Source organism: Lichenostomus cassidix, chromosome 4, assembly GCF_008360975.1.
Source record: "Lichenostomus cassidix isolate B80296 chromosome 4, HeHo_3.0, whole genome shotgun sequence".
NCBI lineage: Eukaryota > Metazoa > Chordata > Aves > Passeriformes > Meliphagidae > Lichenostomus > Lichenostomus cassidix.
Window position 1 is genome coordinate 55,887,856 of NC_139484.1, and position 144,179 is coordinate 56,032,034.

At 37.9% G+C, this 144,179-nt stretch overlaps 6 protein-coding genes and 2 long non-coding RNA genes across 15 annotated transcripts; 4 read left to right on the forward strand and 4 right to left on the reverse strand.

The window, feature by feature from the left end:
* Positions 1-1,082: 1,082 nt before the first annotated feature.
* Positions 1,083-30,006, reverse strand: NCAPG (non-SMC condensin I complex subunit G). Of its 2 annotated transcripts, none has more exons than XM_085059264.1 (21): positions 29,788-30,006; positions 28,998-29,207; positions 27,916-28,144; positions 26,446-26,591; positions 25,461-25,545; positions 22,012-22,204; positions 20,356-20,505; positions 18,096-18,236; positions 16,982-17,105; positions 16,124-16,213; positions 15,790-15,969; positions 15,220-15,330; positions 13,001-13,120; positions 11,284-11,520; positions 10,767-10,948; positions 7,926-8,100; positions 7,334-7,495; positions 6,348-6,519; positions 5,254-5,310; positions 4,728-4,806; positions 1,083-3,912 (listed from the first exon to the last, which is right to left on the reverse strand). In XM_085059264.1, exons 1-21 carry the CDS (start codon positions 29,896-29,898, stop codon positions 3,786-3,788), a joined length of 3,081 nt encoding a protein of 1,026 aa, XP_084915390.1. In that variant the 5' UTR covers positions 29,899-30,006; the 3' UTR covers positions 1,083-3,785. The 2 variants fall into 2 exon arrangements, with proteins under 2 accessions (XP_084915390.1, XP_084915389.1); XM_085059263.1 differs by having other exon boundaries at positions 5,254-5,340; positions 29,788-30,005.
* A 64-nt stretch (positions 30,007-30,070) lies between these two features.
* On the forward strand, positions 30,071-35,485 carry LOC146438523 (uncharacterized). The gene is made up of 3 exons (XR_014851809.1): positions 30,071-30,445; positions 32,232-32,449; positions 35,200-35,485. It is a non-coding gene; the product is annotated as an uncharacterized LOC146438523 (long non-coding RNA).
* A 547-nt stretch (positions 35,486-36,032) lies between these two features.
* FAM184B (family with sequence similarity 184 member B) lies at positions 36,033-75,105 on the forward strand. Of its 7 annotated transcripts, XM_085059274.1 has the most exons (13): positions 37,379-37,509; positions 37,688-37,884; positions 51,082-51,840; positions 58,977-59,087; positions 63,208-63,420; positions 64,628-64,781; positions 65,904-66,016; positions 66,737-66,921; positions 70,075-70,122; positions 71,527-71,644; positions 71,825-71,929; positions 72,601-72,806; positions 74,345-75,105. In XM_085059274.1, exons 3-13 carry the CDS (start codon positions 51,310-51,312, stop codon positions 74,433-74,435), a joined length of 1,875 nt encoding a protein of 624 aa, XP_084915400.1. In that variant the 5' UTR covers positions 37,379-37,509; positions 37,688-37,884; positions 51,082-51,309; the 3' UTR covers positions 74,436-75,105. The 7 variants fall into 7 exon arrangements, with proteins under 7 accessions (XP_084915399.1, XP_084915401.1, XP_084915394.1 ...); XM_085059275.1 differs by lacking the exon at positions 37,688-37,884 and having other exon boundaries at positions 36,035-37,509; positions 69,976-70,122; positions 72,604-72,806; XM_085059268.1 differs by lacking the exon at positions 37,688-37,884 and having other exon boundaries at positions 36,036-37,509.
* A 1,441-nt stretch (positions 75,106-76,546) lies between these two features.
* MED28 (mediator complex subunit 28) lies at positions 76,547-78,619 on the reverse strand. Its single transcript, XM_085059276.1, has 4 exons — positions 78,439-78,619; positions 78,293-78,359; positions 77,323-77,435; positions 76,547-76,874 (listed from the first exon to the last, which is right to left on the reverse strand). Exons 1-4 carry the CDS (start codon positions 78,586-78,588, stop codon positions 76,677-76,679), a joined length of 528 nt encoding a protein of 175 aa, XP_084915402.1. The 5' UTR covers positions 78,589-78,619; the 3' UTR covers positions 76,547-76,676.
* A 460-nt stretch (positions 78,620-79,079) lies between these two features.
* LOC146438526 (uncharacterized) lies at positions 79,080-96,408 on the forward strand. Its single transcript, XR_014851810.1, has 4 exons — positions 79,080-79,572; positions 90,422-90,659; positions 92,594-92,754; positions 95,124-96,408. It is a non-coding gene; the product is annotated as an uncharacterized LOC146438526 (long non-coding RNA).
* On the reverse strand, positions 80,265-94,698 carry LAP3 (leucine aminopeptidase 3). Its single transcript, XM_085059277.1, has 13 exons — positions 94,477-94,698; positions 93,876-93,991; positions 93,494-93,548; positions 91,644-91,749; positions 90,375-90,534; positions 87,608-87,769; positions 86,450-86,608; positions 85,731-85,855; positions 84,292-84,380; positions 83,054-83,156; positions 81,360-81,439; positions 80,779-80,891; positions 80,265-80,670 (listed from the first exon to the last, which is right to left on the reverse strand). The coding sequence occupies exons 1-13, from the start codon at positions 94,597-94,599 to the stop codon at positions 80,472-80,474; spliced, it is 1,590 nt and encodes a 529-aa protein (XP_084915403.1). The 5' UTR covers positions 94,600-94,698; the 3' UTR covers positions 80,265-80,471.
* A 1,063-nt stretch (positions 96,409-97,471) lies between the features above and the next one.
* Positions 97,472-103,123, reverse strand: CLRN2 (clarin 2). The gene is made up of 3 exons (XM_085059280.1): positions 102,027-103,123; positions 98,100-98,279; positions 97,472-97,757 (listed from the first exon to the last, which is right to left on the reverse strand). The coding sequence occupies exons 1-3, from the start codon at positions 102,277-102,279 to the stop codon at positions 97,492-97,494; spliced, it is 699 nt and encodes a 232-aa protein (XP_084915406.1). The 5' UTR covers positions 102,280-103,123; the 3' UTR covers positions 97,472-97,491.
* Positions 103,124-103,207: 84 nt separating this feature from the next.
* QDPR (quinoid dihydropteridine reductase) lies at positions 103,208-112,757 on the forward strand. Its single transcript, XM_085059278.1, has 7 exons — positions 103,208-103,366; positions 103,486-103,578; positions 105,003-105,099; positions 105,872-106,012; positions 108,406-108,514; positions 109,930-110,013; positions 111,892-112,757. Exons 1-7 carry the CDS (start codon positions 103,283-103,285, stop codon positions 111,998-112,000), a joined length of 717 nt encoding a protein of 238 aa, XP_084915404.1. The 5' UTR covers positions 103,208-103,282; the 3' UTR covers positions 112,001-112,757.
* Positions 112,758-144,179: the final 31,422 nt, after the last annotated feature.

The following is a 144,179-nucleotide window of genomic DNA, read 5'->3' on the forward strand; positions in this document are numbered from 1 at the left end:
AAAGTGTTAGAATAAAACCATATAATATACTTCTCTTTTCTGGAGTCATACGTTCAGTAGCTAGAGTAGAGGTTTCTTAGTTCATGATGAGTTGTCTGTCCTTTACTTGACAAGAACTAATTTTCCAGAAGGAAATTTCCTTGGAAGACATTGTATTTTATAAAACAAAGGTTTTAAAGATTTACCTTAAAGTGAAGATGCAATTCCTCTTTACAGAGCTTTGTTGGTTTGCAGGTGCAATCCAGTAACTGAAATAAAGAGATTGTTATGAATTCTGGTGTCACAAGATCCAAAGAGGATATTGAGTCACTGATGCATCGGACATGATTAAAAGTGCAGAATGTGATTAAAAGAATAAACATTCATTATGTTTAGCGCGGCTTAGAAGGTCTTTATGTATCTCAACTATTTAATACTCATAGATTCTGTGGGACAAGAAAACCAAAAGAATTAAACTTCCCAGGGCAGAGGCACTGAACTTGGCTTCAGTGGAGCCCCAGCAAAGCACAAAGATCAGTAAGGAGTCAGGTGGGACATAAGAGTCTTACAATGGAGCCAATGCAGCCCAAATCGTGTTTGTGTGCCCATGGGAGGAGATGCCACATGGATTTTCTGATTTCAAAGACCCAGTAAGTACCAGAACCCTTCTGGTTTGGACATGTCTCCCTCTGCTCCAAGCAGGAGCCTGTTTTTGTAAACTATTATTACTATTCCTTTGAACCACATCGAGGTTTAGCTGGCTGCTAACTCAAGAGTTTTCAGGCATAACCCAAGCTCACCAGCCCCTGCTGTCCTCAGAGATCCCATGTTTATTCCCACACTAGTTTTGTGATTCTTGTTTGGTTGCATTTTCAGTCTCTTCAGCCTACACACTAAAACCCCTACTCTTGAGAACAGGCCTTTGGCTGTTGCTCTCCAAGCTAAGTTTGACAAGTGACCATTGCTATTTTACCATTATTTAATAGGCAATCAAGTCTAAGTCTAGTGGGGTTCATGTTTGACACTATTGTGTTTAGCCAGCAAAAAGAGGAAGGATGCACAGTAATCGGTCCAGAGCAACAAAGAGGCCATTTTAAAATTAATTAGAATATTTTAGGGATTAAAATTTTATTCCTTAATTAAACAGCCAGAAGTTAGATACTTTCAATACATAGAATTAAAGTAAAAAACAGCATTATTTTAGCTAGAAGGAGTAATGCATACCAAGGTTTTTTTCACTGCAAGCCACGATACCTCCAGGCTTGGGTCCTTGTCACCTCTGGATGTATTCTTGCTACCAAGTGACTTTCCCAGAAAGACAGCTGCAGATCTTTAAACCTTGATTAACACTAATAGTGAACTTTGAAAGAGAGAGCACACATCTGATCGTCCCACCCTGCAATTATGTAGCCACCCCTACTGAAAAGGTATTTTATAAGATCACATCAAATTTTGTATTACATGGAAAACCCTTCCCTTTACAGGGAGTTGAGCAGGCAGTATGTCCAGAGGGGCTGGAAATTCAGTGCCAGTTGCTGATCAGGTTTCTGGCCTGAAAGGATCACAGGATAAGTGAGGCATAAAAGGACATCAGGAAGGTCCATAGTTGTACACAGTGCTCAAAAGCAGCCTGCTGTGAGTACTTCACACCTAGTTCTGCCTTAAAAACTCCCAGGAGAGAACGTGCACAGCCTCTGTTCAGGCACTCTGTTCCAGCAGTTCTCAACTTGTTCCACTGCCTTTTGCACCTTCTGTTCTGGTCTGAGTTTCAGTTTATACCCATTGTTTTTTCATCCTCCCGTCATATGCAACAAAGAGCCCAGTTCTACCTCTTTACCAGACTCCTTGCAGGTAACTGGGGATCCTCCCAACACTCAGAGGCTGAACAAGCCCAGCTCCCTCAGCCTCTCAGGGCAGGGACTCCAGCCCCACACCAGCCCTGGGGCCTCCAGTTAGGCAAAGTCTGTTTTCTATTAACACACACCAGTGAAGCCACATCCACAGCAGAGGCACCCACAGACTGGGAGGTGACTTGAGGGAAACCTCATCTTTTCAGTCCAGCATTCCTAAGAGATGCCAGAGACAGAACCTGCCTATGTGGCAAGGCACAACAGCAAGAAGGCAAAACTAAAGTCTTAAATTTATTCAGGAAGGTATTCCCAGAGCCCTTTTTAGATTTTTATTGCTCCTGCTTTGCCTTGAAACTCATTTTAAGAAAAAATAAGAATGGACTACCACCAGTTGTTGAAAATGTAGAAGGGCTTAAGAAGCAAACCACTGAAAAGGGAGGATGAGAGAATTTGTAACTTAAATTTAGAAAACCCCACTAAAGCCCCAGGGAAGCTCTGACTTAGAACTGAGAAAAACAACTATATCCTTTTCGCATTTCATCTATGTTCAGGGAGCATTCAAGGGGACAGAGAGCATCTCTGATCTAAAATGGCTGCATGGTACAAATACTCACTACAACACAATTTGGGGATTTGAAAAGTTACCAAAAAAGGAAGGTCAAGACCTCGAAATTGTGTTTAAAATTACAAAAATAATTCATCACAGTTACAGAAGCTTCTGAGTAGAGCAAATAATAGCAGAAAACTGTGTTGTGGCATTTTGCAGTTTGACAAGTTTCCAACAAAAACTGCTAAGGATGAAAAGCAACACAATGCTGTCTGCTTCCTAAATGCAAGCTTGGAAATAGCATACCAGTTTGGGCATTACACTTCAGGAATACTACATTTCACTTGTGTCCCTAAGTCACTTCCTAGAATTACAAAGATCATTTACAGCATGTTTACTGTTTGAAATACAAGTTCCTTAGAAAGCTGCATTTGGCATCAAGAGTTGAGATGTGCATGTTGAGGAATTGAGTGAGTTTGCTCCGACTGCTCCAAAATGACCCCATTGCAACATGGACATGACTGACCAGGTGTTTCCTCTCGAGTGAATCTGCTCAGCCAGCAGCCACTGTGTTCAGCTTAATCTACTGCCTGTACAACTCCTGACCATTCCTAGAAGTTTTGAACTTCAGAGCTACAAAAAAATAACAGCTGGATACTACTTTAAAAAGACACAACACTGACCTTAGAGGATTTAATTTTTAGCCCCTTCTGTATTTAAATATTTAAATACCTTACCTGATTTAATTGTGTACCACAAATTATTTTATGCTTTTCTAAAAGCACATCACTGATTCTATATACCAAGGTCAGCATTGGTAAGACTTTCAGTTTGGTTTGTAAAATCAGTTACTCAGTTTTACCACTCTGACATTGTTTAATAAAGTGGACACCCACCTGCAAGAAGCAGAATTTGTAATTAAGATCAACTCTATTTTACATTAACATGAACAGTAAATATATGCATCTGCTGACCAGATTTTATTGTTTTAAAACCTTTAAAAAATGAAGAAACTGGGTGTCATAAAAGCAGGTATATTCAAAATTGCTGGCATCACAAGCAACCACTCTCTGCTAATGTTAAATATCAAAACAGCTTTCACTATGGAATACATAGCACCAACAGCAATTTTTACTTGCAGGTAAGACACATCCTTCTTTATAAGGTAAAAGAAAAATATCTAAATTTTGTTCAGGTAATGTTTTAATTGTTTTTATTACATGAATGAGTGACTTCATATCAGGAAATTAATTGAAGCATCTATTTAAAAAAAAACTAGTCTACAAGTGTAGAATTATAAATGATAATTCATATAAAAGGAGTTAAATATGACTAGCAAGAAAAAAAAAAATCTTATTTTCAAGTCTGATGTTAACTACCAGTGTTGACAAAGGCACCTTCTTTTGTCTTCACTTATCCATTTCCTCATCCAACAGTCTTGAAAGATTCATTCGAGTCTTCTCCAGTGCCAAAGTTTTTGCTCGTCTTTGAGGCCTTGTACTTGACACTGGGACCGATTCTGGAATTTGATCACAACTGAAACACAGAATATTTAAGAGTAAGGTAAGAAAGACTAAGCAAACTGAAAAGCTTTTACATTAACAAACTTGAAACATGGTCTTAAATCGCAAAAATACTTCTTACCAATTATAAACTTACTATTTTTTGAGAATATATTGGTGTTTTCAAAGTGATATAGCAGGATCAGTAAAGATAACCAAGTGATAAGCAGTTGCAAAACACCCCCAAATTAGGTGGAATCAAAGCAAACACAGCAAACAGGCAAATGGGAGAGACTGACCCTGGACACAATAAAGTCCACAATAAATTAATTACTTGCTTAAGAAAGAGTGAGCCCAGCTGAAAATTGCAAAGATAAAGTTGCTTTAATGCTTATATACAACAAGATCATAAGGGAAGAGATCCATTGCTATTCACTTCTCAGTCATTTCCAGAAGCAAATCAACTACATATTGGACAACAAACAACAAAATTTTGGAGGGGGAAAAAGGAATTTAAATTTAAAAAACTGACACTTCCACAGAACAGATTAAGCAGCAAAGCTAATTGGAAGAAGAGCACTAACGTAAACCAAAAACCTGACTTTTTTCAACTAGAATATCTGTTGACTAAACACAAAACACGTACGTTAAAAAAAGGTTACAAGCTCCGTGACAAAACCTGCCACTGTTTCAAAAGTACCAGTTCAAAGAAACTTTTTTCTTAAATATTTATCTATTTTTTAGGAACAGAGGATCTCAAACACACAAGTTTTGGAAAGAAAAACATTTGAATTTCCTTGCTAGAACAAACATAATGGTTTTCATGATGGGAGACAAGGATTTATTTACCTTTCATTACCACGTTTTACACTTGTACCAGTTTTTCTTCTGCTCACAGACCTCACTTCTGCTGCCGCTTTTTGCTGTCCTAAGTAAAAAAAAAAGGCTCTTTTCATATCTTGGTTCAATTTTTTTTCTTAAAGTATTTTTACATCTATCTTTCTTCAGTGTTTGACATTACATTAAAACACAGAAATACACAATCAGCACAGATAGAATGTGATCACAAAACAAAACCAACAAAAAATCTCCCACAATTTTCCACTTCTCCCAGAAGCACCTGTACATTACTGTCAATGGGTGTGGCTGGGTTATCTACAATCCTGGAGTCAAGTCTTTTTAATTTTTTTTAAATCCATGTTACTGGGAGAGGCTAACAGCACAAAAATTTCCACAGAGCAAACTGGTTTAATATTGTAACAAATAAAATTGTAGAAAGTACAATAGAATATCAATAGCTTTCCCATCCGTACATTCACAAAAAGTTAGTATGAAATTATTTTATTAAAAACAACTAATGTTGTAGCCACTGTACCTTTGCCAGCTTTACTTCTTGTAGATCTTAATTTTGCATTTTTTTTAACTTCATTAACTGGAGTACGAAGAGCATCTTTATTATTTTCTAGTAAACAGAATAGCACATGCAGAAGTCATAAATTAAAAGTTAATTATCTTAACTACCAGTGTTTTAAATCTTGGCTGTTATATTAAAAAGCCACACAACTGAACCCCACTTTTTCTTTAAACCAGAAACTAGATAATAAGGCCAACAGGAAGCTTAAAATGTCACTCAACTATAACTCCACCCCAACAAAGGGCAATCCTATATAAACTATTCCTGACAACTGTTTAGCCCCTTCCACTATGCTAGAAGCCAAGCAGGAGGGACAGAAGATCAGCTTGTCTGAACAGGGATCTCCTTGTGGAGCTTGAGAGGGAAAAGGAACTGTAAGATCTCTGACAGCAAGGTCAGGCTTTGCAGAAAAGTGGCAGAGCTGTGGTTCATACTTGCATCGAGAAGGCTCAAAAGGCCAAAGTTAAGTTAAAATTGAACCTGGTTAGTATTTTGTAAGATAGTAAAGAAGGACTTTAGAAAGTATGGTAAAAGCAGGAGGAGGTCCAAAAAAAAAAAACCACTGGACAAACACTTGCTGAAGATGGTCAGTCACCTAACAGGAACAGAGAAAAAGCAGAGCCATTCAGTGCTTTATTTGCCTGATTCTTTAATATTACTGATGGACCTCAGGCTGCCCAGTCCCCTGAATCAGAGGACCATGAGTGCAGGAGTAGTGATTTTTTCATTTGAGGACACTGAAATTGGAAGGGACCTCTAACAGCTCAATGTCCATAAGCTGAACATGAGCCAGCAGTGGCATCCTGGCTTGTACCAGAGACTTTGTGGCCATCAGGACCAGGGCAATGACCATTCCCCTGTACTCAGACTGAGGTGCTGGAATGAGTCCAGAGAAGGGCAATGGAGCTGCAGAAGGGCCAGAAGTACAAGTGTTACGAGAAGCAGCTGAGGGAGCTGGGGGTGTCTCCCAAGTCCTATTGCTTCTTATTTTCATAACATCTAAACAATTGACTGAACTGCACACCTGCTACTGCACTACACCTCTCCTGAATTACCTTCTTCATTGTGAACAGTATTTTCAGACAATGTGATGTCACTTTCCTGCGGCCTTTCAGAGACACCTGTTTCCTCAGTTCTTTCGGAGCAGTTTCTGCCCACATTAGGACGTTTGGTCAATTTCATCTGGAGCTTCTCAATAGCTTTTTGACACGGTTTATCTTCTACTTTCTGAAGAACAGACATTTAATGTTAAATGCTACTTAAATTTACAACTATTTATTTTATCTGTTAAATTTGACTACTAATAGGATTAGTCGAAATTACTGTACAAAGGACACAATGTGTGACATGAAAGTGACCAGTCAAGCTGAAAGGAGAAACATTTTCTCTATCAATACTAGGAACTAAAATCCTAATTTCTTTCATCTTTTTTTTAAAGGAAAACTGAAAAATATTAAAGCAACTGGACTTGGAGTACAGCTACCTCTGGATGATATGCCCATGGTGGATTCAGCATTCTTTTCCACATTTCTATATACCATTCTGTTCGTGTGACACACTTCCAAATTGTTTTTCCACATTAATAAAAGTACCAAGGTAAAACTCCTGTAATCCCTTCCCACCTCATCTTAAATCAAGCACTCTTTCATGTTGCCTAATGATCTTCCCATTATATCATAAGTTTAAGTGTAAAATTTCAGCTGTTAATAATTAACTAAAGATAAGCCCCTGAACTGCAAGACTTAATATTGGATTTTAACTTCAAAAAAAGTAACTACACTGCAGTTATCAAAAGAACTCACTGTACTGCAATGTATCAAGTTGGGCACACTGTTTCATGCTGGTTATACTGTCTATAGTTTATGCAGTGATATCAGCTCAGATTTTTGTAAATGACTCAAAAATTAATTTTCAAAGACTGGTTAAAAGAGAAATTCCAGTCATATCGTCATAGTAAACAAAAAGCACTTCATTTTTTAGCGTATCGAATACTAGATTGCTAATGATCAAAAAAGTAAGAACCATGCTATTCATGTACTACCTCTTGAATCTCATTGAGCAACACCAGAAGGTTCTCTGTAGAAGAACTACTGAGTTCTAGTGAATTTAAAGCTTTTGCATAAATACGGACGTCTGGTACAGTTGGGTCTGCCAGGATTTCATTGCAAATTTTCATGGCTAAAGTATCATGCACTGTTAACTCCTGCAAAGGAAAGAAATTAGATATCATTTTGCTGGGAACTATTTACGAGAGACAGCAGTGAGAACAATCTGATTTAAACAGTTGGCTAATTTTACAGAGCAAACGTTTTCCTAAAATGCACTTTTTTCAGTACATACACCCATTTTTATAAATACCTTTCATAATATAAACAATTAGCCATGTGCAAGTTCCCACTAGCATTTTTTAATTGTAAGAAGAAGGGGAAATTGAAGGGGGGATAGAAAAGGGAAGGAAAAGGGGGAGGAAAGTGTCAAGCTAAAAGACTTCGCTACCTGAACAGTTGCTCAATTAATCCAACTGCTGACACTGGGAATGTCAGAGAGGCCCAGACAGGTAGCAGTAAGCAAAGAGGGGGGACAGTTCTTCATCTGTCAGAAGTACTATTTTCCTACAGTTTAACACATTGTACCTGGTAGTCCTGAGACTTCTTGGACTGACATTTCAGTCCACTTGGTCTGGTCAAGTCCACTAACAGTTCAGAAACATTACTGATATCTACTTCAGCCAAAGGTGATGTTGCAGGAGCATTTAACAGTGTTTGCAGAGTTGGAAGATAAGCTTCTTCAAAGCACTCCTGGTTAGATCTGTTTCAGTGAAGTCAAATATTAGTAGCATATGAGACAAAATCAAGTTTTCTCTTCCATGGTGGAAGTTTAATGACCCATTACATCAATCAAAGCAAAGTGGGACCAGCCAAACTTGGTAGCAGCAAAATCAAGATATATCAAAACTGTTTCATAGAACCAGTTAGAATTTTAGCATATGGTAATTCAAGCAAGTTTGAAGTAACACATCCTTCCTCTGAAGCATCTGAACACTCATCCTTACTACTGAAAACCCAACTGATATATAGTCATACTCTATCTTGAGGGACAAGAGAATAGATTTACATAAATACATTTCTCTAAATTGTTTTCATAGATTAATCTTGTTTTCTGCTTATTCCTCCTTTCTGCTAGCATTTTTTTTTACTTTTCATTGTAGAAGAAAGCAAGGAAACCTGGCAAAAAAGTATGCAGTGGTTAACAGGATTTTTGGAAGGAATACTCGTGCTTTTTTCTCAGAAGAGTTTGTAACTACTGCCAAGCAAGCCTAAAAATCATGTTTCACTTGGTTCTGCAGCAAGTTGTCTGTAAGTGTGGTTCCACCAGATTTGTCAAAACAATTTAACAAGTAAGATGTCAAAAAGTACAAGGTACTAGTTGAAGTGAAGCTTTGCTCTTTCTGATATTTGTATTAACTTCCTATTTGAACCCACATAGCTACAAGAGAAAACTAAGAAAGCAAATAATTTTTTTAAAAGCAGATTATTTACTGCTGGATTACAGAGCCAAACCAGCTGACAAAAACACCTTTTGAGCAGCACAACTGGCTACAAAAGAACCAAAGCAAGAATTCTCTCTTTCAGCAGCTTTAAGGCTTTAGATTGGCTCAAGAATAACTGAAGTATCATTCAGATTATTTCCTGTAAATTAAAAAAAACACCTCTAATAACATATAGGCACAAGGCAGAAGTTTCTCCTCTTAGGCTGCGTGAGAGTTTAATACCCTATAGAAGACATTCCATGAATAAAAATTGTTCACTGGTTACAGGACCTTATCCCTGTTATAGCATGTCATACCACACTTCCAACATGAAAGATTAATTTAAAAAGTCAGGATCAACATTTTTTCCTCAGAGTTCAAACATTTCATTTCATACAGTAAGCCACTTGATTCTATCTGTGACCAGATGGAGAGATTAACAGAGCAGTACCCAGAAAACAAATGGAATTTTAAAATTCAATGAGAAATCAGTATCAAAATTTAGGTATGAACCTCAGCCAAATTCCATTTATTACCCAAATTCTCCTTTACTGAATGGCAACTTCGCGGACAAGTTCTGAATTACACATGGTATTTAATAATTCACTTCTAATAATACAGTATCAGTAACGTAAATTACTCAACTTAAAATGGACCATTTGTGATCCAGGATGCAGATAATGTTTTGAGACAAAAAATAAATGAGATTTCCTAAATAAACAGAGATTCTCAATCAATGACCCAGACTATGATTTAGGATTTTTTTCTCCACAAATGCCCCTGATTTTTGCTTAACGCATACACCATGTTATTTTTTCAAGAAAAAGATCATCTATGAGGTGCCACAAGAAGTTGCCTCATTTGCAAATTACCTGGAAGTACACAGGATTACTCAGGTGGGCAATTACTAGAACTCATAAAAAAAAATAAAATTCACAGCATCAGAAGATTACATTCACAGTGTTCATCACATTCATCAGTGTTAAATGCTTAAATTCATTATGCATTATCAGATATGCTGGAAACACATGAAATCAGTTTTTCTGTTACTTTCATATGAATTTAAGTAGGGAAATCCCCATTCTATAAGAAACTGGGTATTTTTCTTTGGTTTTTTTCTGACAGCAGCAAAAATACACTGCTTGGGGGTTTTTTTGCCTCTTCAGGACAGCTCCCCTTTGTACTACTCTTAATGTGGCAATGTATAGGCCACAAAAATTTAATCCAATTTGGTTTGAAAAACAGATAAGATAACATGAAATATACCTATATTCAAACTTCACCATAAAAAGGTAGATAAATACTCAGTTCATCGTAACTCGATAAAACTACTAATAGCTACTGAAAAGTAAGTTAAATATTTTTCTGACAGCAGGTAAAAGGACATGAGAATTGCTATTAAAGCTCTTGTTTCCTTACCTAAGCTCTCTACCTCCTTTGTCCACCACCAAAATAAACAGATTTGAATTTGCTATGAATTTAAATTGGAGTTCAAAAACAAAACAAAAACAAACCCCAAACCACAACCCACCAGCCTGCTGCTTTGATAACTGCTGGGCACTGATTATTTTCCTTTGAAGCATTTCTGCAAGCTACTCTTTAGTGACACTTCAAAGCCTACCTGTAGTGCTCAACAGCATAAATAAGTAAAGCACATCTTTTTAAATTAACTTTATTCAATATCTTTGAGAACAGTTTCAATTATAGGCAAAAGAAAAAAAAAATCTGGAAAGCCACAGGGGTAAAAGGGAATTAATGGAAAGTCTTCAGAATGGTCACAGGTTGAGATTATGTACCTTCAAAAGCAATAGGCATAGGAGGCTGAATTAGATGTCTCAGTCTAATATGCATTTGTGCCATTTCTACTTGTGCAAGACCAAAAACAGGTTCCTAAAGCTGCTAGATCAATGTATATTTTCATATAACAAATTACAAAGACCATTACCTATTTGCATAAGCAAATAAAGGGAAGAAAACTCCCAGACAGTGTCGAAGCCGAGTATCCTCTTCAGTCATGGGATTATACCATAGCAAAACAAGACGAGAAAGGAGCTTGGCACTGATCAGCCTCCCAGAGAACATCAGTTTGGCAATGCCTTCTGCAGCTTCTGTCCTAAGTTCTGAATACTGAAGAAGGAACTCATTATATACAAGACACCAACCACAAAGTTTTTCACTAATACTTTATTGTAATAGCCTATATCCTAGCTTACCAATCAATTCTCTACATTCGCTTATTTACACCTGCACAGAATGCAAAGCAGCTCAAGAGTAACGTTAAGTCTGTACCAGTGACAAACTTGTAGTCAATTTCTAGGATAGATATTTTAATATTAGACCATTAATTTCAATTCTTATCACATAATATTCACATGCAACCTAATGGGATGATAAGCCATCTGCAAAAATAATTTTAAAAATATTACAAACAAAACTGAGGCAAATTTTACACTATTCCTTACCTCACTGTCTAAGAAACCAGAAAGAAGCTTCAGAAGGTTGTGAACTGTGGCAGTCTCCTCTTGGTCTTCTATTGCTTCACTTTGATCCTCACCATCTTCAGTTCTAGTGTGTACACTTTCACTTTGAGATTCATTGCCTCTTCTGGTTTTAAAAGGCTCAGTTCCAAACAGCATTAGTTGATCAAAGATTGCCTTTAAAGCACTAAGCTTTATCTGTATGTTATCTATTTGTAAAACCTAGATTTAAAAAAGAAAATAAATAAACCATCTTCTGGTAGGCCACCAATCTTGAAATTCAGTATAGTAAGATTTTTCCTTTAATAAGACTAATTATTTTGGGAAACTTTTTATAATACTTGAACCAATTTTCAGACTTCAGGAAGGTGTGATACAAATTTAAACCTGAATTTATAATACCATCTGGAAAATAATTTATCATGTCATCTATGCCATTTGCACTACATAAAATCAAATTAATTTCACCCACAGAGTAAGCATCCATGTGTGAGATGTAATTTTATTGTGCAGCCTGTAAACAGACACTGGACAAAGTCTGTTTGCCTGTGGTAGCTCCAGAGTGTTAGGCATTACAGAAATATAGCTCAATGAAAGTATAGCTTAATTAAAACCAATATGTAAAAAGACAACAGGGACCAAGAAAGTAATAAAAATCAAAGTTACATAGGTTACTATATGTATTATAGTTCAAATTAGCATGCAAGTAAAATCATACATCATGGGTTAGCCCAGAGATTCTACATCTGTTTAACCCAACACTCTGCTTCTGATAGCGGCCTATGCAGAGATTGTAGGGTTTAGTACCTGCAGAAATAAATACTTAACTCAAAAATTTAAGTTACTAAAGTAACTGAAATCCTCCCTAAACAAACTTTTTTTTTTTTAATGTGACATACTCAAAGGCAAATTATAAACAATAGTAAATGCTAACTTTTAGGAACCCAAAGTTCTCCTGTGACTGACAGCTCTACCATTTTGTCTGAGCCAAGAGTATCAGCTCAACACCTGCTGTCATTTCTCAAGTGAACACACCTGAACACAATCTTTAAAAAGCACAATGGCCACCCACACTTCCCTCAAAGCCAGGGTCAAAAATGTTAACAAGTGTCACATTTGATACAATTAGCTTGGTATCAGAATATTCCCCACAAGGATGGGAACTGTGGGTATTACAGCATCCAACATGCTTCATATCCACGGATGTTTGACTGTGCTATTGTTTGTCAGTTTGAACATTGCTTTATCTGCTACTTAACAACTCTTCCTTAATCCATAAACAAATCCATAATTCCAAATTTAACTCAGACACCCAAGACCACAGGTAAGTACGTAACAGAAATATGAAAACCATCAGACACATTTTTAGTTTGGTTTCCCAAGGAAGGCTCAGAAAATCCTACAGCTCTTTTCTGTATTGAGTAACATAAATAACTGACAGATTTCACCTAGGTTTGGAAGAGATAGTCTGTAAAATTTCAAGACAACAAGTGACCTTACAAAGGAAAAACATGCTACTACCAAGATAAATTGAATCTTATGACACATCAGAAAAATCTACTTGAAACCACACTCTCCAGATCTTCAGAAAATCAGGAATGACTGGCTCTCAAATAATATTACTATGTATGATAGTTTGTTATAGATACAAAAATAGATTTAAGTCAAAGACCATAATTTCATTTCTGATCAGGAATTTTACCTGTAACAGCAATGGAAGTTGTTGTTGGGCAAGTTCTTTGTTCTGAAGAGTACAGCAACCCAAACACAGGACTGCCATATTTCTCACAGCTGGCTGGACATTAGTTATGCCTGGAAGTATCTGAAAACAATAATATTGGACTTTATAGATAAAATACATAAATTCAAAATTAAAAACTGACTACTAAAAAATGCTTACCCTGAAATTAAAAATAATTTAGTTTGATACAGGATTGGAAAACGGCAACTACCAATACTCTGTTTATCTAGATATAAAGAGAAGCAGATTGAGTATGTTGTTTGAAATCAGCAACGAAATAATGGCAAAAGTCACATGAGTGTTTTGCTTTGTATTTGTTTTAAACAATTTTTTTTTCAAACAAAATGGATCACTCTGGAAAATAAAAAAAACCCAACACACAACAACAAGCCTACACAATTCTTCATAAAAGACATTAACATTCTTGCAGAGAAAGAATAACCAGTTCCAAGTTACAAAATACGGATACCACTTTGATGTACTTGAAACAGCTTTGAGAGGACAATTGTAAAAATCCACACAAAAGAAAAGCCAGACTAGGTACAGTATGAACAATACAATGGCATCATTTTATATTTTTGCATTTACTAAAGAGTTCAAGTTCAAAAAAAAAAACCAAGTAAGCCCCAAATCGCTTAATATGTGAAAATCCAGCAGGAACATCAATACAAAAGCAGGATCTTCGAGAAGGAAAAGTGGAATAAACAACAAATATGAAAATTACAGAAACACCAAATGAAAAGCTGTCTGAAATACACAACGCTAATTAGGATTTCTAAGAATACTTCTATACATCTGAAAGAAATTAGGTGTGGTCTCACTATATTTAAGCAATTTTCTTTGCCGGCTGAATTCTAAGAATGCCCTTTCTGAGGTCATCCAGTCCATCATCTCCTTATCTAAAGATCAAATCCAAATTACATTAACAGACTAAATAGATACTTCCTTAGAATTCTTGTCAGGGTCTCAAGAATTTGCAGCTGAGAGACACCAGAACTAAGAAGCTGTTCCTATGTACCTAATAATTCCATATATTTTTCTTGAACTTGCTCAGTTTTCCTTGAAATTTGTCCAAGTGTTCACCATGCACATACACATCCTGCAACAAGGAATTCCACAGATTACAGCTTAGGTGAACAAGTGACTCATTTCATTTGTTCTGAGCTTGCTAGGTGGATATGTTTGCTTGGTGATCAACAAATGCTCACTTTCTCTCATGTCTTACATCTTCCCCCTCTCAGGCCCCTACCCTTCAGTCCTCTCCACGTTATGAAGAGAGAACCTATTCAGACACTCTTCAATAGCATCCATTTCATTCTTTTCCTTGCTGCCCTTCTCTCGACTACTTCCAATATAAACTTCAAGTATAAGCTTTCTAAATAGACGGGATAAGAATGGTACAGAATATTCTGACATGAATGCACCATTCATACGATGGCATATTAATTTTTTCCTTTTTTTTTTCCATACACTCAGTAACAGTTAAAAGTTTGTGACATTTAGGAAAAAAATCCTTTGTTTCCTCAATGGAAAATAGGAGGTATATCTTATAGACTACAAGAGCCCAATAATGCCACTGTCTTATTTCTCACTGAAATATTTCAAAAAAATATTTTGCTCTTCAAAGGTCCTAAAAAAACAGAGGCAGGATGAAGGGAAAAAATTCCATGTACAACAATTTCGTTGTACATGGAAAAAAAGAAAAGTCTATGTGAGTTCCAGTCTTTCCAAGATAAAAAGCTTTTGACGACAAACAACAAACAAATAACAAAGCCAAAACAAAGCAAACAAACAACACCCTTAAAAGTTCTCTATTAGAGCTCTCAGAACTTTAGCTGATAGAAAGTCCAAGTAATTAAGGACAGTAAGCAGATATCTAAGCACCCCACTTGGCACAGTGTAATTCAGCCCTGTCCAACACTGCCACACATTTGTCAAATATTCATCATATTCCTCTTGTATTTTAGGATCTCTCTGCCACAACCAGTTCTGACACAGGAGCTCAGAACAGCATTATGTGTATGCACCTTGCAAACACTAGGGTCTGGGAAGGCTTAAAAGCACCAAACACAGCAAAGTCATTGTCAAATAATCACAAACACTCCTGGAAGCACCCAAGGGTCAGCTTTGATGTATCCATTTTCATTATAATGTAAATATTCTTTTATATTCCTACATACCAGAGATTGAATTATTTCATTAATGGTCGGACTGATTCCTTTAGACAGTGGCATGATCTTCAGAAGCTCATTACACATGATCAGACACTTCAACAGTGTTTCAGGATCATTCTTCAAGTTGGTTAAGGAAAAGAGAAAAACATTGTGAGTACAAATGGTGGCTATAAGAATGGGGCCATGAATCACAATTTTTCTCTACCCAAATAAATGTCTTCTGTCCACTACACATTTGTTGTGCACAAATATTAATCATCAGCTGTCTATAAACTATTATTAAAATATATTTTTTCATGTTTTCAGTTAGTTAAGCGTAAAAGGAGTAAGAACAAAACCCTCTTAGAATTCTTTAATTATTCAAAGACAAAAGAACAGTTTAACTGCAACTCATTTTTTGCTAGAGCATATACCATTAGCTTCTATACTTGCAGAAGGAGAATACTAATACCATAAATGTTTGGTTTCAATTTTAAAAATGTATTTGAGACAAGGCCAAGCTCCACTTTATTTTAAAACTAAGAATAAATGTTAAAACATAACCAGCGCTTAGGAAAACAGGAAGGGAAGAGACACCTTCTCCACAGGCATTTCTTTAATTTCAGCTTGCTCTGCCGCTTTTATCAGATCGGTTTTTGTGTGTTCCAATTCAGCTATTTGGTTTTTTAATACTGATGCTCTATTAAAATCCTGAAGAGTAATGCATTCTTCCAAAGCTTGTTTTGCTTCAAAAAGTTTCACTTTTATTTCAGCCAACTGAAATACAAAGTAAAAAGAATATTAATATAATAACCTCTGTGGTATTAGCCAACAATATACTATTGACACTAGCCACTAATAACCTGCTATATGAAACTCTAGATGTATAAGCTTAAAAAAGTTTTTTTTTTATTAACCAAAATCTGCTCACCTTAAGCTCCCGCCTTCTTATTTCAGCAGCATCAACAGGCTGGACAACTGCAACAATTGGCTCACGAACTTCTGATATAATTTCTGCAATCTATTGTTACAAATGGTATATTAGAGCCATTAATTGCAGTTCAGATATATACTAAGTATTTGATCTTTCCAAATTTAAAATGCTATCCTTCTGAAAAAGTACTGCACATCTGTGCAGTTTCTCATAACAGCTTGCTTCCTGCAAATAAACCCTCAATTTGACAACAGATAATGTGACCATGAGCCTGGTGTTTTCTCCCATTCAGCTGGGTAAGCAAGGAACAAGAAGACCTTTAGTACCTATCTGAGCTTACAGAAGGGAAGAGAAATATGAAACCTGGAAATCTACATCATCCTCACTTTGAATGTTTTAGTCAAAATACTTTGCCTCTAATGATAAAGTATTCTGGAACAGGCTACTGAAGTGTAACACTTTCCTAGTTTTAGGATTGCATTTACAGCACCAGTCAAATCTCTAAACATAAAGGTCTCTAGAAAACCACAAAATGCAGCTATGATTAAAAAAAAACCAAACCAACAAACCAACCAAAAAAGACCCCAAAAGACCAAAAACACAAAAAACTCACAAACAAATGAAAACAAAACAAAAAAAAACCAAAACAAAAAAAAAAACCTCCAAGCAAAAATAACAAAAAAAAAAAAAAGAAAACAAACAAACAAACCACCACCACAAAAATACCCCAAAAAACCTCATGGGGAGGGAGACAATATTTAAATACTGATATTTCTTTTATATTGCTTCATAAAGGCTGTTTGATTTATGAGGAAAGCAGAGACTAGAAAACAATAAGCTTTTACAATTACTTACAATTTGAATCCTTCTGTCCTCATCCTTAACAATACTGAGCAATCTTTCAACAAGCAGAGGTATAAGTGCTGCTGAAGTTGAAGGTAAAATAAGAACCTTTTGTAAAATAACTAACAGATGCTTTCTGCATTAGAGAAAAAGAGAAACCAAACAAACAATGTTTGCTTATTCAAGAAAATGGAAGACATAAGAGTTACTATCCTACCAACCTGGAGATAGTGTGATGAAGACTTTATAATACAGTAAGAAAGAAACTTTTCTCCATAGCTACATTAACTGCCATATTTATCTTCTCACTTAGCAATGTTTGTCTTTTCCTGATTTTGCCTGGTTTTTGATTAGAAAATACAGATTTTTTCAATCAGCTGTCACTACAGTCCAAAGAAAAGTCATACCAGCAGAAAACAGTGAGTATCAATACTGGAAAATAGAAATTATACTGCTTTCATAGAAATTATCTGATTGAAAACTGAAAAAAAAAAATACAAATTAAACTGTCCTGCCAGTCTGGCAAACACTGACACATTCCACTGAGAGTTCAAAATTACTGCTGTGTTTATATTATCATTACTGCAATTTTTCACAAAATGCCTAAGATGGTATGAATTTCCAAATTCATTTGCTCTTCCTACTTCACACCAAAAGGCTGTTCAAATTATAAGAATGACTCTGTTAACACAGTTCAATTTCACCTGACATCTAAAATATTTAGAGCCTTTTAGGCCTTAGCAGACTATAGCTTAAAAACATATGAAAAAAGAGGCTACTTGCCTCTGTTGTGAAGCAATTTTTCTCCTTTTATTTTTTATATACTATGTTCCAAATAAACAGTCTTGTAATTTCATAATCTCAATAATACTTTATGAAAACAACTGAACTTGTTCTCACCAAACAATGTTGCATCTGCATTAAAACTTATTTTTCCATAAAAGTAAGCAATGTTTGGCACAGTTTTGGGACCAATTCCTTTAAAGAATTAAGCTTTGTATTCCAGCTAGCATTAGAACTGTATTTCGTTTGTTTGATCAGATTATTTTCCCAACAGAGGTTCTATACCTGTCCTCAGGCATGAGTGTCATAAGCTTAGCAACACAAATCTGATATTTAAGTTTACCTTCCTCCCTCTTCCATGGTATCCATGCAGCCTATGATTAGAATCAGTTGCTGGCCTATAAATTCTTTTGTCATCAGGTTTTCAAAACAATTAAAGTCTTCTTTTTGTTCTTCACTAAGAACTGGCATATTTTGAAGATAACTGAATCCAAACAGAACAGATATAATTACATTCAGATTCACTGTCGGACAGTAATAAGTAAATAAACACACCCAAAACAAATCCAAATATCTACTCTTCCCCCAGCTCCAGTAAAAAATACCACCACTTTCTTGTCCTGTATAAACAAGTACTTATGTTAGTTACAAACCTTAAAAATTAATGCTTGTGTTCTTTTCATGGATTAATGTTTCCAGAAAGTTATTTATACCAAATAATGTGCAGTTTCAAAATAACGCACTTCAATTAAAAAAAAAATCTCTTTTGTGAATGTAATACAATATAAAACATAAAATGACAAATAATCCTTTTACGTGTGATTGCAGTTCTGTAAAAATGTGTAAAGGTAACATCTTAGAAAAAAATGTATAGATGTACCATTTTTCTTATTATTTTCTGCATATTTAGGTACTACGTATTTTTTACAAGTTCAGAATTTTCTACTGCCTACAAAACAAAGTATAAGGAAAGCACGAAGTGTACAGTGAATGCTTAATCTGATCAAATATGTCATCACAGAATAACAAGCTGTTGTCAGATACACTCAGCCTTTTAGCATGAAAAGAGTTTGCTCCATTTATTTTTCTAGACTCAATTGTTCTTTTATCAAAATTTTATCTATCAGTGAGAGTTATGCATGTTCAGAAAATCTGGACTGAAACATATAATGTACAAAATTCAATACGGAATGCATTGTTACAAAATATAATTCAAATATTGACATGAGCTGTGAAAAAGATGCTTTTTTCTACCACAGCTTTGTAGCTGCTTTTCAGCAACACCTTGCTATTTTTAGCAAATTTTAAAAATTTCTTCAAATTTAGGACAAAAAAAGCTTTGCATGTAACTACTATTTAAAAACATCTGAAATGAAAATGTAAGTGTTTCTAACAATTTAATAATGATGTTGCCTGCACCAGGTAACAGCAAATAAATGAAGTTTGCAATCCTGCTTTTTTTTTGTAAGTACCAATGAATTGCATGTTCTTGCTCCTGCTAACCAACACCCTCACAGTGCACTGCACAATTGTACACTGTACTCCAGAGAACTGGAGAATTGCAAATCTTATCTGAAACAACTGGTGGCACAGCTCAACAATGAAGGGTTTAACAATGAAGGGTTTAATGAAGGGTTTAAGGTTGATACCGTAAGCAATTATTAGCAATTAATCTTAGTCTCACCCTGAAGAGGAATGTATTTGAAGACACTTTGAGTAAGACTGGATGGAAAGAGAATAAATGTTCTCTGGAAGAACAATTTTTTGGAAAACAAATGTTTTATGGACTGTTTAATTATGAATGAATAAATTTACACCCACCAGAATGGATATACATTTCAAAACTAAGGAAGCACAACTTCTTCATTTACTAAATGTTTATGAAATATGTTAACACATTCCACTTTGAGAAGTAACAATGACCACTGTAATCACTACCAGTACACTACACTCAGTACAGTGAGAAAAAAATATGCATACTTTTAATTGGAAACATCTATCAACACTGCATTTTTTGTAGATCTGATTTATAATCATTTCAAGAAGATTCACTGTTTTACAGATACATCAGTTAAGATTTCACAGCATTATCCATGCTCAAAAGCAAACTCTGTTCAAAATTTATGTTAAGACTAAAGAATCCCACGAAGACAAAAAGAAAATTACGATTTTTCACTTAGGTAAAAACAATGACTTAACTAAATATTAATTTCCACCCTCCTGCCCCCTCCAATTAAATAACTGTTCTGTAACTGGCTCATTTTGCAGCTCAGTCACTGCCTTCAAATGAGTTTTTGGGAAACATGTCTGCTCAAGCAGGCAAAATGTAAGAGAAGTTTAAATTTGAAAATGCTTCTCTCAGGGACAGCAGCAAAATTTTACTTCATTTTCACAAATGACAGTAATGGAAGAAGTGTCAGTTTCTGCAAGCTCTAAAAATCTCTCAAAAATATTTTTTTAAAAGGGAAGAAAAACTAAAATCAGTGTTCTAGCACAACTTGGGGTTTGGAGGATACCTGAACATTTGAATAAAAGAAATAGTTTCTACTTTAAAAAGAAATTCTATTGTAGTGGTAAGAGATTTATTTTTAAATGCAATGTACCTCAATAAATAATCTGCATATATAGCTGGTTCTGGCAACACCTGTTCTAGTAAGACTTCACCTTCTTCACCTTTTGATTTTAGATATTCACAAAGGCATCTCCAATATAACACATTCTCAGCTGTTAAATCCTCCAGTGGAATCAGTTTTCTAAATAAAAACAAACAAACCAATTTGAAGAGACGAATAAAAGAGGGTCTAAACCAATAAATACATAGAAGTATTAGAAAATAAGAAATAAAGATTATGTCCTAAGATGCAAATAAAATCCTATCAAATGTATTCCCCACAGAAATAGATTGAGAAAAAGAACTTCCTCCTTCTGGACACAGAGCTCCACAAGCCATTCACTATATTGCCCTTCTCAGTACTTTAACTCAAGGTTGTGCATATCAATTTGCAAAAACATTCAGGCTAACCCTTCAGACCTTCTAGAGCAACCACTCAGGTACTTTAACTCTTATGAAACATTGTTATAACTGCACAAGTCTGGAAAACTGAACACCATTAATCTGCAGAAACAGCATTAAAATATTTTTCAGCTTCTTTCTATGAATTGTTTCTTTTACATTCTTAATACAAGATCTCCATACAATAAGGGAGTAGCAGGCATAGTATGTCAAATGCAAAACGTAATACAACTGCTTCTCAGCAACTCTGTAAGCTCATCATCCATCTGCCATCATGGGTAGACCATCCATCATAGGACCCCCACTCCTTTTTAGATTCATAGTATTTTTCATGCCAAGCATGGCCATTAATCTTTGTTTTAAGAAGCAGGACATTAAGTTATGCATTAATTCTACCTCAAAATAGAAAAGGCAGTATCACTGCAGTGGTACTTTTTACTCCCCTGAATCCCATTTTACTTGTAAACTATCAACAACAATTTTGGTTTTGCTTTAGATTGCTCACATACAAAACAAACAAAAAACCAGCCAAAAACACCTAAGCAACATATAGCTGAAAGCTGATGACTGGACAGCTGCTCATTAATCTGACAGGTCTTTATTTAAATGTAAATTTAACAAACAAAAATCACAGACTTCAAAAATCTAACCATTTATCATTCTGATACTGCATCACTCAAACTGCACTCAGAAACTTCACACAAAAACAACCCTAGTATTTTCCATAAATTAAATTAATGTAAGCTTCATAATAAACTGAATAATTTAACTTACTTTTCAAAATGCCATTAGTCTAACAGATCTACTACTTTAAAAAATTCTGTTTTTCAGAATGGAAGCTTTATTTTGCTCAGGATCAAAGTCACACCAATGACAGTGGAATGATTTTGAACAGTGTTAGGAGTCTAATTTCAGATGGTAAAATTAAATTACAAATTGTCACTGATTAAAAAGTAATACCAAAATCTTACTCCGTATTATAGGGGAAAATACACAATATCACAGGAAGAGCCTTTCATTCTAGTTGGTAGCATGACAGATGTTTTGAAATCAGTAGATGCTACATGCATTGCACTCCAAAGCTATAGATGTGAGTCTGTCTGGCTTTAAAAAGTAACAATAATAGTGAAATAACTTCCTGGCACATTTCCAGAGACTGTAAGAATCTTAAGAGGTTTAAAGGACTTTAATCTTATATTCTTACATAAAACACCCATCTTTTAGAAATTCAAAATGCTCTGCATACCTGCTGTCAAGGTTTCTACACTTCTGAACAATGTCATGAAGTGGAGATAATGAAAACATAGCATTTAGTACTGGGATGGCCACTTCTGGGCAGTTTTCTACATCCAGTCTATGAAGCAATTCTAAAATATCCCCTTCAGTGAATTGTAACCAAGCTGGAAGCAGCTTCTTCTTCATAACCTCCTTAACAGCATCTAATAATACAGGAATTTAAATGGTTTAAAACAAAGTTCAAAAAATATCAAGTCTTAAACATACTTTCAGAAAACATTTTCCTATTTAAGTCTTTTGGCAAAAAAACAAGTTATTATACAGTTAAACTTAACATTGCCTTAAAGAAAAAAACCCAGTTGAGCAAGAATTACCTATGGCACAGCACATTTTTGAGGCAATATATTTTTTCCTTCCTCAGAGGAATTAAGAAAAACATCTATCCAAAAGACTTTTACATCAAAAGACAGCACCTCAACCCAGAAAACCTACAAACCACAAACTCCTGTAGAACAAAGAAATATTCAGAATCCGAATCACAGAACAGGTGAGACTGGGAGGGACCACAGTGGGTCAGCTGGTCCAACTTCCCTCCTTAAGCACATGGCACAGGATTGCATCCAGATACTTCCTAAATATCTCCAGTGAGGGAGACTCCACAACCTCTCTAGGTAACCTGTTCCAGTGTTTGGTCACCAGCACAGTAAAGAAGCTCCTCCTCATGTTCAGGTGGAACTTCCTGGGCATCAGTTTCTGCCCATTGCCTCTTGGCCTGTTGCTTGGCACCCCTGAGCAGAGCCTGACTCCATCCTCCTGACACCCTCCCTTCAGACACTGATAGACACTGATGAGCTCCCCTCTCAGTCATCTCTTCTCAACGCTTAACAGGCCCAGCTCCCTCAGCCTGTCCTTGTAACAGAAATGCTTCAGTCCCTGCATTGTTACATATTTGCTCTGTTTCCAGAGCTGGCTACTTTTGGAGGAAGGATACTACAGAATTGATTGGAAGTCTTGTGCTAATTCAGTTACGCAAAAAGGTTTATGAAATTTACATAATGATACTCTAACTCCCTCCTCACCACTGCCACAAGAAACAAACAGTTCCTGGATCAATAGATTACTATTTAATCAAGGAAAAAAGAATTTATGGGAACATCTAGAACACATACATCATTAATGCATTCACACAGACTTAAGCAGGGAAGTTGAAAGGCTAATAGTGGTAGAAGTAAAAATATAACTAGGGAGCAAAAGTATGCTCTTAGGATCTTTCAGAAAACAATATCCAGTATAAGAGAAACAAAGTCCACACACACTGACAACATTCATTTCCTCTTATATGTAACTCATGATAATAAATACAGCACTTAAAAAAAGAATTCAAAAAGAACTGTAAAAAGGCACTGAAAAAGCTAAATTAAGGTCTAAAAATAAGAAACCTCTCCAAGAAGGTGAAAAGCATAAACTAGTGGAATACAGTAGAATGAGAGCTGAACACACCCTGAAAAGTAGAAGTAAGCAGAATCTGGATTATGTATTCCAGGTCTTATTTAAATATAAACCCTTGTTCTGAAGCCAATATGGAAAAACATTCAAAATATCACCATAGGTACCTTGAATGAGCAGGTTCCTCACTTGTTCGCTCAGGAGTTACCCAGATAAGCAAATTCAGTAAAGGTGTGTGTGTGTGTATATATATACATATATATATATATATATATATTCAGGGTTATAGGATTTGCAGTATTTGCAATATAGAATAGCCAATCTGGAATATAAATCTATTTTACCCAGCAAAGAGCGTAGGATATCAGTCAAACTACATATCCTGGCAGATGTTTTCCCCTGTGATTCTAAGTGTTAAGAAAAAGAAAAGTCCTCAATAGCTGGGATGCAGAATCATCCTAAGGAGGAGACAGACACTAAGAGAGAAAGTATCTGTCCTGGATCATAAAAGGCACTTCTTCATGTTGAGCACCTCAATGTCACTGAAAAACAGGCCACCTAGAAAGGCTGTACTTTCTCTTTAAGGGAACAACAAATCATTTTTCCTGACAAGTGAAGGATCACATGAAAAATTAGTGAAGGTAGCTTCCTCCCCAGTTTGGAACGACTACCAAGAGAAACTCATTCACCCTAAGAAAAGTACGTATTTCTCAAAACCAAGCATTACTGGGGGAGTGGTTGCAGCCAGCTGATAAGCAGCAATTAGCTCTACCAAACAGCAATAGTATAGTATTATCAATAAGAAATAATAATTCAGAACATGAGTTTTTCAGTTTTTCATGAACTTCAAAACCAGTACATTAAATACTTCATTAGGCTACCACAGAACAACTCAGTATAGGGGGGCTAAGTGCTAACTGAAACTTCTTATACAGAAGCAGGGGTTGTGTGTAGTTTAAGTGTAGCTCCACATGGCGCAAGAAAGCACTCTGGTGGTTGTCTCTTCCTTTCCTGTCAAGAACAAATATGGTCCCCAGCTAGCCAAAAGGAAAGGTAGATCAATAAAAACACATGCATGCGTGACACACCTTAAAGAGCTCAAAATACCAATGGACACTGTCCTTTAGTCTTGTTTTCTAAATGAATATCCACACAGATCACAATTCTCACAATTCCCAAGCAGCACATTACTCAGCAAGGGAAATTCTCTGAGTAAAATTCAACAGGGCTTTCCAAACAAAGTAGAGCGATTACACATCAGCACTCAGTAAAACTGGTAGCTTCTATTGTAAAATTCATGTATAGAATTACTGCTGTTGGGAGGAAAAAGAACCAAAACAGTGTTCTATGTAGGCAGGCCAAAATTTTCTCACTCAGATGCATGTGACCTTTCCATCTTTTGGCAACACCACCACCCACAATTATGGATACATCCCGAATGACTCTATAGAGTGACACAGTACAAAAGACATTAAAAAGAATAAAGCTGCTTCATGGTGAAATGCACGAGGGCTACATATTCATTAGAAGAAAATGCAAGCTAATTAAATAAAAAAAATACCCAGATGAGATGATTTCTCTCTGAAAGCACATAGGAAATATATTCAAACTGATATCAATGTTCCCATTTAAATTCTTTAATAAATTTATTATTTACAAAATATCTGTAACTAAACATTTCTGAATACACCAAATTAATGACACTTTTCTACTTCTGTGTTTAATTACATTATTAAAATTAAAAACCAATAGCAATTGGTCCTATCTTAAAGCTCAGAGGCTTTTACATTTTTTAAAGGGTAATTCTCTTCTGGTTTGTTCTCTGTAAGGAGACTGGAAAACCAAAACAACAAGCAGAATTCCATGTGTTTAAACACTTCCTGTTACCTCATTATTCCCTTCAAGCTCCTTATTATTGCCATCACAACTTCTACATAAATCAGCCCAACACATTAGAAAGTATTCTCTCTTAAACATTTGTATTAAGATGTTAAGAAAAATATAATCTCTTACCAGATCTGTCATTAAGTCCTTGTTGCAACAATTTAACTCTCTGTGCTATTGTCAGAGCTCTCATGTGAACTTTTTCTGCCAAAACCTTAAAAATAATTCAGACATTAAAGTAAATTTCTACAGATAACAAATGAACCCATTACCTACCTATAATTTTACACTTCTGAGTTTTAACCATCAACAGAAATCCTAAATCAGTAAAAACCTGTAATACCTATACCATCAGTACCAACACATTAACAAGCAGATCCTTGTGCATGAAAGAAAATTTAAAGTAAAATAAACAATTAACACATTATCTTGTAATCTCATCAGCTCTGCTTGAATGTAACACATGGATATGAAAACTGCCCTTCTCTCTTTAAAGTGCCCAGAGTCATGAATACCTGCAATAAATTACAGAAGTAGGTACTTTTCTTAAAAAGCCTAACACAGAAATTCAGTTAAAAAAACAATATAAGATTAAAAAAAAAAGCAGAATATGGTTCTGTGTGAAAAAATTGAACATTTTGTTTCAAGATCTCACCTAAGTTGCCTGCATAAGAAACAGACATGTTAGCTTACTTTCTTATCTCTACACGTAAACACCATAGCTGATACTTCTCAAAACTGCAATACCAAAACCAGGCAATTTTTCACTCCTGCTGTGGTCCTAGCACTTACTATGTAATAACAGAGAAGAAAATTTGCTTCAATAACATTACGAAATGCATAGCTAGGAAACAACAGATTGCATACATAATTTATACTGTTACTGTCTGATCTTCAAGAGACAAATTCTACCACAAAAGCAATTTCTACAAAGCAAGTCCTGCAGTTCAGAGGTTTTAACTAGAAAACTTGTATTAAATCACCCCCTCTAAAAATTTTGGTAAATGAACATAAATTGTTTAACTGTTCTAGGTGTTAAGAGAAATATAATAAAAGATTTAAAGCCTTTTTCCTAAGTCAGCCTTCGAAATTAATGTTAAGTGATCCAATTTACCTCATATGCCAGCTTTCTGACAGCTTCCTTTACATCCATAGTGCGGCCTACAATTATTGGCAAAGTCCTTTCTGACGGAGCAATACATGACAGCACTGCACGTCTCACATCTGAGTTTGAGTCATTTTCAAGTAATGTGCTGTAAACTGAAAAGAAAATAGTCATAATAATGCTTTCATAAGAGTTTGAAAGATAGAAAAACAGAAAATACTTCAAAGACAAATGAGCAGCTGTTACCAAAACCCCTCCCTACCCCTGCAGAGCTGATAATTTCAGAAACAGTCAGGGTCACAACTCCAAGGATTTATCGTAGCTAAATGCTGAGCTATGATATCAAAAGAAATAATGTTTGCAATCATAAGTAGGATCTTCAGTTAATAACTCCAAAAATTGCTACTCTAGATCCCACCCATAAATAACTGCTTCATCATTGACTAGGGGAAAAAAAATCATTTCCAAATATTGGCTCTTTAAGACCTCTATTCACTAGCTGTACCCCTTCATTACCTTTGAAGTAGATCCTCAAATTTTCCTATAAATGGAAAACTTGCAATCTCCATTAAGCCTACCAAAACTCTTACAGTAAATCTCTCACATAATGCTTTTTAATTCTATGTTTGAAACTTATGCAAAATTAAAAGCAACTATGAAATTTAATCAGAGTATATATAAATTCATCTTGCTCTGTGAGACAATGATTATGAAATTTATGTGCTGCTAAATAAGTAATGTATTAACAAATACTTAGAAAACAAAATTTTTCTGAAAATAAAATAAAATAAAATTCTGTTGTTAAGGTACCTTAACAATAGAAAAGCCCAACTAACTAATTCATCACAAAAGGCAGTATGTAAAGATTAATCAAGGCACAATTTACATACAGGTTGTGCTGGTACAAACCTTCACTTAGTCTACATCTTGAGGCAAAGGAATTAGAAACTTAGTCAAGAATCATACTGTACACAAAGAAACCCACAAACAGCATCAAGCACCTATGCTTGCTGCACAGAGGCTGATCTCTTCTATAAAGTGATCATCATTTCAGACGATAGTTTTTCTCTACCATCTCTACTCTTCTAAGAGTTTTTCTACTACTTCAATTCAATTAATAGTATTTAAGGATCCTTAGACGGAAAGAACTGAACAAACATGTATTGTATCTCCACTCTAGTTTACAACACATTTTCACCATCCTACTTATACATTCAGTTCACAGAGCAGTCTGAGCCCAGTATGATTGTCTAGCAGATTTCTCCTAAGAGTTCTGTCTTTTTCCCTCAAACACACACAACATTTGCATTACCAACCTCCTCTGGCAAAGAGTTTCACACTTTAAGAATTATTACAAGAATACTCTCTAACATCCATTTACTCAATGCTCAAAAAAAAAAAAATAAAAGCAAGCTTAAAAATGCTCTAAAGTAATGTAAATTAACAAATGTTCTTAGACAAAAGACCAATGCTACTTACTATTAACAACAGGACAGTTTTCATCCTTAGGGTCTTGAAGTCTTGACAGGGCCAAGACAGCTTGAATTCTCACACTTGGAAATTTATCTTTAAGTCTAATCAGCATAGCTTCATTAATTTTATCAAATAAGTCATCATCAATCTCAGCATTTTCTGGCATACTTCCCAAAATCTTATTAACAAGCTGACATGTTCGAAACCTAACTGCATGGCTGTTCGCATCGTGAGACTTAGGGAAAGAAAAAAAAGGTATTTTTATAATCACACTTCTCTGATTTCCAACTTAAGGCTATGAATATGCACATCTAAGGAGCTAATAGTCTACAAAGTAAACGAAATATGCACTTCTATGTTTCAAAAGCTTTTCCAATTTTATTTTATTTTTAAGATTAAAAAGTCACAGAACTGAAAAGCAATTACAGCCCATCGCCTGGATCAGTGACTCTAGAAAATCAGCAGTGCCTTCCCAAAGGAAGCAGCATGCTGACCACTCCATGCAGCCTGCAGTGCATTAGCCATCTTACTGATCTGCCTCCATAAAACATTAGAAGAAAAAAAAGACATTAGCAATGATGACTAGTCATCTTGGCCTGATCAATAATCTTTCCATGGCAAATCAATAGTTTAGGAAAATGCAATTCCATTTGTGGGTTCATGCTATTGGAGCTGTTTATATTTCTATATAATACTTGCAGTAAGCAGAAAGCAATAATAGATATACCAACCATAGTTGTACAGAAGGTATTTTAGTAGTTTTGCTATCAATGAAACAGTATAAATACTTTCCACCACAATGCACCTATAGCAAAGCCTACAGTGACATATCTGACAACCAAATAGGAGAACATTCACATTTCCTCAAAGATCCAACTTTTGAAATCCAGTTGTTGGGTTATTCTGAGGGGTGTGGTGGATTTTTCTGTGTTGGGGGAATAGGGATGGTGTTACTTGTCAAGCACTAGCTTTGCTTTGACTTTTTAAGTTCTAATTTGTAAGTATCATCTCAAGAACCAGTAAGTTTTCCCCACTGCTAAAGGTTTCCATTTATTACATTAGACATTAAACAATAAACATTACTGTACCTCAAGTAGAAATTTAAACACATAATTCAGAAGTAAATTATCTTCTTCTCCCTCCTCACTACCATCCTCTTTCTCCGTCTGATAGAATGAAGTAACAAATCTAGCTGCAAAATTGATCACATGTTCCACTGCTGGTTCTCGTCTGTAGATTATCATAGCATACTTGAGGAAGTGAATGAATTTTTCATTAAAGCCTTCTTTATCATCCAACTGGGGAAAAAAAGTCAAACCACAACAAAAGATAACTACTCAGTTCATCTTTCAAAGCTGTCCCACAGAAAAATAAAAAGTGGACCGACAGCTTCCAATTAAATTTAAATATTTAAAGGGCTACCGCCAGCAGTCAGGGCACACCCCCGCAGCGCTCCAGTCAGTGAGTATTTTGCTGTAACTCCACAGCGGGCACATTACCACCGCGGGGCTCCACCTGGCTGACACGTTTTAGGACGACAACATCCCCGTCCATCACATCCTGTGCCACAGCTCGGCTATCCAAACACCTTCCCGCGGCACCAGCAATACCTGCGGGCACCTCTCACCCCGGCGGTCGCCGGAGACACTGGATAGTTCAAGCGTCTTGGTTTTGCGGCGTTTGGGCGAGTTTTTTGGGGAAGCTTGGGGGTTCTTTAAGTTTGGTTGGGTTTTTTTAATTGGCGGGCTCTCCTTAGGCACAGGGGTGTTCGCTTTAAGGCAACACTGCGGAGGCGGCCCTGCCCCCCGAGGGAACAGCGGAGCAGCCGCCCGGGGCCCTCGGCTCCCCCCGCGCCGGGCCGCCCAAGGGCAGCCGTACCTGAGCGTAAGTGCTCTTCAGAGACACCACGAGCTTCGCGTGGTTCTGGTGAGGCTTCTGGGCCAGCTGAAAGGCTTCCCGGACCTGCAGCAGCTTCTTCTTGGCTCCCATTGCGAGGCGCGGCTCCGGGACGGACCCCTCACGGCCCCGCGCGCGCGCCGCCAACGGCCGCGCGGTCCGCGCGCGCAGCTTCAAACCGAGCGCGGGAGCCGCTCCCGATCTCGCGAGAAACCGGGGCGGGCGCGCGCTCGCGCCCGCGCGCTGGGGGCGGGGCAGGGGCCGGGCCGGGCCGGGCGGTGGCGGGCGGCCAATGGCGGCCGTTGGGAGCGAGCGCGCGGGCGCCGCCATCTTCACACAGTCACAGAATGAATCGGACTGGGAAAGAGCTCTGGGATGACCGAATCCCAGCTGGGACTGGACACCGCCATTGTCCAGTCATTTCTTGGACACTTCCAGGGGTGGTGGTTTTACCACCTCCCTGGACAGCCCACTCACCCTTTCTGTGAAGACTCACCCTGTCTAATCACCCTTCCTGTGAAGAAATTCTTCCTAATGTCCAAACTTAAAGGTGGCGCATTTTAAGACTGTGTTCCCTCGTCCTATACCTGGTTGCCTGGGATCATATGCTGACCCTCATCAGGCTACACCCTCCTATCAGGTAGTTGAAAAGAGTGATAATATCCCCCTGAGCCTCCTGTTCTCCAGGCTAATCAACCCAAACTCCCTAACTGCTCCTCAAGTTATTTGTCCTCGAAACCCTTCAGATCTTCCCTTGGAGCGGGCTGGGGGGCAGACGGCTTGGCTGGGGCTGTGGGGTCTGCGGATTGCCCAGCTCTGTTCCAGGGCGGGAGCGGGTGTTCCAGAGCCCAGCCCCGGGATCAGCCCATCCCCGGGATCAGCCCATCCCCGGGATCAGCCCATCCCCGGGATCAGCCCAGCCCCGGGATCAGCCCGGCCCCGGGACCAGCCCCGGGATCAGCCCAGCCCCGGGATCAGCCCCCCTGCGGCTCAGGGGAGGTTTTTCCAGAATTACGTTGGCGCACAATAGTTGAATGTGCCTGACAAACCCGCCCGGAGCTGCTCTCCCAAAGTGCTCTCCGGACGCGAGCACCGGGGAAAGTCAGCGCAGACGGATTCTGTAAGCCGGAGCGAGTGCGGTAGCAGCCCAACAACCCGAGAAAGCTGAGCTGCTGCCTAAATATTCAAAGCTCATTGAAACACCCTCTGCTCTGTAGCCGCTGCGAGCGGGGCTGAGAGTGCGGACAGTGCGGATGCAATACGCATTTGTGCTCCTTCCAGACCGAATCCCTTACTGGTGGAAATTTCCCCCAAGTTTTCAATCATTTGTTGTGACCCTAATGCTTTCCCAGAAATCCTTTAACTTGAGAATAGTGATAAACGCTGTATCTCATTAAAAACAGGAAAGAGAACTAAGCTCAAACTCCAGAGCTGCATTACTGGTTAGGGAACGTACGGTGAGCATGTAATGACACAGTTAACAAGAAACAAGGCCAGGGGTGATGAGCTGAGGGGAAACATTCTGAGCATAAGTATATTACAAAATATATTATAGACAGCATTCAGAAAAGTGAACACCAGCCATGGAGAGCAGGAACTTCAGGTGTTTTGACGTCCATATGTGTTTGGGCTTTAAGAAAAATGCCTGATGAACCTCAAGGGATGACAGCTATTTAGTAAGGACAGGTGACAAACCATCAAATGACACTAGGCCAAATAGGTAGGATCTGTCTTGAGGAAGGGTCGTTTTTGTCTAGGGAAAAATAGGGGGGGGCAAAAAAAAAAAAAGGAAAGGAAAAAGAAAACACTAGGGGTCAGTCTTGTTCCAGGTCTGAATCTTCCTAGTGTTTATTTAAGAAGCAGATTTTTATCAAGCAAATAATTGGAATTATTTTCTCCTTACAATGGTGTCAAGGATTATGGGATATATATGAGCTGTATGTGAAGAATGGAGGGCAGCAGCAGGAGTCAAAGTATTTTACAGATAAAAATAAATTCTAAAATAATTTAAATATGTGGCAGAGGGGTTTTTTTTTCCTGATGTGTTATACTACCATACATTTGTGTATGTTTAAAACAGACACCTCCTTTTTAAAGGCAAGTAGTTTGTATTTTTTATTAACTTCTAAAACATACAGATCAGGCCTAATCCCCTTCTGCTCCTAGAGAGTAGGAAATAGATTCTCTATGTACAAACATAATAGTAATATAGAATCTGTCATGTTAATTTTTTTTTTAAGTTTTCATTTTATGTTGTAGAAATAGTCACTCTACAAAACCACTACAATCAGCAGCATATCTTCGATGAGTTGGGTTTTTTTTTTTTTTAAGGTTATGTTTTCTGGGGAAATACAATGTGTAACAATCTTTCTATTTAATGTAATTTTACTGGATAATTAACTTCATATAGATTTTTTCTCCAATAGAACTGTGTTTTTGGACAAGAAGATGCAAACAGGAAGATGAGCAGATAAACCTTTGGGACTCTTGTGACATCAAAAACACAGGATATTTATTTTAAGTGAAATAATAATGCAAACTGAATTATTTTTGATTCACATGTTGAGCAGCCCATTTGTGCCTACCTGCATCTCAGGTCTACAGAAGAGGATCTTCCCTGGGGAATACCTTATAGTCCCTTATGGTGGGTTTCATCTAGGATGTGAGATTTATTTCTTCCAGTGTGCTTTAAATATTTCTGTTAGGCTTTGTATTTACAAGTAGAACTAGAAAATTCCCAGTACAATTGATATTTCATGTGTAGGTAAGTAACACACTGAAGCAGGATCACAAATGCTGCCCATGTCTCTGTGATAGCAGATAGCTTGTTCAGCTGATAGAAATGTTGCCATCGTAGTTTTTACAGCTTACATTTCAGGGCCTTGACTGCACTAATCAGCCTTGATGAGCCCTGGCCTGTGTCACCTGAGGTTCGAAGCCACAGCCTTTGCCTGTGGGCCCAGGAACCCATTCCAGCTTCACCCTGGGCCTTCAGTCCCTTGCTGAGCTAACTCTCTGGGCTTATTAAGGAGCAGCTACTTCCTGAGGGATAGATATAATGACTGACTGGGAGGGTAAGGACATAATGAAAGTCCAGAGGTTGTAGCCAGTGGGGTTTCATAGCTCTGCCTGGAAAGGCAGTGAATGACAAAACTCAGAACCTTGGATGGTGCTCCAGGCTCTGGAGGAAAATGTGCTCTATTAATTACAGCTTTTTTTCTTTGTCCTTTGAAGAAGTGATGTTTATCTGCCATGGTCTACTTCTGACTCACTATTCTAAATCCTTTCTCTTTCCTTTGTCAGTCCTGTTATGTGAGGAAATACAGTGCCATGGGGTAAGCCAAACTTGCTGCATGCCTGTTATTTTGCAACAATATTAGATGTAGGTCATTGGATAAAAAACAGGTCACAAAAAATGGAAGTTAATGCTATCCTGTTAGGTGTTCAAGGGCTTTCACATCTGACATGTTTGGTTGTTTCCATATTTAAAACATAAACATAATAATGTTTCATCCATAATCAGGCCATTATTATGCAATAGAATCAGAGCTTCTGTCCACCACATTACTCCAAAACTTGCATGTATGTAAGTCAGCTATAAAATTGGAAATACATTTTTGAATAGTTACTGTTTTCAGTCAATGAAGAAATCAGTAGCCCAGCTGTTGTTTTTGGAATCCTGTCTGTTTTATGAGGTGGGAAGAAATTAAAAGTAGAAGGTAGTTATACATAATATTTTTATATGTAATTCTGTATAAGATAGGTAATTACCTGAGATGTATCAGTGGCAACACTTTATATGTCATTTTTCTTATACTCAATCCCAAACCGAGTTTTATTACAAATGGGATAGTGAATTAGGTGAGCAAGATAATTTTTATGCATCTTCCTACTTCTATTTTTTTTATTTCCCTTTTTTTTTTCCCCCTGTTAAAAAGAGAAAATAGTTCCTGAATTCTCTGTTCTGGGGTCAAAAAGCTACTCTAGGACCAAAGTGAATATAAGTGGAGATCAATAATGAGGGTAGTGATTTAGGAACTGAATTAGAATCCCACTTAGGGGTGCATCTTCCTTTGTTGACACGCTAACTTGAGAAGTTTTAAGTCAGTTTTAGTAATACAGCTTTATCATTTGAAACACAGAATCATAGGAAGGTTTGGGTTGGAAGGGACCTTGAAGATCATCTAGTTCCAGCTGCCACTCCAGCACTGCCATGGGCAGGGATGCCACCCACTAGCTCAAGTTGCCCAGGGCCCCATCCAATCAGCTCTGACATAACATGACAGTTAATGACTAACTGTGCTCTTATACCATTTTCAAAGGCAAACTTTATTGGACTGCAAAACAGCGGCAGAGTGTAATCTGGAGGATCATTTTAACTTTGCTCTTGTGTATTAAAAAAAATGCCACTGAGCTTGGTAGTACTGGTATTCAGACAAAGAGTTAAAGAATTGGGCTGTATTAATTGTGTTTTGGGAAAGCTGTTCGTAATATGGTAAATAAAGATGCAAACTTACGTATTAAACATTTGCAACAGAAATACCTTTTTAATATCCTGAAATTTTGGGGTGTGGCTCTTTTAATAGTAGCTAGTCAGGGGATTGCAGAAGTTATGTAGTCTGTATATTCAACAAGCAGGAGGTCCCAGAAATGGAAGACTATTTATAGTCTTTTGCTCATGTATGATTTTTTTTTATGAAATTAGTTAATATATCTGAACGGCAAAGCTACAAACCTGTGTATAGTTAATCAAAGACTTATAAAAAAAAACTGTAATGTCATGACCACCTTCTCTTACATTTGCCGAAAACTAAAGTGGCAATAATAATTCAAGCAGAAGTGTATGCATTTTCTAGTTAGACTTTTGATTTTTATTTTAAATTGTCTTTGCAATATACTGCCCCATTTACAAACACTCTGTAATCTACTTGTGATTCCATGTGATTCTCACAAACCCCATATCTATATAGAACACACTTAGATTATGCTTTGTGATATCCTTGTTTTGTCATCTTATTTATAGGTGATCCCTAGATAAGTTAGAAGAGAAAAAAGCCAAATGCTCATTGAAACATTCTGGCATTATCTGCTGAAATTCTGTTATTGAAACTAAATTGGGGTTTTTTTGAATGATGTAACCAATGAACTTGAGTCACCTGTGAATTCATGTTCTGTTGTTGCATTTTGTGGTGCATGAAATCTGATTGAAACTCTTCCAGTGTTTGAAGTATTGCCTGAAAAGTCTTGTCTGAACTAAGAATACTTTACCAGTGACAAATTGTTTTCTGCTAAAACACCATCTTATACCAAAACCTCAAGTTTTTTCCCCTCTAATCCCCCCAAATTCATAAACAGCCTGCTTGAAGATATCTCAGTAGTTTATTTCTTTTCCAGTGTACCTGAAGATCTATGCTACTCTGGTCTGTCTGTGACCCATCGAGGCCCAGTATGTCCTCTGCTGTTTAGCAGAACAACCATGAATGTTACTGTCTGATAATGCAGGTAACTTCTTCTAAGTACTTGTAGAAGCTTTTGCAATTTTCTTAATTTGCTTTGTATTTTCACTAGTTTGTTCTCTTTTTTCTGCAGAAATAAGGTGCTAGGACTTGCTCCAGCCCTTGCTGTTCCCTTTATTGTCCTAATAAGCTTGTAAATTTAATCAAAATTTTACATATAATTTAATTCACAGGCTTTTTCTCAAATTGATGACCACATCGAGAAGAAATTATATAATATTAACTGAGTTAAATTTATGTATGAGTACATGTCTTATCAGATATCAGACAATTGGCAGCAGCATATCCCTATGTTCTAGTCACAGAAAAGGTTCCAGCAGCATCTTGGACACTAGTGCCAGTGAATGAAGAAACTGTATTTTGTCATTCCTTTGTGCAAGGATTTGTTTTGTGCCTTTTTTGATTAATGTTCTTTCTGGGCTAAACGTCTTTTCCCTGCTTAGCATCTCCGAGCAACTATGATCATTTTCATTTGTAGACTGCATTTCACAGTCTTCATTTCCTCTCATTCCTGGAGTGAAGATTCTTTCTGCCTCTGGAGAGTGAGTCTCCTTTTCTCCCAGCAATCAAGGGTTTGGTTTCCTTTTCCCAAGCTCTTACCTTCCTACATCTTTGCAGTATTTCTTCTCCCCAGTGCCTTGTAGGCATTCTTCTGTCCTGATCCTTTCCATTTAGGAGTGTTTTTCTAAACAGTTCTTTGTCTTTCTTTGCCCTCACCAAGGTTTTCCTGTTTTCCTTTTGCCCTACCATTAACTGACACTAGATAATCCTCCTTCCCAATTCCAATAGTCCTCAGGAAGCTCTTTTTTTGGACCCACCACTGGCAAAGTGGAAGCTTCTTACCCAAGAAGGATGGCAAGTACTGCCCGGAGATCAGACTGGAAAGCTGCCTACCTTTCCAGGTAGGGGCAAGGGGGAAGAAGCAGCCTTGTGGCCCATCTGGCTGGCTGCAAGTCAGTGTGATCTGCTAGGTGGAGCTCTCAGCACCTCCATGGGGTCTCTTGTACTGGCTGCAGTGATACATCAAAAGGGTGTTGAGCAGCTCTTGGCTTCCCTTACCTGTTTTTGCTCCCTTTTCCTCTTCTTTACCTCTCTTACTTCACCCTGCTTGGCCTTCTCCTCCTTCCCCTTCTCTTCTAGACTTGTTTAAACGTGTTCACTAACAGTTTTCTTGTTGCATAACACTTCACTGAAGCGTTCTTCTTTAAAAATCCCATTATCTTAATAGCTTGCCTTTTCTCTGTGTGCCCTTTTTTCTGCCCTTTCTGTCCTTTTATTTATTTTACACTTACAAGCCTGGTCTCTTTGAAACAGTGTGCACATTAAAGAAAAAAGAAAGACCTGTCATATTGTCAGTTTTCTTCAGGCACCTTTCCAGTGCATTTAGTGTAACTAAAGGGAATGGAGTCTCCTTGGATAAGGCAGGCAGGCTGGATCCTGGACACAGCTCCTGGGCTCAGCTGTGCTCCTGTGCCCCTTGGCTCCATTCTGCTTTCAGCACAGCAGCAAAAACTGAACAAAGATTTTCTTCCTCACTTATGGGCCCATCCTGCCTTAGAGAGGATTGCCAAAATAACAGAGCTTATGAAAGGTGCCAACACTCTCTTCTCAGATGACCTCTTCAATCCTTTGGCAGTAAAGAAGGCAGCATGATTTAATCTTCAGGCAATCTACTACAACAGATCCTCGGCAATGCCTGTGCTTCTGCCTCTAGGCTGGCTCAGCGTCTCCAGCGGAGAATTTGTAGCACCCAGCCGCTGGCGTCTTCTCCTGGCGGAAGCTCAACCATTTGAAGAGAAGGGGAGGAAAAAAAAAATCCCAGTCAGGATGTTTGCACATGCTGTTCTCTGCCTGCTCGCCTGGGTGTTTTGCTGAAGGACTGGGACATCTGCAGAGAAAGGAGAGCGGCAGCGGCTGCAGCGTGCCCTGTTCGGGGCTGAAGTTCCCCAGCGCCGGGGGCTGTGAGTGCACGCAGCCGGGAGGGGCGAGCAGCGGGGCCGGGATCGCGCTACCCAGAGCGTACACAGACAGACGTGATTAAAATTCGAGCCTAATGGCCTCTGGCATAAACAACATTCATCAGCCCGGGACTTGCAATGGATCTAAAGCCGCTCGCAGTAGCTCGGCAGAGGAATGCAGTCGGGAAATGCACATGAAAATGTGCAAGAAGATTGCCCAGCTCACTAAGGTAAGTCTCGCTGTTGCATCCTTTCCCGGGAGGTGAGGCTGCCCTGGCCGGGGGTGTCGGGGGTGTCTCGGAATTGTCTCCTCGGGTGCCCCTGACTGAGAGCAGGGAAGGGAAACGGCTCCTTTCTTTCTGGGCTGTTGCCGAGATTATCGGTGTGCGCAAACTTCCCTCCACACAGCTCCCCCGCGGGGGCTACAGCTCACCCTTGGGGGTTGCCTTTGTGGCAGACGATGGACGCCTCGCACTGAACTGCTCTAATTACCGTGCGACCATAACGAGAAGAGCTCCAGCTCCGAGAAGACGCGGCGTTCGTCTGGGAGCTGCTGGGAAGGATTGACAGTATCCGTTTTTCTTCTAGAATTACGAAGACTGCAAGTAATTTGCGGTTTTTAGGTTCTCTAGCAATATTGTTGCAAAGCTGCAGCCAACGCGTGATACTACAGTAGAATAGTACTCTTTGACTCGCAGCTAATTGTTCCTGATATGCATAAGTAGAGATACTTTAAATGACGTTTGTAAAAGACGGGAGTTGGAGAAGAGGCAGGACTAAATTACGTGGTATATTGTACTTAAAACTTTTAGTCAATTCGGAACTACTCTGTATTTTCCACACCATGTTAAGAAATAAGAGAAAATAAGTAGGAAATGGCAGTTATCTATTAATCTATTCTTATGCTGAGTCTTTGTCAGTGAGAAAAACCTATTTACTACTCTTGTTTACTAATAGTCTTTACATGTTCTGTAACCTCACTGCAATTGATAGAGACATATTGGCAATGAGAAAACATTGACTAAAAATAGAGCTCAAAGAGTAAGAAGCCATTCAGATGTTCAAGTTAGAATGGCTTATTCGTTACAGTGCCATCATTCTCATCTCGTGATAACTGTATGTAATAACATGCATCATGTGTATCACTACAGAAACAAGGGCTACCTCTAATTACAGGTACTTCATATTTTATAGTTACTGTACTGTACCAATGCTTACTTTACAGGTTATTTGACTGTATTTTTAATAGTATTTTTGCACAATAAGATCCTTACTTTTTGCCCATTGCAAAATGTTGCAAAAAAATGTTGCAATAAAGATGATTTATACCTGAAACTCAAAAAAAGTACTTCTGAAAAGCAAATCATTATGTTTTGGAATGTGACTTCTAAGAAGCAATTTTTTCTGCAATAACACTACACTTACAGAGAATTCATGGCACAACTAGAATTTAAATCATATGCTTTCCCTTCTGAATTCTGAGTAGACTAATGCTGTACCAGCAGCAAACATACAAGAAGGAAAATCTGATACCAGATCAGCTGAAAAATGGCTAGATGGGAAAATTATTCTAATAATTTTTGGCCTAGGAAATTTGAGAGCTTGCTTTTAAAGTACTGTTTTCTTGGTTATATTACAGTTAGGATAATTATAATAAAACCCCTTCTGTTTAAATGGCCCATTGTACTTTCCTTTTTGTTTCTAACCTAGTATGCAATACTGCTATGTGTTGTTGCACAGCTGCAGCTTCCTGTCTCAGTGACTTTAGATTTTCATTGATGAGGAGATAATGATCTCATTACTCATCCACTCAACATCTTGCCAGGTGAGATGCATACAAAATGTGTAAATTAGGTATAAGATATAGATCTTTACCTCCATTCTGTTTGTTATAGAGTCAGCAGGGGCCTCCTCCTACTCTCAAAGGCAAAGGAGGGGTGTGTAAAGTTATCAATGGGAACCATGCTGTCTGAGGTGATGAGTTTCTATCCTTGTATGTTGTGCTGACTAAGTCTTAAGGTGTTGGTTGGTACAAGGAATCCCAACAGGTAACTTGGACAGAGGCTCAGAGCTTCTCCCAGTCTACTGCTCTGCTATTTCTGTTTTTGAAGAGGTAGAATATAGGAAGTTTTCATACCTTCAGTCATGCATTTTTCAGTTCTGCACATTTTTGGCTGTAGCAGCAAAAAATCCAAACCTTTAGCAGTGATTTTTTTGCTTTGGGCCACAGACTACTAGTTTTTTGTGACTCATTTCTCTTGAAAGTGGTGTATTAGAATTGTATTCGATTGTAGCAGAATGCATGGCTTTGTAGTAGTAATTAAGTAATACCAATAATGAAGTTCAAACTTCTCCATCAGACACTGGACCCTGGCATGCTGTTTCATGCTTCCCAGTTCTTTGTATTTCTGTATCTGTTTAGCAATAACATGGAGTTTAAGATACATGGTGACTTTTGTAAGACACTCTGGGTGTCAGTCCCTGCTGCCTCAAGCTACAGATTTCTAATATCTGCTGACTATTACAGGATTTTCATGTGCTTATGGTTTCTCAGGATAGTCCTTTTTACTTGAAATAGGATGAGAAATTCAAATGAACTCTTGAAGAAGAGTATGGAGGAAAGTGGATCAGCTTTCATTAACAAAGGCAGTTCAGACAGGCTGACAAGAACTCAGTACACTGCAGATATCCATGTTATTCAGGCTTCTTTTCAAACCTCTGCCAGTGGAGCTCAAACCAAACCTGTTGTTCTGGACTGCAGTTCTGAAACAAAGCCTAATATGAATAACTAGGAAGGTTATGGTATCTGGTGATCAGAAAGCTACGTAAACCACAAACTGGTTCTGTTTCCTTCTTAGAAACAAATTCCTGGATACCAATGGAGGGGTACTTTTTAAAGAGAGAAGACCGTTTTCTCAAATAGTGTTTTTCCCAGGGTGCAGGGGGGGTTCCATCTGACTCTATATTGCAAATTTGGGAGCCTTGTTGCAAGAAGCACATATTAAATTGCAGTATTACTGGTCAAGTAGATTGTTAGTTATAAAAAAGTCAAGTAGTCTGGCAAGAATTTTGTGTGTATATGTTGGATACTGTGAGTCGTAACCAAACAAGAGAGTGCTGATGCAAGGAAAAGTTAATTGCTGGTAAAATGCACTTATGAACCCTTTTTTCCCTTTAGGGGAAAGAAATGTCAAAGAGAAGCAAGTGTGTTCCTCTTCTAGAAGCAGCAGCATAGGCAGATGCTCCTTAATGACTCTGTGTGGAGCAGTTCAGTTACACGTTCTGACTGCCTATCACCACCAGCCACTAGGAGGTTTAACCCCTCAGCTCAGTCAGCCAAGTAAAAAATATCACCATTCTTTAATAAGATTCAGTGGAAAATCAGCCAGAAAAGCAAAACCACTTTCCTTAGTTATTTAAGGGAGGGATGGTTGACTTTTGCACAAAAATGTATGCTCATATTTAGTTCTGTTAGCTTCACTCTTATGGGTGGAAATTTACTGAAGAATTACCAAGTGACCTGGTGCATGTGTGAGGGCACAGACTGTTTACACCACTCCAGTGTCTTGTACCAGGGCTATATATTAGGTCTTTTAACCTTTCCTGCTTTATTTGCCATAAAGCTATCAGCCATGTTTTGGTTTTAGAAGTGAAATATTGTCAAATTCTAATGGTTTATTATGGAAGCCCCTAAGAGCTGAGTAACTCTAACAGGGCACTTCTGTGGTCTACTCATGTTCCTGTTGAATTATGTTGCCTTTTTCACACGGTTTAAGTTTATTGACCTTATTTACTGTGATGTGTTAACAGCACTCAGTAACCAAAGCTTACAGTGGTTCAGCTGTTGTGCAGTTAGTTATTATGCTACCAGAGTCCTCCTGTGTGCTCGAGGCTTTTTGATCTCAACTCTCTAGAGAGGTATTCAATATTCTCCAGAAATGAAGCAAAATAGAATGGAATAAAAACTAGGATCATGCTTTTGGAGCAACAGTATTTTTCCTTTGGGCAAGGAATATAAAAAATTATTTCCATGTAGGAAAATAGAGAGAATATTTTTATAAAACTGCTTAAATTATGTGCTAACAAGCCAAGGAATCCTAGTTAATGTTTATATACAAAATGTTTTGCATATTGTTAATATGCAAATTACATGCAATAGGTAATAAAATATCTAATGTTCTATTAATTGCACAACAGAAAATTGAAAGCTTACAGCTTTTCCATGTTCTGTGTTTTTTTAAGTGGGTAATATTTAAAAGTACCTTTTTCAGGGACACTATAACAGTACCTCTCTCCTAATATTTCCTTTAACCAGTATGTACATGCCAATGTTTTGCAATTGTGAAAATTATACCGAAATTAGAAGTCAGTGCCAACTCAGTTGAAGACATTCTCACGTAAATATTTTGAGCTACGTATTTTAGGCTTTTGGAAACTCCAGCATTGACTGTTGTATATAAAATAATTTTTTCCATAAAGTATCATGTTCTTTTTTTCCCTGCAGCCGTCTCATCCTCATTAGTTGAAAGAGTGTCTATGTTTTATTAAAACAGCTGTAACACTGAGGTAGAACTTTCTCTGTTGCCACCTCTTACAGTCACATCTTAAACACTTTCGGTGTCTCACTGTTTTTCTTGCTGTACACAACAGGCTGTCTGTAGTCTGGTTTTGAAGACCACTTAACCTGTACTTTTAAGTAGGACCAGATAGGCATGTCAGTTTTGGTTTTGGTTTTGGTTTTTTTTTCTTCGCTTGTGCTTAAAGCTGGCAGGAAGTCTGTGAATGTAGTTAGTGCAGTACCAAGACTGAGTTAATTTGTCCAACCCCGCAGTGGGGCATAGTAGCTCAAACTTTGCTGTGCTGGCTCAAAGTTGGCATGTTACTTAATGTATATTCATTTGTTTTCCACAACTTGGAGACAGCAGAGCACACATAACTCTGTTGCTGCAGAAATATTGCCTTTATTTCATAAAGAAACTACAAATTGACTGTATGCTTTCAAATAGGGATTTTTTTCTTTCTTTCTGAAGTTAAATGACCTGGGTGAAATTCTTCTGAAGGAAGATTATACATTTTTAATGTGGTTATCATTCAGAACTTTGTCTGACTTGTTTTTTAGGCACTTAAACACAGTTTTAACTTAAAACAGGTTACTACCAGAGAAGTATTGTTTTAATTATCTTTGGAAGCTACAGCATAGCTGTAGCTACATAACTCTCCTAGAGGGTTGTAGAAGAGCTACCTTTAAATGTAAATATGAGACTCAAATAATGAGTTGTTTTACTTTTTTTCATTCAGCAAGAGAGAACTACTAGAATTTGGTAACAAGGCTGTTAGGAGCTATAGCTAGTGCTTTTATGTGTTTTACAGTGTTGAATGTTTTACTAAGATGCTGATATACCTTAGTGTTTCATGAAAATAATTAATTGTCTTGAGACTACAAGACATTGCAATGCAACTCCAGTGCATTGCCACTGCACTCTTTGTAGACTGTGTCCACTTTCTCTGATGAGAAGTGGTGGTTAGATTTTCTTGGTTTTGTGATCATTGATGCAATCCCAGGAGGTGTCCAGCATATGCTTAATAAGAATATCCTGCTGAAATGGGAATGTGAGTAGTGGCTCTATTCAGTCTTGCTCCCTTTTACTGTCACAAATGTTTTTTAAAAATGTCCTCAGTACATAAGTAATAGTGTAGTATTACAATGTTTATTGTTATATAGCCCTTTAGCTTCATAACAATATGTTGACTTGGGCTCCAGTGATGCTGCTTGGAAAATGAGGAAAAAAACTGAAATAAAAGTGTCTTTTAAAAAATAGTATGCTGAGGTGCACCTGGGACAGTAGCTTGATTCTGATGGTGCCCAGAGAGTTACAGGAATATGACATGTATCTGGTGCTCTTGTCTAAAGTATTCTCACTGCCTTCAGTGACCTGTGAGATTTTCCAGAAATTGGCAGAGTATCTTAGTACTTCCTATCCCTAACTGGATTTTTTTTCAATACATTTTACAATCACTTCTTGAATCCATGTGATCTTTTAGTTGAATTTGCTTACAGCAGCAAGAACTTAAATTTTGGTGCCTGTAGTAGCAGAAACTGGTATTATAAATTCATAGATACCTGAGGGTTCTGATGGCTTCTTGTCTTAAATAGTAAAGTATCTAGAATGTATAAAGAACTCTCTTAAATTTTAAAAAATCATCTATGAGAATGCAAACTACAGGAGAATAAGAATTTGGTCCAATGTGTATAATGCTTTAGTTTGGATTAGGAAGAAACAAGATTCATTTTATCTATGCTTATCACAGATCTACATAAAGGGCAAAATTTGCCATAAATATTGTGTGTTAAAGGAATTATAATATTTGTCTCTGCCAAAATATGTATTTTTTGGGGGGAAACTCTCACCTTGAGCTCTAATTAAACAACAGTTCTACAATTTATATTTGTAAGACTTCCAAATTCTTCTATATTTAAATTAAATACTTGGAAAGATGGGAATCAAGTGAGAGCTTTCTTGACAAGTCTCTTTAGGTACTGTATTTATTGTAAAATTGGATAATGTTGCTTTATAGTAACCTGAAAATCAGAAGGTATTTTGGAAGCATAAAATTGCAGGTAAGTATCTAGAATCATTTTAAAAAACCAAACAAACAAAACTTTTGAAATCACTGAAGATATGTCTGCAATTTATACTACTTAAAGTTCTTTAAAAGTCTGGGATGTAATGAAATCTTTTGAAAAACAGAGTTCTATTTTGGCAAATAAATTCTGTCACCACTGTATTTAAATCTGGTTGATGAGATGCATTAGATCCTATTTTTGAAGCACAATAGAGATCAAACTTCTATAAGTTTTAGATAGGTTTGTATCCTAGAAGAACTTGGTATGTAACAAAAAGCAGAGTTAAATTATCAGTGAATCTGACACAGAATTGGTGACTTTGCTTGTGTACTAAAAATTTACCTGGTCTACAGTGCCAGCAATGGACAGAGGACACAGGTATAAAAGTGGCTTTTGTCAGACAGATCCTCTACTTCTTGTGCACTATAAATCTGAAAGAGCTTCCTAAGATAAAGTTGAACTCATCCAACACTGTAATAGCCTAACATTTACAGGGATATTTGAGATCTTGAGGAGTTAAGCAAGCATTTCACCAAAACTGAGATTGCAATATGTGAAGAGAAAGAACTCTGAAATCAAACAAATTGGCCTTTCTGCTTGCTATACATGTATGTTAGTTTACCTTGATTTTTCAGTGTCTAAGCATAATCTTTTAAAGTTTTTCATCTTGTTCTGTGGTTTTTAATAGACAGACATTTTACCTAATTTAGCTTTTACTGAAAAATAATGTGATCTTCTGACAACATTTGAATACAGCTTAACCTGATAAATATGCTCAAGATGAATTTGCATCACCTCAGGGATAACAAAGAAGTAGAAGTGTATTTCATGTAAATGTCATCTTGACTGATTTTATTTATTCTAGCTCTTAATTGTGCACAGAATCTGCAAAAAATAATAGTGTGTTTTCTATTTAAGTTTTGAAAAATTATTTCAAATTTATGTAGAAAAGGGGTTTGACATATAAGATACAACATGAGCCAGGAACTGTAGAAAAGATTTACAACATCATGATGTAGGGAGGCAGATGCTACAAAGATCTGGGCTAGATCTTGCATTATTTCACATAGTAAGTAATGACCTGGAAGCAAAATTAAGCATCATATTAAAATTAATAGATTATACTAATTCAAAGGGAGTAATAAACATCTGAAAAAAAATGGAAGGAAATAAGGAATATAAATGGAAGATCAAATAAACTACATTCAGTTAATAAACACCCAATATCTGTTTTGGTTTGTAAATTGTTGGTAAAACAGCATGAAGTGGGTATATAGAAATGGAGTCAGTATGAAGTGAGACATTAGTGCAGGATGGAGAGAAACCCCAGAGAACAAGCAATTTATCAGTTTCAGCCTCTGAGAATGGAAACTTTTTTCCTTTTGCTTGGGACTCTCTCAGCTATGTGGAAGAAAGGAGAGCTGCAAGTGGGGTATGCAGAAAAAATATAAACCCATGAAGTAATTAATTTCACTTCTGTCACCTGTATTGGGAAAGGAATTCTTGTCCTTTGGAGGCACCTGTCTTTCTCCTTTGACCAGCCTGGATTACATGTGTGATGATACAACAGACGATGATGAGTGAGATTAATCCCATCTTGTATGCAGGAAACATATTCCTGGAAATGAAATGTGTAGGGTTACTCCAGTAATTTCCTTGCAGTAATTACTAGTGGCCTCCTCAGACCTTCCTCTGTGGTCGCTGTGTTTGAAGACAACCAGGTTATCTCAGAATTTCCATGTCAGATCTGGAGAAATCTTTAATGTTTCCATAACTGTTTAGGAAGACAGGCATTTCTTGCCGTGCTGAGGACCAGTCATAGCAGATGGATTTGTGACCTGTATAAAGAGAAGGGGTTAAAGTTGAGTAGATTTTATAGAACAGTTCCAGAAGAAATTTCAGTAATAAACCACCTCAGGCTCTCCCAGCAGAGGAGTATCGTGATTTACAATATATTTTTGCTTTTCTGAAGTCATTGGGATGTAGTATTGGTGCCCAATATGTTGTTCGTATAGAGATACACAAAAAGTGGTTAGACTTAGATAAAAATGTTCAATAATTCTGGAGATATTTTTGGGTTTTCTATAACACAGATTAGACTTGTGACACTTGCTGCGGTCAAGACACTTATTGGATTCCCAATTAACTTTTGTGATTCTACAGTATATTTTTTGCTTTGTTGAAATTATTGGTGCCTTTTTGAGCACCTCTTCTGCTTGTGGACATACTCTTGCAATATGGTTTTACTTTCATAATTCTTAAATTGTCTGGCAATTATTCTGCTTAGCTTATCAGAAACTCTAAAATACAAATGATGGACAGCTGGATGTCTCTTTAGTAAAATTTAGGCCAGGGCTCATTTTATGTTAAATCACACCTGAGAGATTAAATGCAATACATAAGCCACCACTTTCTATGCTCAGTATTACACTACACTTAGTGGAAAAATAAAAAAGTAAAAAATGGGATCAAATAAATGTACCTGTGTTATTTTCTTGTATTAAATTTAAACTAAAGGTGGGGGGAAACAAAGGGAGTGGCAGAAAGAGGCAAAAAACATGCCAAAATATATTAGAAACCTGTAGACATTTTATGCTTATGCTTTCTTGATACATTTTAGTATTTCATTGTATTTTTTGGACTGACTAATAATACATGGTAAATGTAGGAAAAGGGGCAATATGTTCAAATTTTAAGAACGTAGGATAAACATGCCCTCTTCTACTATGAAGATAGTATCTCTAGATAAGGCAAGCCTGTGGGCCATTCAGTAGGGTGAGACATTGCACCATGAGCTTCTGCACCAGAGATATCAGATCATCTGAACACAGGCAGATTTTGTACAGAGCCATTGGCTACCTCTCTGCTGCACCACCTTACTCTTGCAGGGTCTGAAGGGCTTTATTGTCATGGATGAAAGGATATAGATTCACCCTGAAATAAAAGAGAACCTCCTGGAGCAAAATAATTTTTTATTATAGTAATTAGGATTCATTCTGGTACAGGATACAAGAAGTACACCTCTTCTGAATCACTTTGGGATGGTTAGAGTGCCAATTTTTTTAAAGCTTCTATCATACTACGTGATGCTACATATGTGTTTATGTTACCAACAGTTGCTGCAAATATTTGGATGCATGAAATCATTCCTGTGCTTTCAGGGAACCACAGAGAATGCAAAGAGAGAGATGAGGCTTAGTTCTTTAGGTGCCAGGTCATACCTTGGAGCAGTATCATTGATCACCTATGCATGAAATCAGCATAGGTGTCAAAATGGATCAGCACTGCAATCATAGCCTAGGCCTGTACTTTGATTAAAAGACATTATTCTTCAGTGTAAGAACATGGGAGACTTGTTAGAGTATTAATTAATAAATTGTGGAAGGTGGGTTTATTTTCTAGAAACCCTGTAGAGTTGGTGACAAAGGAGGCTAACGGATAGAGGAGCCATTTGTTTAAATACTTGAAGTTATTTTTGATTTCTCTGTCCTTTGCTTTTAAAGGGACCATTTAAGGCTGGTATGTTTATAAATACCTCACTCTGCTCTGGTCTGGTTGGCAAGTACTCATGAGAGTTCAAAGAAACAAATTCACCTTCTGGTGAAGACAATGCTGCTGGTACTAGTGAAAAGGGGATGATGCACTGAATCGCCTGGCATCAGTGAGCCTCTAGTAGATTTTTTCCTTAGTAATAGAAGTTTGTTTGCTTCCCTGCTTTGTTTAGAGTGCTGCCAGGAGTACCTTGTTTGGCACCCTGATCCAGGGCCTTTTCTCATTCTTTTGTTTTTTGGGTTTTTTTTTGCTTTTAACCCTTTTTCTGTCAGGAAAGTTTTGTGTCTACTAGCTTGGGCCTGAAGAAAGAACATTTAAGATCTTTTGTTTTTTAGATTCGTCTTAGTGTTCTCACTCCTCACCTTCCATACCAAATTGTCTTACTTCCTATTCAGCTAGAAAAGCAACCTGCTAGAACCATTTTTTCATTATGATAGTCAGGTGCCTCTAAGAGTAGTATTTAACACTACTGTAGGAAGAGATTCTTTTTATATTTGAATGTTTTAGCTTTGTCTTCACTGTTGAGGTGCAGTTGAATGTTTTCCTTTTCCTTTTTTTTTTTTTTTTGTTTGTTATTTTATATCACCATAAGGAAAATGAGAAAGGAAATGCTGTTTAGATTTACAGCATTTGGAGGATAAAAGAGGACCGATAAGATGTATTCACATTCACTGCACTATTAATATTCATGTGTGTGTGTAATAGTGTTTTTATCAACTTGCCATCCAACACTCAGGTGCTATAAATTTGGTACAATGTTCCCCGATCCATTTGGTTTTGGAGAACTGTAAGGAGGCAGTAGCCATGGGTATTATGGTAGCAGCTCCAAGAGCAATGATGTGCTCTTTTCATTTGAAAGTTACTCTGTTTGTATTGTCAAATGATCTATTTTAGAGCTGCTTTTTAAAAGCTGTTTATCAACACAACTGTTAAGGGATTTATACTACATTAGTGTACACTCACAAGGTACAGGTGCTGAAATAAATTTTCAATATTTTTCCTTTCACCACATAAAGCCCTCAGTTCATCTCATGTAACTCCAGTCTTCAAAATTAGGTACCTGGAATAGGAATATAGTAGCTATATTCAGTAGGGAGTGAAAGGCATGTGTGAAGGGCTTAAATTTTATAAAGTAGAGAGCAGCAGCCAACTCAAAATTAAATCTTTTAAGAAGGTTAAGATATGGAGGAGTCAGTTTCAGCACTCAAGCATGAAGAATAAATTTAAGGGTGTGCAAGTCAAAATGCTTCATTGTGGTTCTAGCCACTACTGAACGGAAGTGTATAAATAATAGGTGGGGCAGGGAGGCCAGTTTCTTCCATTCTTTTAGATACCTCACCTAAGGTGCTGCTGGTGGCCTAATGCTTAGTGGAATTTAGGAAACCTGTATGATTTAAGTCAGATTTTAGAGGAATCCAAATCCCACTGTCAGCCTGAACACCAGATAATATGAGGCAGGCCATAGTGATTTACTAGGTAAATTTATCATTGAGTGAAAGTCTGTTGAACAAAGGCTGTTCATTTCTGTTTTACTGGTGGAATGAAATACAGAAATATGATCATCAGCATCTGACCTAGTTAACTGAAGAGTTGCCCAACCTAATTACTGGTCATTCAGTGTGGAAAATGTGGGCAAGATTAATCTTCCTGAGTTTTTATATCTTGGCTCCTGAATAGATAAGAAGTGTTCATGGAATGATTTTAGTTAATGAGATGAAGAAATCTGCTCAGTATACTGTAACTATTTCCATTTCAAAGGAAAATGGTTAAAAATAAAAAAGAATTAATAGCTTGTAATCTACGGCCCAAAAATATACCTATCTAAATGTAGACAATAACTTCTTACCTGATATTCTTCTGAAATATGATACTATTATTCTCTTTTGTCAGATGTTTATCCAGAAATCTATTCCGACCGTGTTTTGCATTTGTCACTTTTTAAGGCTTCTGTACCTAATTCATTACTGCTAGGGAGGAAATTGTCTATACACAATATGTATTTGTGTGTTAGCTTTCATTTATGGTTGATTGAAATTCAATATGTTATTCATATACAGATTGCACAAGACGTAGTTGGACATAGATAAGCAAATTCAATAATTCTGAAGACATCTTCAGGGTTCATACAACACATTGCAGACTTGTGACACTTACTGTGGTCAAGACTCTTACTGGATTCTCAATTGAGGCTTGCCCTGATGAAGGCTTGAAGATTACAGGGCCACAGTTTTAGAATAATTAGAGTATTAATTGTGACCTTGTTTCTGTATTTATTTATTTACTTAATGCTATCATTTTCTCTAAGTTTAAGAACTGTCTAAGAATCTTTTTATTAACTTCTGTGGGCTTGGGCCATACTGAAAATACCTGTTAAAACTTCTGTACAAATTCCAAACCTAGCTTTTTAGAGCAGTAATTTATCCTGAAAAAACCCTAACCAGCCAAGCAAGTGGAAAACCTTCATATATAATGTGTTATTTTACTTGAGTTAGATAACTGTGTCCAGTAGAAACTGGATTGGCCCCCATCCTAGTGGAGGTCTGAAAAGACAAGAATGTGTCTTTTCAAAGCGGTTACTATGCTGTGCAATTATATGTAGCTGTCCTGTAAATTTAACATGGGCATTTACTCTTCATTTCAGGCTACTGTGGGCTTCTAATAGCGTTTTGAATCAATAATAGGGTGCTTATACAACAGTTTCTGTAAGAGATATTTGGGGTATGTTATGGTAACAGATGAAGCTTGCTTAGGGTAATAATGTCTTGCAGCCATGAGAATTATTATTCTGTATTTTGTAAAAGAAAATAAAGAATTAAGGGGTTTACATAAGTTGTTTAGGAAAAATATTTATTGTCATCAGAGAGTTGCTTGAATCTGCTAAAACCTGTTTTAAGATTTATAGCTGTTGCTGTAATGATGGAGGAAAAGCCCTGAAACACATTGCCTGACCACTTCTCAAAATGATGCCAAAAGATGCTTGCAGTCAAGTAATACCTACCCTGAAATGCTGACCAAACTGACTTGTCAGGAATGTGACTTCCAGGAGTGCATCTTCCACGGTGTTTTAACTGGAGCCAGCAGTGCAGAATTTAATCCACTTTTCAAACTTTCATTTAAATCACAAAGTGATTTTGGTCCACATGAACTGGATGTCAGAACCTTAGGTTTCGCTGTTCATATTTGCCACTACTGGTCCCCAGCACTTTGTCATGCTAAAGGCAGTGTGGCTTTTCGTAGTCCTGCTGCAATGAAGGCCAGGTGAACTGGACTACAAATAAGGAGTTAGCTAGAGAAGGGACTCAACTTCTTTCCTTGTATTAGAGATCAAACTAGTGGCATGAAGTGACAAATTTTTTAAAATAAGTAAGAAATTTCTGACAAAAAGTGAAAAAAAATTGTCACAGAATTGTCTTCGTTTCTTATAAGGTTTTGCAGTTTATAATTGTCTTTTCTGTTCCTAGTGGAAAAAAAAAACCCAAACAACACAAAGAACCACCACCACCACAAAAATATTAATCAATGGCAGTAATTCTCTTTTAGTGTTTAACACCTTGATAATATAGTAACTAGATTAATGGCTACTGTTCACTAGATACTTTGCTTTTCTATTTTTCATGTTCAATAGGTTATATATGCCCTGAACACTAAGAATGATGAACGTGAGGACAGTATACAGGCTCTGAGAGAGGCTCACGAAGAAGAAATTCAGAATATTCTTGCTGAGACAAGGCAAACTATTCTCCAGTGTAAAAGCAAAGTGGAAGAAGAGCAGTTACTGAGAAAGCACATTCAGGCCCTTGAAATTGCAGTAGAACAACACAAGAGATTGAAGGAAGAAGCTTTGGCAGAGTTGATGTTGTGTAAAAAGCAAGCAGAAGAGAAGGAGTCAAAGACAGAAGTGAAACAAGCACATACGGGCCTTTCTACAGACACAGTAGATAACAATGCAAGCTTTGAAAACAAACTTCTGGATTTAAATCAGGAGTTTGATGGGCTACTAAATGAATGCAAACCATTTAGAAGAGAAAATCTAAATAAAAAAGTAAATTTTGATGAAAAATATAGTGTGGAAAGACATACTGTAATAAATGAGGTAGAAAACCTGAGGAGTGAGAACCAGAAAGCAACTGAAGAATGTACTCAGAAAACAAGCAAACTGCAAGCCCCTTATGAGACAGAAAAAGAGACTTTGAAAAAAGCTATGCCGCAATCTGTGGTAGAAACAAATTGTCAGCAAAGAGAAACAGAGCAAAGGAAGAGCTCAGAGACTGAGGAAGGTTTTTTGCTGCAGCAGGTAAAGAAGCTGGAGGCAGACCTGGAAGAGAAAAGCCAGAAGATAAATGAGAGGAAGAAGCATTCCCAGAAGCTAAAGGAGCGAATACAGGTAGGGTATGAGACTGTAATCCCTATCTCTGCCTGAGAAAGTGAAAATTATCCGTTCTTTAAAATTTGGGAGAGGAGGTTCTTTTAAATATCATGTTGATTCAAATGCTTTCAAAGTAGTAAAGCAGTTTTAGAGGCTTAGAATGGAAATTGGAGAGATAATGTGCTGACAGCTTTAAAGAAAGAATTAAGATGATTAGTAACTCATTAGGAAAACACTTTGAACACTAGACTTTGTATTCCTTGAGGGAGGAGTAAAGTAAAATTTATCTGTAGGCTGAGCAGAATTTTACCTTTCCTGGCCAGAAATGTGAAGAGAGCAGCAAACAGGCACTACTGCTACCAGTGAGTGTTTACAGAGTACATTCTCCTTTTCCCTTGTGGTTGCCAATAGCTCAGTACATGGATATAAACGGGGTTAGGTAAGAGACCTGAGCTGGCAGTTGAGGAATAAAGTGCTTTGTATGACTCTTGCAATAGTGCCTTGTACCAAGTGCCATTTAATGAAGTGTGCATTACACTTGTGAAGTTTTGTGTGCTGAGCTGGGAGACTGTGACCATTAGTTCTCACCTTGCACTTTGCCTGCCTATCCTCACTGCTGTGTATCTCATCCATTTGCAGCAGAGCACTGCAGCCCCTTCCTGGTTGCATCATGTGTTGGATGCAGTTTCAGAGGTTGGCATGTCATGGGCAATCTGCCAAACAGCTGCTTTTGGTACAGAAGGTCAGAGTGCAGGAGAGATGCTGATGAACTGTGCTGAAGATGAAGCACCCAGCACTGATCTATGCTTGACAGTTCAGCTTCCTTCTGATACTTTTGCTCCTTTATATCACATAAACTTACCTACCAGACATGCCCCCAGCCCTGTGACAGCAATCTTGCATGTTAGATAAGAAAACATCTTGAAGGTCTCGACTTGGAGCATTACAGAATGACAAAAATTGTTCCCTAAAGGGAATGAATATTTACTTCCTTTAGAGGAAGAAAGCCCCAGAATTCTGCAGAGAGCAAGGTCAGCCCAGTCAGCTGTGTTCTTCCAAGACAGCGCTTAACTGTTTTCACCATCTGCCCTCACATCTTGCTTGCCACTGTCATTTTGCTGATGATGCAGAGTTTCGAGCTACTTCTGTAAGTGTGTTCTTAGAGGGAGTTCAGCCTTCAATACAGTCACTGCCTCTTTGTTTCACAAGATCAGAGGATGAATTGAATACACCTTCCCCAACATTATTCAGAATTCATTGTCTCAGTGTGTAGATCTGATGTGTAGATCTGTAGCAGTACAACCTCTATCTTTTACAGAAATGTGGAGAGGATACAATGAATGGCAGAGATGCAGATAAGCCCCTTTTTAAAATTGAGTCAATCTGTAATATCTGTTTCAATAATAAAAAGTATCCTGGCTCTGAAGAAGTGTGAAGTGGTAGAGGAAGGAAGATCTGGATTTTTTTCCTGAGTACTTAAGGTAACATTCAGGGGAAATGAAGAATAAACATATGAAAATTTATGTACACGTTTTACTTTTTTGATTTATTGTATAGAAAATGCAGTCATTTAGGAACAAATAATGTAAAATATGATAGGAAGTGGAAATAAAAGGGTGGTGTCATTAGCAACTTATTTTCTAAATTCAGTATCATCTGAGTAAAACTGAAATATTTTCTGAAGGACATATGTTCAACTTGTACATTTCAAATCCTCTAAGTGTGTGGAATGAGACTGATTTACATACCACCAGAGCATATTGCCTGGAATCTTTGAAGAGATACCCTCAGACTAGGATAAATCTGGAAGGAGGGAAAGAGTTAGACATGACATTAGTTTCTGTTTCTTTACAGTTTAAATAAAAACCTGAAGTTTCTCCTTTCTAAATTGACTATTTCTTATGCCACCATTAAATATTACATTTTTTTTCAGACTTCTATGGACAATGGAAGACAGGGAAATAGCAACATCTTTTTAATCAGAAATACCTTTGAGCTTTAGTAAACACTGGCAGGAAAAGCTATTATATAAGGCTTGAAAGGTGAAAGGACTCTTGCTTAAACAAGATGAATTTTTTTGTTTTCTCCTTAGTGTATGCCAAGAGGTTTGAGACCTTTAGATGAAAGGCATTACACTAGTGCACATTTATTACTGTAGAAGAGAGAATACAAAGGTTGACAAGTCATTAATCTGATCTGTTCAGTCTAGTTTTGGAAGAATTCTGGCATGTATGCCAGAGGTAAAAGTAACAAGCTTACCTTGAAGTGTTGAACTACAGAGAGTGTTAAATACAAGTTAGCTTTAACATTGAAGTTTTACTTGATGTTCATATAGGAGCAAATGGCAATTTTATCTAAGTGAGTATTGCAGTATTATGCTAGACATCTAAAACTGAAACTAGAACCTCCAGAAACAGAACATTAAATATGGTTTAATTTTTTTCCTTTAGTTACAGAAAGACAATTCCCAGCAAAGTCTGTAGGACTCAATTCTTTCTAAGTTGAGGCATCTGTATTATGGATTATGTTACAAACGGTTGTATTTGAGCAACTGAAAAAAACCCTCATTAATATTAATTAACTTTTGGCATAAGTTGTCACGAAGCTAATGGAAGTATAACCTATTTCAAGTTTAGGATAATATCAGACATCTTTTAGATGGTAACTTCTGATGGGTATTCACTTTACAATGATGCCAACTACATATGAGAGAAGGGCTCCACATCACAAATATTCTGACATCAGAGACAGTTTAAAGGTATGGAAGGGCAAGAAATGCATTTAAACCAGCTCTGTGGGTGAAAGATGTCATGGAACACCAAGAGAGAAAATAACCATTTATTTCTTATTACAATAAAATTACATGTATAATAAATGGGAAAGTAATGTCATGCATATTTTAGGATTTGGAAGTATAGCTTAAGTGAACACAGCAAGAAATTCTGGGATCAAAATGTATAGTGAAAAAAGAGGAAGAAGATCTAAGTGCAGTCAAAGAGAGAAATACACATCAAGAAAAGGAAATCCTGCATAAAGCAGGTAAGATGCTCATTAATGTCATTCTAAAGCATTTCCCATGTTAGTAGTCACTGATATTGGAAATTCTGCAAGTTATTTATGCTACTTGAAATGCAAATTTTGGACCCACAGAAGATATGGAAACTATGTTGAATTCCCAAAGCAAAGCTGTTAATAAAGTAGATGTACTGAAACATCAAATAACGCAGCTGCAGCAAATGACTTGTACCAGAGTCAGAAAAAGAGAACCCTGAAGATGTGCAAGAGCTTTAACAGGTGATTTTCTCTCAAATATACAAAGGCATGGCATACCAAAAGTACTGAAATCAATATCATTTTTCTTTTAAGATTAATGGCTTTTGGATTATTGTACTGTAGTCAGTCCTGTAAGATTCCCAGATCTCTGAGCTCCTTCAGTGGAGCACTGACGTTCATAAACTGAAGTACATGAGTTGCTGCAAAGACAACAAAGGAGCTACAGATATCCTTGGGCTAGAGCAGGGCATAGTACTCAACTGCTTGTGTAACCACAACCTTAAAGAGAACAATGTCCAGGGCAACCTTTCTCTGTTGAGGTCAAGTTGGAATACTGATTTATTTATTTTTAAATATAGAAATATATTTATTTTATAAGTATAAATATAAATATAAATGTTATTCATTATAGAAATATAAAAATATATAATTATAGGAACATGTGTGTCCTGACAGTACTCTCTTTACAATATCTCCCCTTAAGCAACTGTCCGGCTCTGAATCTTTTCTATACTTTTTTCTTCTCTTAAACTGTTGTGCTATCATTCAGGAAAATTAGACTTGGCATCAGAGTCAGCAAATCATCTACTGTACTTTTTCACAGGACTAAGGTTGTCCTTGAGGAAGCCTGTGTGGTTGGAAGTTACACACCCAAGCTCAAACTAGAATAGCAAAAACCCCAGATCATTCCTAGGCTGCAGAAGAAGCTTACCATTCTGAATCAGTACAGTTCCACATTTTTAACTAAAATAAAGCCAATATTTTTCAGTGGAATATTTCCACCTAAATAGCATATTCACTACAAAATAGACTACTGTGACCCCAGAGTTCTACCCTGGTTTTTTTTTTTTTTCCATACTATATATATCTACAGTGTTTTATAGACTATGAAAACTGTAGCTGCTGACAAGGAGGGTATGAATAAAAGAGACAAGAGAACTTTCTTTGTAAAGTCAAGCATCAGTCCCATAAGGAAAAGATTTGTCTGAAGGAATAGCTGTTAGAAAGGATAGTAGATCATGTAATGAAAGATACAAAGGAAATCAGGCCAGTCTAAAACTTCATAGAATCTGAAAAAAAATGCAGAAGGTGGGAATGTTCTTCTATTTATAGATGCTTTAATTCATCTGGTTTTAATCTTATTGGTCACAGTGACATCATTTGAATTATGCTCCTTTGAATTAACATAAAAAGCCAGGATTTTCTCACTACAGAAAAAAGGAAAAAAAGGTCAGACAGATATATTTCTGCGAAAAGCTCCAGAGACAGGAAGGTGAATTTATCCTTGATGTGATAAACAGCCTTCTTAGCAGTACTTATCCTTGCATGCTTTGCATGTGGCTGTTGGAGTGATTTATATAAGATCCTTCCTGAAGAATAATGTATTGTGGGTATTATTCCAATTTTTTACTTAAATTTTCATGGATTGTTGCTGTGATATACTCAGATAAATTGATTTAATCAAAATTTTGCATTGTTTAGGCAGAGGTTCTAATTCTGCAAAGTGTTGGTAAATTAATTCAGATGCTTGTGTTACCAATGAAATGACAACTATTTACAAAAGCATGTGCATATATATATATGTGTATATATATATATATACACATATATATACGTGTATATATGCCCTTATTTAACTTTAGTCAGAAAGAATGCTCATCTTCTTGTAGATCCAAATAACTTACCTGAGCAATAACTTTTTTTCAGTGTGTTTTAAGTGGCTGAGCTGTTATTTTTGTTGTTGATATGCATTTGCAGTGATTGGCTTAAGAGATTCTTCAAAGAATTTCACTTTCATCAGAACTAATGTCTGTGACTGAATCCTTTGGCTTTAGGAAATTTGCAGTCTCTAATGTTTCTGTGCAGTAGAAACCTAAACGTGAGCTGAATTCTGTTCAAATAGAGGAGAACCTTGGAACTCATGGTTAGTTTTAAGCATTGTGCTTTAATGCTTAGTGAGGCTCACAAGTCAGTGCATTTCCAATCCAAGGGGTTTGCCAAATTTGAGCATAAGCTAAGGGGGAAGACTTGTGTGTTTGTCAAAAATCTTCTAGACAGAAAAAGAAGATTAATTTGAGCAGTTTGTAGAATGGGACAACCAGACTACTTGTCAAGTGGTTTTTAGACCCCTCTTGGTGCTAAGAATGAACTTCTACCCATTTTCTGCAGTTGACACTGCTGTAACTTTCTCAGTTCAACATTTACTTGAGAATAATCAAACACTTGCTGACAAGTTGTGAAGTCATAAAAACAAGTAGCTGCTGTCCCTAAATGTTGAGTTTCATTGTACCTGCCTGCTCTTGGAGACTAGGAATGGTGTTTTGTGCTTGTCAGAAGAATTGATTTCCATGAAACTGCTGGAGTTTATGCATTTAATGCAATCTTATTTCTCAGAATTGAACCCGGGTGAGTAAACTCTTTTATCTGCTTGTGATCTGCTTGATCACATTTGATCAGTACGTGAAGATGCAGTGCTTCAAGGTACATAGTTACACTAGTGAAGCCTTATGAAAATTACTTTGCCTTTTATATAGTGTATTCTACTTATTATTAGCTTGTACATGTATGCTAGCCTGAGTGAGGCAGATTGAATTTAAGTATCAAACACTTCATACTTTAGAAAAAAGGTATAGTAGTAGACATTTATTACTTTTAAGCAATAAATATTATTGTTTATAATAGTATCTTCTTAGAGATTCATATTAATTTAATCAGAAAAATATTGAGTTAGTAAAATAAAATACAGTATTTTTCATTATTGATGTTGTTTATGTCCTCTTACTCAACTAAGGCCTGTAACAGCTGCTTAGGAAGTATAGTATCTATTTTTAAAGATAGAAAAATTAGGATACAGAGAAGATAGTCCATTGGCAGAGTTGAAGTAGGAATGTTGCACCTGATCTTCAGGTTTTAATCAAAAAGACTTAGATCCTCTCCCTTTTGTACAGGCAAAACTGAAGCTAATTTCTCCCTTGCAATATTAGTGTATCAGTTTAATTCCATACTCTAATTCCTACCTAAGTTTTAACCAGGATGGGGTGCATGAGAAGGAGCTGTAGAGGATGGGGTAGGTGTTAAATGGGGTTTTTTTTTCTGCTTCCTTCATTTGTAGTGTCTGAAGACAGGGTAGAATGTTTTTTGAGTCAGCAAATCGGCACAAATAGGAAGGGCAAGCACACAAATAAGCCTGTAATGCATATCACTTCAGGAAGTTTCTAGAAGTTGCACATTCAGTCTTTCTACAATAAGTAATTGCTAACACTTGCTACAAACAATTGCTACAAGCTCTTGGTCACTACCTTGCAACTGGTGTTATCATTGATTTTTTTTAACTATTTCCAGCAACAAGGAGATTATATAATCCTCATTTTTTAATTTTTATCTGATTTTATTTTTACTTCCTCACCAGGATTTTTTTTTTTTGATGCTATCAGATATTGCTTCCTTTGATTCTCTTTTCCACTAATTGCCCTTTAGTTAGTCATCTTGTTATTTATATAGCCAATGTATATTTATGGTTTTTCAGATCTTGTGGGTGACTCTTGCATAATAAATTATTTTTGAACATTAACACCATTCAAGGCGAAACAGTCTGACTCTTCATACTGTACAGTTTTACACCTTAAGAAAGCTTTCAGTAGAAGATTAGGATTATTTGAACTGTATTGCTCACACTAATATTAGGAAGAACCGAACCAAACCAAACTGTTTATACTTTTTTTAATCGAATAACACATGAATGACATTAAAAGACAGTAGCATGTACTGTTGTATACACTGCTGTATTATCTAGCCTAATGTAGAAGAAATGTGTTCTTTTTCATGTTTTGTCCCAGATATTGCATGCTCTTGTCCTTTTTATTTTTTTTTTTTAATTTTAGGAGCTCCAGACACAGCTAGATGAATTTAAAAGAAGATCAGAGTGTGACCTAAAGCAACTAGAGAAAGAGAAAGAAGTACTAACCGGGAAACTTCAAAACTCTTCACTTGAGGTAAACTGGGTATAAATGTAATGAGGTAATAAAAGGTCTCTTAATTTTTCATCCCATCGGTGAGATTCTGGATTAGATTTTAATACTATTTGTTGTGTCTATCACTCAATAAAATATGCAAGGACTCTGGATAGAAATAATGGAAATAACTGCTTCTAAATATCTATGAAGATTTTGATGAGCCTATTTATTTTGATAAATTTCCTATGACACTCTTTGGAGATGTGCTAAGGTAAGGAGTTTGGCTATGTCCGAGTTGCTGGGTGACTCTGATTGCTTGTTTGTATATAGGACAAAGTGAGATTAGAATCTTTCTTACAGCTCCTGTTAACTTTCTGATTTTTTGTATATAGAATATGGCATAGAAATGTGTCTTCACTGATTCTAACCAGTTTCACTTCCCTCAGGTTCAGTGGGAGTTTGCATGGCAACAACTCCACAAAAGCTGAAGACCTAGATCTTCAGCTGACATTTGTAGACTCTCAGTGGCCGTAATAAGCTCTTGTTGAGTGTTTAAACACAGAGAAAGGACAAATAGGGTAATCGGGAGGCTAAGCAAAATGTTGTCCTCCAATCTCCACTTTCCCACATGCCATTACTACCCCTTGGTGTGCATGTTCCAGCAATCAGGGCGTGTTGTGCTCATTTACGATATGCAGCACCTGTTTTTTCTCCCATCTGTGCTATACTAGCTGTACTGGTTATGAGTGCAGCATGGGCTTTCCTTTTTCATTTCTCCTGTAAAACATATTTACACATTCTGTTATCAAACAGTGTTATTCTGACATTCTATCCATTTCCCAGTCTTAGGAATACAGAATTTAAGTGAAGTTTAATATTCTGAAAGTTTCATCTACTTTTAAGTTCCCTTACACATTTCTGCATGCCACTGTTTCCTGCATTTTCTTCTCTGAGAGAATTTTGGGTCAACCCAATCTATGTTGACTTATCCAGAGTGAAAGGTTTACGACATGAAGCAATTATTCTTCAGGTTTTGCAAATGCAAAAAGTAAGGTGGTGGGTCATCAAATTACTTTTCTTGAAATCACATGTTCAAGACAGTAAAATATGAAAGAAACCTCTGTTTTCTAACTGCTCATTCGCTCACATCACAAGATCATGGTAAATTAGCAAATATATATTAAATATTTATATAAAATAATATAAATATACATATAAATATTAAATACTACATAGCATGCCATATGTTCATAACGCCATGGTAAATATGAACAGATACACTAAGAAACATTTTATTGTATCTTAGAATGTAACTGCTCTCAAAAAGGAGGAAATGCTCCATTTGAAGAGAAATTTTTCATTATTCTTGATTACTCCAAAAGTTACTTTCTGAACTGACTACTTGGCAATATTGCCAGGGCAGTGAAGTACTTTCCACTTGTAATAATTTCCCTCTATAGGTATATGAATATTCACAGCCAAGAAAGCACCATTTACTATATAACATTATGTTTCACTGAGAGCACGATTTCCAGCTGGGAATCTTTGCAATGGCTCAGCCCAGAGCTTCCGCCTCAAAGGTTAGGCAATGTGCTGTTACTAATCCAGTTCTAACCTGGATACAGTTTCATGTCTAAAAATAGTTTCCTTGGCTGCCTAAGACCCGTTTTTGGTTGGGCTGGAATGGCTAGAGCACTACGCAGAGTAGACAAAAGCATGATAATTTCATCTCTCTGGGGTTGTACTTCAAAGTGGCAATATTTCTGTATTAATAAGATTTTTGTGGATAAAGAAATCAGACTTGCATCTCTTTGGTCATTTGGAATGAAGGATGTGAGATCCTGTGTGGGTTGAATGCTAATTCATTAGGGCCCTTCCGTTCCTTGCTTTTGCTCTATGGGATCTCTTCAGCATGTGTTAACAGATTTTGGTGCCACAATATAAGAAAGATAAAAAGCTATTAGAAATTGTCCAAAGGATGGCTATAGAGATGGTGAAGGGTGTTGGGGGAAAGCTGTATGAGAAGCAGCTGAGGTCACTTGGTCTGTTCAGCATGGACAAGAAGAGACTGAGGGGAGACCTCACTGCAGTTACAACTTCTTTGTGAGGAGAAGAGGAGGGGCAGACACTGATCTCTTCTCTGTGGTCACCAGAAGGGACAGGATCCAAGTGAACAGCTTAAGTTGTGTCAGGGGAGGTTTAAGTTGGATATTAGAAAAATGTTTTTCTCCCAGAGGGTGTTGGGGCTCTGGCACAGCTCTCCAGGGAAGTGGTCACAGCACCAAACCTGACTGAGTTTGAGAAGTGTTTAGCCAATGCTCTGAGGCACATGGTGTGACTTCTGGGGATGGTGCTGTGCAAGGCCATGAGTAGGACTTCTATGATCCTTGTGGGTCCCTTCCAACTCAGAATATTCTGTGATTCTGTGCTTCTATTCTGAAATTAGAAGATGCATAAAATTAAATGGAAATGTATCGTGATAGTAATGGTATATGAAGTGAAGTTTTTTCAAGAACTTTTGTTTTGCAGCAGGAAGACGTTATAAAACACAAAATTCCATCGTGTTGCTGGTTTGTTCATCATAAAAGCATCCAGATACATTTTGGACTGATAAGAGTTGGCATTGTTTCATTGCCTTAAACGTTGCTTTACCAGCTTAAACAAATTGAGGGTGTGGCTATCTATTTTGAAGTCAGGAAGCACAATAAAATACTTGGGCACTGCAAAACATTCCAGAAAAGTATTTTCACTGGTGGATTTGAAAACCTTTTGAATTGCAAGACAGGACAATGAAACATGATAATATGGAAATGTTTGTTTCTTGACCTCTAATATGTTAGAAGTAACAGAATTAATGAGAAAGAATGTGTTTATATGCCTGATACATTTCTGTATGGCTTTTTCCAATAATCACTGAAAAATAATGGTTTTAAAACTACTTTTCCGTCTGATTTCTTACTACATTGTGTTCTCTGTTGCTACCAATTTGCTGCTTAGCCTTTTTCTAGTTAGTAGGATCTTTCATTTTATATTAGAAGCGCTTTGAACCAATAATTGTCTGTGAAGAGTTGAGGAAGTTTTTAGTGTTGTGCCCACAGATGAAGTATATAGGATTCTTTTCATCTTTTCTGCCCAGATAACTATTTGATTTTCTTAAGAAGCATTCCAAGTGACATTTTTCCTGTTTCAATTTTTTCTATTCTAAAATATATACTGCATATACTCTATTCCTCTGGTACATTCTTTTTAGTCACTTTATTTTCAGGAAGCTCAGGAAAAAAATGCATGCTTGAGTGTAGTGATGCTAATGCATATTGTGTCAGTTCATAGGAAGGACTGTACAGCATTACGTTTTCACATCAAAACTTAGTTTTATAAGGAACAGCAGTACCTAAAACTTAAGTGTTTCCTTTCTTTATAAAGGAAAACATTGGTTTGAGTTCAATAGGTGTGAAGACAAAGTAATTTTTTTTACCTGTAACCAGAAGCCAAAGTGCCCCTTTGATTAAATCTTGTAATTTACCACTTTTTTTTTTAAGTAATAAAAAAAATTTCAGCAGCTCTGGAAACAAAAGTAATGTTGGCAAATGGCTCTGGCATCTGCCTATTCTTGGAGTGTATCCAGGCCACAGATAGATCCCATTACACAGATTTATTAAAGACAATTAATGTTTTTCATTATGAATAGTATTTGGTAATTAGTGTTCACTAGCTTGATCAGAAATTTTTTTGTGTGTGTGTGTTTAATTGGATGGCAACAGAAGAAGCCAAGAAACAACTGGATGAATAGTGAACTCAAATTCACAGCTTGAGCTAGGTGCTCTTTTAAATTAAATGAATCAGTTTTGTTGGATAGCTTCAGCACAGCCTTAAGCCTGCCTACTGGTTTGTGCCATATTATTGTGCAAATTGAACTATGGATTGCAGGTATGAGATGGAGATTATTTGAAATTTTTAAAAGGTACTTGATGGCCAATAGACAGTATATGCAAAAGGATTGTGATTCTTCACTGAAAAAAGGGCTCCTTGCACAAAACAAGCATTTTGCTATTTTGTCATAGAGCAGCACAAGCTCATAAAATGTATTCAACTTTACATAATTCCTTTCCATTGTGAATGCAGCCATTAATCCTATCCTATTGACTTACTTTTCTGGAAGGTGGCTCAGCTGAAGCAAATATTAGACCAACAAGCAAATAATTTCAAGGAGTCACTGAAGAAACATAATCTACAGTCCAACAAAGAAAAAGAGAAACTTTTGCAGGATCTTCAAAACACCATTAAAGAAAACCAAAATGTTAAACTGCAGTTGGAGGCATCACATCAAAAAGTCTTAAAAATGTTGGAGAAAAGCAAGAATCAGGAACTCAAGGTCAGTTTAGTACATACAAATGTAAAAAAAAAATCGTATTTACAGCATGAACCATTTTAGTGAGAGCCAATAATCAAAACTTAGTTATTTCCAGTTATCTTAACGATGGGTTGCCATTGTTGCACATAATGAATTATTCTGTGATTTTGAAACCTCATCATCATCAGGCTGGGAGGCAGGTGCATTGGTGGTTTGTGGGGTTTTTGGTTTGTTTTTTTATAATTTTAACATTTTAACTTAGACCACAGTGCAAATAAATGTTTCATAAACTAATACACCCTACAGTTAGACTGCAATGAATACAAGCTCCTTTATCTGTGCCTCTAGTTCAGAAATATAAGGGAATTCCTATGTGTATTAATAACAGTTTTGTTATTTTTCATCCATTATGAATTTATGCATAAATACTTAAGAAGTTATATAGACACATATAGTGATGTGTGTTGCCTTTTAAAGGTTCAAGTGGATTTATTTCAGTGACAAAATGTTAATGCAATATACTGAGGTTCTAAAAACTGTTGCTGTTTGAGAAAAAATCAACTTGGAAAATGTACATGTGATAGTGACATGGAGTTCAGATGTCCCTGTTGATTCTTTCAGCATAGAGAACCTTATAAAACATAGGTAATAAAACCACCCAAAGTAGAATTTAGTATCATGTTTATATACTCCAAATAAAATTCCAGTTTTAACAAAACCAAGCTGAAGCAGTGAGTTGGTAAGAATGAAACTGAGGACAGGAGTTTGCTTTCAGAGCCACTACAGAGCAACTGCTCCATCATTTACAGTGTACCAGCAGTACTTCTAATGACAGTGGAAGCTTGAGCCAAGAATGATACAAGGAAAGATAGAAGCCTTTGTCTGACACACTGTGATAAGCAATAACAAACAGGTCAAATCTGGGGGCTTTGTATGTTGAATAGTAAAACTTCCTTTCTCATGTCAAATAGTGCAAAGTGTTATTATTTCATCATGCACAACAAATCTAAGAGGCAATACCCTGATAATTTATCTTGTACCTATTTGGTGTTAATTTTTAACTTCAGCTCATTTTTATGCTGGCATTGTTAAAATGTCTTGTAAAGTGGTGATGAAAATTAAAGTTTATACAATGAAAGGTCAGATTCCTCCTAGCATTACAAGTAAAACGACAGGCTGATAAATAGGTTCAAATTATTTTGGTTTTTTGGGGGACTTTTGCTTACAGGAGGCAGAAGAACGTTTGAAAAGGGAATTTAATGAGACTTTCAAGATCCAACATCAGTCTCATAGGCTGGAAATACAAACCTTGGAAGAGAAGGCAAAGAAAGAATTACATGATGAGCTTGAGCAGATACAGAAGCAGCAAGCCCTGTTGCTAGGTATAGTGTCTCATGTCATGCACAGTTCCCACTGCTTCATTATGTATACGCTGAGAACCACTGACTGTCATCCCATTCATGTTCTTTCCCGTCTTTTGGGAACTCAGGTTTTTGTGAATCTCCTTTTTCATACCCTGCAATTTCAGCAATACAGACTTAATATTCTTTGTTAACCAAGCCCTCAATAGTCGGCAGCAAAATGTTGCTGAGAGAATAGTCTGGGGTAGAACATTCAAGTATGTAGTATCAGATATATTCTATTGGAAAATAACTGTTAGTTTGTATGACTTTACTCTTTTTTTCTATGTTTAGAAGAATTATTATATGTGCTTCAAGTCTGTTCAGCAGTGGAGATCAGTTGCTCCCTATGTATTGTTTAGTCAGTTTTGAAAGTGCCCTAAGCTGTTCAGAACTAAACAGAACATTGCAGTAGGAAGACAGGTAATATCTCCAGTTTTAATCTCAGGTTATTAAAGTTCATCTACAAAATGTTTTTTAATTAAAGAATAATTTGAAAGTATTTTAAGTACAAACTGAATTTTCTTCTTTGTTTTTTTTCTCGAGTAATTAAAATTTGCTAGAAAGTTTTCTTGCTCTCTAAAGTTTTTACATTCAATAGATAGATTCTCTTCCTCAAGAAAAATCGTAGGGAGACAACAGAAAAAAACTTCATTCTTCTTGTGCTTGATCCATCCCAAAACTTGTACCCAATAGACACAAAAGTTGTAGCAAATGAGAGATGAGCTTACATAAGTGTTCTTCTCTAACATAACTGGAGCTATCCTCAGTCTGCCTTATGGCCCTCTATAGAGCACCAGTGGAATTAACAGGGAAGCTCAGGGGTGCTCCAGCAAAGTTCTAGATTAGAAGAAGCAATTGTGATCATGTAATCTGCAATACAACTGCCACAGAATTCCCTCTCTGACACAGAATCATTGTTATTGTAGCTCCTTATCATCTTACTATTACTCAACTGAGTTACCGCTCTAGTAATAGGAGAAGGAGTTGAGAAACAAAGCAAAATATAGTGTATTAATGTTTTCATCTACATTCTTTATATCTGCCTTCCCCATCCAGCTGGCCTCTGACTGCCTAATTGATTGTCTGTCTGACTGTTACTAGGATCTCTAAGAACAGAACTCTCTGAGCAACAGACATCATGCACAAACCTAAAGAAACAAATAGAAGAACTACAAATGGAGCTGAGGAGTGTGAGGACACTGAAGAAGCAACAGGCAAGAGACCAGTTTGTACTTCATTGCCATGTTGTGTTTAGCAAAAGCAATACCATGAAATTTCTCTCTCCAATGATAATAAAAGTGTACCATCTCTTACAGAGATAGAATGGGTTCTTCCTTCATGTCTCATTTTAAATGTTTATCATCTTTTCCCTATCAGCAGGATTTTTCTTTCCAATTAAGGATCTGCATCTAAAACAGAAATAAATGAATGAATGTTACAATTAAATAAATACTATGGAGACCACAGAATATATTCAGGAGATTTTGTGTGGGAAGATAGGAACAGGCTAGGTGCAGCCGAGACCTAGATAAGTTACAGCTGTGTTCTTAAACAAGAGAGATTAACAACTTTGTAGGAAAAAGAAGCAGAGAATGTGAACATGTATGACCAAGTAGAAGAGGCTTGTGTGGATAGTTTGCTAATCAATTGTAATGGAAAAAGGAGCACCTGTCATGCATGTGGAAAAAGGGTGTAAAAGGTTGTACCGTGGGCTAATAAACTGCTGATGCCTATCAGCTGATGCTTGTCACCATCTCAAGTGTCAGCCCTGAGTCCACTGTCAATTTTAATCACAGATTTTGTTTTGCACATATGTAGCATGGCACATATAATTGAAAAATCAAATCACAAAAATTCAATGCACATAGTTCCAGCAAGATGTTAACATTGAAAAGTAAGAGGCTGTAAATAACTAAACGTGGACTTTTTCTTAGGAAGGAAGTAGCCAAAGCCAGATCAGATCTCTTCATGATGAACTGGGAAAATGTCAGAGTGAAATTTCTGAACTCAAGAAAGAAAATTTACTTTTGAAAGACACAATGGAGCTACTCAGTGCTGAGTTGGAGTCACAGAAGCAAGAAGCTGCACAGTTTCAGGACAGAGATAAACAGCATAGAAGGTTTGCCTTGAATTCACACTTGACAGTGCTATCTAAAGATTTAACAATAATGCCTGCATGAGTGGTGTTCCAAGTGTAATGCATGTCAGAATATTTCCTAAGGTACTAATTTTAGAAACTAGGAATTTTTCAAAAGCAGTAGTTAATTTCACTTTTCCTTCCAGCCATAATAGATGCATTTGAGCTCATTAGATGTCACAGAAAAATACGTCTAGTGTATCCCCACAGGAGTGACCTGAGAAAATCTGCATAATGTCAGCCTTTGAAAGGCACTGGAAGACATAAATCCCAAACTTACTAAAGAACTATTAAAAAAATATAAAAGTCTCTGAAATAAATATCAGGTTTTTATACATACTCTTTGTAGCTGAAACCAATGGACTGTTAACTCTGAAGAACACCATATGCACCCTGTAAGAGTTTGCTTTGGCTGTAGCAGCCAGCTTTCCACAGGGGAAGTAAGGGCAATGGCAGTAGACACTGACAGTGCCTCTGGGCTGATGGTGAGCCTGGTGCGGTGAGATGCTGTCAGGGCACAGGAAGGGCCAGGTGATTTGTAGTCTTGGCTGTCTTGTAGAAGGTGGATCATGTCTTGGTGTAGCCACAGGCTCAACACATGTGGTGCAAATGGGTTTTCCCAATTGTGTACAGAAAAGGTGCAGAATCCCAGGATCAATTAGGTTGGAAAAGACCTCTGAGATCATTGAGTCCAACCAATGACCAATCCCACCGTGCCAACTAGACCATGGCACTGGGTGCCACATCCAGTCTTTCCTTAAATACCTCTGACCAGCCCATTCCAATGTCTAATCACCCTTCCTTTGGAGAAATCCTTCCTAATACCCAACCTAAACTTCCCCTGGTGCAGCTTGCAAAGGAGACAAGACTGGGTTCACTGCCCACTGCATTTGTATGGCTGTTGAATCCTTTGAAATTTCTGGATGAACATGCTCAACACATTCTCTGCAAAGAGACTGAGGGATCTGGTGCATGGTACCTTTCAATTCATTTTTGCAATGGTGCAGAATGTATGCCCCTAACTACACAAGCTGTATATATAAAAGGATTTCTGAAGAGTGTGCCCTTAAAGGAATCTTTAAAATTATGGCCCATATAGTCTAGAGAAAAGCACTCGGTGGATAGAATGTCTCTTTGCAGACTGTCAGAGTAGCCAGAGTAATTCTATTCCTGTCTACCAGTCAGTAGATATTTAAAGAATGAGAAACTTTTTTTTTTTTTGCCATTGCACTCTTTGGAGAGTTACTTCAAAGTGAATTTCATTTCAAGCTTTTGAAGCAAGATCAACAGAGAGAATTGCAAACCAGAGAGTTTCATCAATGCCCTCCAGCTACCTTGAAGGAATTTAGAGCCTCTGTTCATGAAGAGAAGAATTATTCACGTGTCAGCAATGAGGTCTAAAAGGCCTCAAATGCTAAGGCTGCTGGGCTGAAGGATTTTCTTTACAGGCAATAAATTGTGTAGCTCTACTGCAGTAAGCATTTGAGAAGGAAGCATTAATGGAAATTATGTAATGAGAAATCCTTCAAATAACTGGAGTTAGGACCAAAGCACTGGAGTGGACCTAGGCACCTGATACATGCTGCTCTGAAATTAACCCATGGAAGACCTGGAACCTTAACTTGTGGCTCTTGTTTTGCTTTTGCAGCACTCATAATTTGTAAAGGAATAGTTAAATTGGTGCATAAGAATAACTGCTATTTTTACTTTTAACGATAGTGACCCTGTCTTATGCCACATAGTTTCTTTTCTGATTTGAAAGCTGATAATGGCTTGTTATTTGCATGTGAATTTTTTTTTATAACAAGTTAGTTAAAATTACTAGTTCTACTCTTGCTAAGTAATTGAAACCAGTAATCTGATTGAAGTAATAATTCCCATTTTGATTCTCTTGAATTGTGTTAAATCCACCTCCAGTTCAGAAAGCTTTTACAGGGATTAGGATGAGAGAAGACAAACGTGTTTTTATGGGAAGAGAGAACAAGTCCCAAAATGGCTGTTCTGAAGAAGAACATTTTACTCCTGAAGATTCATTTCAGGGATTCTACTCCCTTTTTTACCCATATTCTTCTGCTTCTTATGTTATGCTAAATGCCAAATCAGTCACATCCATGGCTGTGCTCTTAACCTCAAGGAGAGAAACCTTTTGGCCTTTTCTGAAGCCTTTCAAAAACAAGTGAAAGAGGCTTGGGAACACATTAAAAAGAAAATAGGGAGAAACAAAAGGTAAACTGAATATATTTTGTGAAAATTACAATTGTTAATATGCTGAGTTGAGCATCTGTATTTTAATCAGTAAACCATAGAACACGGGCTCTCCATTGAATTAATGAAAAAGTTTCTCCAAGGTTTAACAAAGCATTAGCAGACAAAAACTAAACTGTGATTCTTCAATAGATGTCTGTTGCTTTTGGGATTTGTATTAGAAAGCAATAGGCTAGAGGAAATGTTAGGCATTTTTTAGTTTTCAGTTTATGGTGTTAATCATATGGCAGTATCTTTCAAAATATGTTGTCTGAAAAAGATAAATGTTATAGTTAAAAGCATTGTAACAACATTTCTTCACTTTTTTTTTAAGTTTTAGGATGATGATAGGAAGTGTTAAATGTTTCTGGTGCCATGATGTGGTGAAATATATAATGAAAGCCTCATCTTAAAATCCCAGATATTTCAACATCATTTTGCTTAATACAAATAAGTTTCTATGGTACTTTCTCAAGTTTTATTATTAGGATTGATGTACAAACTAATCCTAGACAGAATATCAATAGCATCATTATACAGAATAGACCTTCCATTTCTTGAAGGGTGAAGCTCAAGTACTTTTTAAAATAATTTTTCTCTTCTTCAGTGTTAAGATTTTTTCTCAGATTGCTACCAAAATGTCAAATTAAAATCAGTAGGCAGGAGCCAGATCTTTGCCCTGTTAACTACCTTTGCAGTCAAGACAACACCTCAAAACCGCATGCTTTGATCAATGATAATAAACTAGTATTGAAACATGGGAATTCAGACATATTTTAATACCAATGAAAGGCTACTGGTAGAAGACCTCAATATCAAGCATAAAAAAGAACTGGACATACTGAAACAAGATCACCAGAAGGAAATTGAAAATATATTATCTGATTTCAGCAGCACTCAGGCACATCTCCAAGCAAAGATTTTCTCCTTAGAAACTGCGTAAGTAATTTAAATAAACTCTAGCTCATGCTGGCAATGAGTTCTGTTTGAATTTGTTATTCTTAATATGTACAATTTTTGTATTAATCATAAGTAAAATGTCATGAGGATTAAAATAGAAGTGTACAGGTATTGTCTTTGCAAGCCAAAAAGACCCAGATGCTTTGTAATAAATTTTGGATACTGTTTGATCCACAGTACTATACATGAAGTTTTACAAAGCTAAATTAAAAATTGTGTGTAGGCTCTAGAAGATTTATGAAATGCAAAATTATCTTTTTCACAGATAATACTAGATGCCTTGATCCATGATCTTGTACTTAATTTTGTTCAGCAGAGCAGCATTTTTGAGTAAAACTTAACCTCATCCTCGCTCCCTTGAATATTTTTTAGGACAAGCCCCCACTTTCCTGTGTAAACACACTTTACAGCCCCCTGTGGAGTTAATTAGTTATGTGGTGCTTCAGACTGTGCAGGAGAGACCCCTCAGAAATAATCCCAGTGACTATATATATCCCTTGTCCTTTTCACTTAACCCAACTGTGCAGCAGAGGTCCTTGCATGTAAGCAGGCCTCTAAACTTTAAACCTCTCAGATGTAAAGATTTATCTTTTTATTTAAGCTCTGAGATAGCTCTAAGATGATAAGAGTGGGGGGTGGTCCTCTCAAAAATGTTTACCCATACATAAAAATACACCCCCACAAAATGGTGGTTTGTATTCTGTAATACATTTCTCAGTATGTGTCCTGGTTAGGGCAGGTGAACTTCATAGCATTCAGTTTCTCAAGCAGCAAAATCCATGAAGTTGGCTGATAAAATAATGACTTGTGTTCTCATGGTCAATCAAATGTATGTTTCCACACCATATCTAAGAACATGTAATTAGCATTTGAATCTTTTCCCCCGATAAAGGAATTTAAAAAGCTGAACTCAGATTACAGGTTTTGACTTAGCAGGTTCACTAAAGCAGCATGTATATTCAAACCTCTCATCATGAAATTTACAGGAATTGAGTATTTCTGAGGATTCTAAAGTTGCTGGGTCAGAAAAGAGAACAAATAGATTGATACAGATATGTATAGATACTGTGACATAGATTTTTTTTTCTTTAGGAAACTAGACTAGCAACATGTGCAAGCTCATTACTATTTTACACAGGGGCTGCATTTTACGCTGGACAGGTGTTGTGGATTAACCCTGGCAATTTATTTTGGAACTCCAGAAAATGCTATACTTCTACATAAACCATGTACAGATGCCCATTTAAAAAAGTGCTGTTTTATCAGAAAGGCCTGGCTATGTCCCTGTATTTTAGCCTTGGAAGTCTGGGCAGAGTATAGCCCAAGTGCCTCTTGAACCTAATCTGAGGAAGTTTTTTCTGGTCTTCATTTTCTTTGGTACAGACTTAAAGAATTAGAAGAAAAGTCAAGGAAGTGGGAGTCCAGGTCTGAAGATACACACCTTATAAACTGTCTGCAAGACAAATTAAGTGAGAGAGAAGAGATTATCAAGCAGCTGGTGGTAAGATTGCCTTTTATATGTACATATGTATTTTAGAATCTGTTGGAAGTCTCTATTCAGTGTTTAACACATTGCTTCAGACCTGTTGTTTCTGTTCTGGAAAACCTTGACAAATGTATCTTTCCATACCAGCTTCCAACAAATACATGTTTCCATACACATAACTTTGTCTCCATTCAGGAAGGAAGAAAATGTCAGCATTCACTTTCAGCCAACACTGAATCTTACAGGAATCGGTCATTTTCTTTCAACCCTAAAACAGCATGCTTGACTCCCTCCGTGAAGGTAAGATGGGCAGTGCAGTTAAAATCACAAATTGTGATCATTTTTATTACTGTTTGAATCAGACAAGCAACCAGGACAATAAAAGTGCTATCAATTTCTTATTATAATGTTATTCAATAGAATTCTTTCCAGTAAGCCCGCCCACAGTCAGTTGCTGGGCATAAGAAAAATTCAGTAGAAGTATATATTCAGCATAGGTAACAGTTGTTTAAGCCAATATAAAACACTAGAACTCCGACATCAGTCTTCTACTGGGATAAGCATGGTCATTGCTGGCAGAGTTGGAAGTTGGTAACTGGGACATGGCATGCATCAAGGAAAATTATGCATCTGTTTGGGTTGCTTGGTATCTGCTCTTTGTCATGCCAGCCCCTCTGCATGATACTGCCTACAAAGAGCCATAGAAAGAAGAGAGGTCAAGCTGGTGGAAAGCACCTTGATGTGTCTAAAATCTCAGGGTCAAATACACAAGTTGTATTAATTGGATGACAAAATCCATGGATACTCACAGCATACCCTGAGAATTTATTTTAAAGGCCCATAGAAAAAGATAGAAACCTTCCCATTTGGGTGTTCCCCACAAGACATTTGGGAATGAGGTATTGTTGAAGTTTTATAGTATAAATTGTAAAGAATGTGTAAGTAATGAAGTTTTCTGTTACAACAAAAAGCAGCAGAAGAAAACGGTTGAGGTGCCCAGTCGTGTTGTCAGTGTTCCGAATTTGGCTTCCTACGCAAAGAGCTTTTTGAGCTGTGACTTGAGATCAAAAAGAAGTGCTCCTCAAATAACAAAATCTACAAGCTTAGACCGGAGTCCTGGCTGCCTCAGGGTGGGCTCTCCATCAGCACAGTCCTCAGACAGCAGTGCTGCCACCAGGTATTTGTCCATTTTGTATGACAATAAATGAATTAATATTTAGAATCTTGTAGGCAATTCAAACACATTAGACATTTGGAAATACACAACGATGTAAGGTTCCTACTGTGCAGTGAACTCTATGTGTTCAGTTTTCTGCAGACAGACACAGAATTTTACTGCAAAAGTAGGCTGTAATCCCTGCCCAGCAGAGTTTATGCTTGCAATCCCTCCTGGTAGAAAAAAAAAGCCAAACAAAGACAACCAAACCAACCAACAAAAAACAAAACAACAAAAAAACCCCAACAAAACAAACAGCAAAAAAAAAAACCCAAAAACAACAACAAACCAAAACCCAAACAAACCTTTAAAAAGGACTTGTAAGTATTTAAATAACACTGTAGTTAATTGTGAACGTGGCATCTATCAGTGGTTCTATTAAGGATGTGTCTTCTATCTTATTTATGCTGCCTCACCTTGCACTTGGCAGATCTAGATGGCATATTTTTATTTTAGGAGATATTTGAATGAATCTAGACTAATCATTTGGCAAAGGTTAGAGACTTAAGAACTGATTAGCAGATACTTTAATAAACTTCTTTGTTTTCCCTCTGAAGAGCTTAAATGCTTCAAAATTATGAGTTATTTAAACAATGTTTTATGACATGAACTCTCTTTTCAAGAAATAGTTAAAAATGTATGTAGCTAATATATGGTTAAAAAGTCCCCAAACCTTACCACTGTATTTCAGGACAAAATCCAGCCTTCTTTTCTGTCTCCTGGTGGAGATCAGTTATGCTGTAAATTATGTGCAAGAGAGTTCTTTCCTTGGGGGCAGATGGTGCTGACTACTGACAAAAACAACCTGGGATACAGGCTTGGATCCTGTTTGGCAATTCCCACATCTTAAAGATATAAACATGCTGTGTCATGCCAGATGGCTGCCAAGACAAATGGGATTTCTGTTTTAAAGGAAAACAAACACACAGGGAGAGTGAGGGTAGCTTGGTTGCTACACACTTAATTCTTTCAAATCAGTCAATCACAAGTCCTACTTGCTATCATATGTTTAAAAAAATCCTGAATGATGGGAAATCAAGGACTATGTAATAGGATTGATTATGAATGCCAGCTAGTGTTCAGATTAATCTTTCCGTTTCAAATGGAACTTTTACCCAACATTTTTAATGCATAAATTGTACTTCATATTTTAAGAGTGAATTGCAGCTGCCATTCTCTGATTTTCAAGACTTCATATTCTTTAAGCATCCTTTTGTTTTATTTTCTGGCATGTCAAGTTAAGAACTATGTTCAAGTATTTCTACATAGCTTTTCAGCTCTGCTTCATGCTTTTCTTCATGTTACCACCAGTGCTGCTAGTCCAGTTACCTGGCTGGCACAGATCCCACTAAAATTGTAGCTGGCACCTTTTGGCCTCATACATTCATGGGAGCACAGAACCATTCATAGGATCATGACTTCTTCTGGGAAAATTATTGCATATTAGTAAGATTGTGAGTTAGTAGATCAGTGATGGTAATGCTTATTTGTTTACACAGGACACATGGCAATGAACCACCACAAACCAAAGATGACCAAAAACAAGACCCTCAGCATCAAGAATGGTTTACTAAGTATTTTTCATTTTAAAGCAAACTATTTCCGTACTTCTCAGAATTACTATAAAAGTCATTCCTGTTTGCTTTTCAGGAATTATAATCCAGTAGATGATTTAAGGAAAGGAGTCAAAAATGAGTAATTTCTAAGTAAACAGTTAGGAATACCTGCACTCTCTTACATCTTAATAACTATGGAGTTATAAGGCATGAATTTCAGAAAAATGCATTTTTAACAACTTCTGTAAAAAATGAAGAAGGAGTCTGCATACTGTTATGTGAAAAGACTTTTTAATCAAGAGGCTATACTCCTCCACAATTTCATTAAATATGCAATTTGGACTCTGATACCTCCTGACAATTTGGCACCAGCTGAAAAAAGATCTTACTTCTGTACATTTATAGATTTGCTTCATCAGCTGTTTAAAGTAAGTTCTGCATATAATAATGTAATTTTAAAAGTTTTTCATGCTTTTTGTTAAATGAATCTTAAGCTGTACAGCATGTGGTACACCTTCAAAAATAGCATGTTTATAGCAGGCTGGTTTAGAAATAATTTCTGTTTTGCTTTATAAACTGTTTTGTATAGTCAGCATTGCTGTGTAATATTCCCATTGAATTTCAATATATGTATCAGCCTGATAAATTGGGATGATGTGTAAGTATGAACATTAAAGCTTGTACATTTTTGAAAAACATAGAAATTGGATAGAGTGCTATGTCTTGCTGAAGTGAGTCAGACTCATACACTGAGTTCCAGAGGAATGGCAACTACATGTACCTGTTATCTCAATAATAGTTTTGTGCCCACCTAAGTGCAAAATGGGGGAATGACTACATTTATCAGATCACGCTAACTCATTGCTGGGAGGAAAGAACCCACAAAGAAGTTTACTCTTGGGTAATTAAGCATGAAAGGCAGGAAAACGCACAACCAGGAGCCTGGTATTTAACACAGATGATAGTTCCTCTTCAATTGCTGTACAGTTTGAATCCCCATTTAATTTCAACCAGCAGGGCCCAGCTACCTAAAAAAAATTTCCATGTCCAGCCTAATCTCTTCTTACATGCAACAGCCAGCAAGAGCTGCACCAAGAGATGCAAACACTTCACAAAAAACAACCACTGCATCTCACAGGTGGAAGGAAGAGCAGAACACTTCTACCGGCGAGTATTTTTCATCCCAGTATTTGGGATTTTTTCCACGAGGAACTGCTTGGTTGGAAAAGTGACTCTGGCATTAGATTTTGCAAAAAGGCACTCTTCATACTTGTAATCAGAAAGAGATTAAATAGTGTACAGTAACACTGAAGGGTGCCTTGGTATCGGTGAGCATGGAAATGTACTGGACTGTTTTTGTTATTTTTCATTGACTCTGCCCCAAGAACACTAGAAATTTCAATACACAATTAGGCATTCTTATTTCTATGGTTACAACAAATAATTAGTTAAATCTGCCCCCCAAAAATTATGTATAGAAAAGTAGTTTTCCTGGTTATATGGATGAATTAAATTTGTTGCTCAGTAATACACAGACAGAACTCTTTTACCATTTCTACCTCTAAAATATTTTTGGCTATATTTAGCTTATTAAATAGAGCACTGCAATAGAAGCTAATTCTGTATAGTGGACAGTGCTGGTGACCCTACCTCCACAATAAGTGCTCTTTACTTTGGGGGTAGGTATTTTGTACCACCTCTACAGTAGCCTGAGAGACAGAACATCAGTAATATTAGCCCTGCATTACATATCCCACCTTTTTGTGTGCATTTTTCCATTTCAATTCATCCTGTAAGAACCAAATTTTTGTATATCCCAAGATACCTTCCACGAGGTGAGCCAAGTCTGATGGAGAATGACAAGTGACTTAAAAATAAAACAAAAAGTGATCTGACCTTCTTAGAGATGATTCTAAGGGTGTTCCTGCAGTGGTACTCATTGATAATTAACATTTAAATATTCCAGTAAAATCAAACACTAATATTTGCAAGTATTTTGATCGTACCAAAATGACAGAAGGGAATGCAAGGGCTACCCTCTCTAGAAGGAACAGGATGCATTCTGGGAGACACACTTCTACCAGAATGACCCTGAACAGCAACTCTGAATATTTTCCATTGAAACATAAAACCAATCCATACTCCTGCAATAAAAGAAAAAGAAGACAATTTATTTGGCTTGTTTTAACTATATTTGCAGTAGAAAGTACATTATACAAAAAGCATACAAAGAACACCATTGCTTTTAAAATATTGAGCTGTGTAAAACTGAAGATTATGTTTGCTTCATTGGAGCAGGAATATTCGCAGATGCTTGTTCCAGGTAAGCTAATGGACCTTGAGGCATTTCTGCAGGCTTTTTGTGCTGTACACTGATGTCTTCCAGGACTTGTTGCCAGTGTCTCAGCTTACTCAAATGCTTCTGAATTAATGCTTCTTTTCTCTGCAATTCATTTCTTAATTCTGAAACATCCTGTGAATGAAAAAGTAATGAATTAGTAAATAGACAGTATTCCTGAGAATAACAGCCTCACATAAGGAGCATGTAACTTTTTTAGACTTTGAATTTTCAAGCTGATCTTACAGTGGAAAAATGGAATAATGGAAAAGTGTCTAATGATACAAAGGGAAATCACTGTGAATGCACTAGTGCCGTTCACCAAGGTCATGTATTTCAGAGATCATCACTCCCAGCAAAATCTGACTAATTAGTTTGTCTCTTCCAATGAATTACCAGCTGTGTTCCAATACTCCACAGAGCAGCATCCAGCTTCTCCAGGTTCACGGGAGTATTATGGTAACAGTCAAGTTCTACCAACTCAAGGTACAGCATCATGTTAAGAAACCCAAAATTAATGTGAACAGGGTGATTAAGGTACATACCTTATCTGATGTAGCACAAGACAGGTAAATTAACATACCTCTTTAATTACTTGTTCTGGTTTCTGGACTGATAGCTGCAATCTTTTTTGTAGAAAAAAGCATTCAGTCTGTCTTGCAACATCCAGAAACTTTTGGATGCACTGATCAACACCTAGACATAGAACAATATTGAAAGAACAGATTAAAAAAAAAAGATTTCAGGCTAGTAATGGTAGTGGTCTAGTAAAACCACTTTTCACAGTACTTTCAATAATGAAAATCTTCAGAATATCTAAAATGACATATTTATAAAACCAGTATGTGCATTAAGTCTCTGTGTAAGATACTGCTTTGCAAACTTATAACTTCTTTTATAAGTGCAGGACAGCAACGCCTCCTCCCAGGTTTTATTATATTTCTGACAACGACAAGGAGTAATAAATAATCAACGGAACTTAGTTGAATAAAGAAAATATTTCTGCGTGCCTAAGCAACAAGCTCAGTGTAGGGTTCTAAAATATGCACATATTGAGGAGAATATTATGCCTTCATATTTTACACACTACTGTTTAGGCAGTAAAAGCTGTTCCATGCCAACACATGAACATCACCAAATATCCAGAAAGTTTTGAAAAGCATTTATGCCGATTTTGAAACGCCACTTCTTGAATAAAGCTCCAAATAATTTGCAGGGGCAAGTGCACTTCTAAGGAGTAGTCAAGGGCTGCTTTTCAAGCTCCTGTTCATACCATATTTATTCCGCCTCCACAGAGGTGCGTCACTCAAGCCCCGAAGCGAGCAGCCTGGCCTGGCCTTTCCCACCTCCTGGTACTGCTTCACACAGATCCGAATGCATCACATCACCTCCATGGGGTCTGCAACACGCATTTCGCTGCACGCAGTATAACCCCAGCCAGCCTCAGCAGGCAAGCGGCACACTCAGACCTTCCCACCGGACCATTGCCGGCTGGGTTTCTCTCCTGCCACAGCTCTGAGCAGCGTTCCGCCCCGCTCCTCCCCCGGGCTCACCGGTGCGGATCTCCTCCTGGTCCGTGCCGTTCACGTAGTCCTGGCTCACCAGCGAGGCGAAGCAGGCCTGCGGGAGAAGGAAGCACCGCGCTGAGCGCCTGCGGGGGCCCGGCATGGCAGCGCCCGCCCGCGGCCGCCCCCCTCACCTCGAAGGACGCTTCCAGCTCGTCCACCAGCGTGTTGTTGGGGTTGCGCGGCCCCGCGGGCGGCGGGATGAGGCCGGGCGGGCCGGGCGGCCCTGGCGGCGGCGGCCCCGGGGGCTGCGAGCTGAACATCCCGCCCAGCGCGCCTGCCATGGCGGCAGCCGCGGCCGCGCATGCGCCGGGGGGGGGCGGGTCTGGCAGCGCTCCACCCGCTGAGGGCAGCAGGGCCGGGCAGCCGGGCCGGCTGAGGGCGGCGGGCTGGGGCGGCCGGGCCGGCTGAGGGCAGGGGGCTCGGGGCTCGGGCAGCCGAGCCGGCTGAGGGCAGGGGGCTCGGGGCTCGGGCAGCCGGGCCGGCTGAGGGCAGGGGGCTCGGGGCTCGGGCAGCCGGGCCGGCTGAGGGCAGCGAGCTCGGGGCTCGGGCAGCCGGGCCGGCTGAGGGCAGCGAACGCGCGGGCAGCACGGAGCGGCCGGGCGAGAAGAGACCGCTGCACATCAGCCCGTCCGACCTCCCTGCCAAGGCAGGGTCAGCTGGAGCAGCCCACACAGGAACACGTCCAGGTGGATTTTGAATCTCCAGCCAAGGAGACTCCACGACTTCCCTGGGCTGCCTGTTGCAGTGCTTTGCCAATCTCGAGGTAAAAGTCTTCCTCACGTTGAGATGGAACTTTCTGTGGTTTAGTTTATGGCCATTGCTCCTCATCCTGTCATTGGGCACCACTGAAAATAGTCTGGCACCATCCTCTTGGCACCTGTCTTAGAGATACGTTAATATATTGATGAGATCCTTTCTCAGTCTTCTCTGCTCCAAACTAAACATACCCAGCTCCTGCAGTCTGTCTTCATAAGACAGATGTTCCAGACCCTCCGTCATCTTTGCAGCCCTCTGCTGGACCCTCTCCAATAGCTCTTTCTTGTCCTCAGGAGCCCAGAACTGACAGTCCACAGGTGGCCTCCCGAGGGCAGAGGAGGTGGGGAGGATCACCTCCCTCAACCTGCTGGCAACTCTTCCTGCTGAACCCCAGGCTACCATTGGCCCTGCTGGTAACAACGCGAGCAGAGATGGCAAAGCCGTCCTTCCCAGCAGGACCTTCCTCCTCCAGCCTTTGCCCTGCCTGTGTCTCACAGGTATGAGCCTGGGTAAGCACTGTTTCAGCATCGCTTGTTCCAAAACAGCATTTAACAAAAAACTCCATATAACCCACCCTAAAGCAAAACAAATCCCCACCCTATGGGCTTGGATCCCCTGAATTGTCAAGAAAACATTTTAAGTGTCAGGTCTGTTTGAAGTTTGAACTGATTCTGGGAAAGTCCCTGCTTGGAGTGTGACCACCTCACACCAGGAAAGAGGGGAACAATCAGGATGACAAAAAGCATGTGACATGAGGGCAGGATCCCCGAAAACCCTACAAATACTAACTTGCATTCATTAACATTCTGTAGAAGAGTTACAAGATACACTCTTGTTGACATGTTTAGAACTTACTGTATAATTTTGTACTGAAGCCACGCTATTCACACTAATTGCAACAGCCTAAAATGTCTGATGCAGCGTAATTTCTGCCTCAGTACATACCAAAAGCAGTTTGGTTTTTCTAAGACAAAAATGTCAGAATGGTGTTTTTATGAACAACTCTGCAGACTTACTATTCACACCCTCTACAGTTCACTGAAAACTGAGGCACATCTATAATCTATTGATTATTCTCTCTCAATCAAAACTCACATCCAAACAAGGTATTTATTGTTTACAATAATTATGCCTACTTTCCATATAAAATAGACATCTTGATAATTTCCATTATCATGTTTTGTATTAAATATCTCAATAGTTCCAACAGAATAATTTTTATTTTAAGCTGCATAATATGGGATGACAATCTCAAAGTTGCGATAGTGTTACCCAAGTAATAATTTATAAAATGCATTTTTTTGTTAATTGCCATAGTGAAAATATGCTTGGGGCATTCATTTATGAATGACACCTTTGAAGATTTTTTTTCCTTAAGGCAGAGTGGATGATTTTAGAACAAGTATTTTTATTTGGCATTGTGCCTGTCTTGACTTAATCGAGCTGCAAACTCTACAAGTGTTCTCGTGGGTCGCCCTGCCATGCCCTTCCGGAGATAGGGCACCTCATCTTTATTTGACATCACCCCAGCTATATCCAAATGGGCCCAGTGAGAGGCAGTCACAAATTCCTTCAGGAAAGCAGCAGCTGTACATGCTCCTCCAGCTCTGTGGGAAGCAGAAAAATGTGTTGTTTCTAAAGCAAATCCAAGAGCACACATATTAAATGAATATGCTGAAAGAAAGGGGCACATAAAAGAAACTGGCTCATCTTACCTGCTGTACTTTCCAATGTTACTCACATCTGCAAGAGGACAGTCTGTTACTTGTTTTGTGTAATGTTCAAAAAGAGGCATCCTCCAAACTCTGTCCCCTGTCAAAATGCTGGCCTGAAAAGGAAACAATGATAGTTCCTCATTTCATGCATGCTTCTTTTTGTTTAGATTTTATCAGTCTAAAAATCTTCAGCCCAATATAATATTAGGTTTTTGGCCATTCACAAGGCCTCTCTCTGAATTTCTGTCTCAGGGTTGTTAAGCAAGATCAATTACCTTTTTAACATGAACTAATTACTGCCAGTAGTCCAGAGGTTATACATATGCAGTAAATTATCAGAACATGCAGATCCTTGAGATGTTTGGTGTATGATATTACATCTCACTGAAAAGCTAGTAATTAATAATCAACATTAATTATTTCCAAGTAAATATATAGCACTGACATGATTCCTCTAACATTTCAAAATGTATAACATCTTTCAGATTTGCATAAAGACTTTCAGTAATGTACTAACTTCTCAATTAAATATATCACTGAATTATTACTATTATGATTTAATAATAATGCAGGTGGCCTACCTCATAGAGGTGAGTCCAAAGCCAAGATGAATTTGTGAACACTCCAGTTGCAGCAGATCCCAATGCAACATCCATGGCACCTAAAGAAACACAACTTCAAGTTTATATGACAAAGGCAAAGGTGGACCTGAACTATTCCCTGCACTCTGACTCCTCACAGCATTTCCAATTCTTAGTTCCCTTTATCAGTAACAAGAATTAACCAGACTGAAAAACCTGAAGACTTTAGTACACTCACATTTTGAAAGTCTGAACACTTGCAAAACATTTCTATATTCTAAAAAATACAAGAAATCATAGAATTATATTGTTTCCCATGAAACGAAATTTTCTGATTTCAGCTTGACATTTCTTTGAAATATTTCTAAGATAATGTATTAAACAGTAACAGTCTCCTCTAAAAAAATCTAGATATTATTTTCATGTAGAAAATAACATGTGAGTAGCCTTTTTCCAGTTTATAGATAGCTATAATTTTTGAGTGGATACTTTTGTGAATTTCACTTACATAGATTTTTGCACATCATGCATAAATTTACTTTATTAAATGTTTACTTCATTAAAATCATCCTTATCAAAATACTAAACCGTGGGATTATAGACATATTTATCTATTTGATACCCCAGAACTGCTTCTCTAATACCAACACTTAATCTTCAGTGAGATGAAAAAAAAAAAAGTAGTTTAACAAAATATGTCAAAGAAATTTCCATGGGAGCCCTCCTTTCTCCTTCTTGGTGCCCAAGGATCCCAGATGGGAATACTTTTATACAAGCCAACAATCTTAAAATCAGTTTCCCTTCTGTTTATTGAAATTTTCCACAGCATTTGTACTGGTAAAACTGATGGAACATAATTTAAAGCACTAGCAGGGAATCTATATATGCATAATTATTTTGCTTAGCATATTCATTAAGCAACACAGTGGAGTCCTGTCTGAATTACTCTTCCGTGTTTGCTTTTATTTCAGCTACAGTCACCTCACCCATGACAGCTTGTTAGCGAGTTCATGAGCTGCATACACAATTGCTGGTTTTAAATTTAAATTTACTACTTCCTTATTATGCAACTGTGGAGATGAAACAATTAAAACACATTTCATAATGCCTAAAAGTATGCAAACTGCACAAAAAATAGGAGGTACTTCAGTTAAACAAACTCTTGAGAAGATGATGACGACTCTCCTGTCATCACGGAGGCCTGAGCTAGCTCACATAGTGGGTGAACTGGCACTGGCTAGGTCAGATCTCAGGCACTCAGCAAGCCATTCAGGAACCTATCTGGGCTCCAGCATGGTCTGTGCCATATGGACCAGGCAGGATTCTTCCATGACCATGCCACTACCTTTGCATCACACAGCCCTGGGAGCTGGGAGGGTTTAGCTCAGAAATGGAAGAAGCACAGGGAAACACTGTGGAGAAACACTGAAGTCTGCATAGGTTTTCCTGCTCTTGGTTCCAGCCTCGCTGGCCCAGCCCAACTTCATCTCCACTGCTGAGCATATACACCCTGCATGTCCCCTCTCCACTCTAGAGACACACAACCTGTGCTTGCTTTTGTCCTGAAACATGTAAAATTATCTCAGTTGCCTCTGCATTAAGGGTTTATACACACAGCGTAACTAATCCACAGCCCAACTAATGAGTAACAAAAAACTGACTTGCAGAATGAGCAGGGAAGGGACAATGCTTACCTGTTAATGTTGCAGCATTCACAATTGCCCTTGCATTGAAATTGTGGGCGTAACAGAGAGCATCAGCTAACAGCAGTCTTCCTTCTGCATCTGTGTTATCTACCTTCAAGGGCAAAATTAGTAAAAAACCACATAAAGTACTATCAACATCACTTTCATTGATGTACTTCTCGTATATTATCTTAAATAGTCGTTGGATAGAGGCCCTAGGAACTTCAGGTAATGAAAATTTACTCAAACTACACTGAAAAAAAGAAAGAAAAAACATAGTACCCATACACAGTTACGTTTATAAAGTAAAAGCATATCTGTAGCTGAGGTCAAGTTATCTTTCAGCACTACAGCCTCCTCTGCATGCTGGGCCTCTGTACTGCTGGCTCCTCAGATGGGCCTGGAGACTGGAGAGGTGTCTCAGTGGAGCACACAGGCTGCATCATGGGCTCTGAGCTGCCAGCACTTTCTTGCAAATTTATTCTTGGTGGGGGAATATATGCCCAGTTTTTTCCCCTCAAAGCAGAGGGTTACTGAACTCAGTTTTCAGAGATGAACAAAGCAATGGAAGGTTCAGCACATCAAAAGTGGCAGAATCACAGAAATTCAGACAGAAAGAAATATTAAGCCATCTACTTCTGCATTAAATCAGTGATCTACAGCACAATGACCTTCAGTACAATTTAATCTATTAGATGAGTATGGAACCATTTGTAATAAATATGAAATAGGTAGCTTGGGTACTGATTTGGCAAGCTCCTTTGAACCAAGAGCCCCTATGACTCAGAGTTCTAATTGTAAAGAGCATTTTGGCAGTGGAAAGACCTTGGTTACATCAGCAGGAAACTGATGTCTTACTCTCATGTCTTACTCCAGATTGCAAGGAATTGTCCTGAAGGGTCTGATGGAAGCAATTAACATTATTCATTTGGACTGAAAGCCTGTATTTACGAGCATTGTAACAACCTCTTGTGCTAAACAAGCTTTTCTAGCATGCTCAGTAAATGACCTTATTTTGCAGCTTTTCCTAGCAATTTATAAAACATGTCTCATCTCTTCAATCTATATTTGAAAAAATCCTATGATAGCAATTTCTAGTTAATAACATGCTTCTTACATTTTTAAAAGCAGTATATTTGCACTGCTTATCTTTAAGGTTTTTTTCAAATGTATCCTTGACTGCAGTCAACTTTGTTGATTAAACCAATTCACAGAAAGTACTCAATATCCAACTTTCACATACATACCTGTATTGTTTTTCCATTCTTGGCTCTAACTACATCTCCAGGCTTGTTTGCTTTACCACTGGGCATATTTTCACAGAGGGGTGCCAAACCTCAGAGACAAAAAGAAAAGCGAATTACTAGTTTTCTTCTCAGAAAAAATTGTAGAAAAAAACCCATTTAGATAAACCCCAAACACTTCCTTAAGAAAACAGTACAAGTGTCATTTGAAATTAAGCTCAAAATCCAAATTTTCCTGGTTAATGAAAGACACATGGTCCAGTTTTCAATCAGGGAGACTCCACTGCATTATGCACCACCACATTCTCTCAGCTACACTGTTTTACCACTAGGATTTTCTTCTACTTTATTCCCAGAAAAGTGATCTCAGAGGGGCAATAAATATTATCTTATGTCTCCCATATATAAATAATTATTCACATGCAAAGGAACTTCTCTCTTTCTGAAATGAAAAGCTTCCCAAATTAACACTCTGGGTCATTCAAGCTCTGCTCACTGTATAATGTCCAGAGTGGGCCAAGGACTTGTCACATAACTCCAACCATACCAAGAGCAACTAGAAATGAGGCTCAGCGTCAAAACTGCAGCTATGACTGGAATCATGGAATGAAAGGCACTCCAGCACTCCTGGGGAAAACCTGCACCTGGCTCAAGGTCCACAAGTGGAGCACCACTTCACAGCGGGACGATGCACAGACTGGCTCCACTGCCAGCCCTTCCCAGCGCACACTTAGCAGCAGAACGCCGTGAGGATGGGATGTGTGTGGGCATCGCTGCCCTCTTCTGGTTGAAGCAGAGAAGTGGCTAAAGCACCAGTTTCCTCAAAGTCGAGGTTCTCAAACTAAAACTTATCCTAGAACAGGTTCCATGTCATTGCCAACTGGTCTTGCCACAGGGTCTGAATCAGCTAATTTAATTTTACCTCTGCAGAAGAAATAAGCTTTTTTAAAGGGAAAAGAAAAATCATTGCTCCTACATAACAGTATCAGCAGACTGGTTTGGTTTGTTTTAGTTTTCTGCTGAGATATTCACCTAAGGAAACTAGAGCTGATCCCTCTTGAGGCAAGCACTCATGGAGGTAGCTCAGCTAACTCTTTTTCATAGTGACTGCTTCTACAGAGATCCACATTCCTTCTTGTAATGCAGGATCGGGACCTTTTCAAAGACTCATTGAAAATACCTTTGACAAACATTTCTTGTTTAAGATCTAAAAACCATGCCTTAAAAATCTTACTTTGGTGTTCCAATATTTTATTCAAGTAAAAAATAGTATGTTTTTGATATGCAAGTAAAAATGGAAGAGAGGCTGAGCAAGGGAAGTAGGTATGCAAGAGCCCACGATGTTTCTACAAGGCTTTTATCATTGCTAATACTAGAAAATTACTCTCTCACAGGACTTTGTAAAACTAAGATTGTTGTATCCTGCACACAAAACCACCTACCAATTATGTTCAGAGGTAGATTTAGAGCTGCTGCTGTCACAATGGCTGAACAGACAGTTGCTGCCCCTCCCATATCTGCTCTCATCGCATCCATACCCGATGACGGCTTCAGTGAAATGCCACCACTGCAACAAACAGCTCAAGTTCAATGTTGTACACACTGATAATATTCTGTCCACCAGTATGTGTTAACATCAAACATCAGTGAATGCTAGACCTGGTGCTCCAAATAGTTCTGCAACCCTAGAAATCATACTGAAAGCAAGGTATCTGAATTTTCATTTCAGATAAAATATTATTTCCTCATTACTAGGAGACCAAAAAATCCAGGTAAACTGCAGTGGACAAAATCAATGGTCTTCATAATAGCACTGCACAAAACAAGAACGGAAGAGTACACTTGGTAAAATAAACATATGGATGGAGAACTGACTGATAAATTCTTCAGTAGTATGTGACATGGAAAGTAATTATAAGGAACTGCTGCAAAGAACAAACTATTTTCTTTTTCCCCTTACAAGACGATGGCATATTAATTCCTGCTTTTGATACCAACATTGTCTCATCCCCAAGAAAGGCAGCACAAGCTACTATATAATGCAAGTTGAGTGGAATAGCATTGGAAGATGTGCTGAGCAAAGAAAAAGCATCTCCCTGTTGAACACGAATAGGAGGACAGCATTTTCTCCCTCTAGTAATTAAAGTATTAGCATACATACCTGTCAAATGTAACTCCTTTTCCTACAAATACCAACGGGGAGTCATTTTCATTAGCACCCCCTAAATAGTGAATCTCCAGAAAGATGGGAGGTTCAGCTGAGCCCTTAGCCACACTCAGGAATGCTCCCATCTCTTGTGTTGTTATCCAAGATTCTGGTCTGGAATAGAAACATACATCAGTTTGTTGTTTCTTGGGGTTTCTTTCCAACTAGACACTTTGACCAAGGTTATTGTTTTTAAGAGATCATAATTCGTGAATGTTTGTACACAAAACATTTCATTTTAGTTTGTTATTTTTGAAACTGTAATTTAAATCCAATCATTACTACCTGTCTTTTGTGAGGCAGAAAAATACTTCCTCAAAGTTGCTTTTTGATTTTTGTTTTGTCTTGTTTAAAGAAAAACAACAAAACAACAGCTTGTCTACAGCTTCTGCACTCGAAACACCAATCTTTCACCTGCCTGTGAGGCTATAAATTCTAAAGGCATGTGAAGTAACAATATTGCAGCAGGTTACAGTTTAGCTTTCTGCTAGCAAGATTTCCCTCAGTCTTTTGCTTGTCAACAAAATAGCCTCCAACACTTGCACAACCAGTTAGCCTGTTTCCACTGAAGAGCAGAAAGTAGAAATTCAAAGGCAAGAAGTACCAGCTGTGCAAATTCACTTGCAAGGGCTTTTATGGCTCCATCTCACATTTTTAAAAACTATTAAAAAAATCCTAACAGTAACAGCAACAAATGGAGGATTTTTTTTACCACATCCATACAAAAAAAGCAAAGGTAGGTCAAAAACCCACTTGGGAAGTAAACAAAAGGTACTTAATATTTGCCCTCTATTCACTGAGGCTTCTTTTCATAGCACATGTGTTAATTAAGCAGTAATTGACTGCATGACTAATTGACAGTTAATGATTTCACTGCATCAAAGTATCTTGCTTCCTCTGCAAACCAGCAGCTCACCTTCTAATCCTTGAGACAAGCCTGCAGTCTGGGTACTCCTCATACCTTTTTCCCAAACACTTCCCTTGCTTTTGTCATTTGAAGTAGCAAGGGGAAAATGAGATTTCAATAACTTCAAATTGGAATAACCTGGAAGGTATCTTATCTTACTGTTATTGTCCTCTACCCTACAGAGGAATAATTTCCATGGTATTTACCTTATGTGGACCTTTACATTACTGAAACTTCTGAGCTTCTGTTCAATATGTTCAGCAAATTTGATTGGAGTTATATAATTAGCAGGAGCCTCCATAAGGTACCGAGCGAGGTTCTGACCCTCAGCGTAGATAACACCTTTCTGCCAGGCTTCACTTTCAGCACTAAACAACAACACAAAATGATCAGGATTATACACATTTGCAAAAGTAAGATGTTGTCAGTATTCACATATTCTCTTTCTGAAAACACAGTATCATTAATTTGGAGCAGTTAAGAATATCACAGTTATCTTACTACAAGGTATCTAGTCTAGTAACTGATCTCTTATTCTAGTCAGTGCCAAGTGCTTCAGAGAAAGTTAGGAAAATCCGAGAGCAGACAGATGTACAACTATCTATCCACATCATTAGGTCTTGTCCTAATCCTTACTAATCAAAGATTGTCTTAAATCCTTAAACACAAGGTTTAATACCCCTTCCAAAGTTTGCAATCTCATTAATTTTAACAGCCCTGAAAGTTTTTATTTACCATACTAAGTCTCTAATTCTGTTTTTTCCCTTTACTGAAATATGATTATGCGATAAGAGTGGAATTTGGATTTCATTTCACAGTGCACTCAAGGCACTTCACTAAAATGACAGAACAAACATTCACAGAACTGCCTGTGTAGAAAATGGGGGGTCTCTGGTTATTTTGCCAGATGACCAGTACAAAACCATTCATTTGACTGAGACAGAAATGAAAAACTTACTTGCTTTATAAGTTATCACAAAGCAAGGCACTGAACAGGATTCTGCCTCTGAAAAGAGCAGGACAAAGATAGAGGAATCCAAGAGGAATATAGAAATATTGCCTGGATATGGAGGGATGTAATTAAGAAGCCAAATGTCAGCTGACAGTGACAAGAAGTGGGAGAGGTACCAAGAGGACTTCAACAGGTACACCATCAGCAAATGGAAGGGCAGGAATAAAACTGTTCCCTTGCTAAATGGTGCAGGCAACCTATAGAACACTGAGAAGACTGAAGTTCTCAATGCTGGCTTTGCATCAGCCTTAACAAAGATCTGCTTCCAGATTCCCCAGTTCTTTGTGCTTAGCAACAGAGTTTGGGGAAGAAAGGCACTCCCCATGACAGGAAGAGAGACTTAGACACACACAAGTCCTTGGTAGCAGGCAGCACATATCTGAGGGTTCTGAGGGAGCTGGCTGGCATCACTGCAAGCCTGGTCTCTTTCAGTTTGAAAGGTGTAACTGAATGTGGTCCCTGATGACTGAAAAGGACACATACCCATCTTCAATAATGCCAAGGAGGACATAGGGAACTACAAGCCAGTTATCTTAGACTAATTCTTTAAAAGTTTGCAGAGACAGTAATTTTGAAAGCCATTTCTAGGTATATGAAGGACAAGATGGTACAGTCATTGTAGATTTGGGGCAAATCATTCCTGACCAACTGAACTGAACTCTGTGATGAGAGGGTTTGTCACAGAGGACCATAGTGGATGTAATTGATCTTAAAGGTCTCTTCCAGCCTAAATTATTCTGTGATTTTTCTTGGCTTTAGCAAGGTTTTCACATAGAATTCTTGCAGAAAAATTGAGAAAACATGAACTGGAGTGGGAGCATGTCTGAAGACAGACACATCTCAGAGCTGCATTGTAAAACAGCAACAGACAATGCTCTCAAGATTCAACAAGGAAAAATGCAACAGGACACAAAGGAAAAAACTCACCATGCATGTAGTTAAGCACTAGGACAGACGGCCTAGTGAGGTTGGCCTGATCAACCTGACCAAGCTATAATGTATGTAATGTATGTATGTAATCATTAGGTTATCCCTAATCCAAGTTGGAGCTGGACTGGATGACCTCCAGAAGTATTTTCCAACCTAAATTACTACATAAAAAATTACTTGCAGTGTCATAACTGGTCATAGGACCACATATGGTTTTAGGAAATATTTATTTAATACAAATTTAATCAGCTCCCAAACTGTCTGCTATTCTACGAAATGAAGAGTGTTTATTTTACATATAGCTTATCAAGACATAGTTAATCAAGAGGTTTTTACTTTATTTCACTAATTTCTTTGCAAGAAAGGACCTGTTCCTGTTTAAAGTACACACAGGAAATACATCTCCTCTGCATGACAGAATATTCTATATAAAACATCCAAATTCCACTCTGCTAATTGTTCTGAAACCAAAAGTTCTGGTTCTACTTTCTGTTCTCAAGTATGTGATGTTTATTTAGTGACCAGAGGAACCCAGGCTTCTCTTCTTGCATTATACTCTGTGAATGAAAATATAACAAGTGAACTATGCAAAATATATCCATAGTGTCAATTGGTCTGATGTCAGTTAGCATTTCCTGATTCTCCGAAGGATTTATCCATTTATGGAGTTTGAAAAGCTCTTCTCCACAATTATGGCGCACAATACAACCAGAAGTCCTTCTATATCAAATGATTCTTCAGGTATTTTTTACTTTTATTTTTACCCTGGTCCTTCTTTTCTATGAAGCAGCATTTTTTTACCCTTAACCTCTGAACATGGCATCAAAACACATGGAACAAACACTATAAATACACTTGAGGTATGAAATACTTCAGGAAATTCAAATGAGTAGGAGTTAGGAACTTGAGTACTGTTGCTAGCCCTATTCTTTCAGTTTTGTTTTTTTCACACACAAGGATGCCACGCATGCAGTTTTATAAATAAGTAAACAAACAGATAAATAAATAGGCAGGCTTTGCTTTGCCATCACCTTCCATGAAGCTGAGGAGTAACTACAGGCTTCTTTTTTTTCTTCAGCTCATTATATTCATGCAGTCCAAGGACAGCACCTTCTGCAGCTGCTTGTGCATCTCCGCAGGGGTCTACTTCCACACAAGGGATCTCCAGGTCCTGGATCTGCCTGCAGCCAACTGAAAAACACAGCACAGAACTGATGACCCACCTATTGCACAGAGCAGCAGAACAGGTGTCCGAGGTGATCAGTGGGACATTTCAAGGAAAAAATAATTTTAACTCAAGATATCTGAGTTTATAAGTAAGTTAAAGACATCATGCAGTAGAATAATTAAAAATGCCAATGATCATATACTGACAAATTTTGATTTAAAATATCACTTGATGAATTATAACCATTAAAATGTTTCACAAGAACAAAAAAGGAAAGATCACAGTTGCTCTGATTCCTTTAAGCTCATTCTATAGCAAGGCAAGGCTCTATTATTCTGGAGTGCTATGAATTATGACTATCTACAGGTATCAGAAATTGATCATAACTTAGATTTTTGCCAAGAATATGACTGTTCCTATCTTCCAGGTGAATTTATGCATTTTATAGACAATGTATTCCATAAATTCTATTTTGTAACCAAGTAATCTAAAAATGTTTTATGTTAGCTACAGTGTTAATGTTAATTAACAATGTTAATGGCAGCTACAGGCTAGCACTTTGGACATACAGCTGTCATTCAGCCACAGACTATAAAATCTTCAGTGAGAACTCTTCTAATTCTTATTTTACCCATTTAGATGCAACAGTCATCCTTGATTAAGGTAAGTCCTCCTCGTCTACAACAGACAACATACTGAATCACACTACTGATGTGTGAAAGATACTAGTTTATAACATAAATACCTCAGTTATGAACTAAGTGGCAGAAATAAATATATGTGCATACTTAAGAAAAGAGTGACCATTAAGTGAATTGCTGATGCTTCCAGGCTTCAAAATACTAATTAAACAAGTGTCATTTCAATATCACACTGTTTAGAAAAGTTATTGGATATAAATAACTGCAGTTACCTGTCTTCAGATTTAATTTATAGTCTTGATACCTCCTTGTTCACTAACGAAAAATTTACATGAATATCAGTGACAAGGAACTGCATTTACCAAACCATGCAGTAACTTGTGCATTTCAAAACAAAGGGATATCTAGACTCAGTCTTCAAAAATGGAATATGCTGCCACACTGCAATTGTTTTATACACAAAATGCTTAAAAAAATTAAAACCAGTTAACCTGCAACAGCTGTACGAATATTTTCTTTGCCTTCATTCCAGTTTTCTTGGTCATTTATTCCAGCATTCTTCTTACCCAAGCCAACTACCACGACACTTGGAAAGTCCTAGATGAAGTCAACACACAAATGGATTCACTTTCCTCACTGTTACAGCCACAGTAGAGCTGTTAAAAAGACTTCACTTTGCAAATCAAACCAAGCACAGCATTAAAATACATGCAGTACTTTTTCCTGTATCAGGCACTTTTCATTAAGAGTGCCCGTATGGTGCTGCTCTCCTGGGCCAGGTATGCAGTCACGTATTCTGTTGTCCAGTTAATAATCAGGTGCATTGCAGCAGACAGGGCTTTATGTTCAACACATGGTAAATTTGATACCCCTAAGGGCAAGCCTAAGGGTCTTTGAAAAGCAGATCCAGCTTTCAAGCTCTAAGAAAGGACAGAATTGTTCTGGAGAATTGTAACCTTTTTTGGCACATTACTGTGTTCAAGGAAATAAAAGCACTTCAAAAGCTCAGTCTGGTAGCTCATCTCAGGAGCTCTGCTAGTATGATTTGCCAGGCAGCAAACCAAAACTGCACACAGGTACACCACTCCAGAACTCAGAAAAACAATGCAGCATAGCAGACTAAATGCTTGCCTTATAAGCTGCATGCAAGTGGAAGGAATAAAGGAAGAAGTAATGAGGATTAAAGGAGCCTTTTCAGAGTGAAGTCAAATTTGTATAATACTCAAAGCTATATATATGAACACATATATGTATGTTCCCATAGCTCTTAAGAAAAATAAGCTAATCTTAGGCTTTCCCTTCCATCTCTATCAGCCTCTAACAATCAACTTTCCAACTACCACACTGTAGTAAAATCTTTTAGCCACAAAATGATGAAACTAGTGTTAGATTTCCAGAAAATCAGTGATACCAGCTAACATTCTCCTGTCTTCTTTTCCAGAGATTTGCTACTCACTTCAGAGCCCATCCTGCGTATAGAACTGGGATAAGTTGTACTTAACTTCCATGTTAAGTGTACTCAACTTCCATGAAAATTCTGAGAGTCTTTTTAGCAAATCCGGTGTCAGCTGCATGGGGCGTCCACACAGGAATTTATACATGGTAGGCAATACTCACTACAAACGGACTTATTTCAGATTATTCAAATAGTCCTAATGTAAGATCCAGTTACTTAGACAGGGACACCTAGTGTCACATTGCATGCCTGCCTAGGCCTTAGCTAGTACTCCAAAAAGGCACAAACAGTACCATATTAGCCAGCTCCACGTATGTGCATTATGGTCTTCTCAAATAGAACCAAAAGTCTGACTTTCAGCAGATGAATCCTCATCTCATACCCTTGTGATCATGCCTGTGCAGACAAAAGTCCTGCTTGAGGAACAGCCCCATGTCTTGATATCAGAAGTTTCAAGTACCTGGCTTAAAACCTCTGACAAAAGTCTATAATGGGACTATCTTGTGTTAGAACTGCTAGATCTGGAAGGTCTTTATACCTATCAGTAAATCCTCACACACTCATCCCTCCTGGACACAGAAAGCACGGAAGTCAGATCCAAAACTGCTGTGCTTCAGCTCATTTAGGAAGCAGCTACTCAGAGTACAGCACCTTTGCAGCAGACTTGTTTACATCCTCTCCATTTGCAGCACACTGGAGGGAGTAAAGGACTGTGCAAAAGTCTGTGCAAACATGGGCAGAACAGAACAGGAGTTGAGAGGGTCAAGAGGAGGGAAGAAGAGCAGGCCATTTATACAAGCACAGCAGTGAGCTCAGCTTAAAATTAGATGTAAGGGCAAACTTCATACATCAATCAATTAGCATAAAAACCCACAAATTTCATACCTGATGCAAACCATGAAATATGCGCGTTTTGCCTTTCTTCAAAGGTGGCCCACATCTAGGACACAAAAAGATTATTTCAATTCAGAAGTCCATACCCATGATAATCTTACAGGACTACATTCACTCCACAACCACACAGTTTGCCACACAAATGTACTGGGATGCTTGGGTCTGTGCTGATTCACAGCAGAGGACAGCTCCCATGAACATTTTGCATGTTTGCTCAGTGCTTGGTTTTATCCTGGGAGCTCCCCTCCAAACTGTAGAAGCAAATACCAGCCTGACAGTTATATAGACACAGACATTAATTTAAAAAAAAAAATCATTCCTACTGGTATTTGTTGGCACTTTATTCCATTTCAAAAGCTTATCACACACTTACAGGGACAGAAGTGCTCTCAGCTTTCCAGACACAAGTTTATCAAAAGCATCTCCTGCACTTGTGAACTGGGCAGCACCATCATCCTTTTCACTATAGTAGACTCCCAGAACAAGACCCTGGAAAAGGACATGCATTAATGTAAACAACACCAAATTTAGTGACACATCAGAAAGGCGGAAAGCACACTATTCAAACTATTCCTACCACTGTATGTATTTATTTCAGTTTTTGAATTTATCTAACGTGATGCACAGAGTAACACCTCAGTAAACCACCATCTACTACTACAACTACTTTAAAGCGTGAAAAAGAAATCAGATACAACCTAACTAAACTTACAACAATTTTGCCGAGCACATAAACACAAAAACTCTTTCAATCAATTATCTCAAGTGCAAAAGACCTCCTCCCCGCCAGTGCAGACCTCCAGGTAGGTGCACCCAAGAGGAGCAGAGGGAGCCGCAGCACTCCTGACTCAGCTGCGGGGGACACACGGGGGGCTCAGCCGAGAGCCGCGGGACCGAGCGGAAGAAGGGAACCCGCACGGTTCACCACGTTTCACCACGCATTCCCCGCCCCGGCTGCCCCCGCCGCCCCTCACCTTGCCGGCCGCCCCGCGGCTGTAGTCCCGCGGCGAGGGGCCCTGCGCCGAGCAGCTGCAGGCACGGGGCACGTCCCGGGCGAGGCGGCGCGCAGCCACGCTCCGCACGCAGGGCAGCAGCATGGCACCCAACAGATGAGATGGGAGGGGAGGGAACAGCGAAGGAAACAGGGAAGGAGCAGTGCTGCCCGCGCCCGGCGCGCTCAGCGCCTCATCAGCCCGCGCCGCCAGGGGCGGAGCCGAGCCCCAAGCCTCGAGCCCGCATGGAGCTCAGGGAGCCTCGCGTGCAGCGCCGGGCGCTGCTCCAGCCGGGATCGCCTGCCTGGGGACCGGCATTCGTACAAGCGGGCGGCTCGCCTTCATGATGCATTTTTGCCCTCTCCCGACATGCTTTAGATACGTGGTCGCATTTCTCTCGGGGGTTTATCACAGACGTTAAAAAAAGCAGCCCTGCTCTGCATACTGCATACTTAATTTGCATCTTGAAGATTAAAATGTAAATTATTTGGGAAAAATAAAGCTTTATTGCAAACGCACGTTATTTTCTACCAGGAAGCACTAACAATTTCAGGCTGACATTGCAAAAAGAAAAATGTGGTAAGTGAAAATAATAATAAAGAAAAAACCCTGTCGTTATATTTTGTCAGGAAAATTCACTACAGAATACGACGTCATCACTGCGATGTCAGTAGTAGATTTATGCTCAGCAAAAGCACTGCATAGAAGATAAGTGCTTGGAGTTCGCTGACAGGTATTGTATTGTGAGTCTGAAGAGCACGGAACACGCCCTGGACTTTAATTTCAGGTGATCCAGAATTTTTTTTGTTTCTTTACCTGACCCTGAAGTGTGAAGCATAGATTTTAAGTAATTCATTTTTATACCTGAGAATAAGACACCTTATGACACTATGGGTAACAATGTTTGCTTTTCCATATGTCTTTAAGTGGAGTTACAATGTAAGACCAGCAGGACGTGATGTAGACTGAGTTGAGCCTGTTCTCTAGGAGTCCATTGCACTTCCCACCTAACAGCTTTTCCCATGAAGGGGTACAGAGACAAATATGTTTTATTAAGGACAGCAGCACTCAGAAACAATGACAGACGGAACTTGCATCCAACTTGATTTATCTTGTAAAAATATTTTTTTTAATATTAAACCTTAATATTATTTAAAGAATCAAAGCGGTAATTAATTTTTAGCTTCATTTATTTTGGCAAGGCTCTTGAGTACAATGAACAGTTTCTCAGTTCTTGGAACTCCATAGCTCCATAGCTTCTCTACCTACATGGTGCTTCTATACATTATTCTGCACATACAAATTAAGTGGGTATTTTTGGGATATATGGAGTTGTCTTTAATTTTATGGAAAGATAGTATACATGCATACTAATACTACTGAAAAGCATTTTCAAAGCAATCACTCAATATGGAGGATTTATGAATCTGCTTCCTTCTCACCTCCTGAAGAGAATTATATTTAGTAAAAACCAAGTTATGTCACAATATAATACTTTCTGTACAGCAACTACATCTAAATTGTATCTGTTCATAGAACAATTACAAATGACAAGTATTACATTTTCTACTTGTGTAATTATGCTGCACTTCAACTTTTTCTATTTCAAAGTCCCTCAGAATTTTCTGGGAGGGGAAGGTGGTGGTACCACAGAGGCCTCTGTGGACAGTTTTCTGGGCAGCACTGTGTTGTTACCATCTCAGACACCTTCACAGACTGGGGTTGTTTGCTGCCTATCCATGTGCTGGATATTGAACCATTTCTGGAGTTGTGGGCCAGGGTACAGTCTGTGTGAAAGCACCAGTAAACTTAGAACAGTGAAGTAAGAGAGTGATACAAAATATGAACCACTTTTTCTGCTTTACTGAGTCTCCTTTATGCTAAAATTGTATCAGTTCTCTAGACTCATCATAATTTTCCATTTATCTCTTAAATTTTTATGGGATTTGCAGAGGACCTATTGCAGAGGCACTCTTACAAATTTCTGCTTCAGTCATAATCCTGCTAACCTTGTAGAGCTAAACCCAGAGATGTTAGAGGCCACTGTAACCATGCTTAATGGTATATTCCATATTCTTTTCTCAAAAATATTCACTACCTGTGACCCATGAACTAGTTGAATCTCTGTCAGAATTATGATACTTCCTAAGAAAGTAACTTTTCCATGTATTTAGCCAGTTCTGTTCAATACTGTTTCATTCTACATCACTTCTATTTGATTTCAGATAGACTTAAGAATTAACAGTCACGAAGACAATTAATCGGTCAAATTATTATTTCCCAGGTTGTATAATAGCACTATTACCTTTAATCTGTTTACTTTACTTCCAGAAGCTGCAATGAAACATTCATCTAGCAGCTAATATTTTTTTCTTCATAGACTAATAGCAACCCATATACTTTACATTTGTCACTTCTTTGCCTTGTGGTATGGGATAATTTCTGATTTAAAAACATGTCACATACACTTAGCCTTTGCTGCCCTTTAACTTTAGTCTCACAGATGATGAAGTTTTGTTTTTTAGTGTTGTATAGCATCATCAAACATATATGTTCCTCTCAACATGTTCTAGATAATTCTGTAAAAGTAAATGCCAAATATACATTCCTTCATGTTTTGACATTTCACGTTTTGAAATAACCTTATAGTTTCAAAGATTTGAAATAAACATGTTTTCTTTCTAAATAAAGAAAACACATGGTTTGATGAAATAATATTTTACCTTAGTTTTCCAAAATATCGTGAAGTGCAAATTTTCTAAAACTGAGGAACAGCGTATGTTCACTGCAGGTATCAGTCCATTTTGAGAATAGTGATATTTATAGCATTTGTTGTTTTTTTCTCTTTTATTCACAGATATTAGTTGCTGGTACTGTAGACTGACGTCTTTACTCAGGTTTATATGCAAATCATCTATCCAAATCAAAGGCTGAAGAACCAAGAAGCTGTTTCTATCACAAGAGTTCACTTAACCAAAACAGTTTTGTGTAGATTTATTAGTACATAATATCTTCCGCAGTAACATTCACTTCTTCTGTTTTAGTCTTAATTTTAGGGAAATGAATCCCACTAATGGCTATTAGCAGCAAATTCACTGCATGTGCTGTGGCACTTGCCACACAAATCCAAAAACAGTCTTCAAAGCATTCTTCTAAGATAACGAACTGAAAGACATTTTCCCGAAAATTGGCAATTCTTTCTGTGAGGCGATGAAGTTTCACAGCAGCCATGAAGCTGGTGACTGCAAGTACTACAAATCCACCTGCAACAAAATGAAATAAGTATTCACCATTATAAATCAAAATAAGACAGACATTTAGATTATGCTTCAAATGACTTACTCTATACATCAGTGAGTACTATACACAGTAGGGATAGGCAAAGGCATGGCTTAAACATCTTTCATAGCTCCTGTTAAATGTTGACTAGACACAATATGCCAAGATGCCACCTGGCAGTTCTGTTTTGATAGATGTGAATTCACTGGGAACTTCATTGCATTCACAAGGATTTAAGTCAAAGAGGTATTTAGTAAGGCAAAAGAAGAAACTTGTATCATTTTCTATGAATGTGATTAGAGAAAAACACTGGTAAATGACTTTACCTGCAAAGAAGTTCCAAAGGCATGCTCCTGCTGGACCATTAATAGCCCGGTAAGGAACTTTTATTGCGTTAAGAATGCAGAATCCAAAACTGACCAGAGAAAATAAAATGGCCACACAGAGGAACATTATGATCATCACATGCAGGCCTGTATTCAACTTTTTCACCATGTGTGGGAAAACTGTCAAGAAAAAATAAATGGTGTATTCAGTGTATAGTTTTTCTTGATGATGGTAAACATCACACTGTGCTGGTGCTTCAAATTCAATTTATATTTAAGCAAGACTATTTTTTACAGAAATGTGGAATTCAGCCAGTTAAACACATCTCAGTTCCTGATGCTTTATTTTTTAGTGCATCAGACAAACTAGGGATTTCTGCTACAGGAATAATCCTCTACACAGGATCTGTGAATAAGGATTCAGGCTTAAGTCCTGTTTATTTATCTAGAGGTGTTAATGCCTTTATCTCCACTGCTGGATTGTCTGCCAAATACTTTCCTGCCTCTTTCTCACCTCTGTTCTCTGTACCAAACTCCTGGTTCTGAGCTTCTTATTCCTGTTTCATGCTTTTAATCTCATCCATTTGAAGTCTGATAGTCTCAATTTTCTTGTTCAGCCCCTTGCTGCCTAATATAGAATCACTTTTTTCTGTGTTTATTTTCTCTAGTTATTCTTCTTTCTCTCTATTCATCTCTTTTCTGCTGGCTCCAGTGAGATCTGCCCTGATTTCATACCTCCTAATCCCACAGGTTTGCACTTTAAGATTCCCTTCTTGGTTTCTCATCTAGTGTTTATGGCCCCTTTATGCTTTTCTGGGCATCTGGCAGTGTTTTAGCTACAGATGTAGGAAGCTTGTAAAGTATTGCAGTCAGGTGGGCTTTAGGTGAAATGCTCCCATGTTTTGCTATAGGCACGAGTTCTCCCTCAGCAGCCTGTTGCTCACTCGTCTCTAGAGAACAGTAATTTTCTTGGTTCTGTCTTCATAGACACAGTTACTTTGTTGGAGGGCCCCACTGGCCAGCAGCAGGAAATGTACACCTGAGTGTTTAGTTTATTCTGCAGCCCTTTAGTAACAGAATCAGAAGAAATGTGAGTAGGGAATTGTAGGTGACGTGTTGACTGACAGTAGAGAGGCCCATTGAGAGGAACCCTAAAATACAGGGTGATCAAGAAGAGACATTCATGTGGCATAGCACTGCACACTTATTCATGTTTTGAAGAACTTACTGCCTAATTACTAAAAAGTTAATAGAAAGAAGGTTTACTATATTACAAAGAAATAAGTAAATTCCTTCCTGCGCAGCATATCTGACAAAAACCCAAACAAGCCGCCTAAAAAGTAGGCAACAATAGCTGGTAGATGTCACAGTGAACATCAGGCATACAACTGGATCATGACATGACAGAATTATAGTAGACTTAATAGAAAAAAATAATATTGTACAAATCCCATAAAAAAATGTCATGATTCAACAGAGCTACCCTTTCAGTAGCTCATTCTGGGGTTGTAGTTGGGCCTGGTGCACAGAGGAATTACAAGACAAAACAAGGCAGGTAAATGAGAATCAAAAATATATATGGAAATGGGAAGCCAAAAACTCGGTTGCTCTCCGACTGGAAAATAACTGGCAGCGTAACAACAAAGCACAATGGAATTAAGCCTTCTTACAAACCACTAGAGATTTTAGGGTAGCTGTAAGGATTGTTTGGTCTCTTTTCTGAGTCTCACAGCCCAGTCCCAAACACCTGCCCAGTGAGTCTGGCTTGGTATGCAGAAATAAGAATCCACGGCAAGGATATTGCCATGGAGACTCTTGACACAATCCAGCAGTGTTTGCTATGCACAGGCAAAATGTGTAGCTTCCTCAGCTTGTTCTCAGGGCTTGACTCAGTTGTCAAAACAGAAGCATCTTATGCCAACTTAAGTGCCGTAGGACCATCATAACAACCCCATGGGTTTAACATACATGCTGCACTATACATGGAACACTTCCAGAAGCAGCAGCTGGAGGCCAGATGATACATCTTGAGGAATACAAAAGGGCACTGTACACCTATTTTGGCAATTGAGGCATGCTGTCACTGTCCCAGCTAAAACAGAGTGTGCCAGCCACATCTACTCTAGTGAATGTTAACAGAGTGAAAGGGGATGTACCAATAACAGTATATTGGAATTTGGAATTCCAAAGTGTCAGAGATACTGCAATACTGCCCCATAGGAGGTGCTAGCTTTGTCTTGCTCTATGGTGCCAGTGAAGTCCATTTACATCATCATATTCCCCAAGAAAAGCCTCACAGTTCTTGCTCCCCAAACTGCTTGGAGATTAAGGGGGACATTCAAACCAAAAAAAGTCAAGTCAAACCCAGAACCCCCAGTCCTGCTCACATTGTGCAAAAGTATTTAACAGCTTTGCATATTGTTGTTTGAAACCAGTATTGCGAAAATATCAAACTCAATAGAGTTGTTAAAATATTTAAAAGGGAAAATCTCTGGGCCACTTGACCTAAATGCATGTTTGTGCCCACTGCATTTAATGACCTGATTTTACAATTCTAATTGAGAATTCTTACTAGCTTCAGTGAGATCTCTGCTTGTGTAAGGAGTGCAGGCTCACATCCTTCAAATGCATATTGATGTACTCCAGAGTGATTGTGGAACATTATGCCTCCCTCTCAGGTTACACAGTAAAAAATCAGAAAATTTATTAAATAGCCCAGAAAGTTGTACAGAGTTTTAAAGGAGATTGGCTACTTTTTTCCTCATTCTTTCTGAAGGGATGGGGTGAAAGAACTGGGACTGGATAAGTGTGACTACTATGTCCATGTCATGAAATTGCAGCCACAGTGAGAGCTTGAGCAATATTTGGTTACTGTTAAAGTGACTTGTCCAAATTCATCTAGTTTAACAACTGGTCATGATGATTTAAGCTGAGGTTTCTCTGGTGCTTTTCTCCATTCCCTCTAAAGTCCCACAGTCACACTTGCCTTCAAGTTTCTACAGAAGTGCTTGTGCACTTGTGTAGTCAGACGCAATCCTGTGGGAAAACATTTATTTTTGTAGGTTAATTTTTTGGCCAGTTTAACTTCTGAACTACCTCACCACAGCAACTACCAGAGCCACTGCAAAGGACAGGACAGGATAGCATTGCTGTGGGTTAGGGAGAGGGTGAGGCTGCAACAGCTTCAACTCATATTGGTTTGAATTGCAGTCAGTCTGTACACTGAACTAAAAGTCTTCAATGCAAATTACCATTTTCTCTACAGGATGAGTGAAATCTGGAAATCATCCAGTGTACAGCTCAACATCTTGAGTGCTTTCAAGACCTCACAAAAATCTTTTATGTTAAAAGGAATACATTTATAGAAGTTTCTACATTTGCTAAGAGTTCAGCAATTTCTTCTCTCCAAAGGTAACAGAAAAGAAGGTAAGAATTTCTTCAACATGTTAATAAAGTTAAGAGGCATCTGCTAGGGTAGACATTTGTGTTAGGACAGCTAGACAAATATAAAAATATATCCAGCTAAATAAATCTCTGCTTCTTAAGGGGAAAAAACCTCAGAGGAGTTCAACAGAGAAGGCAAGGACAGAGGCAGAGAGGCGGCAGAGCAACACTTGGCATAGGAAATAGTCAGTCAAGGGAAAAGTATGATTTACAGGGTCATCTCCAAATGACTTTCACCCCCTTCACAAGAGGGATTTTTTCCATGTCTTGATTTCATGATTACAGAGCATCACTGTAACAAAAAGCCCTCCTGAAATGATAGAAATTTTATATTCACACTCAAACACTAAACCATAGACCACAATTCAGCCACAAAATTATTTCATAATAATGATTTGCATTCTACAAATTCTCTAAACAAAAAGAATAAAGTGCTAAATTTGAACTCGATATTAGACTAAATACATCCAAAATTGTACTTACTTGTGAATTTGGAACGCCGCCCACCCAAGCCACACTGGCGTATTTTGCCGCCCCGAAAGAGTCCATAGTAAATTTCTCCAATGAACTTGACCAGCTCTGGATCTGTGGCATTGACCAAATCAGCTCCTGTTTTGCAAAGGATCTTTCCAGTCATCCACTTTGGGGTCCCCATTGCAACAACAATCAAGATAAAAGACACAAAACTTATTAGAGAAGCCAAGGCAAATAACGTCTTTTTAAAGCAGCCAGGCATCCTAGTGCTTTCAAGGGATCATCTCCAAGGCCTCTCTGCAGCAGTCAGACGTATTTCCCATTTTTCATCATGCTCCAAAATCCACAGCTGATTACCAGGCATTTCAAAGTACTTCTCTTTGTATTTTGAAGGCCCAGCAATTAATCTGTACTGTTAAAAATCGAGGAAAAAAATACATTTTGCTGAAAAAACATCCTAAAATGGTTGCAAGCAACAGCTTCATTACATTATAGTGTGGTGATGCTTCTTTCTGCCGCAAGTAATCCTATCTCTTTGGCCTGTCTAATATTTCATTAGGGGGTTAATTGTCCTGCTCAAATGACATCAAGTTCTTTACTGTAACCTCATGTGAAATTTGGAGAAGAATCCAGTTTCTCAGATTATTTTAAAAAGTGGGTAAATAGCTGTATGCAAGGGACACAGCATTAAAACAGCATAATTTGGCTGGAGGATTCTGCTAGCGCCTCAGCCGTGCTGAGCTTTCCCAGCGCTAGCTCCCACCCAGCCTCTAAATGTCACTGCAGGCAGAGTTATCCGAGGGACAAAAGTGATGGCTCTGGAATCTTCTGAGAGACAGCGGGGCGCACAAAGCCCCTCGCAGCCGGGGAGGCCAGCCCAGCCGAGCCCTAGCCCACGGGATTTCAGCGGCGTAACTCAAGCTACAGGTGCGACTCGTGAGCGCTAAAGAAAGCCAGCCGTCAATGCCCGCACTTCTATGGTTACTGCTACTCGAGCCCTGGGGGGACCTTCCGCACCGCTAATTAATTGATTAACAGCAGCAGTAGCCCCGGGGCTGGTGACACAGCCCCCCGCTGTGATATTGGAACTTCGCTTCCCCCTCCGCCTCCCCCGGCTCCGCACGGCCGGGGCAGCCCAGCCATGCCCAGCCCAGCGCAGCCCCTCCCCTGGCACCACCCCCGGCCGGGCGCTGCCGCCCCTCCCCGCCCCGTGAGGCGGCCCATCCACGGCCGGGAGAGAGCGCCGGGGCTGAGCGGCAGCGGCCATGGCGGCGGGCAGGGTGCTGGTCTACGGGGGCCGAGGGGCGCTGGGCTCCCAGTGCGTGCGCTACTTTAAGGCCAAGAACTGGGTAAGCGCCGGGCCGGGAGGCGGCGGGGCGGGGAGCCCCGCGGGGGAGCGGCAGTGCCCCGCCGGGCCGGGCGCTCCGGGGCGCGGGCCGCTAACGCGCCGTTCCTCTCGCCGCGGCAGTGGGTGGCCAGCATCGACCTGGCGGAGAACGCGGACGCCAACGCCAACGTGGTGGTCAGGGCGACCGACTCCTTCCCCGAGCAGGCCGAGCAGGTGGGTCGGCGGCGGGCGCAGGGCAGCCAGTGCCGGGTGGGGTGGGGGAGCGGTGCAGCAGCCAGCATCCCCGGGTGTGTGCATCCCTTGGCCGAGCGATGCTCGCAGCATCCCCGGGTGTGTGCATCCCTTGGCCGAGCGATGCTCGCAGCATCCCCGGGTGTGTGCATCCTTTTCTCTGCCGCCAGCGGTGAGCACGGCAGCTGCAGGGATGGCTCCGGCTCCGTGCAGGAAGCAGGAGCGAGATCGGTGGCGGTGCTGCGGCTGTACCGCGAACCTCAAGGTCCTTCAGCTTCTGCTCGTCGCTATTTTTAATTTGTCGTAATTCCTTTTAAATGAATACACAGAAGGAGCTTGATCCGAGATATTGGAGGCTCAACATATAAGGCAGTTTTGCTTTGTTTTTGTCTTGACTTAAAAGGCAGACTGAACGAGGTGTGGTGTAATGAGGATCGGTAAGGACATCTTAAAATGCAACGCTTCTTTCAAATACCCTAACTTATAAATGTGTTGTAGATGGCATGCTCCAAGCATGTGAATCTAAGCCCCAAGGGATCCCTAGGGTTTCCACAAAGGTGAATATAGGAGAATCTAAGCCAGCCTAAAAAAATATTTTGCCTTATCCTCAATAGATAGGATTTATTGTTTATATTTTAAATTTGGAACCAATTTCTGTTACTGATATGCTGACTATCTAGCCAGTATGTTTTCTTTATATCTGCACAGCCCCTAAGGCTTTGGAAGAGTAACACAGAATGTTTGCAACCCAATTTTCAATATGTTTTTGCAAAAGCTATTTTCTTTTTCACTTGTTGAGAGATGGATTGTTTGCTACTCACTTTGGCAGAGAAAATTCATAGCCATCAAATTCATTACCAGCTTCAAGGTCTTATATTCAAAAGAGAACACATTATAGATATCTAAAAAATATTCAAGCTCAGATTTAGGGGCCAGACTCAAACTGATGGTTGTGGCCTAGACAGAAGCAGTAAGAAGGCTAATCTTTAGTTGTTTTTCTTGCACTGTCATCAAAAGTGACGCCAGTAGTCCTGGTCAGACCTGGAATTTCATTTCCCATCTTAAACAACACCATAGTTGGAAGAGAACCTGTCAAAAGCAAGTCTGTAATAATTTTTGTTAACAATAGAGGTAAGGGTCAGGTGTTTCAGCCCTGATGATCACTTATTTCCAGTGACATCACACATTCTATGGCTTTCATTGATCTTTCATCTATAGTTATATTCCAACACAGTTGTTTTGATTTCGTGGATCATAAATAGTAATTTTCTATAGCTGCTATAAACTGCTGTGTCTGTTGCTCAAATATGTAAGTAGGAAAAAGTTACTTTAAGGCATTTGTGGTGTTTACCTCTTTACCTTATCAGTCCAGTGTTTTCAGTATGTTCTTTTTCTGTGTGTTTAAGGTGACAGCAGAAGTTGGAAAACTTCTTGGTGAAGAAAAGGTGGATGCAATCTTGTGTGTAGCAGGAGGATGGGCTGGAGGCAGCGCCAAAGCCAAGTGTAAGCCTTTGGTACAGACCTGCTGGTGAAAACATGAATGATATCTGAGAGAAGTCCTTAAAAATCTTTTTTCCTGAATCTAGAAGTAGACAGAAGAATAAAAGTACAAAATATCTTAGTCACAGTGCTTTTCTGAATTCTTGCTGTCAAATTTGCACAGCACTTAGTTTCTTTAGTACTGTTTGTTGATGTACTAATTTTTATCAAAAAGTTTTGATGTGCTTTCTGAAGGAGCTCGGCATTGTTATCTATGAGCTGACTTTTGCTGAGATTCGCTGTGTCAGGCAAGTTACAAAAGACAGTGCTGGGTAGAAACTTTGATGTTGTTTATAACTCATTGCTTTTTGCATAAAACCTCTGTTGTCTCCTGCAGTTTTCTGAGGTGTTACTGTGCAATATGATATTGGAAGGCACTGCCTAATTATTCTACAGAAAAAAACCTTCAGATTAAAAAATGCTTTTAAACATATAATATTCAGAATAGAATTTATACTTTGCCCACTATTGTAGAGATACAAGAAAAAAAATAGCCTCGGTTTCTGTCTGGAGTAAATCTGGTAAAATGTATCCTTTTCTTCCCCCTTCTGGTTTGGATGTTAGGGGCTCAAAGAGAAAGGAGATACAAAAGACATAAATGGATATTTTACACTGTGGAAGTAGAAAATGGTAGAAAGCATGTTTTCATAGTGCTGTTGCACTCTGTGCAACAGTGAGAAAATCAGAGTTAAAAGTCTTCTTTTGGTTAATTTCACTTAATTTTCTTCCTAATCAGCTTTATACAAAAACTGTGATCTGATGTGGAAGCAGAGCGTTTGGACATCGACTATTTCCAGCCACCTAGCCACAAAACATCTGAAAGAAGGTGGCCTCTTGACTCTGACAGGAGCTCAAGCTGCTTTGTCTGGAACCCCAGGTAAAATGCAGTGCATGAGAGCTTCAGGGACACCAGCAGTTAGAGGTGGTTGTTTATCTGGGCATTCTTGTTTGTGACACAACAGTTTCACACCCCAGTTTCTCTTCATCTAGCACAAATGGGAAGCTGCTGCTGAAATGTGTAAGGAAAGTGTGATTTTACAGGTAGCAGTATTGAGTCTCTTGAAGCTGTAGTTCAAACACATAGAATCAGTATTTAAATAGTATTTGACATGCGTTGGTGAAATTGGCTGGTATATGATACAGAAAAAAGTTTGGAAAATAATGAAGACTAGAAGCACACAGCAATGTAAGTACAATGCTTAGATAAAGTTATATTTCCTATTTTTGTTCTGAAACACAGAGTCCTTAATTGACCAATCTTTCTGGTGGTGATGACTCAGCTAATTCTGACAACTGTGCTTGTGCTGTTCGTGTTCTGATTCCAGTGTACCTTTGCTTCAGACATAGATAAGCTTGTTGACTGTTGGCTTTGCCCTCTACTAGCTATTTAATAGGAACTTTATTGGATTTTTAATCTTGCTTCTCAACCATGTTGGTCTGGAGGAAGAAATCTGGGAGCAATTTAAAATTAAAAAAAACAAAAAAAAAAGGCACTGGCACACAAGCCCACAGGCAGCAAGAGGAAATTTTGAGACAAATGCTTCTATTTCCCAAGCTTTGATTAGTGTCATTTCAACAATATTTTTAAGACACAGATACAAGGACTTTAAAATGTACACAATTTATGAATATTCTTGAACACTGTGTCTCAAACTGTTCGGGAAAAATATTCTATATATTTTCTAGTTAATGATTAATCTTCTGTGTTTGCAGTGGCATCTGTTATAGTCAAAAGGCTTATTTTGTGAGAATAAGCAGATGAATAATTTACAGTGAACTTCTGACTGACTATATGCAACTGAAAAAAAAGTGAATTCTGGCAAACTTCAATGGTTTCAGTGTGGGTGGTTTGGGGAGGTGGGGACCACAGCACAGGAATCAAAGAGATGTACTTTTGTGTTTTGAACTAGCTGGTTTCAGCTAGTCTGGATTTTTCTAAAAGTCACAGCAGTGCTTTAGGCAAACACATGCAACTTATTAACATCAGGAAGAATTGGGAAAGAGTTGTTACTCAACTTTTGCAAATATGCCTTATTAGCCTTGTTTTGACTGGCTGTTCTGGAAGAAATAATTTTTCTTTTGTTTGCTGGTAATGAGATTTTTTTTTTCCTATGAGAAAAGGTTGCCTCACATAAAGCAAACTGAAGAACTAATAAAGGTTGAATCACATCACACAAACTGAAAATTACACGAACAGTGACAGAAGCAGTGCAAGAGTGATGGCTGAGAAATATATCATGCGTGAAAAGGTTTTTAAGAAGATTTGAATGTTTAGGCAAGACCGGAGAGGAGTATGGTACACCTGTGAATATTTTTATCACAACAATAAAATAAGTTAGCTAGTGCTGTCCATGATTCCTCCTAATAAAAATGGATGTTATACAATATGTCTAATTACATTGTAGAAGTATTTCTATTATTTTCAAAATACTTCTTCAGAAGCATTGGAAAGGGGTTGGATAGCTGTATAGATGGGTGGAAACAAAGACCTCCAGTTGTAGTAGACAAAATACCTTTATGTTTTCTTGGGTACTTAATCTGTGTCTGGACTTCTTCACAGATACATGCCTTGATACATCTGAGACCTCTAGCACCCTGGTTGTCCAGATATTGTACCTGAGCAGTGTGCCTTATGCTGCTCTTACACTCCTAAATGCTGTCTGCCTAGAAAGCAACAGTTTTTTGAAAGAAGCTTGCTTTCCCTGCATATTAATTATTAGTTTTCTACCGCAAGGGTTGGGCTTTTTTGTAGATTTCTCCTAAGGGCCTCTCAGACCTGGGATGCTGGCCAAGTGAATTCCAGATCTGAGAGGGAAGTGAACGGTATCTGTTTGGGTCCAAACTCACAAATACCTTAACTATATGATTAAAATTAATAAAATATTGCCTTATTAAAGTCTGTGAGCATCTTCACACTTGCTCTGTTAAATTTGGAAGCTTAGCCCTGTAGGTCACATCCTTTAGGGTGCATTTGGATACATTGATTAAACATGCTTAACTTGATAAGCTGCTTATTTCTGTAGTGCTAAGTTAACTGAGTTCTGTGATAGTTCCTGGATGTCTACTAAAACATTATTACTATTACTATTATTATTACTACTAATATTATTATTATTATTTCTTTTGGATATATATGTTTTAATATATTTTGAAAGTCTGGTTCTCTTCTGACTGTGGTAAGTGGTCTCAATATTCATCAGTCTTTAGTTTCTATCATGTTTTTGAGAGCTGCTTTGATTGTGCTCTAATTTGCCCATTTTTAATTGTTAGGGATGATTGCCTATGGCATGGCCAAAGGAGCAGTGCATCAGCTCTGTCAGAGTTTGGCTGGTGCCAGCAGTGGTCTGCCATCTGGTTCTGCTGCAGTTGCCATTTTACCGTAAGTGGTTGCTTAGTTGTCCTGCCTGTGTTGTTTTATATAGTTACTGCTGTACCCTAGAGCCACACAGTGTCCTGTTCACAGCACACAAACAGCCTCTCAGACCTATTCACAGAAAAAGGAGGCATCTTGGCTGTATGACCAAAGTGTTACACAAGTCACCCTAAAAATGGTTATGTTCTTTTCTTTTCCTTTGCAAAACAGTAGTGGACGTTAGGATTAAACTTTGATTCACTTTTAACCAGTTTAACTATAGCCATGTGTTAACATGTGATTTCTTTATTTCAGTGTAGACAGAACTGTAAAAATGAGATGAGCTGTTCAGCACAGTTTTAGACTTAACTGTGTGATAATAGAAAGGCAAAGGATTACTTGACATGTTTTCACTTGATTCAAGATTCTTCTTCATAAGGTGCTATGCCTGATTGGTAAAATTATGTCATGTGAAGATCTGTAAAACAGAAGAGTTTAACTTGTATCTGCCTGCTTTCATTTTGATGAGGAAAACTAGTAAAAAATGGATGGCCCAGTAGGTCTTCACTATGTTTTATTTTATCAATTCTGCTGCAGAAATTAAAAGTATTGTTTTTGCCAGGTCTCTACCTGGTTCAGGACCTAAAATTTGAGACTAAAGTGTTCTGTGCTGGGATTTGGAGCACTACCTGAATTCTCCCTACTTTTGGTTTCCTTACAGACACTCTTAGTACACACTTCTTCAGGCCTGGTAGGAATAGCATTAAATGTGTTTGGATAATTGACACTATATATATATATATAGATAGATAGATAGATATAGATATATATATCTGTGTATATATATATCTCACACTTCTGTAGAGCTTTACAGGCAGGGAGATGCCAAGGTCACTGGATTTTTGTGCATGCTGCTCTTGTGTAGCTCTCATGCAAAACTTTGTTCTCGAGTGAATTTCTGAGAGAGCAAATATATCGTGGATTGTCAACAGCATCTCAATGAGGGAGTTTGGGAACATTAACCCTTTCATGTCCTTGTATGTAGCATAACTATGTATTGTTAAAGTCAGAACTTCCTATGTTTTTTCACTTAGTGCCTCAAAAGCATGGATGGAGTGCGTATGTGCTGTGCAGTACATGTGAACAAGCTTATTGCTGCCATTTCCCATCAGTGTGAGGGAGGTGGGAAGGGAGCTGCAAGCTGAGTGATGGCCCCAGTGGGTAATTCCTCAGCAAGCCAGGAAGCTGAGGGGCTCTAAGTTGGAGCCTTGGGTATACATTGAAACTAATGACTATATTCTGTTAACACATGTGGAGGATGCAAGGGAAATCCTTACCATGTGGTGTAAAAGTCAAGCATACATTACAGAGTGAATTGAAGCAGGTGGAGCTCATAAGAAACATGATAAATAAAAGGCTTGCTTATCTTTTTTTTATTATAGGGTTACCTTAGATACACCAGCAAACAGGAAATCAATGCCTGATGCAGATTTCAGCTCCTGGACACCCTTAGAATTCATTGCAGAGTGAGTATCCATGGGATAACTAAGCAGTTCCTCACTGTCCCTCTTGCTGCTGCATCTCAGTGCATGTTCTTTTTAAATAGCTGCCATGGATTTGGGTGGATTTTTTTTCCTCCATCATCTCCTTATTGTGTATCTTTCTAAATCACATTGGGTTTAATTGCACAGGCTTCTTAACTGGAGAAAATTAGCCTAACTCCATCAACTTCAGTTTTTCTATATGAGTTATTCCAGCAAGGAGGATGGCCTTAAGCAGTTGGAAGCCAGAAAATTTCCTAAAGCCTGTAGACAAATTAAATTGCAGACAGCAGGTGCAGGAGACACCTGGCTTAAAGATAAACTGAAAATAGGCATGTAAACTTGGGTGGGATTCTTTTTCTTTTAAACACTCTTTATTGCCCAGTTTATGGCATGTTAGTTCAGTTCTCTCAACTGGCAACATTCTGCTCTTGTTTAGAAAAATTGAGTAAAGAATTTCTTTTTTACTATCTGCAAAACCTTGTCCTGAATGATGCTGCAAAATGCTGAAACTTCAACTGTAGCTTATGTAATGGCAGGCTGAGATTATCTGCCTTACTGTTCTCATTCCTCAGGCTTAGAACAGGTGCAGCATGAGTATTGTCTTCTGATATGTGATGGGGAGTAGCAGAGTTTCTGCTGAGGGTAAACTCTTACACATTTTAAAAGTCTTTTAGAACTTACAGTGAAATTGAATTTACCTGTTGCTCATTGTTCAGAGAGTAGTTTAGTTCTGACATCAGATTTCCTTTTTTGTAAATTTTTTAAGGTGGATGCCAGAGACTGAAATGGTTTTAGTTGCAGCTGTTTAGTTGAGGCCTCTGCAGTTGTCTGATGAGGCTCTTTAATACAGGCCCCATCAACTGAATTTGGGTTGCCTGCAAATGTTCAGAAAAAGATCCTTAATTTATTGTGCTCCAGAGTTTGCTTAGCCAGATGGTGCAGTGTTGCAAAATAATTTTTAAGTGTAACTTCTAAGTATTTTATTCTTATAAGAGAATTTGGTTGATTTGTTTTTTTCTGATTCCCTAAAGTTTAACCTCAGCTTTGAAAACTGAAAATCTCACTGTCTGTGTAACATCAGCATCTGTTGGCAACATCTGCATCTTGGGAAAGATGCAGGAAATCCTTTCCAATATGGCACTTGAATTTTGTGCCCTGGAAGCTGTTGTTGGATAGGGGGATGTTCCAACATGACAGTTGCTATGTCTGCACTATTGGAAGGGTTGATGGACCTGTAAAATATACTTCACTTTCTGTGTTCTGTTTTAAGGAAGGAGTTCATATTGCATTTTTATAAGGAGTGTCCTGGTGTCCTACCTAGAATGAATCTATCTTACTCAGCATTATTTTAGATGTCTTAAGGCTTTTTTTACTCCTGCTGAGACCACTGTCACAGTTAAATATTGAAATGTTATAATGGCCTGTTGGCAGAGTAATGGGTTTAGCAACTCTATCCTAGCCATAAAACTATTTCTTTTATATATAGATATATATATGCTATAAGGCAACTAAAGTAGCCCCTCCTTCCCCTTTCCAGTTTTTTTTTTTTTTTAAACTGGGAAAAAACCTTGCCACTCTGACATTTTAAGCTCCTGGCCTTTTTCTTTGAGATGTTTTGGAAATCCTGTGTTCTCTAAAGCCCACTGGATTTCTCTGGGCCCTCTGTAGTTCTGAGGGTCTGAATCCCATAATTGCATGACTGCTTTACAGCATACATAGGGATCACTAGAGAGAGCATTGGGAAAAGAAGGAAAAGTAATAGGCTTGTATTTCATTCTTCCTGTCAATATACCTGATAGCAGTTGTTTTTTTTTTGTTCTTCCTCACCCTGTTTTATCCATTTATTTTATTTTAAAACAGAACCTTTTATGACTGGATAACAGGAAAGAGCCGACCAAGCTCTGGGAGTCTAATCCAGGTGATAACTACAGGAGGGAAGACTGAACTAGTTTCAGCAGCACATCTTTGATGTCAGTCACTTATAGTGATGAAACTTCAACAACAGAGAAGCTGTGGAAAATCTGTCTGCCAGCATAATTTGGATGGTCTTCTGTATCCAGTGTTTGTAGTTATTCCATTAATGGAACCAGATTTCAAGTAATATCGCTGTGCTGTCAATTGTGAGCTATCAGCAGTTGTTTACCAAATAATATCAACTTGTCTCTATATGAAAGTTGCAGGCTTTAAGGTCTGTAGGTGTCCTAATTCTGAGCATTATATGGTAACTTACCTGTTTTCTGTGAAGGAGGAATTGTGCTTAACTATGTCATGTGATTGCATACATAATGGTTGATTTTTTTTCTGTCAGTAAGTGTTTCTGGCAATTTACTGTCAATCTTTCACTATTCTGTCTTTTTCTGTCTGAGAATATAACCCCACCCTGCACATTATGTTGGCTGCAGCCATAGGAAGCACTGTGGTCTTATATATCATATCCAGTCATGTAACGCTTTTCTTGTGAATGTTCCACTTGAGTTAATGAAACTGAATAGAGATTACTCACTTGAGAAGGAATTCCTAATTTGCCTTACAGTTCATCAGCTGCTCTCAGGCCTACAGCTGTGGGATAAAACAGTCATTCTGTCAAATGATGTCTTTCTCTTAGTCATGATGGTTCTTGACTTTTTCAAAAAGCAAAGTGCCATAAAGTAGTAGAAAAAAGCAAAATGCACTTCTATTTGAAAATGGAACTTTTTGTGCTAAATAAATATATATTGTTTTATGTACTGGGCTGTCTCCATTACTGTAATCCCAATATCTTGATAATATTTTAATTGGTTTAATTGAACATGCAATTCAGTTGTGGTAAAGCACTTAACTTTTTTACATATTTAATTCTGATTATGGCACATAAAATACATTTCTGTGCATGCCAAAGATCTACTAGCCATGCATAGAGGTAGGCCTTCAGCTGGGGTAAGTATTTTCTTAAATCCAGCCATGTTAATACATGGAAATGCAGTTCAGATGCAGAGTGCAAGCATTACCTGTTCTGAGCATAGGCTTACATGGAATTACTACTGTTGGATTTTTTGGAACATCTTGAAAGCAGTTGAATATGCAAAATTGTGTGTATGTTCTCCCTCTGCACTTTTTAAAAAAATTAACTTCAGGGTTGTATTGGGGAAGGATTTACTGCCATGAGTCAGGAAAGCTTTCCCCTCTTCCCCCTAGAAAAGCTCACATGTGCCTATGTGAATTTTTACATGGAATGATTGCCCATTTTGGTATGGCTGTCTCTTGTTTTGTTTTGCTGGATGCAAAGGTGGAGGGGAATTTTTCTGTTCTGTCAAACCAGTTCAGGACTGTCAACTTGTAAATCTGTTTTTGATATTAAGTGGAAAGCTTGCAATGCTGCTGCTGCACCAGCAGTTTCTACAGGCTTAGAGTACAGAGTACAAAAACTGCAAGGCACTGGTAAGGAATGAAACCCTGGGGTGCTACTCAATTATTCTGGAAAAGGGGGTAGCTATCATACTACAAACTAACATGATTTGAAGGCTTCCCTTTGCCAAGCTAGCTAAAACAGTGAATAGTGTTAAAGCATAATTGCAAATGGAAAACTTCTGAAGTAACTTTCATCAGTTTGCAGGTATGGGCAGAAAGATACACAAATGACATTATTGAAGGTGGAGAGTGAGAACAGAGGTGAATGTATGACAGAGAGAAAAGTGTCTGTCAAGCTTGCTACTGAAGGTGAGCGATTGAACCTGGGGAGTTTGATGTTAAAGAGGCTTTATGTGACCAGTTTTGTCCTATATCTCTACACACTTTATTTCAGTTAATTGTCTAGGAGAAGAGGCCACCCTGACACTGCAAACATCTGGGTTGCCTGGCTCCTTCAGCTGGCCCAGAGATCTGGTGGTGCTGCAGTGAGGAGGAGAGACGTCTGTGTGTGGGTGTGTTCTGTATGGGTTAACTCCCTGCAGTGCCCACAGACTACAACTGGAGAATGCAGACCTGCTGTGAAGATTTTCACAGAATTATGTCATGGTTTGGGCTGGAATGGATCTCTGAAAATCATCTAGTCCAACCCCCCCATCAGGCAGGGATGTCTTACTGCTAATTACAGGAATAAGTATGTGATGAATTTCCACTCTAGTGTTGATGAGAACCTCTGAATTGCTCATATTTTGCTGTTTATATGGCACAGTTAACAACACTGTAATACTGCAGAAGTTAGAAGCTTAAACTCCTTAAATTTAAGGAATGCAATATTTATTAATTTCTTACATACATTAAGCAGCTGAATTTATCATATTTTTTACTTAGGACCGTACAGATGTTGTCATACTGAAAAATTCACGTGCACAGAGCCTGTTTAGTAGGGCGTTTTTATATGCAACCTTCTGTCAAAGATGCATACTACTCTACTAAGAATGAAATCAGTGAGGTCTGGGGAAAAATAAAACACAAATCATGCCAGGTCAATCCTGCTTACACTGTACCCCACTTGTGCTCAGCATTCTGGGTTCTACAGTTATAATACTGTTTGAAATATTTCTAGACCTGAGGCAATGTGCCTTGGGGAAGATGATGAAATTGTGTGGTACAGCCATAGGCACAGTTCCATCTCCCCAAACTGGGATGGCTTTTGCACATGGCATCTGATACTAAGGTGCAGAGACAAAATGTGACTTTGTCAGAGGGCCAGGGCTGCTGGGACACACCTGCTCTGTAGGAGTGAGGGTTTTTCCTACAGATTTAGAGAACGTAAATTTAAATAAGCACAAATGAAAGACGCTTGTACAGTAGAATATCAGTAGTATTGTTATAAATCCAAAGACCTCTGAGCACTGGGTAAGAGCCTGTTTTTGACATTCCAGGTGTTAAGTGGGTGGGAACCTGAGCTGTGGCTGCTGTCCTGCAGCATCTGACTTATGTACAGTCCTGTTGCTTTGCAGAACCTTTGGTTCACTGCAGCACTGAGTCCAAAATGTTTTCAGAGTTCATTGGGAAGTGAAATTCACATATTTTACCAACAGGTTTAATTTGTTTGGTTATATTTCCATGAGAAAATTAGTTTTCTACCAATTATCTAATAACAATTGCCACAAAATAAAGATTTAGGATCATGCCCCTCATCCAATGAAAATGGAAAAGTTTCCAAACGTAACAGAAACTGAGCAGGTACAGTTCTACAGTAACCCAAAATTGCATGTTGAAATCCATTGTTGAAATATATGATAAACAAGCACTTTTTTTTTTTTTTTAATAGTGGAATGAAAACTACTACCACAACAAAAAGTAACATTTATTATCTTTCTTCTCCCTTTTATTGGCTCACTGGAAAAAAACAGATGGGGACTGTAATAGCACGTGGAGATGCTTCAGACTAACCCTTGCAGTGTTGAACAAGGTGAGAAGTAGGCAGACATCTGAAAGGCATTGCAGAAGTCAATAGCAAATGTCACTTGAGATTTAGATCTCTGTCAGATGCTGTTATTCTTGCACTTCCTGCAACACCACGTTCTGGAGGATTTGCTCTATAAATACTCTGGTCTCAAAGCGGGCTGTGAGGGCTCTCGGGCTACCATCACAGACTCCCACGGCTGAGCGAGGCTGATCTCCAGCAATGCCAGCAGAGGGCAGAGACTACCACTGAATTGGGGAAATTTCTCTACTGCTAGGGAATATCTTTTTATCAGTCAGGATTTTAACCATGCCAGAGCCTCTGCTGAGAGGCTCATCCCCATTTCTTGCTTTAGTGCCCACAGTCGGAGCTTCCTGGCCTTTCCTACACCAAACACGTGCAGCCTACTCCATACACCAGTTCCAGAAGCCATTCCATCAGCTTCAAGCAGAACAAACCAAAAAACAGCAACAAACCCCCACAAACACCACCACCACCAAAACACAGACACATGCACACACACAAAAAACCAAAAGAAAGAAGCCAAGGCTGTGAAGGGAGCCCCACAGCAGGGTGTACTATTGCTGTTGATATGCTATCAGCAAGTGGAATGACAATCAATATTCTGTAACACAGCTTTAAGTGCATGGACACAATAGGAAGGGACACAGATCTAACTGCTGTACTGCACATAAGGGTATAAGAATTTCCTAAGCCAAGCAAAAGAGCCAGTAATTGTTCAGACTGGACTGGTATTAACAAACAGGTAGAATTCATAACATTTATGAACATAAAAATTAATGACTATGGGGTTTTGAGTATTAAAGTTTTGCTCATGAAATGAAGGAATGGATAATATTTTTTTAAAAAGCTGTTTAGGAGGGAACAAAGAGTAGCAAGCCACATAACTCCTATTTCTATAGTTTAATATTCATTATCCAGTGCCTCCTGTTGATACAAACTACACCATTGATCTTGGTATTTTCCTTGTATGAACTTCCTCTTATGCTCTTTTAAAGTACTTGTTAGGATGTGCTTACAAACAGCATAATAAAACCTTAAGATTGAAGCCCCTGGTTTCTGCTTTGGCTACTGGTCTGGTGGAAGACTTAGAATACATTTCTGCTTCTGTGCCTCGTATCCCAAATATATATGAGACCATTTTAAAGTGCTTTGAGGTCTATTGATGCATCACAACATATGAATGAAATACAGTTATCTCTGTGGGTACAATAATAGAAGCTCAAAATACCTTTTCTTTTCATTGAACTTAATGTAATATTGTGACCACAAGCCAAAGTCATATCACTTTGTTACCACCAGTCTTATTTGGTGATTTGTAAAAGAAGTGCTGTGTCAGACTACCTGAGCCTGGTAGTTTGGACATACCTGTTTGCAGTGATGTGTGCATGAGGCACTTATTTAGGGCATACATAGCTATGCCCTGCTGCCTGGGATATGATTCACTGATCTTGAAAACTAGAAGCTGGCAGTTTAGGAGTCTGCTCATTGTTCTCATGGAGGCTGGAAAAAAATGTGGATATCTGAGCATATGAGAAAGATCTCAACAACTGGAAAAAAATACCTTCTTGGAGCCCCAAGAAACCCTTTTCTTTAGGGTGGTATTTGTGTATAGTCTTAAATAAAAAAGCTAACCATCACACTAACTCATGTTGATCCAGAATTTACTATGAAGCCCATTTCTTTTATTACCTCAGCCCTGTGTCACTGAGATGTAAGGATACATTGATAGAGTAATTGGTTTGCTCAAAACTAAAATCAACAACATATTTTAAATTCCAGCTGTGATAGTCAAGCAAAATTAATGCCTGTTGTACTGGAGAGAAAATATCACTACGTACCACCAGATACACAGGTAAGTAATAAAAGAAAGCAGTCCATAATCCAGCAGGGGTTAATAACCTACTTTATCCACATTACCTGATAAATAGCTTTAATATGACTAAATTTCATTAATAACATACATTCTTTTTCCTTACAGCACCCCAAAAACTTCCTGTTTGTAAATTCAGCCCTGTCTTCTACCAAAGTGTTACCCTGCAAGCCTTTACACCATCTGTATAGTTAGCATGTAGGGAAACCATGCTATTAGCAATATGAGGCCACACAGACGTGTAAAAACATGTATCCTCCCCCTTCCCCCGTCTCAGCTTCCCTTGTTTTCCCCCTGTGGATTACAGTCTCTCAGACCAAATTTGCTTAGAGAGGTGTCAGGCAGTGTAGGAGGTTGAGGTGCTGTGCTTCTAATGGTTTTCTCCTCCACTTTGCCTCCTGGTTTTCCTGCTGCTCTGTGCTCTAGTGGCCCTGCTTTTGCCACCTTGCCAGGGGGTGGATTGAAGACTCATCCAATGTGATCACAGGCTGGCACCATGCTCCTGCTGCAGAGGGGGTTTGTCTTCATTGTGCTGGTACAGAAGAAGACCATTGATCATGCTTAGCATGTAAATGTCTTGAGTGCTGTGGAAAAAGACGTGGACATCACGTGCAGGATATATGGAGAGGGGAGGGCAGGTTATTAATGATGTAGGAACTGTTGAGCTGGCATGCAGTCATGTATGCACTTAAGCATTTTTTCTTTGTGGTTATTAGGAAGAGCCAGGTGGTGTTTGCCTGTGTAGCCAGAAGATGGTATGAAATACTGTTTGGAGGGGCAAGGACAATTTCCCAGCTGTGGGCTGCTTGCTGGGCACTGAGTACAGCAGGGACCTGGGCAGCACTGCAGCATGCCCAGCTGTGTGGCTTCTGTAGCTCCTAGTCACCATGGCCAAGCAAATAGGTGGTTTCAGAGTAACAGATGTGGATAAAAGTATCTTTCAGAGAGCAAAATTGAATTGTCAGACAAGATAATAGTTAAGTGTTTCATGGGGATCTGATTCCTTTTGAAATACTGTTTAAAATTGGAACAAATCAGGAATTGTCACTCTTGAAGTGTCCACTGTTCATTTCCAGTGGGGGGCTGAGTTTTAAAACTAACATTTCTCCTTTACTTTTGCACTTTTACTTAGTAACTTGCCAAAGCCACTGGATTTCAGATAAGGGGATACACCTCCCATTTTTCTAACTTCCTGTTTCACCATTGTTAAATGATTGAAGTTAACACTTACTATTCAGAAAAAGATACCAGGTGCATCTGCTTACATACATCTGCTACAACAAAACTACTTGGGTAAACAACTTCAGGATTAAGGCTTTCTAAAACCTGTAGCAAATTTCAGTTACATTCCATCATTTAATGTATTAATTTCACCTTAATCATAGTCAACAGAGAACAGAGGAAGACAGAGCAACTCCTTTGTGTATAGTTGCATTATGTGGATTTCATGCAGAGGCTCTGACTGCAGCTAAACATGTCATAATTAAGAAAATTCCTAATGTTAGTGTTCTTTTCCTATAATAGTTTCTTGCTGAGGGTAGCATTTACAGGGTAATTTTGAAGTTCAACAGGAAAAAAGAGGGATTGATCTTAAGTAGTTTTGTTCCACTTACCCATTGTTAAACCTCTTATTCTTTGTTCTATTTATTTTTTTGAGATCTCAATCAAAAACACTTTATGTGAGGCAAGATTTCAGCCACTGTGATTACAGCTTTCTTTGGATTGCTGAGCAAAGTGGAAGTGTTAACAAGAGAGAGTCTCTGATGTGGGTGAACTTATGCTAGAGCTTTAGAGAACAGTCTGTTCTGATAGAGAACAACTGGGAACTGTGCTGAAGTTGGGATAAAATGGGAGTGAAATAAGAAGAACAAACATGGACATGAGAAAGAGGGCTCACTATTCAAATTGAAGGTAGGAATACAAGCCCAGAATACCAGTATATGGCAAGTGGAGCTATGCAATGCCCCTATTTGCATGTTGAATAACAAAGCAAACCTAGGGTTGTACCACCACTAATTTGCAGGGTTTTGTGTGAAGATGTCAACATCATACTGAAGGAACAATGTTCTAAGCAAAGAAGGAAATCATGGATTTATGTCCAAGAGGGAAAAAACCCCACTGTTGAAAGAGGTGAATATCAGTTAAGAATTAGCTAAAACAAGCAGAAATATTAGCGAAATATTAGCAAAATATTCTCTTCTGTTTCTTGATTCTTTCTGTGTTCAGGGAACCAAGACTTCATGTGTTCTTTATGGAGTCATGAAAAATATGAACTAACTTGCTCCATGTCCAATAGAGTTGAAATTATCAGCCAGGTGATGGAAATAATTCACCTGTTTCATCAGAAAAGATGAAATTTTAAGCCCTGATTTGTATTTCCTGAATAAACAAGGCTTTCTTGTGTTGGTAACCTTGGGAAACAACCCTCTGCAAGACTGTTAGGTGGATAAGAAAGTGGTTGGATGGTCACATCCAGAGGGCAAATAGAAGGCTTTGGGGTGACCTTATTGTGCCCTTCCAGTACCTAAAGGGAGTCTACAAGAAAGGTACAGAGAGACTATTTACAGGAGCAGGTAAACTCAAACTTTAAGAGTAGGTGTTGACATTAAGAAGAAATTCTTTAGTTACGAGGGTGATGAAGCACTGGAAAAGGCCACCCAGAGAAGCTGTGAGTGCCCCATCCCTGGAAGTGTTCAAGGCCAGATTGGGTGAAGCCTTGAGCAACCTGGCCTAGTGGAAGGTGTCCCCACCCATGCAGGGGGGTTTGAACTATATGAAACAACTTAAAAGTCCTTTCTAACCCAGGCTATTCTGTGATTCTATGAGTCTCCTTGAGGTAATGCAGACTTCACACATTGTGTCATGAATTACACTGTTTTTCAGAGCAGCCCACCATTTTGATGGGAGTCTTCTCCAACCATACAAAATTAATATTAAAAGTCTATCAAGTATTTATTGGTGGCATAAACTGTGATTTGGATTAACACATATAATGGGGTTTCACTGAACCTAGGGAAACAGGTTTGCATTCTAAATCTTTCTGCTTGTACCAGGAGATGGAACACTTGGAACACCATTGCAGAAATTAAAATTGTGGTTCTTTTCACTGTCAGCATCTTCTGTTACTCCAAGAAGTTCCAATTATTAAGCCTCTTTTACAATAATTTACAGAGAAGATAATGCACAAGACTGGGACATTGTGACCTATAAAGTTAATTGGCTAGTGGGGAGGGACGTGGAAAATGGAAAACAAAGTCATCATTCTGGAGCTGAAAGTGAAGTCCACCTCTACAATTTTCCACCACAGTCTTTTACCACCTTCTTTGTTCTTGGGTATTTCCTGGCAAATTTCAATAATAGCAGCCTCCCCATTATGACTCTTGCTGTTGCCCAGGTACCTCTGCTTCTCTCATCCCTCTTTTACTTTAAAGAGTCTAAGAGATGAAGTTTAGTCTTCTTTCAGTTCTTTTCAGAAGACATTCAGATATCTTGTCATCCCCAGTATGAAATATCACATGGGGTAAGACTGAGTGTAGCTATCAATGCTTCAGTTCTTGCATTGGTTATGAAACTGGCATTTTGAGTTCTCAGTGCCCTGAGAAGGATGTTATCCACTGCTTCTAACTTAATAACCTGAAGTTATGAAATGTTTCATGGCAAGTGCTGTGAAAATGAAACTACAAAATGTCCAGGTTGTTGCTACTCACAATCCATCTTACCCTGTCAAGAGCCTGATCTGTGGAGCTGTTTGGGGCCATTACTTACAAGCCAACTTGTTTTCCATTTACTGAAAAATGAGTGTTGGAAAATTAAACATTTCATTGTAAATTTGTTGCTAATTGGATGTTTTTTGTCAAGTGAACTAGTGTAAGATAGAAAAAGTTGATCTTACAAGTTTTAAATCAGATTCTAGCAGTGTTAATGTCACATATGTGATTCTTTTAGCCAGTGGTACTAATTTTAGGCATGCCAAAATGAAACATCTTCAAAACCATATATTTCTATCTATACAAAGTCCTGAAGTCCCTGTAGACCCTAACCCTGAGTATGGTTCAGTGACATCCATTGTCACCCAATCCAGCCAGATATTTCCAACTGGAATACAGACTAGTTCAACATTAACCCAGGTATGGCAAAAGTGCAGGCATCATAAGTCAAGGTTCAGCCTGAGCTATTTACTCTACTTGAAAACAGTTTAAAAAAATTGGTAACAATGCACCAGTAATCTTATCTGAAATACCTCTCAGAGGCTCAGAGTGTTCAGAAAGGAACAGGACCAAAGAAAATATGCTTATTCAGTTAATTTTTATTTTGGTGGCAGTTGGAAATTAGTGTCTTAACTTAGCATGCTTGTTTCTGTCACAACTTTACCTCTTTCTTGCTCTTATAGCACTTCACTCTGAAATTCTTTCCCAAAATGGCTTATACTGCTCACTGTTGGAAACAGTATGACATAGCCAAGACATATGGACTTTGGCTGTGGTGTAATACACTAGTTCTTATATTTTTTTACATTTTTATCTCGCTACTAAACAGACAGGGTCAACCTAGAAATTAGAATAAGGTTCCAGTCATTAGATCCATGAGGTTTTGGATCAGATTTTCAGTGAGATTAGAGAGAGGTAAAATACTGTCCTGTCTTCCAGGTGGAGTTTGTTAAATTTATAAGTATTGTGTGATGTGACCATGTGTGACATGAGGGACAAGCCTTGCTAATCCTAGGAGCTTTCTTCATTCCAATGTTTTTTTATGTAAAACCCCCACAACACTCTGCTCCTTACGAGTCTCTTTTGCACCTCTGGAAACCGGGAATAAGGGTGCTTAAAGATGATGAGTGCTGGCAGTAGAGATAGCAACAATCTGCCTTTCTCTTGAGACTAAAACAACAAGATACATTCATTTGATGGCAGATGTCAAATCATGGAAATTACAGATTAAAAATAATTTATGTAGGAAACAGATTTTTACATCTCTCGACTTCTATTTTGAAAGAGTGTCACATTAAAGCACCATCATATAAATGCATCATGGGAGCAAAGAGTATGAGAAAGGCTGTGCACTAACTGTGACCTACATCCCGAGGCATACCAAAGCCTCAGCAACATCAGACAACATCTTCAGAGTGGCCATTTAACTGTCAGCCACATGATTTGTAGCTGGCTGCAGTAAGGACTGAAAATGTAGCATGTTAGACACACATTATAGAGAAAGAAAAAAAGCAACAGAAATTGGCATCACTGAGTTTTTTTCCCAGATTTGAGCTTGAAAGTGAGGAATTCCCACTTGTTGTACTACCAATTTCTCTAATTGCAAAATGTTTTTTAGGAAGGGCTCACTTCCTCTGAAAGAAACAAAGTTCATATACGAAAAACACAGGTTAAAAATAAGTGCCACATAAAGGAGAGCACAATACCTTCATTGCCTGTAGACTGTCAACTCAAACAGACAGAGATTAGTTCTGACCTAAGGTAGGAGACACAGCCTATGAACCAGTTCTTGCCCTTGAGAAACAGCAATTACTTTGTAATTAGTATCTTTTCAGTCTTTAAACTACTTGAGGTGCTTCTTACTGATTCTGCTCCACCACTTGAGTACAAACCCTCTGATCAGTGCCTTTCAGGTGTCTCTTCAATGCTGTCCCTGTAGTGTCTTCCTTCCTGTGATTTCATTCTTGCCTTGTGAGGTGCTGGGCAGAATTGCAAAGGGAGTGGGAACCATCACCTTGGAAATGTGTTTCTGGCTCTCTCTGCTGAGGATAGGGAAACAAATTCTGATGTTATGAAGCATCATGTCCAATGTGAAATCAGTACCATTTTTCTTTTTTTAAAGGGATCCTGCTCTGTGTCCAAGAATGGGGAGGAGTAGCCATCAGTGTGTGGGCAGACACTTGAAGAGTTGGCAGCACAGATAGCTGGGATGTTGAAGATATCTGTGGGAGAACTTGTAGACCACTGAGACTTGTAGACTCTATGACATTCCTGTGTTACTCCTGTTGCTGCAGTATGTTATTGCTGGTCATGCAGTATCTGATCCTAACAGCGTGTCTACTCCGTGTTTACTCCCTGGAGTAAACAGCTGTACTCCATTTGGGTAGCATGTCTTGTCTTCAACAAGGACACTGGTCAGGAGATAGGATTTAGAAAAAAAAAAGAAGAAAAACTTCAGTAGTTAGAAAAATCCATTATTTAGCAGATGTTCTTGCATTTCTCCATCAAATATTTCTGCTATTGCTGATGTTTTGAATATTGGCTTACAGTCATGAAGAGAACTGTTTTATCACAGGTGAAATTTGTCTAAGTTCCCTGCCGCTAGTCCTTAAAGGCAGGAGCTGCTCTGGTACTTTGTTGGTAATTTTGTAAACAATCTCTCCTACTATTAATAGCCTGAGAGAAAGGCAGCGACATTTTCTTGCCCCTGCCGTGCACAGCCTTGTCAGACAAAGGTAAATGTAAAATATAGTCTGTTCTGTGAGCCTTAGATTGCCCTCGAAGCCTTTCTTCTTTGGGATGGAGGTGATGGTAGTTTTCCAGGTCCTCCTTTTTCTTTCTGAAGATGGAGTAACATTGGCATTCCTCCAGTCATCAGGCACCTCTCCCATTCTCCATGATTTTTCAAAAATGATGGAGAGTGTCTTAATAACATCATCTGCCAGCAGCCTCAGCACCTGTGGGTATCTCCCATCAGGGCCCATGGATTTATGGTTAAGTCTGTTTAGCTGATCTCTAATCCACTGTGTATGACTAAGGGGAAGTCTTCCTTTCTCCAGCATTCCTCTCTGACCAGGACTGGGACTCCTGATGTCAGTGAAGACTGAGGCAAAGAAAGCATTCAGTAATTCCATGTTCCTTGCATCTTCCATCACCAGGACACTCATGTGATTCAGCAGCTGCCCCATATTTTCCCTAGTCTTCCTTTTGTTACTGATGAGGTAGAAGCCCTTCTTGATATCCCCTGCCAAACTCAATTCCAAGTGGGTCTTGGCCTTCCTCATCGATCCCTGCATACAATGTTCCTGTAGCTCTCCCTTGCGGCTTGTCTCTTTTTCCACATCCCATACATTTCTTTGTTCTGTTTGAGATTTGCTAGAAGGTCCCTGCTCATCCATGCAGATCTCCTGCCCACTTTGATTTCTTGCTCATTGGAGTACACTGGAAGTGATGCTTGAATGCTGACCAGCTCTGTTGGGCTCTCCTTATCTTCTAGAGCCCCAGCTTGCAGGATTCCTCTAGAGTTACTTGTTACTTGTTTACTTGCTGGTGACTAAAATGAGCTTTTAATACAATGATTTGGGTTGGAAGGAACCTTAAAGACCATCTAGTTCCACTCCCCCAGGCGTGGCCAGAAGCTACCACACAGCATAAGAAAACTATGGATTTAATCTGCTAACTATCAGACGTCACTCAATAGGCATCTATTTATCAATTAAAACCATTCAAGTAATCAATTTATATATTGAGGCAGTAAAAGTATGTAGGGAGGCAAACAAAGCATGATCAGGGTAAAGTGGGAACTTAATTTACATACACTAGGATGAGTATACTGTATTTCAAAGCAGTAATTCACAACTGAAGGTTCACTGGTTTTCTGTATAAAAATCAAAGCATGAAGCTTTTTGCGAAGGATTCTTGGAAGTCCAAGCTTGAGACAGAAGTCTTTGACAAGGATTGAATCAAATTCTTTAGCAGGATGGTTCTGGTATCATTACAAAAATAAAATCACTAATTTTCATATTAGCAGCCATTCTATAAATAATTTTAACATAATGGCAGAATCCTGTGTGTACTGAAAGATTTCAAAAGGCAGATGAATCCATGCACATAAACTGACACAAAAAGTTTTAAGATTTATTTTGAAGATTTGATTGTTTATCTCAAATGCACAGTGGATATTCTGCTTTGGACATCTCTTTTCTGCAATTATGTTCAGTAGTTAACTTGATCTACCAAAGCAAGTTCTCTTTTCAGAGGAATTAAAATGTAGTCTATTTTAAGAAAGAGAGAAAGAAAAGTCATGAGTAGGATCAGATGCTTTTTAAAAGCTCATTTAGGGAAAAGAAAAGGTAATTTAATACTTTGTAATGTCTGAAAGGCTTGATTTAAGGCAAAATTACTAGCCAGTTTAGATTATTTTAGCACTAATGGAATGAAATTTTCCAATTTTTTTTAAAGCTAAGCCAGTAATGAGGAGATTCAAGCTGACTGAAAGTAGTAAATACATTATAAGTGCATTTTGTGAAATTAGAGAAAAGATACTTTATTTTTATGTATATTACATTAAACTATCAAACAGCTTTCAAAGTTGTTTTTTCAGATGGGGAAAAACCTCCCCTCTTCCTATACTCCTACATAATGCTTTTGGTGTGTAAATGTATATAAAATGCAAAAACCAGTAAGAAAGTATGCCTGAGGAAGTTTTGGTGTACACCTTCTTCTTCCTCTTTAAAAAAGGAGGAAATGGGGGAAATGCAATAAAAACTGCAAATACTTAATAGGAAATTTAATTGTGACTAAACCAAATTTGGTTTTCTTTAAGAAACAGATGGAAAAATTCCCATCTGTTTTACCAAGAAGTGCTGAAACTTGTCTTTTGAGCAAGTTACTGATTCAGAAAAAGTTGAAAAAAATAATAAAATGCTTTTCTTCTTTATTTCCAAAGATTAATCATCTTTAGGGTGTGGCTTCTCCCTTTATGGAATAGGAGGAAGACTGATTAATGTCAATATATAGTATGCAAATTCCCTTCCAGTCTTTGTCAAGTGTCTTTGAAAATACACTTTATCTGAATGTTGGCGATCCAAGGATTGCATGAAATATTAAGATAACATGCATTTACAATCTGCTAAGTATAAAACTTAAGAACAAAAACACCGAATAAACATTTTTGTTTGCATAACATAGATGTATTGTGCCAAATCACAACCAATTTAAGAAAATCATTTAGTCACACTAAATAAATATTTTTCTTATATTCACCCAGTGGCAAAATGCTATGTAATCTCTGTGTTAGTCTTGAAGATCTATCAGCTTGTGTTCCTACTCTACTCATTCCTTTTTAATACTTTGTACTCCTGCCAGTGTTTATGTGAACTTTTTCCACTCTCACCAACATCACCGACATTGTTCAAGTGGCAGCAGGATCAGGATGGTTAGTAGGGGGCTCCTTATATTCTCTGAATGTACATAATTTTCTTTGCTATTCAGTGCTGTCAGCATAATTCAATGAAGATTGCAGATTGTAACATTTCATGAGATAGAGCTTTTATTTCCCTGATTCTAAACCCAGTTGTCTTCTCATTGACTTGTGTTTTCTTTTTGACTGTGCAGTTAGGACTAAGGAACTTGACAAAAGGATAAGTGAGGAAAAAATGGATAAGAGTGGATAATAGATGGTGGCTTTTTCTAGTAGGAGGGATTAATGGAGTAAAACCTGTAGAATTTCCCTAGGTGAAAAGGTTCAAACACATTACACCACAAGAATTTCTCCTCACCCTCCACCCCTCCACTTGTGAATCTTCCATCAATTTCCTTAAGAAAGGAATGGTTTTTTGCTTTCCTTGTGGTAGACAGCTTTGTTTTATACTAAAATTCAAGAAGCATTGAAATAGGAAAGGAGGGATTTTAGCCAGATGTAATAGGAATTTTAGCCAGATGTAATAGGAACCATTCAGCCAACAAGAGAAGGTGGCTGTTTAGAATCTGAAAAAGGCTGTGCCTGTCTAGCACATGGGCACAGAACAAATGTGGGGAACCAGGGGATCCTGATTCTTCACCTAACTTCTGCACCATTACCCTTCATTTAAATATAAACAATACTTCCGTATTTACAGAGTGAGAGGTGTAAATTGCTAAGGATCATGTTGGGACATTGTATTTTATGGGGTAAGAAAGTAGGAGCTTTGGCTGGCTTTGCTCGGAGCCTGTACATGCACAACCCAAATAATCTTGTTCCCTAATCAACTAATTAAAAGGTTTTCCATATTTGATAAGGAGAAAATAATTTCTTGAAATGTTTATTTGGGATAACGTATTTTAAGAAAAGTAAACCAAAACATTTATGAGATTTTCTTATTCCTCACAACCTGCAGGCAACATGCACTTAATTCACAACCAAATATTTAACTGATGTTATATTAGAAAACTTTGAAACAGTAAAGTTTATCAGTGAATGGTGTATAAAAGGTAGTTTAATTGGTGCAAGAGCAAGGGATTTTTTAAAACTGTTTAATAGGGTAGATTAGAGTTACTTAAAGAGACAATGCTATTATCACTCTCTACTCATGAAAATATCATGAAAATATCTGGTACTGAAATGACTTTTTTGTTTTTCTTCATCTTGATTATGAGGTCAAATAACTCTTAAAAACTGTGCAATGAGCAGTATGCAAACCTGTTAACATTAATTCAAGGAAACAGAATATCCCGAAACTTATAGAAGAAAAACCACTCATCACACTAAAAATTGCACATTTTACTTGGTAATGTACCAAATGCAGTAGATGTTGCTATAGAAGTCTTAATATTCTTAATATTCTTTCTGACTTTGAAATGTCATTAAGTAATATGATACCATATTAATAATTAGACATCCAAAATAAAGTAAAGGCATGAAAACATACAAAAATGTGAGAATAATAGAAACACCATAAGTAATAAGTTGATTTGATGGAACATCTTTCCAGACTTCTAATTGCATTTGTAATCTGTTTATGCCAAAGGTATGATGGTTACTCAAGCAATGGCAGCAAAATAGGAATGCTGATTTCATAAGCATGAGAAGTTTAAAGCTTGGTTTTTCCCCCTTGGCTGCCACTTGGGCTTGTCTTCTTCTCCGCTTCATCCAGGGACCCACCAGTGAGTGATGTCCTATGGTAAGTGTCTGAAGGAACAGTAATAGTGCAGGCTGCATCTGGTACCTAAATAAAGGGGAGTTATTTTCTTTAAATTTACTGGCCTTTGAGGTAATTTCAGGAGCATATATGCACCATTCTGACAGTACCATGCTAACACTTTTTCTGTTACATCAACAACCTTTATTTTTCCTTCTAAGTTACACCTTTGATTTTTGATTTTCCAGTGTTATGTCAAAATTAGTTCAGTAAAAGGTCCTGCTGGGTCTAGATTGATTGCACTGTGCTCTTCTGATTTGACATAAACAGACATTCAGGACTGAATAGCTGTCTTGCCATCACTTCAGGCTTTTGCTGTAAATATAACAATTTCAACAAGGGCTGAATTACTCTTCCTTTAAGCATGCCTGCTTTCTGTTTCATGTATTACTGACAATCTACTAAGGAAGAAAATTGCAGTCAAAAATCATCGCAATTCAGGTTGCCACAGGATAGAAAGAGCAACCATACAAAACGTTAATTATCACAGTATGTAGAAGAAAAATTTCCCCAAATTTCCCTTAAACTGAAGAGCAGTGCCTTGCACAGTGTTACTTCTGGGCTAATGCTGAAATGAGCTTTGGAAAGTAAATCAATGAGTAAAGGCTTAATACAGTAGATTTATGTATGCTGTCAGTTTCTAGGCAATATAATTATTGTCAGTTTTCTGCCTCTAGCTACTCTTTTAGCTTCTGGGAATAATGAGAGAATGTGTTCAGCCATGTGACATTCTTTCCTTTGCAGAGCTAACCGCTGTTTCCCCTGTGGTGAATCTTGCATTTTAAAAAGCTCTCACACATTCTTCCATGAGAATTTTGTAAAACACCATGTGACAAAATACCATTTTACAATATTTTAGCTTAAGTGGCTTTCCATATCACATAGGTTTCTGAGAAATCAACGCCAAGCTTGGATCCACAGAAATGCAATGTCTTAAATAAACTGCAAGTCAAAAGATGCATTCTTTATAGAAATCTTTATAGAAAGCTACAGAGTGACCACATGATACATGGGTTTGATTCATCATGACAACACACTGCATAGTCAATACCTTCTGAATATTATTTATTAGGGATGTTCTTGCTTTCTTCTCTCTCTTGCTTGTTTTCCTCTCTTTACACCCTTAGCCCAGAATGACCACAGATCCTACAGTTTGAGTGGCTGTCCTTAAAATCATTCTTAATCTGACTCCGAGAGCTGGTGAATTAGTGTGCTATAAAGTCCATAGATTAGCAATTGTTTAGTGTTTAACTGTCTCAGAGAAGCAAGACTGCTTTCTCCAATTTGTAGGCTTGATCTTGGTCAGGAGAACCAACATTTTTTAAAGCTTTTTCTTTATGCTTCTTTTAAATTAAATTACAGTGAGGATTTTTCCTGTTTTGCAATTCTGCAATGCTGTGAGGTGTGACTGGTAAAATCCATTGCACTGTAATTTGAATGTACGAAGTTATATTGGTAAAAATAATATGTAGCTTTCGTTACTGCCTCTATGTTCTGTCTTCCTTTCCTTATAGGGCCATGCATTTTTGATCAAAATACTCACAGAGGTGCATGGTCTATCTAAAAATGCATATTTGTATTAGGAATAATATTCCATCCTGACTGCTGATTCCTAGTAAGAAAGGAAAAGTGATATATCTTTTGTAGAATGGGGTTTACTGAACACAAGGGATGTGATCAGTAAGGTCTGAAGTCAGACTAACTGGTTTCAGCTGCTGACTGTAGAATTAATGATCTCTCTGTTTCCTTGGAGGGAGGCAGGGGAAAAATACCTGGTGAAAACTGACAAAATTACTTGTTGTCTCTAAGAACTGTAGCTGAGAGTTTTATTTGGATCTGGATTTTTTGTTTGTTTGTATATAAAAGAGATTGACTTGCTTGTATGTAAAAGAGATTGACTTGTCCCCTTCATTCCTGCTAAGAATTTTTAGTTAATTTAGGTTACAAACATGGCGTGTGATGAAAAGATTATGAGAAATGGAAATGTGATCTTAAAACTTGTCAAAAAGATATTACTTTTCAATATTTTTCATATTTGTGAATTTATGGGAAATTATAATAATTTCTAGAAATGATAAAACTTAAATACAGTGTTAAAATGTAGAAAATTGCCAGTAATTTGTTTTAATAAAACCTGACTGGAAATTAAAATGTTAGGTCAAAATCGAAAAAAACCAGTCTCTTAAAGTTTCATTTAAACGATAAGCTTACCATTCTGCAGAATAAATGTGCACAAACTCATGCAGTTGGTAGCAATAAAGCTCTCATGCTTTACAGATTAAAGAGCCAAATCAATAGTTTTAGCTATGGTATACCTGTAACACCCTGACACTTGGGGTGCAGATGTGGCATCAATGCTCAAAAGGTTTGTGACAACTTCCCACAGCAAATGTAAAGTTTGTGTTGTGCGGTAACACTTCACAGAAGTGCTTGGTGTGCCAGTGAATTACTGCATTGCAGATTTGCCCATGTTCTCCATTCCTCTTTAGGTCTTAGGTGGACAAGGGAAAGGATTTGAATGAAGACAACACCTTTTTCTGTATATCACAAAGTTATCACAAATTAATAGGATTTTTTTCCTAGCTGAAGGGTGTGTTAAACCAGGATTAAAATGTGCTGTGTGGAGTTATTTTGAGATATTTGTGTAGCTGCTTCTAAAGCCATTGTTAGAGATAATAAGATTAATCATAAAAGTATAAGCTTCATTTTGTCAGCCACACAAGTTGTAACTGGTCTTCATGTGTTTTCATGAGAATTAGACAAATGTTTCAAGAGACTATAAACCAACTTTTACATGGCTACTGTAATGAGCAGTACATATACAGCCCCAAAGCTCCAGAGATATCTAACCTGGGCAGAAGTTAGCTCAGAAACTGTCTGAATTTACTCATCCTTGGGGTTGGCTCTATAGGTAAAATGTAATTAGAAAATAAAGGAAAAATATTTAAAGAACAGAAAACTTTCAAAATACCTTTCTGTTTGTAACTCAAGACACTTTCTTGTATATAAAATACACAGAATATATAATTTATTTAAAGAAAATGGAAAACTTCAGAAAGGTTGGTTTTTTTGGAGGAGTTTTGAAAGTTATCTCTAATGCAACGTTACCCTTGCTATAAATATGGCAAAAGGAGAATTTTTGGGCCTGATCTAGCTTTACTATTTCATTTACTTATTTCTTCAATTTCATTCAGCCTGCATCAGTTTCCAGATGTAGCTCCAAATGTGGCCCAGAGAAGGTGGTGCAGGTCAAACTGAGATCATCCATTTGCCAGAATGCAGGGCAAGAGTATTCTAAGACACTGCTGCTGCTCTATTTTGTGAATAATACAATATTTATAATAAGAACTGCTTTCCATGATAAGCAGTACAGGGTCTCTCCCTGAAATTGAGAATTCCTTTGCAGTTCAGAGTAGTTCTATTCACATTGCTTCAAACACCTCCAGCATGTAGTATTTGACACAGGCTGTTTGAGCCAGGAGGTGGCAGAAATGTTAGTGGCAAATGCAAAGGTTGATCAAGGCACAGATAGAACTGCAACAAGCAATCATTGCCACTCTTTTCCCACATTCTCACAGTGGCTGAATAATCTTGTGATATATCACTGACTTCCCTAATTCTTTTCCTCTTTTATCATGTAAAATTTTTAGCTGCTGTACCCATGTAGGGAAAAACCCCAAACTTGAATCTGAATTGAGCTGTAGTTAAATAGAGGTCTGAAGAAAGCCTGGAATAGTAGGTCTGAGAAGAGAGAATTGCCCCATGTCCCTGTGGAATATCTTCCCTGTCCTACTGGGATTCTTTTGGGTGTCCCTGTTCTGGAGTAACACAGCGCAGGGGACACATCATGAAGGATTGACTGCTGCCTGCCTCGAGAGTGTTGTCAGAAACAGTAGAGAACTAAGTATCTGGCAAGGTCCTTTGTTCACCTTACATAACCCACCACGGCAACTCAAAACTCCTTGCAAAAGCCAACCTAGAGTGTGGGTTCTTGTCTGATGTGAACCAAACTCAGGCAGCTTCCAGGGAAGTGAGAAACAGTGAGGACTGCACTATGGTATTAGATGACAAGCTGCTGAAAATTGTCAAGCTAATTAAAACTTCACAAAATTCTTTAAATATCTGATAGGACTATATTTATATATGTTATATTAAGATAGTAACAAATTACTTGAAAGTCATAAAATTAATGAAAGTTTACAATTCTATTTTTTTTCAGATCCTTAATTTTTTTTCGTTAACATAAGTAGGCAAAGAATAAAAGGCCACTATTTAAGACTCCAAAATTAATATACATCACTTGATGTAGTTTATTTTGGAATATTACTCTACCATTATTGCTTAGAAGCTTTACTGTAATAAATTCCCAGTAGTATTAATGGGAATCTTCTGAATAAATCTTATCAATTCAAGATGCTGTTATGTTTGTTTGACTCTTACAGATAATATGGGTTTATAGAGTATGATGCATTCATTTTTATCCTTTTTTTTTGTCCACCTTTGTGATGTACAGTTTTGTATTTAAGAATTAGTTATTCAAGGTTCGGCATGCACCCAGAACCATTAGCTTCTCCAGTAAAGCTACTCACATAGACTTTGGTGTGCTAAAATGTTAGCTTTTTTCTTACATTATAGTTTTTTCTTTCTGTATTTTTGATGTGATTGTAGCAGTTGCTGGTACCTACCATGTATGACTCGATAACAAACATCACGCTAATCATTGTTAGGGAGGGCCAAAGTTCCTTACAATGTCAAATCTAATTGTTTCACCAAATTTTTATTACTAACTTGTGTTTTATAAAGGTTAAATCACAATTGTTTTAATGCAGGGATCTTAGGCTTCCTCATTGTGCAGTGACATAATTTGTTTTAGACACCAGTCTGAGTTCTCCCAGAAGACTCCATGATCCCCTGAGCTTTGTCTTTGAGAAACTTGTCTTCAGTACTCTCCAAACCTGATTTTTATGTAACTGTCCCTGGAGGCAGTTTCATGATGTCAGCTGTCTTCTTGTAGGACATATCATTTTATATAATTACAGAAAAGTAGTTTTGGTAAATAAATGGCAGTGTACATCATTTGGAAGATGAAAAATCTAGAAAACTCATAAGGAATCCAAGGACAATAGGGGAGAAACCAAAAGCTAATCATAATGAGGAGTCAGAGAAATCCTAAAGGTACTATACTTCCACTACCAACTGGAGACAAATTAATAATTATAAAGAAGATGTAGAAATATTCAGTAAGACTTTCTGTTCTGTACTTGGAAAGCCAAGTGTTTGCATTCCACGAGGATAAGAAAATGCTTTTCCGGGCATAGATAGTCATTAAAGGATAAACACTTACAGAGTTGCAGATAATTTGTACCAAACAGTCTTTAAAGAACGAAAAAGACATCTGGCATGCTGGTAATTTTTAATAAATCTTGAAATACTAGACAAAATTCAGAAGAGCTGATGGAAGAAAATGTAAATATTAAAAGAAAAAGGACATGTTGGATAAGGTAGCCAGTGATAGTCTGTTTAGATGGACAGGGAAGCAGATACAGAAGTCTACAGGTCTTCAGTTTTATTTTTCTCCATGTATCAAAAGCTTCTATCATAATAAATTTAAAAGGAGAACTTATTAAGCAATCGCAAACCAAACACACAGAGAAGGAGTGGATATTCCATAATTTGAAGTTCTGATCAAAGTCATACACCTTTTTGGGAGGTATGTTTGAGTCAACCACATCTTAAGGATTCCATATTGAATTTGGCAGTCAAATGGACTGTACATTGCAGAGATCAAACCAGATGATCTAATGGCCTCTCCTGGCTTTTTACTTTAACAACACATCAAGTGCTTCTGCTGTATTTCAAGCTGGGAAACAGATCTGATTTTCATGTGAATATTATGTGTCTGTTTACTCTGAGGGTAATAAAAAGTAGAAAGACTTAGAGTAGAAAGAAAATATTTTAAAATATTTTCATCATAATCTTCAATTATAATTTTCATGTCTTTTTCCAGACAAGAAAGTTTCTTTTCCTGAAAATATGTGTGCACGTGTATGTAATTGTATATATGGATTTCTTCACTGAAATAAAAATACAACATGAGACACAATTTTAAAAGAAAAAAGTGTTCAGGGAAAATATTTCTGACTTTTTATAGAGTGCTATGACATGATGAGTCATACCTTGAAATAATACCTTGAGTATAGGTTTCCCTTTAAAGCAGGGCATTGATGCAATATCTACTCACTGGAACAGGACAGTGGGGCTTTTGCAAAGTACCAGAACACATCTGACAATCACCAAATAAATGTTATCTGTTGGAGAAAAGAGAATATACCATTTTAATGCATGGAAAACAATTCAAAGGAGGTCTTGTGTACCTGAAACCTTGTATTTTTTTCCAGCTGTGCTGAACTTATGAAATATGTATTATTATATTGCCTCAAAGTAATATATATAGTAATGTATAATATATTTAATATGTTTAATTTCTGGCAAATCAATTGCTTCTAAAAGATGTTAACTCTTCTCACCATCCTTGTTTTACTATTTCCTGATTACACACACTTTATTCTTAAGCATATGTCTTGTAAGCATTAGAGTTCAAAGGAAGGGGAGATAAGATGTATAATGTTTTACAGTGACCATATTCCAGTGTGAGAATATTCAACTCATAAAATTGTTTCTAATGCATTCTAGATGGATATATGCCTGCCTGCATTTTTTGGTTCAGTTTTGGCTTTTCTTTCGTAACACAACTGTTCTCCCTGGTTTATAAAATGTCAAGGTCAAAGAGAGGTGAAGCTGAATGGTGCTGGGAATCTGAGATGCAAATAAGTTTCAGATAATCCATGTGATGCTCAGAGGCCATCTAGTTTCACGGAGCCATTAGCATTCAGGGACGCTCATTAGCTCTCAGGCAGCCAGTCAGTATGCATTAGCAAAATGAGATGTGTTGATTAAAGTTACAAATTATGTGTTGAATGTTTAGACTTCAAACCACGGTAGCTTCACATTTATGAGAGTATATTTCTGTATTTTCACATCAAAAAAATGTTGACTCTCTCTAATTTTCAATGCTTTTTTGGTGTGTGTGACAATGTGTTTCCACGTGTTTGTGCATGAGAGGAGAAAGAAGTGAACGCAATGAAGACAGGAAGAGAGGGTGAGAAGTTAAAGCAATTTCAATATTTGAGGTTTTTGTTTGAAATGTCTTTGAAAATCTTACAGTTAGGATTGCCACAGCTCTGATTTAAAAGTAAGAGATAACATTAAAAGTATCAAAGAGAGCAGGAAGATTCTAACGTTCAATCTGTGCTGTTCTGTGTACTGGCCTATGAGAGGAAGCTAACACTGTTTAGACATCAGTATCCCATTGATTTAATGAGATGTAGAAACAAACTATTCAAAAAATTCTGACTCTTCAGGAAATCATCAGCATGTATTATCTGATAATAATACAGAGTTGCAAGTGGGATCTGGATAAAACCACAGGATTATGTGGAAAACGATGTATTAGTTTAATAGCTATATTATTTAATTTTTATCACTGTGTCATGCTCATACTACCTGGGTCTATCTTGTGTAAGCATAATAAAAAAGGATACTGTACTTAGCATTAGGCCATCAGCATTTTGGACAGCATTAGTAAAATTTCTCATCTTTATTGTGCATTGTGCAGACATTCTAGAATACCTCTAGCAAGCAAACATAGCATGCCACCCTAACACTTGTTCTCTACATTTTGCGGTTCTGTCGAAGGGTCTGGGAAGACCAATTATTATGCAGATGACTGTATTAGATGAAAACAAGTTATGCAAGGCTGATATTGTGAGAGAGACTTATTTGCAGGACTAATAATGAAGTCCTTTATTTTGCACTCTTGCTCGGGAAACATGATATATGCAGCTGAAAGGAATCACAGAGAAGGTAAGAATTATTCTGAGTGTGACTCAGCACAGAATTTCATATTTTTTCTGCATCTGATTTGAATAGATATACTTAATCCAGATGTTGCTTTTAAGGAGGAGAAAGGTCTTGTGATGTTACTTAACACAAAGGTCTTTGTGGGGAAAACCTTGCTGTGGGTGCAGATCAGCTTTGAACACAAGATGCTGTATTGGGAAAGAGCATAATGTAACTTCTGTTTTTCTTTTCCTGATCGTGTTGCCTTAAGAACTTTCCTAGTGGGTTCGATGGAAATGCCAGCTCAATATCAGATATTGGGTTCAGCTCAGTATCTTCCTTCTGACAGTAATATCTCTGTTCCTGGGCAGACCATCACTTGGCAGAATTCATCAGCTACTTGGGTTGCTGTCAGGCAGACTCTGTTTTACATCTCTCACCAGTTCCCTTGATATTCCACTTTTGATGCTTTGACCTCTTCCTTTATTTCATTTGTTGTAGTCTGGGATCATTTGATCTTTTCATTTTGTTTTCCATAGCCTTCTTGCTCTCTGTAAGGAATTTGAGTTTGGGAGAAATCCTCACTGGCAGCAAACAGAGGAGAGTCCTTGAGTTGTGATGGCCAGAATGCAGGATGCTTAATCCAGAATTACCACTCATGCTTTGTTTCTATGTGATACTTTGTCCTTGAAGTAATCTTTTACCTGCTATAGTCACAATGATAACAGAATCTGTTTCCTACTTGGGATCCTCTTCTTGAGTCCTTCATTTTTAAATAATTGTTCCTCTTTTGATTTGTGTTTCGTGGTTGTTTTATTTGTTTTTATTTTCATCTTGTATCTGCATTACCTGAATAGCAGATTCTATGCTTCAGAGAGAAGGCTGTTTGTTTCAAACTTATTCCATGGGTAAGGCAACAAAGATATCTGCCAACATGAGGTGCTGAAAACAGAATTAAAAAGAAACAAGATATAGGGTAAGCCTGATGGGTTTTTGTACATCCATCTGACCTGGAGGTTACACTTGTACCACCAGGTCCGATAGGTATCAATAGATTTTTCCTTTAGCTCACATAATTTAATTCTAGTTCTGTTTATATTTTTGGGCTCCATGACATTTTGTGACACAGAGTTTCATAATCTGATTTATGTAGTTCCTACTACATATTAAAAACCCAACTCCAAACCTCCTTCCTATTGCTGCTTTTTTGTTTCTTTATTTCTGTTCTGGTTTTGCCTTAGAGAATTGCCAGCCTTTGCTTTATAGTTGTTTCTAAACACCAGAGAGAGTTATGATTCCTTCAAAAGAAAGCACAAGTTGGCTGTCAGACTGTACTAAAAACATTAGAACCAAGACCTGTTTTAAATTAAACTGTTTATAATTAGAAAGAACTCTCACAACAGCAGGGTCTTTCAGATATTACTCATAGTGAATTATTATTCATCTACTTATTAATAGCATTGACAAATCCTGTTCTTACAGAGCTAAAACTTGTGTATGAGATGGTATTCTATTTCGGAATCTAGAACCAATCACTAAATAAAAAGCTAAAAAAATACCAAACTGGCACTTCACGCTTATTACAAGTCTTTGAATGTTGATTTCTAGCTTCATAGTCATTGGGATAAGCTTTGTGATTATTCCCAAATTAATGAAAAATAAGACTATTAGAAAGACACACTCTGATGGATTCATCAGGTCTTCCTGTATTTTTTTAAAAAATTCTATTTTATACTGTTATCATACAGCAAAAGGCTTTATTTTCACCATAAATACACATGTGAAATTAGCATTAGACATTTCTCAGAGATTTTCAGTACAAGTAGTAATTTGGTTTTCTTTGTTGCTGGGAAAGTGTGATTTCAATGGAAGCAAGTAGAAATAGTCAATTTTCAGTTAATTCAAAGAACAACAGAAATGCACCTGAAAGGGTTATATATAAAAATATTATAAAAAGATGTTGTTCTCTACCCAGATGTGATTCAGCCATTTTCCAGGGTGTGCCATTCTTAGTGAAGATTTCTGAGAGAGGAATTAGCATGTCTGGAGTGAACTCCTGTTGTTGCCCATCTTTACAGAAGAGGATCTGCCACTTACTCAGGGGAGCTCAGGTAGGTCCTGTACAACAGCCAGAGTGCTGCTAGTCAGAGCAGGATTTTTGAAATTTGAGAACAAATAAAACTGAATGAGTTTGCTTTCTGAAGCTTTCAAAATCAAAGTAAGAAATGCAACTAGTTTGTCTCTGTCTTGTTTGGTCACTTTTTATCATGTTTCAAATACACAGAAACATTTCAAAGGCAAAAAAGAAATTCATAAAGGTCAGGAGTGCTTCCATACTTGGGAGTTCTGAGAGGTATATTTAAGCCCTGGCAGACTTTTAACCTTTTCTAGCTTACAATAAGTTTGCCATCCTCTGAAAACCCTTTGATTGTATGGCTTTTGTTCCCTTGAAAGGGGGACAGGGCTGCCTGGTTACTCAAGCAGATGCCAGGCTTCTGATTTGCATTTGATGAAAGCCACTTGTGAAAGCAGGATCAATGCTCAGATTTACAAACAGTAAATGTGGGTATTGGCTTGTCATTTCTTCCTAGGTTGTTGTCCTATAAAGCTGTTCAAGTTCCTCTCTTCACAAGAACATCTTCCTGCTCTTCCTGCCTCTCATAAACATTATGTTAGATCGAGATGAAGGGTGAGTAATTCTTTTTACTTTCATTATCTGTTTTTTGGTTTTTGCTTTTTTTTTTTAATTTAACAGCAAAAAAGGAAAAGGAAAAAAAAGAATGAAAATGCAGCTATTTAGAATAATGTATTATAAGCTGATGAACCATAAAAACCAAACTGTGTGTCTGAAGGGGCCTAATTACAGAACACCAGAGGCACAAGAGGGAGCTTATTGTGGACAACAAAATAGTGCGTTATTAATGCTGTCACTGTACTGAGTACAGCATCAGCATTAATTTGTGTGGTTATATCCAGGTAGAGATTAGAACAGAAGGAATCAAGGAAAACAACAGAAATGAGTCTGAAAGGGTTATATATGAAATCAAAGCTAGTGGGGAATGTGGCTTTATTTTGAATGAGGTTAACTGAAAGCAAGATGGCAGTGATTGAACCAGTGTTTCTAAAATAAGGTTATTTATGACTAGTGTGTGTGTAAACTAGTGATTAGTGTCTAAGGTGTGTATATATATGTTGGAGTACAGGAGTAAGAGAATCAGCAAGGATTTGAAGCACAATCTATTTGAGGCTTTCTATGCCATGCGATCAGCTGTTATGACTGTATCAAGACCAGTGCCCAGTAAGAAGAGCTGTGGATGTATATTTTCTCCTATTAAAGAGTGTCTATGCTTTTTACATTGGATATGTGGTGTAATAGCATTATTTCTTGCCTAAGAATCAGTAGAAAAAGCACATTGTCAATAATGCGACCTAATAATTGGACTGGAGGAGAGGTGTTGTTGTTTCACTTTAACATGAACTTGAATGAATCTAAGTTGCTTTGGCTTGGGTGTCCTGCTTCTCTGGTCTTGCTCCATGAAACCTTTTTCACTGTGGTAAAACATAGCCATTCCAGAAATGGAAAGTTTCATGTGTTAAAGATGAACACTTTTTATAGTGCTGGAGGTCAGATAGAAAACTCACCCACAAGCAATAGGACTGAATCTAAATCTCAAGATATTCAAAAGCTAGTTCTTTGTCTTGGCTATTTCAGTTTTTCTGTGCAGGGCAGGGCAGTGCAGTGCACAGGCTCATGAGCAGACCTAGATGAGCTGCTGTAATGTAGCTCTTACTGCAGTCTGGTGTTGGTTAGCCCTCTTGGGCTAACTTAGCTTTCTTCCTGTACTACAGCTGCTGTGTCGACACAAGATGAGTCAGCTTTAGTGGATTTATACCATAATAGCATCACTGAACTGCTTCTGGGGTCTGATCATGTTTGGCTGGTGCTGCTTTGGGTATCTATGAATGTAATTCTAGATGGTTATATATGCGGGAAGTTTTAACAGATTTATAAATTATTATCTGACTAGTGTCAACTTTTACTATTATTTTCCAAACTTCTGTGTGCATCAAATATGCCAAAGTATTTTTCAAATGTAATATTACAGCTAAAGTGTTTTTAATCTTGGTTTTATAGTGCAAATATTTAATACATTTATTTTTCAAAACCATAATTTCACATTTAAAAAAAAAAATTGCTGTAATACCAGACAGTGTCCCTTGACAAACAAAATAAGAAACCAACAAAGTTTCCTCATTTAGTGACTTGCCACTTAATACATGGGGAGATCAAGTAGGCTGTTGTTGGGGTAAATATCCATATATAGAAACCTAAGGTAGGAATACCTCCACAGAAACGCCAGGTTTAAGTATTGTCATTTGTTTGCTTCTTTAGTTTCCCTAACATGTAAAGTAAGAGGCAAGGTTGTATTGCTTGATCTCTTCTAAGGCTGGCTTTTAGTCCTCAAGTGCAATTCTGGTTTAAAGCCTGACTGCAGGTATCAGGACATGAATTTAATTGGCTCAATTGCATGAAATTTCATGCTTTGTCTGGTTGTTTGGTTTCAGAGAGTATAAAATGGAAAATTTTCATCCTGAAGTCAGGTATAATGGTATAGCTATATCCATTCCAATGCAGGAGTACAGGACCTAATGTAGTAAGAGCCAAATGATACCTGTACTGAGAGCTGGGCTGGTGTGCGAGGAAATTTGGCTTGATATATGTCAATATAAATAGTGTCATTAATTATAGTGAAGCCCTGTGGCTTGAGGTGTTACTGTTGCCTTTTTCAGTGAGATTTGAATCTGCTTATGTTCATTTATTTGGGGGTCAGATGATACCCTAAGTAAACTATTTATACCTGCTCAGTTTTTAGGTTGAGGGCATTCTAAAACTTACAGGACCAAAGTTTGGAACAGTCTTGAATAGCTGGAAACAAATAAAGGTCTGGTTTCCATGAAGATATATGATCAGGAGGCAGTAATGGGTAAGAATTATTTCCAGATAGACAAAATCTCTTCACATTCATGAGAACCACTTCTTTGACAGAACTGTAGCAGATGTACCTTCTTTTCCCTTTCCTCTACTGTCTCCCAGTCACACCAAGTAACTGAGCTTTTTTAATTAACAGATTCCACTACAAACTTTAGTCTCTTATGGTTATCTCCCTTTTCTCTCATTGACTCAAATTCAAATACTTTTTAATGTCCTTCCCAAATTAGAATTTTCTTGTTATTGTTTTGCACACTATAGCGTATCCCTCTTCCAGACTTTATTATTCCAATTTCATGCCCCCTCTGCATGTGCCTCTTACCTGACTGCCGCTTTGTGACTCAGTCCTTATGGGCCAACTCATCCCTGCAGCTGAAAACAGACTCTTACATTTTGCACTGTCCACACTCCCTCTTCAAGTCTCTCATTAAATCCATTTCTATCAGTTTACCATCTTTCACTGCATCTGCTTTTGTCCAATCCAGTTCTTAGTTGTGGGTTGGTCTGAAAAGAAAAAACCCAAACCCTTATAACTATAAAGAAAAAAAAAGAGGACACAGAACACCACCCTGCAAGCAAAAATTCTGGAGTGATCTATATGCTCCCTTATCCAATGATCACTCATAATTTTTTAATTATTGTCTTACCAATATTCCACACTGTTCAGACCAGGGACCTGACTTTCTGAGTCAACCATAAAGTGCAATATTTTCCAACACACTGTGAAAACAAACAGACTTTTTGTTGAGAACCCAGTTGTTTGTTTATGTATTCAGAAAGAGAGTTACAGTGGGAGTTCATTTTCTGTTATCTCTTTTGTTTCAGATGGAACAGATGGCTGAGCAAAATAAACATCTGTATGTGAACTGTTGCTTGTTCATGTGTGTGTGACAGTGTAAAGGGAAACAGGGACAGCAATACTTATCCACAAACTATTTCTGAGGGAAGATTGGAAAAATTTTGATTTAACACATAAATCAGTAGAAATATGCTGAGAACTGATAAAAAAAAGAAGACATCACTGGCTATTTCTGCAGTCAGTAATCAGTGATGTGCTGTGCCCCATACTATACTAAAAGCTATTGGCATCTCTGTTCAGGATTATGGGATTTCTTTTATAATCCTTTTACTGTAAGAATTCCTTTAAGCAAAACAAAGAGGAAGTCAGGGACACTGTTACCTGCTGATCATCTGTTGTCCTTGCCTCTGCTTTCTTTGATGTATGAAAATTACAATACAGCAATCTGAAACCTGCTAATAGTTGCATTAGCTGAGATTTTTGTGATCATGCCTGAGAATTTCTGTTACACTCAGAAATTTGTATGCTATGACTTCTTTACTGAAACTGGAGTGTCCAGCTGTACCTTTACTTCCTTCTCTCTGGTTTAGGGACCAGTTCATGCACTGTGCAGGTATCTCTGTCAGTAGGTTTTCTGTAGTCCTTCTACTGTCACCACGTTTTTAAAAGGGACAATTTCTGTTCAATACTAAATAACATAGGAAAACTTTATAAGGGAAGCTAATCTATTATACCTACTGATGCCTCTGCAGGGATATGGGTGAAATACAGGCAAGTTTTTGGATGCAAAGGCTCTACTATAATGTATTCAGTAGTTATTCCACATTCTCCTTTCCATTTCTCCATGCTGTGCCTGAGGTTCTGTACTGTTGTGTCGGTTTTGTTTGACTAACACGTAACTGTATTGTAGAAATTGTTACAAGTTGAGAAGAAGGATTAGACATCTGGTTGTGGAATAATTGATGCTTTTGACTCTTGGAAAATTGTTGGAGGCTATTTACTCTTATTTGGTGCTTGCTACTTGGATGATGGGGAGGAAGTTATTCCCTTGTTCTAAGCACACTGGCAGGAAAAGAGGGTTTCTTTACTTTTTATTTTCTTTCTGTCTATTTTTCTAGTGAAAGTAATATGAACTCTGAGTCTCTTATAGAAAAATATGATGGTCGGCAAACCTGGAGTCCACTTCTATAATTGTTGTTTGATTCAACAGTTATAGATATACATACTAATAAAAGTTATTAGCAGTGAAAAATAATGTAAATTGTATAATGCCACTTTTTATATTTTCAAGGTAAAACCCTCTTGGGATAAATATGGCAGCTGGCACTTCTCAGAACTTGTTTTAGATTTTAGTGTCTTGGATGAAATCCTGATTCTGCAAAAGTCAACAGCAGAGTGCCAGTTGACAATCATAAAGCTGGGAATTCAATTTGGCTTCAATTTCTAACACATTTAATGACCAGTTTTAGGCACAGATATATTTAAATGAGGACCCCAAAAATGGAAAATTCTATATGCTTGTTTAATGCACATATTCTGAGTTGAATTTAAGCAGAAGCCTGACGTCCTTAATTTTTACAAGACTAAGATTTTTTTTTACTGAGAGGGACTGAATTCATAAGTAATTTTCATTGCAGACCTAATCCTACTTTTCATGTCAGTTGAGTCTGGTTGAGGAATTTTATTTTAATGGTAAGACTAAGAACCCAGAATTTTAGAAACTAGGAGACCCCAATATTAAATCCAAAGGTCTCAAGATTTTTTTCTGCAGAGAGAGTTCAATTTTTTTCAAACAACTTACAATTGCAATAAATTGAAATTCTAAAGTGCTGTTAACACTGTTGTAATAAATCAGTCTTGTCTTGTGGTAGTAAAGAATAAAGAACAATTTAGGGCATTAAAAGACCCTTAGATAATACCAGAGCAGTCAAATTCCTGTTCTCGAAATCTTTCGTACTTTATTTATCTCCCATTTACCTTGGACTTATTTTCAACTTCATCTAGATCATTTGCAACAGACAACAAACTCCATTTGACTCTCTTCTAATTTAAGATTACTGGAAAAAATTTAATGTGTAAGTTCAATGTCCTTGGTGCTCATTATTTCTTTTTACTTCAGGTCTTTGAGAAACCTGAGTGCTAAACTATCCAATAACAGAAATAATGGAAGGGTAAATGAATGAAAGTTGACTTTGGTGCACTTGGCATACCTACTTTTCATTTTCAAAACTTTTTATCTGTTTCTGATTTAATCCACCCAGCCAAACCTGTTTGTTTAAGTTCTGTAGTCAAAGGAGAAATTAAAAACATACAAGTCATTCTAGGTGG

Coding starts and splice junctions, on each gene's coding strand:
- NCAPG (XM_085059263.1), bottom strand. CDS start 29,898: ATGGGAGCCAAGAAGAAGCTGCTGCAGGTCCGGGAAGCCTTTCAGCTG. Junction 25,546..26,445: donor TCAGAAAGCTGGCATATGAG/GTAAATTGGATC, acceptor ATTATTTTTAAG/GTTTTGGCAGAAAAAGTTCA. Junction 20,506..22,011: donor TGTAGAAACCTTGACAGCAG/GTATGCAGAGCA, acceptor GTTTTTATTTAG/AAAACTGATTCCACTGGAGG.
- FAM184B (XM_085059275.1), top strand. CDS start 37,375: ATGGCCTCTGGCATAAACAACATTCATCAGCCCGGGACTTGCAATGGA. Junction 64,782..65,903: donor GCAGCAAGCCCTGTTGCTAG/GTATAGTGTCTC, acceptor GACTGTTACTAG/GATCTCTAAGAACAGAACTC. Junction 71,930..72,603: donor GCTTGACTCCCTCCGTGAAG/GTAAGATGGGCA, acceptor AACAAAAAGCAG/CAGAAGAAAACGGTTGAGGT.
- MED28 (XM_085059276.1), bottom strand. CDS start 78,588: ATGGCAGGCGCGCTGGGCGGGATGTTCAGCTCGCAGCCCCCGGGGCCG. Junction 77,436..78,292: donor CCAGGAGGAGATCCGCACCG/GTGAGCCCGGGG, acceptor TTCTATGTCTAG/GTGTTGATCAGTGCATCCAA. Junction 76,875..77,322: donor CAGAACAAGTAATTAAAGAG/GTATGTTAATTT, acceptor TTTCATTCACAG/GATGTTTCAGAATTAAGAAA.
- LAP3 (XM_085059277.1), bottom strand. CDS start 94,599: ATGCTGCTGCCCTGCGTGCGGAGCGTGGCTGCGCGCCGCCTCGCCCGG. Junction 86,609..87,607: donor AATGTAAAGGTCCACATAAG/GTAAATACCATG, acceptor TTTCTATTCCAG/ACCAGAATCTTGGATAACAA. Junction 84,381..85,730: donor TCTACCTCTGAACATAATTG/GTAGGTGGTTTT, acceptor TTTGTCTCTGAG/GTTTGGCACCCCTCTGTGAA.
- CLRN2 (XM_085059280.1), bottom strand. CDS start 102,279: ATGCCTGGCTGCTTTAAAAAGACGTTATTTGCCTTGGCTTCTCTAATA. Junction 98,280..102,026: donor GCGGCGTTCCAAATTCACAA/GTAAGTACAATT, acceptor TTTTCTTGACAG/TTTTCCCACACATGGTGAAA. Junction 97,758..98,099: donor CCTTTGGAACTTCTTTGCAG/GTAAAGTCATTT, acceptor ATTTTGTTGCAG/GTGGATTTGTAGTACTTGCA.
- QDPR (XM_085059278.1), top strand. CDS start 103,283: ATGGCGGCGGGCAGGGTGCTGGTCTACGGGGGCCGAGGGGCGCTGGGC. Junction 103,579..105,002: donor TCCCCGAGCAGGCCGAGCAG/GTGGGTCGGCGG, acceptor TGTGTGTTTAAG/GTGACAGCAGAAGTTGGAAA. Junction 106,013..108,405: donor TGCTTTGTCTGGAACCCCAG/GTAAAATGCAGT, acceptor TTTAATTGTTAG/GGATGATTGCCTATGGCATG.